Source organism: Hydra viridissima, unplaced genomic scaffold (assembly GCF_058129835.1).
Source record: "Hydra viridissima isolate aposymbiotic clone 2 unplaced genomic scaffold, HvirCarnegie_v1 scaffold_16, whole genome shotgun sequence".
Classification (NCBI taxonomy): domain Eukaryota; kingdom Metazoa; phylum Cnidaria; class Hydrozoa; order Anthoathecata; family Hydridae; genus Hydra; species Hydra viridissima.
This window is the reverse complement of record NW_028324315.1, coordinates 868,992-1,013,170: the sequence shown is the minus strand read 5'-3', so window position 1 is coordinate 1,013,170 and position 144,179 is coordinate 868,992. Positions and strand designations below refer to the sequence as shown.

At 30.9% G+C, this 144,179-nt stretch overlaps 5 protein-coding genes and 3 pseudogenes across 12 annotated transcripts; 2 read left to right on the top strand and 6 right to left on the bottom strand.

The window, feature by feature from the left end:
• The first annotated feature begins 18,112 nt into the window (after positions 1–18,112).
• Positions 18,113–24,416, top strand: LOC145182171 (uncharacterized). Of its 2 annotated transcripts, none has more exons than XM_090073460.1 (3): positions 18,113–18,227; positions 20,616–23,755; positions 23,865–24,416. In XM_090073460.1, the coding sequence occupies exons 2-3, from the start codon at positions 20,633–20,635 to the stop codon at positions 24,303–24,305; spliced, it is 3,564 nt and encodes a 1,187-aa protein (XP_089929586.1). In that variant the 5' UTR covers positions 18,113–18,227; positions 20,616–20,632; the 3' UTR covers positions 24,306–24,416. The 2 variants fall into 2 exon arrangements, with proteins under 2 accessions (XP_089929586.1, XP_089929585.1); XM_090073459.1 differs by lacking the exon at positions 18,113–18,227 and adding an exon at positions 19,735–19,842.
• A 10,055-nt stretch (positions 24,417–34,471) lies between these two features.
• Positions 34,472–34,621, bottom strand: LOC149877225 (5.8S ribosomal RNA; annotated as a pseudogene).
• A 15,118-nt stretch (positions 34,622–49,739) lies between these two features.
• LOC149877224 (uncharacterized) lies at positions 49,740–59,937 on the bottom strand (annotated as a pseudogene). The gene is made up of 8 exons (XR_016447952.1): positions 59,531–59,937; positions 56,532–58,153; positions 56,194–56,364; positions 55,891–55,989; positions 52,890–52,962; positions 50,734–52,127; positions 50,332–50,543; positions 49,740–50,269 (listed from the first exon to the last, which is right to left on the bottom strand). The product of XR_016447952.1 is annotated as an uncharacterized LOC149877224 (transcript).
• A 3,023-nt stretch (positions 59,938–62,960) lies between these two features.
• LOC149877223 (putative ATP-dependent RNA helicase DDX4) lies at positions 62,961–67,569 on the bottom strand. Of its 4 annotated transcripts, none has more exons than XM_090074011.1 (8): positions 67,384–67,569; positions 65,518–65,583; positions 64,940–65,307; positions 64,560–64,823; positions 63,895–64,367; positions 63,411–63,681; positions 63,204–63,311; positions 62,961–63,117 (listed from the first exon to the last, which is right to left on the bottom strand). In XM_090074011.1, the coding sequence occupies exons 2-8, from the start codon at positions 65,549–65,551 to the stop codon at positions 63,079–63,081; spliced, it is 1,557 nt and encodes a 518-aa protein (XP_089930137.1). In that variant the 5' UTR covers positions 65,552–65,583; positions 67,384–67,569; the 3' UTR covers positions 62,961–63,078. The 4 variants fall into 4 exon arrangements, with proteins under 4 accessions (XP_089930137.1, XP_089930139.1, XP_089930138.1 ...); XM_090074013.1 differs by having other exon boundaries at positions 65,518–65,565; positions 67,384–67,464; XM_090074012.1 differs by lacking the exon at positions 67,384–67,569 and adding an exon at positions 66,557–66,616.
• On the top strand, positions 65,952–91,038 carry LOC149877220 (bcl-2-like protein 1). Its single transcript, XM_090074018.1, has 4 exons — positions 65,952–66,061; positions 66,204–66,258; positions 86,765–89,485; positions 90,786–91,038. The coding sequence occupies exons 3-4, from the start codon at positions 89,036–89,038 to the stop codon at positions 90,819–90,821; spliced, it is 486 nt and encodes a 161-aa protein (XP_089930144.1). The 5' UTR covers positions 65,952–66,061; positions 66,204–66,258; positions 86,765–89,035; the 3' UTR covers positions 90,822–91,038.
• LOC149877222 (uncharacterized) lies at positions 77,728–80,955 on the bottom strand (annotated as a pseudogene). The gene is made up of 2 exons (XR_016447953.1): positions 79,889–80,955; positions 77,728–79,786 (listed from the first exon to the last, which is right to left on the bottom strand). The product of XR_016447953.1 is annotated as an uncharacterized LOC149877222 (transcript).
• On the bottom strand, positions 81,977–83,389 carry LOC149877221 (visual system homeobox 1-like). Its single transcript, XM_090074293.1, has 3 exons — positions 83,109–83,389; positions 82,767–83,017; positions 81,977–82,140 (listed from the first exon to the last, which is right to left on the bottom strand). The coding sequence occupies exons 1-3, from the start codon at positions 83,335–83,337 to the stop codon at positions 82,000–82,002; spliced, it is 621 nt and encodes a 206-aa protein (XP_089930419.1). The 5' UTR covers positions 83,338–83,389; the 3' UTR covers positions 81,977–81,999.
• Positions 91,039–108,854: 17,816 nt separating the features above from the next.
• LOC149877219 (uncharacterized) lies at positions 108,855–136,190 on the bottom strand. Of its 2 annotated transcripts, XM_090074009.1 has the most exons (13): positions 135,623–136,190; positions 134,740–134,897; positions 123,217–123,316; positions 122,890–123,081; positions 122,394–122,605; positions 120,235–120,485; positions 117,865–118,106; positions 116,095–116,136; positions 114,038–114,159; positions 110,594–110,624; positions 110,360–110,458; positions 109,832–109,995; positions 108,855–109,226 (listed from the first exon to the last, which is right to left on the bottom strand). In XM_090074009.1, coding segments are annotated over exons 1-13 (1,824 nt in total). In that variant the 5' UTR covers positions 135,624–136,190; the 3' UTR covers positions 108,855–109,016. The 2 variants fall into 2 exon arrangements, with proteins under 2 accessions (XP_089930135.1, XP_089930136.1); XM_090074010.1 differs by lacking the exons at positions 134,740–134,897; positions 135,623–136,190 and adding an exon at positions 124,356–124,943.
• Positions 136,191–144,179: the final 7,989 nt, after the last annotated feature.

Here is a 144,179-nt window from a genome sequence, read left to right as displayed (position 1 = left end):
ATCATCTCAGAACTGCTATCAGCCTTCAAAGAAATGAATGTGCACATGTCCCCAAAGATTCACTTTTTGCATAGCCATTTGGACTTTTTCCCCAAGCATTTTGAGAGAAACATTACAGACGAGCATGGAGAACGTTTCCACCAAACGATTTCAACTATTGAGCATCGCTACCAAGGGCGCGCCGATGAGAGAATGATGGCTGACTTCTGCTGGCTGACTTACAATCCTATTTAGTTTGTCTTTTGTCAATTTTACACTATATACCTTAACAACATCGCTTAGTTTTATTACAAAAATGGGAAAACCGGTATCTCTAGTTTACCAAAAAATGGTTCGATCCTGACAAATTTGGCTATGCATTTGGTCTTCAGGGCCATCCAAAGAACATTATTTTCGTTTCAAACTTCTTGTATAAAGTGAAAAGTGAAAAAATGTCTAGTAGTGTTATCAGATAGGAATCGGTCGTCATAAAAATAAATTTTTACCGTTGGAATAAATAAACAAGGTCTAATATGTTGCTACATAAGGAAACCACTAAATACAAAGTCTCATCATTATCAGCGCAAGTAATTCTAGTTGGAAATCACGACGAAAGATGTTTACAAATGGTGGTAAACCTACCCCAAGATCGAATACTTTATTCGAATTCGAAATGCTTTTACAAAAGTATTGAAACTATCTTTTCAATTTTTAATAGTTGAAGATGTCATCCAATGTAATCCTTCTTGTAATCGGTGAAGCTGACAATTAAATAGCAATTTAAAAAAAAAAATTTTCTGAAGTAGAATCGTTCAGCTGGAATATAATTTGATCTTATTTTAATTCAAAAGAGAAATTTTGAAACTTATAAATCGTGTTGCACTTTCCGCAGATGTACTTTAACAATCCGCATAGATAATCTCATAAAGGATTTGTATAAACTTAGACTTTTTTCTAACAATATTATTGGAATCATCTTAATACCTAACCAGTACAAACCATGGATTCTTTTCATGTTAGTTTGGTTACTGCCCATGGACCAATATCAGAACCCTTAAGTGCACTGCTAAGCCTTGCACTTTGGGTTTGAACGTCGCTTTTTTGTTTAAAGTAAGGCTCCGTAGTAACTTAAAAAAAAGAGTAATTTAAAGAAAAGAGTTCAAAAACATCTTTAAAAATGCCATACTACCCTGTATCATAAACTTAGCTTCAAAGTCAAATAGAAAACTTAGGATTCATGGCTGCACTGTTAAATTCTTCAATTAGAAAAACCCTACACCAAGGACTAAATTTCTCCGAAACAGTTTTTTTAGTTATTACTATTTGTTACTAATTTTATTTGCTCTATCATTAATTAGCGTTAACTTAAACCGAGCTGTAAGTTCTTTAGTTAAATTACTAAAGAAAATTGTATTACTTCTCTTGGCTTGAGCTCTTCCAATATATCTTTTGTAGCCAAATGTTACAGTCTTCTATTATTTACAACTTTGTTTTTTTAAATAACTGTTTACAGCTTGCAACAGCTCTCATTAACTAGAATACCTAGTAAATTGTGCAGAAGTTGCATTGATGGATAAAGAATCAATTTTGGAAATATACAAGCGGGCTGGACATTTTCGAGTTAGAAAAGCTTTTCCCATTTTTTGAAGAAGTTACCGTTTGCAGCAAAAAAAGGTGCGAGAAAAATTTGTTGGGAGTGCGAACCATATCAATCGATAGATCCAGCACCCGTCGCGTGGACGCACGGGAAGTTAGAAGTAAACAAAACTTAGAAAATGTTTGAAATGGATTTCATTCATTACTGTCCGTCCAGGTATTATTACTGGGGATGTATCGGAGCAAGTGATAGAGGTTAACGGGATGAGAAGCGGAACGCAGCAAAGCCAAATAAGTAATAGAGCAGATGTGAAAATAGAGGTCGGTGATAATTTTTAGATTTATGGCCGCTAGTTTAGCTAATCTGGCTAAAAATCTTGATAGTAATAGTTTTAAAAATATTAACAACTTCTTCTCAGATAAGTATGATGTTTATGCATGTGAATAAATAGTTTTACAAAAAAGTGTGTATCCATATAAATAGATGACAAGTATATATAAATAAATGATACTAATTTACCTCCTAAAAGGCATTCTACTCGAAACTAAGTGGTGAGTACACATTTGATGATGATTAGAATCGTGCACAAAAAGTTTGAAATGCTTTTGGAGTGAAAACTCTAAAAGAATAAAAAAACAAACTGACAATCAACTAAATTTTTATGAGAATTTTAGAGATGTACGTATGAAAACATGTACTTAAGATCCTGCACGGCGTTACATTTATCCTGGACTGTCTCTGGATGCTGCTCTTAAAGTAACTGATATTTAGTTAGATTTATTTAATGATATTGATATGTTACTCATGTTTGATCAAGAAATTAGAGGTGGAATAAAAGATATGCAGAAGATAATAACAAGTACATGGGAGATAAATATAACAAAAATGAACCTTCATAGTTTGTAATTAATATAGGTGTAAAGTCTCATTACTCACATGCAATGTGTTGACCTTTGCCTACACAAGGCTGTAGAATGTTTATGATAAAACCAAATGTATTTCATGGAGAGAACATTTTGGAAATTCAAAAATTGCACCTACATACCAAAAGAGTTGCATGATTTACGAAACGACTGTCTTCTAGCTCCTGAGGGATTATAAATAGGTAATAAAGATTAAGTATAGCCTAATTTAAAAGATAAAAAAAAATATTGTTCATCATGAGACCTTAAATTTAAATGAAAGTTTGGCTTAGTAGTTCATAGAACAATTAGATGTAAGGAAAGTGCCTGGCTAAAGAAATATATTGATTTGAATGCGAAGTTTAGGGTATAGGCTCAAAATGATATTTAGAAAGGATTACTTCAAACTCATAGAAAATGGTGTTTTTGGAAATACTATGAGGAACATTGTAGTAGAGTTGATATTAGATTAACACTGGTTTATAAAGAAATTGAGAAATTTTTGCCTAATTTGGGGGGTGCTGAACTGTAAAGGCGCATATGCATTCGGGGTTAATTCTTACATTGTGAGATTTATGGCTTATTTTTTAGTTATAATAGACTAAATGTAAGTGATAACATTAAATTATATACGTATATATATATAGTTATGTATCAAGACTGATTTTTGAAGTTAAGGCAGCAGGTCTCAATCCGCACTCAGTATTGCTCTGGCAGTCATTGGAAGAGGTTGTTCGCAGGCGGCGCAGGAGGTTGGTGTCCCTGAACTTGTCATGTAACACATAATGTTACACATCTTTTTGGTAGGTAAATATTTGTATTGCATTTTCCGATGCACACTTTATTCCCTTGTATAAAGTTAACATTTACTTTGTTATATTTTCAGATTCTCCGATGGCTTCAAGTATGTCAAAACATCGAGGATGCCTTAACAAAGCCAATTCTTTCTGCTTCGTGTGTGGGGACGTCACAACAGTTGCACAGCATCGAACAATTACTCCCCTCCTCAGAACCGCCTACTTTCACTATTTTGACAAGAAAATTGGTGATCAGGACAAGTCATGGGCTCCACACGTCTGTTGTAAACCTTGCTTCAATGGACTAAATAAATTGGTTTAAAGGTGTTGTATTCTCCAGAAACTTATTTGCATAGACCATTTTTAGGACGGCCCGAATTTACGGTTTTTTGTTGCTGCTAAGTGTAAATACCTTGAAGGAGCATATATTTTTAGAGTAATAACCTTTAACGTTGGTAAGTGTCGCATTAATTTGATATTTATAAAGCCTTTAGCTAAATAGATCACTTCAAGATTCTACATTGGAGCCAGCCGAGAGATAGCATTGAACTTGCTTGTTGAGTTTTAAAGCTGTGTTATTACTGATTACGAAGATTTAAGCATATTAAAGCTCGTCACACGTTTAAATTTAAAACCTTTATTGCATATCGTTGAGTATAAAGCTGTTTGCATATTTCCGTATAATGTCTCTAGTTAACATAAGTCGATTTCGCACAACTAATATTAATTCTATTAAAAAACTGTTTTAAAAAACACTTATGACTCTGTTGAAGATGCTGCCGAAAACCTGTCTAGTTTTCAAAATACGCAGGGTGAAAAATTTAAAAAAGTTGAACAGTTTAATGACGAAATTATTTACCAAATTGAGGACAACACAGAGTTGGAAATTTAGGAAGATACTTCTACTGAGTTCAGTGTCTACTTTCATAAAAACGTTTTATTAATGACAAAGTTCATTGAAAAAGTACATAGCATCTGATGCAAATATAAGTATTTCTAGTCAGTCAAAATCATACTCAGTCAAATTTCCATTAACAATCCTTAAGCCATTCGATGGTCAGCCTGAAAATTGGTTGTCATTTTATGAGAACTTTGAATGTGCAATTGTTTATAACAATGATTTATCTGGCATCCAGAAGCTGACATATCTTCGCAGTTTAGTTCAAGGACAGGCATCTTCTACTATTAAAGGTCTTGCTTTAACGAACAGCAGCTTCGATGTTGCCATGAACGTACTAAAAGTGCGGTACAATAATTAATAACTACTCATATCAGCTCACATGACCTCTTTACTTTCCTTAGGTAAAGTTATTGATACTAGAGACTTATCAAAGCTTCGAAAAACCTACGACAATCTAGAAATTCAAATACGTTGTTTAGAGAGTTTGGACATAACTTCTTCTATGTATGGTCCCTTGCTTGTACCAATTTTCATCCAACAATTACCTGAAGAATTAAATCTCATTATCTCAAGACAATTTCAAGGCTGTGGCTCTTGGGATATAAAAATAATTCTTGAAAATTTTTAATGTGAACTTCAAGCTTATGAAAATTCAGTTTCGAATGCTTCTGCTTATGATCGAAGATCCTTATCAATTGAGACAATTCATTCAAGCTCCTCATGTAACAATAGAAGAAACTTACATTAAACTTCATGATAAAAATGAAAGTTTTAAGTGTGCCTTCTCTGGCAAGGATCATTTGTTCCAACAATACAAGCCTTTAACGCAATTAGATGCAAGAAGACAAAAGACGTTGCTTCATTTGTTTACGTATTGAACATATTTCTTTTGTTTATCTCGCATAAAGTGTTATGAACGTTTAGAGACATCATTCAGCCATGCGTGATAAAAAAAATCAGCTGCGACTACCTGACAACCATCTAAAGTCTGTTGCTGGATTATCAAAAGGCAATTTTGTATTGTTACAGACTGCTTTAGATACAATAACATCTGGTACCACTAAATTAAGTAATTGCAGAATTTTATTTGATACTTGCTCCTAATTGAGTAATGTTTCACCCTCTATTCGAGAAAGACTTCGTTTAGAAACTATTGATTGAAAGAAAATATCTATTAAAACATTTGGAAGTCAGAGTCAATCAAGAGAAGCTCCAATTCTGTGTTCTTGATATGAATAGTGCTCGCATTTCCATTTCATGCTTTGTGAAGAAGATATGCGCTCTCATTAATGGTCAAAATTTAAAGTTTGTTATTGAAAATTACAGTCATTTGAAAGGTTTGAGGTTGGCAGACAGTCATTTTGCTGAAGGGAATGTTCGTGTTGATATCCTTATTGGTTCTAATTTTTACTGGTCCATCGTAGATAATGAGGTAACTAGAGGTGTTGAGGGTCCTATAGCTTTGAAATCTAAGGTTGGTTTTTTATTGAGTGGAAATATTTTTGGCGTTTCAGATAGTTGTACTGTGTTTCACTCTCATACTTTGAAAATTGCTTCTAATTTCTGTAACGATAAAACTGTTTTTCATAATTCTATGTCATCATTATGGGATTCTGAAACTAAAGGAACAACATCTAACATTAATGACTTAGTGTATGAGAATTTAAAAATGAAATTCAGTTCAATAAATATTCTAATCGCTGCGAAGTTGGGTTACCGTTTAAACTCAACCATGATTTAATAAGTGATAGTTGTATTTATTGCATCAAACGCCTAGCACTTGTACTTAAAAAACTCAGCAAAGACAACAAGCTGCTTAAAAGCTACAATGCGATTATAAAAGAACAGTTAACTCATTGAAAAAGCAAACCATGTAATTAGTTACGGTGATTTACATTACCTACCACATCGCCCTGTAATCAGAGATGACAAGACCACTACTAAAGTTCTCATGGTCTTTGACGCTAGTGCAACTATTGATGGGTCATCCTTAAACGACAGCTTAAATGCAGGTCGAAGCTTAACAACCTCTTTGCTTGGTGTACTCTTGCAATTTTGATGTAACAAGCATGCATTCATCTTAGACATTGAAAAAGCATTTTTTCAAATATCCTTTAAAGAAAAAGATTGAGATTTTGTTCAATTTTTATGGGTTCACACTCTAGATTCTATAAATGAAAAAGAACTTTTGTCATCTCTAATTATTACATATCGTTTATGCTGAGTTCTGTTTGGAGTAACATCGTCACCATTCTTACTCAGGGCAACATTAGTAACTCACCTTCTAGGTGAGTCACTAATAGGAAACTGATCAAGGATTTGTTAAAAAGATATTGCCTTCTTTACATGTTGATGATTTAAACTCTGGAAGCAATTAAAACCAATTAACTTAAACCAATGCTTGGAGTTCTTCAATAAAGCTAGAAATTGTTTGCAAGAAGTAAACTTCAATCTTCGATAGTTTGAATCAAACTCGGTCGAACTTGATTAACAGATTCAGCAAACAATTATGAACGAAATACTCAAGTTATAGTACTCTGTCAAGCATGGGATAAAGATTCGAACGAATTGATATATTCATTTAATGACATTCTTGAAACCATTAAAAAAATTCCTTCAAAAAGAGATTTAATTAAATTTGTTGTCAGTGTTTTCGAACCAATGGGACTTATTAATCCTGTCGTTGTCAGATGTAGTGCTTGTTTCAGAGATTGTGTGATGAGAAATTTTCTTGGGATGACTTTATCTGGCACTTACTTATCCAACAATAATATTAAACTTGAGTTTTATGCCTTTGCTGATGCAAGCCAAAAAACTTTAGGTTTTTGTATCTATCTTGGATATATTGTTAATGAATCACACTAATTTGTCTCGCTCGTCGCCTCTAAATCTAGAGTGGCCCCCGTAAATAAATAAACTATTCCAAGACTGGAGTTAACAGCGATGGGTTTATTATCCTATCTGATGTCTACCGTGAGAAAGAAGCTTAAAAACTCGAACATTGGTTGAATAGTATGAATAAAACTTATCAGGCCTATGTACAAAATTGATTGATAAAAATTCGTGATTTACTTCCTATTCAATTTTGTCATTATGTGAAGACTACACGAAATCCGGCAGACATTATATCCCGTGGATGCCCCTTCAAGTATATTATTGATCATGACATTTGGTTTAAAGGCCCTGATTATTTTAATGACGTTTCAGTTCCATGGCTCTCTTAAAATTTAAATGAACTTAAAGATAATTAAAGTAACTTATGTTTATTAGCTGCCACCATTTCCATTGACATTAATCTTGAGTTTATTGATACTGAGCATTTTAGTAGTTTTGAACGATGAAACAGAGTAACTGGCTGTAATCTGCGATTTGTAAACAATTTAAAGAGTCGGGTTCAGAAGACACATGTCACAATGACACCAACATGTAAATAGACCCATAAATAAACCTTTTCCTGTTAAATACGCTTATCAAAAATAAGGCATTAATGAACTTAAACTAACATTTGAAAATGAAAATGACATTCCCCTTGTAATTAAACATTAAAGGCGGGGGAATGTTGTATCCTCCAGAAACTAATGTCTAAGCTTGCTTTAACCAATTTCAATTTTTTTTACCCCCTTCAAAGATTTTAGGGTTTTAATAATTCCAAAGATAGTTATTGCGAACTTACGAAAACTTTATTAAATGCGGTGTATAAGACAGATACCCAGAGAAAACCTCATTAACTCTTATGTTATGGTACTTTTTTGAAACTATAAGCATTTAAAACTGTTATATTCTATTTTTTTTTATAAAGGAAAGAGTAAAAAAAAATTTACTCTTTCCTTTATAAAAAAAAATTTTAATAAATTAAATTGTCTAAACACTCCAGATGTTTCAATAAATATCAGTTTAAATGTCCAACACTCCAGATGTTTCAATAAATATCTGGAGTGTTGGACATATAAACCATCCAAGTCAGATGATGATTTTTGAACTTTTAGCATCAGATGGCAAAAAAATGCCTCCTGTGTTCTTTGTTTGTGGATTTAAGGTTAGCAATGATTGATACCTTGATATATTTCAACAATTTAAACTTCTATGGGTCCAAGGCAACTATCAAGATGCATTAGACATAGTCTTTGTCCAAGATGGTGCACCTTGTCATACCTCATAATAAACTCAAAGCTGGCTCAGTGACAACCTCAAGTTATGGATCCTTTGGATTATTCAGTCTGGGCTAATGTTGAAGCAGAAACTTGCAAACAGCAACAGCCTATTTGGAATTGTTGAAACGTTCTGTGAAGTCAGCACGGGACGAGATGTCAGAAGATTACATTATGAAAAGCTGTCAAGATTCAGGGCAAGTGTTGAGGCCGTCATTCACGTTGAAAGAGGGCTTTTTGAACATGTATATTCTACAACTTTTGATGTAAATTTTGTTTGAAAATGAAATTTTCTAAAAAAAATATTCTTCCCAGTTTTTTTGAGCTCGAATTAAATTTTCAAAAAGGTGCGCAATAGTAGAAGCGACTAGTTTGTAGTATTTAACAATATAAAAGTAGAAAATACATTCCATAATATAAAAAGTGAATACATATACGATTATTAAAAATCGAACATGTATACAATAATATAAAAATTTAAAATACAAGCCCTATTACGTAAAGCGGCATATTGAAATCATCACATCACCAAAACTTTTAAACTCATCAAGAAACCACCTATCAGAGGCTTCACTCAGTAATAATGTTTATGCAAAACATAAACCAAAAAAATGAAAATGAAGAAGCGTAATTTAAAACAAATAAGCTCTTTTTTCTTACTTATCCAAATAAAGTTAAGAACAATCGGTGGTTTTTAACTGAAAAATGAGATGAAAAGTTATGTTGTGTTTGTACAGCTATTTGAAATAAAGCGATTGAAGATTGGCTTAAACTTTTGAGTTGCAATCAATTGACATAAAAAAAAATCCCTCCACAATAGTGGTTACAACCAAAAAGTGAAAAGAATTTTCCTAGAAAAATCATACGAGGGAACTATCTAAATTGTACCGCAGGATAACAAAATGACAATCGTGAGGTTTTAGCTCAATCGGACAAAGCTAACCGGTGCCTAAAATAAAATGGAGTGTAACTTTTTTGGCTGTTCCCGAAGAAAGACTCTGCGCAGGATGTTAGTGCAGACCCACAGGATCATTCTAATACAAAAATTGAAAAGAAACTATTTAGTCCGAGAAAATAAAATGCATTTGAAAACACTTCGCTTTTATTCACAAAATGAGCCAAATGATAGATTTTACAAAATTTTACGGTTTTACAGCATTGAAAATGATCTAGATGTTCTACAGATAATAGATGTTTCACAGGAATAAATGAAAAACGAGGTGTAAAAGACAATCCAAAAGGTACTAAGCTGACTATGCTTTTCAAAAACAGTTAGTTCTACAACTGTTAGCTATTGAAATCGACCACACAATTCAAGCCTCTTTTCACATTCTAGATGGATTTTTTTCCTTTTGTTCCTTTCCTAATGATTCTGGAAGCGGTGGTGCATGGAATTAAGACCTTTTTAACTGAAGATGCAAAGGAACTTTTTTTTCATGGAAATAAATTGCTTGAAATGAAAGATAACTGCATAAACTTTCGAAGTAATGGTGATGTCTTGGAGGAAAAGGTAGGAGCGATGGAACTGAGCAGTTTTCTCCTCATAATTATTAACCAGAGTGATGTGAAAACAGACAGTAATCACATCACCAAAATTTCGAATGGGTAAATCAGGCCTGAAACGTGCAACCAGCCTTTGAAGAAGGTCTATTTTTTAGAGAAGTTTGTTACAGTCATTTCCTGCAAAGAGACTTCCGTGGATTTGAATGTGAAGGGCTTAGGGCCAGTACAGAGGTGCCCAAGAAGTCTTGGGCACCTCTGTACAGGCATCTGATGGACCCCAAGGTCCGCAGGATTTCAGCTTTGGCAAGATTCAGATAGTCAGCATTACACCATGTGCATGGGTGATAGCTGAAGTGGGACTACAGACCAATTAGAATCTTTGGTAATTTTAGGCCTCATAACATGATGAAGTCAAGTTTGTCCACTTGAATGGAGGAGAGAACTTGCTTGACATTTTCATAGTTCTCTGAGAGTTTCTCAGCAACAGCAACTAACAGTTGTCGCTTGACACCACTGTCCATTTCTTTTCAGGATGTTAGAACTTCTTTGCTTATTGGCCAGAGCTCTGTGTTGACTTCATGGATGCCAGGATGAGTTTGAGAAGTTCACCACTTCTACCAGTTCCAATTTTAGTAATACGTTTGGATTACACATGTCTTCTCAGAAGTACTTCTTTCTTGAGTTTAGCTAGACTTTTGCAAAGGACTATAATGAGTAGCTCTATGACATCTCTGTTGCTGTCATATTCAGTGTTGTCTGGTTGAAGTACTCCGATAATTTTTTTGGCGACCTCTCGAAACTTGGCTTGAAAATCAGGCTCAACGAGCTTGGTGGATTTCACTTGATTTAGAGTTGTTGCCAGCTTCTTGATTTAACAAGCCTGTATCGACTTGAACTTCGCCAAGCTATTGGTTTTGAACTGTTCTCAAACAGCTTTCTTGAACAGCACTTGAAGAACCAGTTAATCATAACAGAAGATTGAAATAAGTTTTTAGATTACCATAATCAGGTCAGCTAACAACATATAATTTAATAAATTATATGTTGTTAGCTGTTCTATGCTAGTCAGTGTGTACATACTTTGAAAAAAGACTTTAACTAGAGTCCAAATTCCACAAGCCACCTTTGGCTTGTGGAATTTGGACAGTTCCATGAGTAGATGCATCTTTTCTGCCATTCACACATGATGCAATGTAATCACTGAGTTGAGGGTCTTGAGACTCAAGTGATCTTATGTTCTCTCTGAACTCTGACTGTGTGCAGTTGTGTGGACGCCCTTTCCCAACAAGTTTCAGACATTCTGAGCACCTTTTATCTGCCTGCACTCTTTGCGCCTTATCGATTCTCTAAAGCAGATGCCTCTCGTTAAGTTTCAGCTTTACTATCTAACAGATCAGACAATCACAACTTGTGCCTCTTGTGTAAAGCCTTGGTGTGATTGTGTTGAACTTGAAAAGGGAAGGAAGGTTAAACTCTCACCATCGCACTTTTTGCGAAGAGCCACATGGCATACCTCACATATTCTTTGTGAAACTCTTGAATCAGTGAAATCCATTTCGATAAAGCTTGTTACTTGCCTTGAACACTTTCAGATGCACAGGAAACACAAAGCTTTCCGACAATAATCATGCGTTTTAGCTTTGTTGCGCATTTTGCTCAGGAGTTTGAAGTCTAAAATGATTTTGCTAATCAAATCATGTTAAACGTATCGCATTTGGATTTTTTAGTATTGTATAAACAATTAATGTTTCCCTTCGGAAAATGTATAAATGTCTTGGTTATGGGAGCATTTCTCTCTCTTGCAGTCAACTATCAAACAACAACAGACTCGAGCACTTCTTCTTCTACAAGCTGTGATCTACAATATCTTCTTTGTGTTTAACTATATTGTATATCAATATTTACAATAAATAATTGAACTCATTTTAAAAGTCTTTTTATTAGTAAAAAAAACTCTTAAAAAAACTATTTGATTGCAGTGTAATTAGATTCATATCAATTTAAAAAAATGAGGTTTTAACGTTTAACGAAGACGATTTAAAAGATAAAAAAGTTGTGGTAGGATTAAGAGTTCTAAATGATAAATTTATCTCTAAATGAATTTAAAGTGGTGGTAAATAAATAACCGATTGTTACTCATGCATAACGAAATATCAAGAACAGCGACTAAACACAATGCAAAAAGAATTTTAAAATGTTCATTTATCATTATTATTCTTTATTAGCTAAAGGCCTTGTAAATAAGAATATAACAACTCGATAATTCGAAACAGTTCAAACAGATAAATAATTTATTAAATAAGTTAATCAATTAAATGACAAAATTGTTTAAACTTAAGCAACCCAGATTGCTCAAATTTTGTTAATGTATTTACCTTGTTAAAAATAATTTACAGATTTACTGCACATTTTACGAAACAAAAAGATCCCATGAGTTTTAAAACAAGGCTATTTTATTACAAATTCCCTCAATTTACATGAGGCTATATATTTTAATATTTTTAACTTGCTATTGAAGAATTATCTAATTGGCGATAATTTATCTTTTGAAACTTACTGTTTAATAAAGGTAACATTTTGTAAACAAAACTTTTATTCTAATATAACAAATTATACTATACCTATTACTATTTGTATTTTGTTAAGATTAATAGCATTCTTATTTTAAAGTTAGTTGATTAATTAGTTTTAAATTGATTAATCAAAGAGTAATAAAAAATAAACTATAGATTATTAACCCACTCCTTTTGCAATGTTTAACAAATATTTTTTGATAGTAAGGAATTATGGCCACAACAAATAACTAAACAATATCTAAGTGAAAATAATGACCAAAGTTCGTGAACTTTTCAACTTATGTAAGATTTCTTTTAAGTAATTAGTTATTAAAAAATGTAAAATAAAGTTATTTAATATGATTGATAATGTTTTTAAATGTCTTAACTTTTTAAAAAATATCCTATAAGGATATACTTTTATGCTAAACTATGCTTGAATATGTATAAATATGGAAAAATATGCAGAGAGAGGTAAAGTTTGCGAAAATAAGTTTTAACTTATAGGTCTCAACATGTACCTTTTTAAATGTAACAGACTAATATTTTATCTATTTAAAATATATGAGGCAGTAAAAAAAAAAACCTTTGCATTCATTTGGTTGCCCCAGTAATCAAATATAACCCACCTAACATGAGACGACTTTAAGACGTATGTAACTTATCTTTAACTCGTCTAGACGTCTGCAACTAGTTTAAGACGTGTTTATGACGGCTTTTCCACACCACATTAAGACGTCTTCCGACTACCAGTTTAAGACGTCCGCAAGACATCTTAACAAGACGTCTTACAGAATAACCATTTTAAGACGTCTTTAACACATGTTATCAAGGCGTCTGTTGCAACAACCAGTTTATGACGTCTTTTGAAATCAGTTTAAGATGTCTTTCAGAATAACCAGTTTAAGACGCCTTTATCTTAACAAGAAATCTGTCAGAATAACCGGCTTAAAAAGACGTGTGTAATATTTATATATATATATATATATATATACATATATATATATATATATATATATATATATATATATATATATATATATATATATATATATATATATATATATATATATATATATATATATATACAGTTATGGTTAAATAACTTATACATAAAATGAATAGGGAAAAACCTTAATGAATGGGACAATCCTTTTTAAACGTAGATAAAATTGTGTAATATATATATTTAAATATGTTTGATAATCACCGACTCTTCCTCAATGATATAGTGAAACAAAAAAATTGGATTTGGATTTGGCTATTGGTAAAAAGAGAGTTTTATTGGAGCATGACATTTGTCCCATTCATTAAGTATGTCTCATTGAATGGGACAAACATAAAAAAACTAAAAATAAACGTATTTAATTCAATCATTTTTCAAATTAGTTTATTAATTGTAAATGTAGTTAAATATATAGATACATACATAAAGACCACACAAAAAGTATTTTTAACTTTAAACATTTTAACTCTAATTAAATTTCAATCAAAGTAGAACTTTCTCATTTTAGAATATTATATTTAGTTATTTTTATTTAAGTAAAATATTGCAGTATAAAAGTGTGTAAATAATACCCATTACCCATGGGATAAAAGTAAGGGACTGTAGCATCCCTCTGCTGAGCTGTAAATAACACTTTGTTAAATTCATTCAATAGGTAGTATTTTATCCCATTCAATATGCGCATCACTTTATCCAAAAATGATTATTCACACCAAAAACACCATTAATTAAGCTTGAATGCTTTACTCACTGTTGTACTAGAGACTGCTATCTATTTAAGTATGGAATTTTATTTTCCATAACTTCAAAAATTGCTGTAAAATCAGAAGAAAAAAAACATTTTTAAAAATTACTTTTTACATTCAAAAACACAATAACATCCGTTGTCATTACGGTCATAGAGCAGTAGGATGGATGAGTCGGTCAGTTGAATTCTTGTTTCTATCACTCTTTGTTACAGGAGTTTGAATATTCTTACATCGATGCTTCTATAAGAATCTGAGTTTGTCCCATTCAATAATTGTCACATTCATTAAGGTTCTCCCCTACAAGAAAGTAAAAAAAATTTGTCACAATCTTAAAGAATTTAGCAAAGCCAATTTATGACAAACCGCAAGAATAACTAAGAATTTAATATTAACACAATATAATTTACCAGCCATATATAACCTCAATTTTATTTGACAAAAACTAATGGGTTATTATGTGCTTTTTATGATAAATGAAAAAATATATGAAATATGAAAAACGAAAACATGAAATATCTACCGCATTTTGTAAGATAATTATTAATTTAAATCATTTTTGAAAAGGTTTTGCATTATCAAATGAATTATAAAATAGCTTGGTGAATGAAGGACTAAGCTGGCGAATAAAGGACGAAAGAATTGATTGAAATCAGATCTTGATAAAAAAGTATATTTAAGCGTTTTTATATTTAGCTATACTTTTTTTAATCATTTTAAATTAATCCTTACAGGTCTATTTTATCATTCACAGAGTTTGTTTACAAAAAAAAAGTTCCCAAGTTTACAAATGTTCATCTTGAAAAAATGATAAAATCTGTTCGTGCCGACAACTTATTTTCTTTATCTTGGTGTAATTTTTTTTGTAATTTGTCAACACGTGAAGTAGTTACTTTATCATGAACAATCTTATTAAACAAATTCTATAAAAGTTTAAGCTTATACAAAAAGTTAAACTGTAATAAGTTGCACGTCCACTCTTATACGTCCATGCTTTAATTCCTTCCTTAATTGCGTTTTTAACTACGTCTTTACATCTTGCATTTTTAATTACGTTTTTACATAAGAATGACAAGAACTGTGTGGTTCAAAGTTATCCGGTCTGACAATAAAATCAGTTGAACACACTGTTAAAGTTAGAACTTTTCTCTGTAATGCTCCAGCAAGATCATTTTTAAAATGGACTGTTACTCATACTGGATATTATTCTTGTGAAAGGGTGCATTATCAAAGGTTCTTTGGAAGGAAGAGTAGTAATGATGTTTAAAATAGTTTAATGAAGAACAAGAACTTTGCAAGCGAACAGATTACGATTTTAGTTGCCAGTCGTATAAGTAACATCAAAAATATATTCTCCTCTTATAGCTACTGGTATTATATGTTTCCGGATTTCTGCATTGACTATATGCCAAAGACCAACTAATAATTCAAAAGAATTTTGAACTATTTCCGTAAAGGGCCTATGGCTAGGTTATTACAAGCACATATTTTACAGATTTCTGAGAAACTAATCGAATTTAGAAATTACATTGTTCGCTGATGATAAATTTCAATATGGATAGACAGAGAGGCGGATAGAGAAATTTTAAAGAAACCCACCTTTATAAGTGTGTAATTGGTAAAAGTCTTCTAACGCTGCTTTCCAAAAAAACAATGATTTTCTTGACCTATTATTGCTTCATTAATTTTCTCTTTTTAGCGGCTGTTTGAAAGACATATCCAAAGGAATCGGAGAAGACAGTCCATAAATTTATTCAGGGTGTGTTAAAAAACTCACCAGCATCATCAAAGTATTATTAAAATTTTATAATCATGTACTCTTTTTTTGTGGGTGCTTTTTCTATAGTAAATTATGTCTCTTTTTTCAGTTATTGCATTTGGATAGTTCATATATTCACACCTTTCTATTTTCTGTCACTACCTCCCAGTCTCCTTTTAATACAATATAAATATATATATTCATGTTGTATTGGCAGGAGGCTGAAATGTAATATATATATATATATATATATATATATATATATATATATATATATATATATATATATATATATATATATATACACGCACACGTCTTTTTAAGCCGTCATTAATACTTGTTAAATAAGATAATATTAAGACGCTTTAACTCAGACGACTTACTGTGTTTCATTTGAGACCAGTTTAAGCCGACTTTAATACGTGTTAAATAAGGCAACTTTAAGATGTTTTAGTTAAGACGACTTACTAAGCTTCATTTGAGACCAGTTTAAGCCGTCATTAATACGTGTTAAATAAGACAACGTTAAGAGGCTTTAAATAAGAGGATTAACTGTGTTTCATTTGAGACCAGTTTAAGACAACTTTAAGATGTCTTAAATATGGCAACTTTAAGACGTCTAAGATAAGACGGCTTACTGTGTTTCATTTGAGACCAGTTTAAGACATCTTTAAGACCAATTTCAAGACGTCTTAAATTTGTCTTTAAGATGACTTGTTAATGGGTGGGAACTTAAATCGTAATTTGAAAGACATTTTCTGATTACAAAAAATACTAAAACTTTGTTTGAGATTTCAAGACCATGAAAGAGCAGTAATATTAAAACTGGAAAAAGCTTGCTACAAGTTTAGAATAGTAAGTGACAGATAAAAGAAGAGTTTTACTCAATTTCAAGTTTGTTGCCAATTGGGTAGCTTTAAGCATAAATGCTAATTACAAAAATATATTGATATATAATAAGCTCAAACTAGTTTTATCAAATTTTTCTCTTGATTCAATGTGTTTGCTTTAGACTTCTGCCAAATTATAAAATGTAAAGTTTGATGACATTATGTGTCACCATTGTTTGAAATATACATTACTTACAATTCAAAATAAGTAAATATTTGTGTTGAAAACACTTAATGATTCTTCAGTTTTAGGTTTGTCAACTTTGCCGACTCAACCAGAAGACCGAGGGCAAGAAATAATTCCAACGCTTTAAAAACAACGAAAATATAAATAACCACCCTTTATGTATATATATATGCATAAAAAATGATTTCTTCAAAAAAGTGCGAAAACAAGAATTTTGATTCACGAATAAAATACTTGTAAACTTTTATAAGGAAAAGATCTTTATCTTTAAATCCGATAAAAAGACAATAATTGATGACGAAGATAAATTTTTAATTTCAAAAAACCTGCAGATGGTTCTAAATAAAAGATTTTCCAAAAAACATTCGGGGTTTTTGAATGGTTTTTTTTAAATAAAAAAAACGCTTACGAAATAATCAAACAAATTTAGGAAAGTGGTAAAGTAACTAAATTTTCTTAAAATAAAAGTAAATTTTAAATTATTCTTAATTTATCAAATAACACACACACATATATATATGTATATATATATACTATGTATGTGTGTATATATATATATATATATATATATATATATATATATATATATATATATATATATATATATATATATATATATATATATATATATATATATATATATATACTATGTATGCTATAAATATGCATATAATTGGAATACAAACTTTAATGAGTTTAAAGACTAAAGCATTTGTAATATTTTGTAAATAATTGTTGTTAACTGCTGTAAATTTAATGAACATCCTGAGTAGAAATATCACTGATATCATTTAATATAACAAATACTTGGTGATAATATATTGAAATGAAGATACATAGATATGCAAATATTAATTTTACGCAACGCAACTGGATAGAAACTCAGAAAAGATCAAATGGTTAACTAAACATGCTCAACTTCAAATAAACGCTTATTGTATTATTAATTACATTATCAACGCTTGTTATTTTTGGAAAAGTTGTTTATTCTTAATTAATATCAAAACTCTTTCCTTTTTTGCCTTACATTATCTTATACGTTATGCAATCTTGGACTTAATCCAGAGCTTAAAAGTTCTTGTTAAGTCCAACACATTAAATGTAAATAATTCCATATTTTTAGATCCAAAATAAAAAGACATCTTTAAAAATATAGTTTCACATTTAACTTTTTGAAACGTATTCATAAGTTTTGATTTAAGGTCAACTTCGAAAGGAGCTTAAAAAAGAAAAGTTGGTAAACGAAAATTTATCTGGGTATGTTTTGCATTTACGACGAGTGCGACTGTTGATTGCTTTACTTTCTTTATATAAAAAATGAACTATTTAATACAAATGACATTTTATAAACAAAACTTTTATTATAATAAAGTTTACTATTAATTAGTTTTTAATCGCTAAATCAACTATAAATAAATAATTTACAGTTATCACCCATTCAGTTTGCAACTTTTAAAAAATATTTTCTGATAATACGGAATAACAGCCTAATCGACTGTGAGGGAGGGGTTTTATTATTTTATTTCGAGTCCCGTTGGTGATATAGGTGTGATCGGGCGGGAATAGAACGTAATGGGAGCGTGACGCAGATTGCCTGACAATTGTGATGCGAGAGTAGGGCACATATAAAATGCGATACGGTTAGGTAGGGCTGTCATTGCGTAGCGTAGGTAGGGATAGGTGTTTGGAAGGAGCATGATACTTTTCTATAAAAGTTGTTAACGCATTTAGTAATAATGATAATATTGCCTCAATCGAAATGCATACAAAAATAGTAATACTTAGCACTGTTACTTATCTTACTCAATAAATATTCTTTACCTCATGAATATATATATTCTGTTCATATTAACTTACTCAAACAATAATACATTAATACAGATAATGACACATATTTAAAGTCACTCAATTATTTTTTTCTTACCAATTCTTCTAATAACTTTTTGGCTAGTTAACTAAGAAATCTTTTAAATAATAAGTTGTTAAAAACAACCAATGAAAAGTAAAGTTATTAAATAAGATTGATAAAGTTTTTAAATGTCTGAACTTTTAAAAAAGTATTCTGTTCTTTTTTGCTAACATGTTCTTGAATATAACATATATGCTTTTTATGCTAAAATATGCTTGAATATGTATAAACATGCAAAAATACGCACGGAATGGTAAAGTTTGCCGAAATAAGTTCCAACTAATAGGTTTTAAGATATAAGTTTTTTAATTAAACAGACTAAAATTTTCTTTTATTTAAAATAAATGATGCAGGAAAAAAAAAAGGGTTTGCATGCTTTTGGTTGCCCTAACAATCAAATATAGCATATATTGTAGTTTGAAAAACATTTTCTTATTACTAAGAATATCATATTTTTATATGGGACGTTATGACCATCCAAAAAGCTTGCTACAAGTTCACAAGAAAAAAGGACAGATGGGAGAAGATGGGAGTGTTCTACTCAAGAAGGAAGACTTCAACTGAATTCCGAACTTGTTGCCGCTAACGCGATCTAAGCTTAGATCCTAATTAAATATACATGAGAAAATTTGATATGATATTGCTAGATTAAGCTCAAACATTTTTGATCAACTTTTTCTCTTGATTTTTTTCAAGTTTTTTACTCCATAAACAAGACTTTGTTTATGAAGTTAAAAACTTGTAAACTTTACTAAGGAAACGTTCTTCATCTTTAAATCCGATAAAAAGACAGTAATTAAGGACGTAGGTAAATATTTAAGTACAAAAAAGTTTCAGGTTGTCCAAAAGTGATATGGGTTTAAAAAAGATTTTTTTTGCTCTCGGATTTCTCTAGCTAAACGAACGACTTTTTTATATGACGTGATTTATGAGATGATCTAACAAACATACGAAAATGTTAAGGTAACTATATTTTTTTATACAACAGTAAAGTTTAAATTAAAAAGAAACTACAAAAACATTTTTGTCAAAACTTATTCTAGTAAAATCTCAAACAAAATGTAATTGTTGATTTAAAAAATGCAAAAACAGTTTGATTTAAACGGATTTTAAAATCGAAAAGTTATCGATAATCTCAGAAATGAAACAATAAAAGCAAAGCTTGATGTTATTATTCTTAAATGTCATTAAATAAGCTTTTAGCGAAAAGAAAGTTTGTCGATGTTATCTGATTTCTTTCTACTAGCACGAAGGTAAATCATCTTCGGCCAATAACTGCCTATGCATCAAGGGTAAAGGTACACATTGTGTACAGACAAACATTTTTAAGTGAAAAAACTCAACTATTGCAACTAAACTTATGTTTAAAGTGCTTGTTAAATCAAGAAACCCTGATCATAAAGTTCTTGTTAACAAACACTTGTTTAAATAAAAGCATTACTAGTTTCACATTTGCGTTTGAACTGAAAGCAAATAATTATATAAAGTTCAAAATGGTATAGAAAAGGGTTGTTTTCTCTAAAGTTTTTTAACTGTTAGGTAATATAAGAAAGGGAATTGTTATCTATATCTAAAACAACAAAGCTTTCATTTGAGATTTTCTTTTGTAATGTCAGCTAAAATTAATGACTTTGTCCTCGGTTATACTGAGATTGTATAACCGAGGACAAATATAGACACTTCTGTTGCATGTTACCTGTAACTTTCTTGAATTATCAAAATAATGTTTAATTTAGAGCTTTTAACGTGTAACATGGACTCCAAGAAACTATCGCGAGCAGCACTGGGCAGCGTTGCGTCTTTGGGTGATCTATACGATTCGAGAACCGACAACTTTCTAAAAATTTCGATTTTTAACAGAAAAATTCCCGAAGAAACGTTGACTCTACTAGACAATCACTTCTCTGATATTCAACTCATTCATTCTGATTCATACAGCGAGAAGTTCTCCAAGCTCGACGTCAAAGCTGAGCTTCAAGTAAGCGTCTTGGCAGGTCTCCTCACACTTCAGGGTTCTGGTCATTACTTAAACGACAAGAAGAAGTCTACCAGAGTAGTAAAAAGTTCACTTCTTTACAACATTAAAACGAAGGAGGAGTCCGTTAACATTTATCATGAGGCACTTAAAGATTTCTATGTTTTGGAAGCAATTGAGTCGGGAATGGCAACCCATGTTGTGGTTGGAATCACTTGGGGAGCAAACTCCATTTTGTCTTTTGAATACCTCAATACCGACAATCGTGACATAAAGGAAGTTGAAGGAAGTTTGTCTGCTAAACTCGAAGCAGTAAAGTTATCAATTTCAGGTAAAAGTTTGGTGGATTTTTCCGAAGTTGATAACAATAAAGATATCAACTTTAACATTCACATGTATGGAGACATTCTTCCGAGTAAAGAAGATCTTCCAACGACTTTTGAAGAAGCGCTTCTCCTCATGAAACAAATGCCTAGTCTAGTCGGTATGTCTAACCAAGGGCGTGGCAAGCCTCTAATCTACAGCCTAATTCCTTTGTCGGTTCTCTTGGATTACCTAAAAGTTTCCTTAAAGGCCAACTGCATTATCAAATATCTCGAGGAATCCACCCTGTTGAAGATTGTCCATTTGTTTGAAAAACTTTCTAAGACTAAGCAAGAAATAAACGATTTCTACGAAGACACAACAAACCATCGGTTTTGCGTCGAATCTGCTGACGTGGGAAAAGTTGCTGAAGTTAAAGAAAAATTTGAAATCCAAGAATCAAAGTTTCGGTCTAATCTGGCTTCAAAATTAACAGCGGTGAGATCAGGAAAAGCAAACGTATCTGACCTTGAAAACCTAATTGCAGAGTCCAAATCTGAAGAAAGTTCACCTGACAAGATAGTCGCTCAGTTTAGTTCTTGGAGCCACATTACTGAAAAAATATTATTTGCAAAGTCATTAATATTTCATGGCGCTAAGTACATTGGCAACGGGAAATCTCTTAATGAGGAAATTCTGAAAGATTTTAATTGCAAAAAATACGTGCTATATTTCAAGAATGATGCCAAAACTTCTAACATAGATACGTGGAATGCCAACAGACAAGTCTTCTTTCAAGAAATAAAGAAAAATGTGGTTGGCAACAAGTTTTTTGCAGTTGATTGTGATATTCATCCATACCTTTGGCCAAAAATTGGAATTTCAGTTCAGGTTTTGAAAGATGGTAAAGTTCTCGTTGAGAATTTACTTGAAGAAAACAAAGCGCTAGAAAACACCGCGATTGCAAGATGCACTTTGCCGATGAATAAGTCTACTTCAAAGCCAAACAAAAGAGTTAATCTTGTCATACCTTGTTCTGGAACAAACTGCAAGCCAAATGTTGAGTTTGAATGGATTTGTCCTAAATGCCAAGAGAACATTGAATTTGGGTTTGATGAGAAGTTCTACTGCTCTTGTGGGCATGGCCCTTCAGATTCATATGAATTCAAGTGCACAGACGCAAATCACGGACCAGGTTATAATATTTATGATGACAAGAATGATCTAAAGGAAGTTTTGTCTCGACTTAGACCTCGGAAGGAAATGAACATCTTAATTCTTGGAGAAACTGGTGTTGGAAAATCCACATGGATAAATGGATTTCAAAACTTCCTTAAATATAAAACTCTTCAAGAGGCTGAGCAGAACGAACTTTGTAGCCTTGTTCCTTCCAAATTCACTATCTGCGACGAGCACTTTAATAATATTACGGTTTCCACTGGTGAAGATCAAAATGAAGTTCAGAAAACCGGACAATCAGCCACACAGGTGACCAAGGTTTATTCTTTTATGATAGATGACACGGTAATTCGACTTATTGACACTCCTGGTGTTGGAGATACCCGTGGAATTGAACAAGATAAAAAGAACTTTGAAAACATACTTGGAACTCTGTCTTACCTTGATGAACTACACGGAATTTGCATTCTATTGAAACCAAACAATAGCCGTCTGACAGTTATGTTTGAATTCTGCATCAAAGAGCTTTTGACCTACCTTCATCGTGATGCAAGCAAAAATATTATGTTTTGCTTTACGAATTCTCGTGGAACGTTTTATCGACCTGGAGACACAATGCCCGTTCTTAAAGCTCTATTAGATTCAAACAAAGCCGTTGAAATCCCGATATCCAGTCACACTGTATATTGCTATGACAGCGAAGCGTATCGATTTCTGGCAGCTATTAAAAACAAAGATCACCCGATTAAATTTCCAGATGAAGAGAGAGAAAACTTTGCCAAGAGTTGGGAAAAGTCGATTAGCGAGACTCAGAGAATGTTGAAGCACATTTCCAAATTGACACCTCACTCAATCAATAGTACTCTTAGTCTGAACAGTGCTCGAGAAGTTGTTCAGAAACTAACTCGCCCTATGGCTGAAATTAGCAAGAACATTCAAATCAACATTGCAATCAATATTGCACACAGTCAAGAAATCATGATGACAAAGGCCAACATAAAAGACCTAGAGAAAAAAAAAACGTATGAAAAGGAGGAACTGGAGGTATATCCCATCAACTATCCAAAAACTGTTTGCACTAATACTAATTGCAAGAAGATCTACGGACCAAAGGATTTTATGCAAATTGAATATATCACAGTCTGTCATAATCCTTGTAACTTAACGGGTGTAAGTCACGATACTGTTGGAGATGAAAAACTATTGCGTTGTAGTTGTATAACCAATGGAAAGTGCAATCGCCCGAATTGCGGGCACAGCTACAAAGAGCACATGCACATTTATTACGATTCTAAAGTAGTAAAGAAGCAAGTAGTGGATGAAGGCGTGAAAAAACTTCTGGAGAGTACCCTATCAGCAGCAGAGATTAAAGAAAAGATGATTGATGCGAAGAATAAAGAAATTGAAGAATTCAAACAGGTGCAAGTTTTAATAAAATTGCTTTTTAACTCATTTATAGAATCTCGTCAATAATCTTGCAAACTTTAGTTGTGTTATTTGTTTTTAAAGTTCTATTATTAAACCCTAGGAACTAAAAGTGATTGAAAAGTCTAGCGTCAACTTTGCATGTTTTCTCAAGTACAATGCAATTACTCCTTACAACGATGCGCTCCTGGCCTACATGAATCATTTGATTCGAGAGGAAAAGGATAAAGTTGGTCGAGGCGGAAGTGATGTCACGTTGAACTCGCTTGAAGCTCATCTTCAGTCCTACAAATATGAGATTGAGATTTTGAATAAAGAAATGGAGAAGGGGGACTTGAACACTTCGGCTTTATTGATATCAGAAGTGAACAAGTTGATCGACGAGCTCTGCAAGTTAAAACATTCCGGAAAGTTTCTCGTGGACACGTTACATGCCGTTATTAGCACTCGTCGATACGTAGCGGAATACAAAGAGGTCGTTGCTTCCGAAAGGCAACATGTAATCAAAGACGGTAAAAAAGATGCTTGGTATAAGTTTTGGTAAAAGAAAAAAAATATTACTGGACTTTTCTCAGCATTAAGAAACGTTTGTTTGTCATGAGTAAAACGATTTTAAACGTGTAAGGTTGTCCAACACCGAAAAGTAAAGGGTCTTTAGTCTATTCTAGTTTCTTGTGACATAGCAAATTGTAACATGTTTAAATCGCAAGATTCAAAACAATTCACGCCTAAACTTTTGGTTTGTTGAGCGATAGCTTTTGATAAAACGCTGCGAATGACAAGTCAGTTAACGATAACGGTACGGTAAAGAAATTTAGTTTTTCATCACACTTACCGCGCCACAATCATAACTGTTGAAAAGTAATGTTTTCTGTTACTTGTGTTGGTTTCCTTGTAACAGAATCGGAAGGCCCATTACCATGGGTTAAACAAGCCCTATATCCTTTGAACCAGTTAACCGTTGCATATAAATCATATAAATCATATATTACATATAAAAGTTTACTAAAATGAAGATAATAGATGCGGCAAAAGCTCAAATACTAAGTTATAGCGCATATATATTAATAAACATTACAGGAGGACGGAAATCTTTTAAGTACTTGTGCTAAAAAATGGGGGCACGAAGCAAAAGTGGAGTTTATACGGAGAAAAAATATTTTAGTAAATGCACTGTTCTCTGATAAACTAGTCTTAAACTTTTGCGAAAAATGAAAGCTAAGTTTTTTGGGGAAAATGTTGCAGTATTTTTTTCAAAAATAGTTTATTCAAAAAATCAAAAATAGTTTATTCAAAAACTATTTTTGATTTTTCATAGAGTGGAGAAAATGTCTCACAGCTTCTAACTTCAGCCTTGCTCCATGTTCCATGTTCGCCTAGCTCCATGTTCTTTTAACTTCACCCTTGATCCTTGTTTTGAGTCTTAACGTGACTGTCAGTGGCTGTTGACAGCAAACCTAAATGCACTCGCAGTCTTGTATTGGTTTTGCTTAGATAATTATACTTTAACATTTGATACACTTTTTGTTTATTATTTGAGGGCATTTGCTGTTGCATGTGATAGTAAGGGCTAAAATTTAGGGAAGATTTGGGCCAAGAGTTTTGAGGAAGGAGTCTTGTGGAAGGTTGAGGTCCGAGGTTGTTGGTGTAGAGATTACTTGGTTAGGATAGACTGAGGTGTGGCAAAAGCTTGGTTAGGAATGGGCGAGGTTTAATTGTTAAAGGGTTAGTGTTGTGTTTACAGTCCTCAGTATTACACAATATACAATACTATTATACAATACAATAACTCAATATAATTATACAATATAACTCAATAAACGTCCTATTAGTGTGTAATGGTCAGCACTCTTTATCAATTATGTTTATAAAATACAAATGATACTCCCTTACTCTACTTGTAGTGTTTGATACTGCTTTTTATCAATTACTTCTCTCTTTTTAATTCTTTTTTTTTAAAGTATGTCTTCTTTATTTGAAACTTCTGGTTATTTTTCTTTAATCAACATTTCTTCTAACTTTTGTTTAATGCCTTTCTTCTTCTCATTATCAAAAACTTCTTTATTTTATCTTTTGTTCACTCATAACACTTGTTTATCCAAATATTTTTCAATTACAAAAGTTCTGTCTCTTTAGAGTTCTTCTTATAAACTTTCAAAAATACTCTCTTTTACTTCTCTTTAAAACTCCGTCTTGCTCTTTTTATGTCCTTCTCTTACCATCCTCTCTGTTTTATTTTTTTTCCAGTAAAAATGGCTGAAGGAAAAAGCTCTAAAACAATTACCAACATGCTTCTGATGTGCACATTTGCAGGATGATGAGGAGAAGGACAATTCTTATTGACTTTTGAAATTAAGTTATAAATGGTTGTGATACAAATCTTGCTAATGTATTTTTTTGAAAAGAAAATAATGCTAGCCCACGGTTTGCAAAAGATACTGCATGATATACTTTAAAACAAAAGCTAGTTAGCTCTAAATGCCACTCTATATGCGCTCTATTTTTTTTATATTTATTTCCATGAAGTTTAATTTTTAAAACATAATTCGATTTCAATACTTACTTTCTAGCAGCATACATGCTAATTTATTTTTCAATAACCATTTGAATGACATCAATATTAATTTAACAAATGACTTTAAGGCCATTAAGAAACCTGTTGTTCAATATGGGCGAGTTGTCTATTACAGCCTGCACACGGCGTCTAAAGGCGTTGCAACTGTTCAAAATGAAGTCACTAGATATTTTGTCCCACTTTCATCTCATTACTTGCTTGAAATCATTAAGACTAGAATGAGATGTTTTGTTGGTTGATGCTCCAGTTTCTACCAAGTGGAATTGTCCAGGGGGTTCAAGTCAGTGCTGGACGAAGGACAGAAGGCAGTTGACCAAAAATCTGCAATATTGTCTTTGCAGAATTTGTACACATGTTTTTGAACCATTCTTGGTCCACAGGTTATAAAAAAAAACATAGGTATCTTTTTTCCATCAGATGCCACAACTCCCAGAACTATGATTTGAGATGGGTGCTGGGTTCTAAAGATTCCTTTCACTTCAGAAGTTGACTTTGCAAGGTACCGATAGTTACAATGCTTTAAAACTGCATTAATAGTAAATATTTTTTCAGCAAAAAAGACTTTAATTGTTGGTCCACGCGGTTCAGATAGAGAAATGCATATCAGGCTCTTTCATGTCTTCTGGATTTCAACTATTTTATCAAAATGTACTTTCTAGTCCTTGTATATAACCTATAACCTTAGCTTCAAACTTGTATGGACAACCCTTCTTTTGGTCCGTGGGCTAGCTTTCATGTCCCAAGATAGCTTTTTCATGGATTCTATAGGATCTTTCTATAATTTGGTTTAGAGAGAATTAAAAATAAATACAAAATCCCGTTTCTTATTCATACCTCAACATACTAGCTTTATATTAATGACTTCTCCAACTGAAATTTGGCCCTTAAGATTGCAGACGGTGCTCATAGCTAACCCAACATCTCCGTAGTACGTCTTTTGACTCCAGCAAGAAGCAACTCTGCTATTTGTTATCTTTTAGCTATTTGGCTGGAAATAGTCGATCATATGATTAAAACTACTTTTGAAAATAATTTTTCAATCCCTCAAAAGGAAAAAGTATATTAAACAAAATCGAGAGAATAATTTTAAAAAATTGTTCAAGATATTCTAAGTATTACTGTCTCACCATATATATCATATATATCACGTTTATCTATATATGATATATATGATATATATCTGATATATATATAATATATATATATATATATATATATATATATATATATATATATATATATATATATATATATATATATATATATATATATATCATACAGCTACTGGAGCAAGAGTATGGCCAAAAATTTTTCCATGAAAAACTTTATTGGTTTTCAATTATAAACTTTGCTTTTTGTTAGCAACTTGTGAAAGAAAATGATTAATTCAATTAACATTACTTTTTCAAATTCAATTTACTGTATTGATACTTTTGGAAGAAAGTAGTTACGCTTGTTTTTACTCATATATGTATGAATATATATACATACAAGAAAAAATTTAAAAAGTTTATATCAAAAATATTTTATATGCCCCTACACCCTTGAAATTTACCGTTGGCTTTTGAGTTCATTCCTTCTAAGAAAGGGTAACGATTGAGTGATCTTCTTGAGCTTAAAGCTTTGGGAATGATATTTTAGATACTTGCTTTTAGGAGTCAGGGGGTGGGGGTGAATAGGAATATTTATAGACTCACTCACACACAATATACACAGATGAACGTTTATCTATTAGAATCGCTCTCTTCTCAGAATTAGTTCTTTTCAGAAGAATTTGAGTGGTTTCAGGAGAAATATTGTTTTTACTTTAAATTCAAGATTTTTAAATTTTGTTAGGATATTTTTTTGATAAAGTTATTGGTGTGAAAAATTCAAAAAGGAGGATTAAATCTCAATATCAAATTATTATTTAACGTCTTTTAAAAAAGTTTGGCTCAGTCACTTGTTTCTATACTAATCTTTTATAAAAGTTTGTACAAAATTATGGTCGTTAAGTATTTTTCCCATTTCTCTTAAAAAATAGAAGATGATAGGTTGGTTCTCAAATGTTTAAAACTTCGTTTATATGATTGATTTTTTTAAATCCTGTATTTTTTATGGCCGTAATTATATATATATATATATATATATATATATATATATATATATATATATATATATATATATATATATATATATATATATTCTACTATTTTTTGAAGGATATTCTATTAGAGCAAGAAAAAAAGCTTCTCGTTTCGCATGCATGTCGGTATTTTCGTTATGAATCAGTCCCTTAAAAATAATCCTTGCGCCGCTGTACCGATCATAAGATGTTTTCTTATTCCAGTCCCGTGAAAACCTGAAAAGTTGTATATTGTCAATATAAAATCATCCGTAAAATATAAAAAACTTTATCTCCGCCTGTGGTAAAAACTAGATGAGAGACTTACGAAGTTTTTCCGATTGTAACGATTTAGGAATAAATTACTTTCGCTTGTAAAATTAACCGAACGTAACAGTTAAGGTTATCAATTAAATTGTAATTCCCACTAGTAACTGATTCAGTTATTTGAAGTTCCGTCTAGTAACTGTATAAGTTAATTCGCAACTACAAGTGATTTGCTCGAAAGGTCCGTCATAACTTACGAAATCAATTAATTTCCTCGAAACTTCCGCTAAAAACTTCGACAGCCATCATTTATATTATTACGTTCTTTTCCCGTTAAAATGTCAAAAAAGTTTGAATTACTTTCAAATTTTTGAACTATTTTCAATTTTGTTCTCTTTTGGGTCATTATCATTCCAGCTTGTGAAAAGGCCCTCTTTGAGATTGATAATGTTGCCGAGTACACAAGAATACGCATACGAGACTAGAAAGCAATGGTAGATGCTTCTCATTTGATATCCACCAGTCCAGAGGGCCAACCCCAAGAAAACTTTTGCAGAACTTTAAAAATAAATTTTAAAAACGAGCACAAGCACATGTTATCACAAGTTTCTGTCTGTAACTCTTTTTTATGCTCAAGCGAGTATACTATCATCAACAGTTACTGACGAAATGATATATAGTCACGGTGGTTTAGTTTTAAACATTTGTGGACATTTGTTATGCGTACACGTTACTTTGATATTTAAAAAAACGATGGTTTTAACTTTGTAAAAAAAAGTTATTTTGATTTTATTTATTAGGCATTTGTCGCAAAATCACATGAATAGTCGTAAACAATATAACACAATATTGTTTACAATTTACGGTTGATTCCACTGTTACTTACGGGATACTTCAATTTTCTTAATGCCAATCTTTTAAGTATATATTTTTTATCTTAAAAGATTAGATGTTCATATAGGTATGTATTATCCCGAAATCATTTAATTGTTCAAATGTATATTTCTAACTCTTTCAACTATGAATTGTTTTGGAACAATATTTCATTATAAGGTGTGTTACTTACGGGACTCAAAAAAACATTACTTTAAACCTGTTAATTTCATTTGGATACCTCAAGCAAATTATTTAATCTATGTAATCGAGCTTCTCAAAATAAATCTAGTAGTTTACATTCTATATAAAATTAATTAATAGAATCTTTTATCAATTTATATAAGCATTAAAAATCAAATTAGTTAGCGTTACTTACGGGGGCAGAAATAAACGTTACTTATGGGACATAGCTTATTAATAGCCATAACAAACAGATTTTTTAACATGAAAATTTAAAGAGCTGTCAAATAATTTCTATACATCACCAATACATTACACAGACATATATATGTATATAGACATATATTTCTAAATATTATATCTATATATTACATATATTGTTATCTATAAAAATGTTAGATATGTCTAGACATGTAACATATATTTAGGAAAAAACTTTGTGTGTTTTATATACATCATAAGCTTCAAGAAAGATAACTTTTCTTTATTATTTTTTTCGTAACATACTTCTTCACTCCAATTTTGGGATTAGCTGTAGTATTCTAAAGAAATTGTTAAAAATAAGTAAAATTTAAGTCTAAAGCCTATTTAATTGCGTATTTTATGTGCATCCTAATTTTATAAACTTTTTAAAATTCAAAAAACTAGTTAAAAATTTACAAAAAAAATCTGCATTCCCAAAAACTTTGTTTTTTTTTTTTGTTTTTTTTCAACTTTGATTTTTAAAGTTGATATTTCTGACTCAGAGGAGTATCGTTTTGTTTGTAGGCAATCATCAAAAAAGGAAAAGTAATGAAAAGTGAAAATCCCTTTTACATAATTTGATTTCTGAAATATCTCTTGTAGATTTAGTTCACTGCTTCTTTCATGAATATGGTCAAATAAAGTTAAAGAAATTTGAAAGTTTGGGTAAGTATTTAAAACTGTGATAAAAATCTTCAGCATTGTTAATAATAGCCATTCTGGTTAAAGCCTGATTAGAAGCAATTCTTTTAAAAACTGCTCCTAAGCTATCTATAGGTCCCTTTCCATGACTAGTTGCACTATAGTTCCATTTGATGGCAATCCCATACATTTTTTGGAGCTTTTGAGTACATGCAATAATAAATCTGTTCTTAAATTGGCTTGATGGACCATTTGTCCAAACTCTTAACACAAAAACATCCTTTGGTAGGCTTTGAATTAATTTATCAAAATATACTAATGATGTTTCTTTATCATAAGTAGTACAATCACTAACGATTGCGCGACAGTTTTTCGTATTTTGAAACCAAGTCACAGAAGTAGAGATAGTTACCTGCTGTTGATTCCAGTGTGCATTTTGAACCTCATCTTGAGAAAAACATTTGTAATTTTCTGCGTAATCCATATGTATCACCGCTATTCCACTTACTTCTTTTGTGCTTTTTTTGTCAGATTCTAAACTTTTTTGCTGTTGTCTTTTAACAAAATTGTGAGTTAAAAAGCTAGGCATCAATAAGCACAGATGATCGTACAAGTGCACTACTGAAGTGCTTTGAACTAATTGCTTTATCCTTCCATTATCATCTTGCCACTGTTTCCACTCAACAGTGTTTTCCGAAGTATCACTATCACACTGCAACTTTTTTTTGAAACCACATTCTTCATGCTGAAACTCACTAAACCAAGATGCTGGGTCATCTAGGCATTGAAGGCAAGAGTCTGCAAATTTGTTAAATAAACAGGTATATTCGTACTGCAAACAGAAAGCTTTTTTAGTGAAAGAATTACATTTTGATGATAGATGTACGTACATAAATTAGCTGTTGTTTGTCGACTAAAGAGAACATGTAATGGCCTTAAACTTGCAAATTTACTTCTACTAATCTTGATAGTTTCATTTTCTGCTATAAACAAGTCATGAGTCTCCTTTAGGCTCATGTAGATGTGCCTTTTTTTGAATATGCTCTTTATTGCCATTATTTCTGATAGCAACTCTTTTAAGATTTGCTCAGGAGACATACGGCTAATATCATCATTTTCATAAAATTCAAAGACTTTTTGCTTGATTTCTTCATTTAAGAAAGTTACTCTTCTTTACTCAATAGAACTTTCTACAATTTTGCAATTTAGTTTAACAGCTAATTTTAGAATGACTGCTTTTTGCTTTGAGGGGATATTAGGTAACATTGTTTTTACTTTATTTGTAGCTCTTGACAGAGAAGAACGTGTACAATATGGCTGCCTGTAGCAATTAGTTTCATTAATTTTATTTGAAGTTTCTTTTCTCCAATTAGCTTTTTTTTCCCTTTCTTTAATCTTTCTTTCTGTACCAGTTTTATGTTTTTTATCTTTTGGCAACTTTCTGTATTTTTCCCTTTTTTTTTCTCGGTGTTTCTTGACATATTCTTTATTTTTTGCCTTGCTAAAATAGGATTCAATCGCCTCTATTACCCTGTCTTTCTGCATTAGTTTAAGCCACTAATTTTTATTTTGGTCTGAAATGAAAATAAAGATTGTCAATAAGTTGTATAAATGTTCAAAATACTTTCTATAAGATTTTCTATCCATAAAAAGATAGTTTTGTAAACAGTTCGTTGTATTTTGAATTTTTTAAATATCAAAGTGTTTCGGATAAGTTTTATACTTTAAAGACTATGCAATGAGCCGTTACTAAAGGGACATTTAGGCGTTACTTACAGGACCAAAATAAACATTGTCTGCAGGCTCTAAGAAAATGCTTCAACTATCAGATTTTAATTTTAAATATAGAAAAAGTAGTTTATTGTGATTGTTATAATCCTTTCCCTTATTGGATACTTTTTTTAAGCATAAACTTGATAAAAATGACATATTTGTTACTTACGGGACAGCCATATCGTTGGAAAACTAAAACAAATATTTTATATTGTCAAAAAAATGAAGCTTATTTCAGTAATTTATATTTTTAAGCTTCAAATATGAAGTATTAAATTTGTGGTAGTTAATTTTTTAAAAAAAAATTCCTCTTAATGCTATACGCTTTAATCAATAAGCAACTTATTTACAATTTATTTGTAAAAATTGATTAACATCTTTAAGTCGCAATTAAAAATACAAAACAAACATATAATGTTAACAAAACAAAATAAAGAATCTTCAAACATAAAGCAACACAAAGATAACTTGAGTTTTGATGATAATTTAAATTTATTTTTCTGAAAATAACTCACTTGAGTATGGAATCGCCCTTATACAGTTATTGGTGTCGTGAATAACGTCTTCAAGATGGAATTAGCGTAGGTGTTAAAGTATATAAAGTGTTAAATGTGTGTTTGGGTGTTAATGTACGTAGTTGTTAAGCATTTACGGTCTTAATGTATTCAATCTGTAAAAATGACGCATTTGTAAAACTGTAAAAAAGGGGAGTATAGTTTGTAAAATGTATGATTCGCAGTCAGATGTAAAAAATATTATCAAGTTCAAAAAGAAAAAGAGACTCTTTAGTGTCTTAGGGAAAGTCTGATAATTCCTCACACTATATGGTGGCGACCCTGCCAGGACGAACGAAACCTACGTGTTAGTAAAGAATTGACCAAGAGCGAACTTACTCAAGAGAAACCAACATGATAAGAAAAAGCATTAAAAGCATAGAACGCAACACAATTAATGGCGACAAACCAAGCATAATCTTGGCGCTGGACAAAATGACAAATTTATTGGGAAGGTTTGAAATGGCAAAGGATGAGCTGACCAGAAAAATGCTTGACGCCGGCGAAAACATCGATTCGGTAGAACAATGGCTTTCGAAACCAGTAATGGAAGTAGAGGCAGCGATTGAAATTAAAAACAAAATGGTGGAGAAGTTGGATTCGATAAACAAAAACGAATGAGTCAGAAAATTCGAGTATGGTAAACATATCATGGAACAACAGTTAATGGTTCAGAAAGAAGCAGAACAAGCCTTATTGAGGAAACATCAAAGCGAAGAAGAACGGTATCTAAAGAAACTAAAAATGAAAGTAGTATTGCGTAAATCTTTTGGAAACGAAAGCGAAGCTTCTCAGTAAACCGTCAAGCTTCAAAAGTATACAATCACAACGTTTAATGGCGATTATAAAGACTGGTTACGATTTTGGAATCAATTTACCATAGAAGTCGACAGCTCAAACATATCAAACATCAGCAAATTCAACTACTTACTGGAACTCGTCGAAGGAAAGCTCAGAGAGGACATACTTGGTTTATCACATTCATTGGAGGGATATGATGAAGCAATTTCCATACTTCAAGAAATTTACAGAAAAGATATTTGGGTTCACAAAGCATTGATTAAAGATTTGGAAGGATTGACGGCTATACACAGCACACATAAGATCAGAGAAGTTCACGACTTTTACAATAAACTTGCGAGAACTGTACTAACATTGAAAACTATACAGAAACTGCAAACGGCTCAATTATTCGTGTACTCATTGATGGATAAACTTGGACTAGTTTTTGAAATACTCACACAAAACGATAATGGATGGGAAGAATGGGGACTGTAGCAACTTGTCAAAAAGTTGAAAAAATACATTGAAAGGAATCCGTTGAACTCAACTTTTAACTCAAGCGACGAACAAACAAAGGGCGATAAAAAGAACGAAAACATGCAATCAAGGTCCAATGAGCATCGAAGCACTGCATTCAAACAATGCAATGGTGGAATTTATAACAAAGAAACCATGGCAAGTAGTGGTAAGCATGGATGCATCTACAGTGGGTTACAAAATCACAAAAGCGAAGATTATACGAAAGTGCTAACTGTTGCAAGACGCAGAGAGATTTTAACAAGCATAAGATTATTCACTCTAGTTATTGCAACTGGCTACGTTCTTCATCGATGCACGAGCCTAGTGATCCACCGTTAAAAGTTGTCACGTATTTAAGCTTATTCCGTTTTGTTTGTTTTTGCATTTTGGCAAAGCAAACAGCCGGATAGCAGGAAACAAAAAAAGTTTGTTTAAATAAAACAAAAACGTTCACACGCGAGACCGTAGCTTATTTTTACAGGCTACGTTATAAAAGGCTACGACCTCATCGCGAACATATGTTTCCCCACGCGCTTAGAAACTTTTCACGGTGGGTTTTAAAAGCGATTGGTAATGATCCTTACGCAGTTTCACCTACGGAAACCTTGTTACGACTTTTACTTCCTCTAAATGATCAAGTTTGAGTAACTTCTCGGCCTCCAGCAACAACGGTGAAATCGCGCAGATGCCGATCCGGAGATCTCACTAAACCATTCAATCGGTAATAGCAATTAGCGGTGTGTACAAAGGGCAAGAAACTTAATCAACGCTAGCTGATGACTGGCGCTTACTAGGAATTCCTCGTTCATGATAAATAATTGCAAGGATCAATCCCCATCAAGTCGAGCTTTCAATAGATTACCCAAACCATTCGGTCAAGGTTAAGACTCGCTGAATTCGACAGTGTAGCGCGCGTGCGGCCCAGAACATCTAAGGGCATCACAGACCTATTATTGCCTTCCTGATTTTGGTTAAACACCAACAGTCCCTCTAAGATGTCAAACACGGTGCGAAAACCGCTTGACTATTTAGCCGGTTAAGTTCTCGTTCGTTAATGGAATTATCCAGGCAAATCACTCCACCAACTGAGAACGGCCATATACCACCACCTGTAGAATCAAGATAGATAGAACCTTTCACCGAACTTTGCATGGCTTTAATCATCTTGACATGAATACCGCTGCGAGAATCGGAAAGATATTTTCGTTAGCCATCGCCCTCCCTCTTGACAAACAAACATCGGGCTATTCTCATAGCCGTCATCCTTGCAGCAAGTTGCTTTTCTGATATACAAATCGTCAACCATGGTACCAGTTATGCAGGTTCAAGTCAACGTATTCACCTCAAAAGATGTCCACGTATAACTCTCCCACTGCAGTCACTTGCGATAATTTGTAGTGATCTTGCAATCCTACCTACCTTCAGCTCTCTGAGCTTCCGGAGGGTCCAACTCGTGATCGTCCCAATCGCCCCTATAGTAATTCCAACGACTTCGATCCTTTCGGCAACGGTGTTAAATGAACCCTTGATTTCACGAGCCCATCTTTTGTCGCGCTTGAGTGGCTCGTATTTAGCAACCTTCTCATCCTCGCGCGAGCTTAGATAATCCACCAACTGCTCGTATGGATACGTAATTCGATGTCGACAGTTATGACACTGCCATCTCTTACAACGATGTCGGGTTTGTAATGCCTGCCATTTGCGAAACACGTTCTCTCGCGCCAAAGTCGCCTGCTTGGCCCACCGCTGAGCCTGAGCTTTTTGGCGAGTTTATCGTTATGACGTCAGGAGAACGCATCCCCACTTGTATGGCATCCAGCCAAGATGTGACAATCATTTTCTGCTTTTGTTCCGCAGCTCCGACATTTTTTGAGAGCCTGGTTAGGCATGTCTCGAGTCTGGTTGATCTTCGTAGGTATGGAGCCGAACATGGCCTTCCAAATCAGAATCTTGTTGCCTGACTTCAAGTTCGTATCCATCATCCAGGCTTGGCTGACCGAGTTAGATACTGCGATAGTCGTCAGAGCGGAGCAGTTTATAATTTTACCAAGGTTATCCGCCCTTCTAACTTTGCTGTACTTCCTTGCAGCCGCCAGGTCTATCCCTTGCAGACCAGCTCTACTCCACAAGACTCTGTTTTTCTGTGCCAGCCCCTAACCCACCACTCGGACCATCCCGTCGTCTGACTTAGCCATCCTTCTAGAGGCTCCTAATCGTTGAATAACGATGCCCTTTGAGAAGTCCGGGATACCCAGACTCGCCTTTAGATGCATCTATTGTCAAGAGCGTGCGGCGAAGCTGTCGCTCTTTAGCAAATAGCGGACAAAACAATAAAAGTGCATGAGCGCCTCTTCGTTTTGCCGTATTCGTCCGTAAACCGACATGTGTTTAACATCGAACCACAGCAGAGTAGTCGTAAACGCGAACGTTTGTGCAGCTCTCTGAGCTCATTCAGTTTGCCCGTCAGAGGCAATTCTAACAGGGAACAAGGGCTAATTTTTGGTGCGGCGTCATCACGAAACTCACAAAAATGAGGAACAATTGACCTGAACCACGCTAGAAAAGAGAATCTATTCGATCTCTCGCCGCTAAACGCATTCTGGCAAGCCCATACAACGTACAACGCCAATTTTAGAGGACGAATAATACTTCCTCTGGACTCTTGAGTCACTTAAATTGCACGACACCAACGCATTGAGAACCGGCCGCCGAAAAAGCACTGTGAAAAGTCTCGACAGCGATAAATAGTTTTCGCTATTTAAAAATGGATTAACAACATTTTAACATAATTTAATATTACTCATATTCAGAAATATTAATGGTTAAGTACAATACTTTTGAATTTTTTAAATATTTTTTTTTGTACTAATACTTCCTTAAATAAGGAGCATTTGTACCCATTTAGGGGAGCATTGGTACACAACTTGTTTACATTAATACATTTAAAAATTTCATCAAAAAAAACGTGCAAATTGATTGAAAATTAAAACAGATTTAAAAACCAACCAAATATTTTGTAAACATATCAAAAAAATGCAAATATGAAAAAGAAAAAAATGCACACAAAAAGTTATTTCATATTGTAAAAAAAACCCGCAGAAGGGTTTGCTAATCCTAATCTACCCTCTGGTGCTCCATTTACAGAGTCTTTTTTAAAGCGAACTCAAGGAAACATAAAAACTGGTGGGAATGTGCTGTTAGCTGCTCCAACTATGGCACAAAATATGATCATTTCTCATTGTTCTGCAGATACAGCTTTTACGAACTGTTTTATTCCCTTAGGAGCAATGGATGAGTTTTATTCCCTTAGGAGAAATTGAGGAGTTTGCACTATAGTTAATACTCCCATTTCATCTATATTAAAAACGCGGTTGGCTAGAATTTTATGTTTTCGCAATGCTTCAGATGTTTTCAGATGCATCAACCTGATTGAGGCAAGTTGCTCATGGTTGGCTTGCGTTTAGGTTTGTGAAGTGATGGATGTCTTCTCATGAATCCTTTCATCCAGTCTACTTCAGGAAAATGATTATCTAATAAAGATTTGCTTTCCGACTTCAATGTACCAATCCTAATCCTTTACCAGTGGGTACTTCAAAGTGAATTTTTTTTATGTAACAAAAAACTTTTCACTTTTTTTTTTTTTTTTCTTTTTAAAACATTAATAATAATTCAAAAAAGTAGCGAATTTACCATACAGTTAAACGTGATAAAACAAATAACAAATTCTTAAAAATTAAAATATTTTCTGTAGAAGAATTGATTATAAACAATATTTGGCATCTGCATTCAAAAGCTAAAATTGGTTTAAAAAAGCTAATACCAAAGTATTAGAATTCTATATACAGTCAGATACTATCTAATTAAACAAAATTTAATTCAACTCTGCTTCTCATTTATTCATAGCTAATAAAATTTTGCAAATATTGTTTGCGGAAGTACCTCTAAAAGTAAGTTGCGAAATCTTTACCATCGTCAGAAACACGCAATGTGTATAATATGTTTTGAAAATCGTTTTTCTCATTCAAATATTTTATTTAAAAACGTTAAAGCACTTAACGTTTACAAACTTAATGTCTATAACATTTTATGTTTTATGTTTCGTTGTAAAAGTGAACAACCATTGTTGATTTTCAAAGATCTTTTTACTCATAAAGCTTGAACCAAATAAGTATATATACCAAATAATAATAATTACTTGAAACCTTTTCCTAACCAAGTGCTCCCCAGACCACTAACCTCGATCCCAACCTCCACATACCTAATCCAGATAACCCAAAGTTTTTCCCTTTCCCTTACTTCCATTAACTAAACAATAACAAACATTAAATTAACATTAAAATAAATAAATTGTTACGAGAAAACGCCACCCTCACAATATATACACGTTTGATATACTTTATATGGGTTTGGCGACAAGATCTTCAGGATCTTTTTTCAGATACCATGTTTATATAATGTTATATTGTTATATTACGATTAATAATTGTAAACTAAAAAAAAAAAAAAAAAAGTTACAAGGATGCGCAAACTTATTGAAGAGGAGTAATTTGTTGTATTTACCGTAAAATGTTTTATTTTTAAAAAATTTCAAACTAAGTTATTGTTAAAGATATTAACAATATGTTTATTTAGTTTTAAGGTAAACAGCTTACCGTTGCCTGGAAGGTACATGCTGTAGCTGCACACCTGGAATTTTTTGTTGATCTGATCACCCTCTCCCTTAGACAGTTTAATGACCAGAGATCCGAATCTTGCCATCCCAAGATGAAAAATGTAATAAATAAGTTTGCAGTCTCAAGCAGCAAACAAAAGGAAAGAAGCAAAAGAATTGGTGAAATCTTCAGTTCAAAGAATTTATTTGCCATTCAACATACTTCAAGCGGAAATTTAAACATTGGTAAAATCTTAAGTTAAAAAATTTTTTAAACTATTCAAAAAGACAATAAAAAAATGTATAACTAAACGATGTAATGATATTAATAATAATAACAATAATATTAATATAATAATAATAAGAAGAATAATAATAAAAATATTAATAATAATAATAATAATAATATTTTTATGATTGTTATTGTTATTAATATTATTATTATTATATATTAAAAATATTATTATTACTATTGTTATTGTTATTATTATTATTATTATTATTCTTAGTAGTAGTAGTAGTAGTAGTAGTAGTAGTAGTAGTAGTAGTAGTAGTAGTAGTAGTAGTAGTAGTAGTAGTAGTAGTAGTAGTAGTAGTAGTAGTAGTAGTAGTAGTAGTAGTAGTAGTAGTAGTAGTAGTAGTAGTAGTAATAATATTAATAATAATATCAAAATGAATGAATCAATGTTAAGAAAACGTTCTTAAATCTTAAAGCAAAGTTGTCGAAAAAAAAATCGATCTTTAAAAACATTTAGAATTCATCAAAATAGGGTATAGAATTGTGTGGATTAAAGATGTTAAGCATTGAAATATGCACTTAATAATATTACCGATTGTTTACTATTTAAGGTGGCACAACCCCTTAAAATTTATCTTGGAAGTGAAAGCCTTTTTGTCAAAATGAAAACTGTTCAAATGAAAAATCAGAACAAGATACTATTAGTATTTCGCACACCTCTCGCGCACATAGAAACCAACATATAAAATAGCTTTAAACATAATAGTTGCTTTTAGAGGTTAATTTTATTGATTTTTAAATTTGACATTATCAGTAGCCTCATATGTTAGAAAACCAAGTCAATATTAAAATTAGCAGAAAAAATCGCGCGCAAAAAAAGTAAACACGAAGTAAAATTAAGTTCGAGTACTTTCATTTTAAAGAACGTTAAAACATATCCACATCCTTCGAAACATGTGCACAATCCTTCGAAACATCATAATCTTTTAAAAAAAACATTATACTAAGAAAATGAGAATAATATATAAAAAGATACCTTTTATATTTATAAAAACAATTGAAAGACCTCTCCAAAAAAAAGAAGTCCTGCAGATTCAGGTCGTCAACTCCATATAATCTGAAGGTTTTCGCAGGAATGAATTAGTCCATACATACATTATACGATTACCTCACAATATAATCCACAAATGCACTAAAGATTATCTACTATTTACACTTAAGAGAAAAGTTAATAGAAAAAAATTTAAAAAAAGTAACCAAAAAAATAAATAAATAAAAATTACAAAAAACCATCATTTCATTGTAATTCAGTTTGTCAATGCCATTATCAAATGTATTAGAAATGCTCTGAGCCCATCAATCTTCTTTATTGTTCTAACCATCACTGTAATTATCCTCATCATCATTATTTTCACCAAGTAAAATACAGCAAACAAACTGAATAACATGATCATCAATTTTATTAGAAATAGCCGAGTCATTCTCATAGTGTTTGCCAAATATAAATGCAATATCTCTTTCTACTTGCTGTCTAACTCTTCGACGTTTGGTGGCATATGAAGTAGCCATACATGTTGTAACCACTACAATATAAAAAGGACGGAATAAACGAGTTATCGACACAAAATTTTGAATAAACACGTACGAAACAGTAAGTTATGGGCACAAAATAAGTTATACTACTGCACATGAGATGACGTTATATTTATAACTGATTATTCTGATTATTGACCAAAACTTTTCATCGTAAAGGAATCGTTCAATAAACGGAAAGATAGAGTGAATGATTTGTCATCACAAGTTGGAGCAGAACTTGTTTCAAACCGCAGACCTTTCAACAAGATTCTGGCTTTCGAAAAAGTTGCTCTACAATTTTCGGCAATTGAATAACTTAAAAAATTTTTTTTTTAAGTTTCAAAAAATCTTTTGTCGTTAATTAAGAGCAAGCATTTGAGACTTCTAATATTAAGAATTTTAGGATGATTATTTTACGAGCATGACTTGTAAATTAATGACTTGTAAATTAATGATTTGTAATTTTATGACTTGTAAATTAATGACTTGTAATTTAATGACTTTTAAATAAATGTCTTGTAAATTAATGACTTGTAAATTAATGACTTGTAAATTAATGTCTTGTAAATTAATGAACTAAAATCACGTCTAATCCATCAAAGTTTTCTGAAGATGCACCAATAAGATTCGCGTAAAATATTTAAACAAATTATTATCAACTGCATTAAGAAGAGATTACAAAACTCATTCTAAGAAAAGATAAAATATTAAAGAAAAGATAAAAAGTATTAAAAAAGATCAATAACTTTTTGAAATGACTATTTAAAAACAAATTGTACTTCAACAACTCTACAAAGCAACAAAATTAATTACACTAGTGGCCATAGGAATGGACACCCCTTCAAAATATATGTAAACTTCACTTTAGTGTGTTTTTTAAAAGAAAATAACCATATTTAAGCGGTTTTCTATATTGATTATTACTTTTTGATGTGTTTAGATTAAAAAAAACTAAAACTTTGATTAAAACTCACAATTTTGATATAAAAGTATAACAATTTAATGACAAAGTGGCAAATTATGGTAAATTTACGTTTTACAGCTTACAACACGTTATTAAAAAAATGACTTATAAAAAAAAACTTAATATTTTGTTGAATATCTATTATTTTTTATTACTGCCGCAATCCTACGAGGCATTGAGTCCACTAAATTGCCCAAATCTTCAGTGCTGATCACGTGAAACCAGGATTTGATTATGGTCTCTATTAATTGTCGCTTGTTCCCAGGTTTTTCTTTCCTTACAAGTTTTTTCAGTCGAGACCACAGGTTTTCTATCGGATTCAGGTCCGGACTGTTTTCAGGCCACTTCAAAACGTTTATATTTTTGGCTTTAAACCAATTTTTGACAGTTTTCGCGGTGTGGCATATAGAACTGTCCTGCTGGAACACACAGGTTTCTGTTTTGCCCTCAAACAAATCATCAATCGATGGGAGTAGTTTGGCTTCTAATATGTTTTCTTAATATATTTTAGCGTTTAAAATACCATCCACAATGTAGATACGACCCACAGCATCTCTGGTCATGCATCCCCACACCATTACACTTATGGGATGCTTCATTGTAACCAATGTGCACTCAGGTAAAAGATCTTCACTGGGCCTTCTTTTCACATAATTGATTCCATCACTTCCAAAAATGGAAATTTTGTTTCATTAGTCCAAATAACTCTTGCCCAGTCTTCCTTTGTCCACTCCTTGTGTTCTTTTGCCCAAATCAAACGATTCTTTCGTTGTTTTTAGTTTAAATATGGTTTTTTTCTGGTTCTTCTTGCTTTTAAACCATTTTCAAAATGCCTTCGGCGAATTGTTCTTGAACTAACCGAAACTCCGGCGGCCTCTAAATCATTTTTAATTTCAGCTGAAGTTGCTCTTCGGTTCTTAAGTGCAAGCCTCATTATCATCCTGTCATCGTTGGTAGTTGTCTTCTTAGTTTTTCCATTTTTTGGCATACTTTTGAAGGTATTGGTTGCTTTAAACCTTTTGCACACCTTCCTCACTCCAGATTTTGTTGCTCCATTTCCCAACTTTTTGGCGGTTTCCATGTACGAATAACCTTCTCCACGTAATGTAACAGCTTTGCATTGCTTTGTAGGTGACCAATATCCATTCGCCATTGTAAATAAAAGTACAATTTTAAAAAACATACTAAATCTTCAAGAGCACTGTCGACTTTTCACCAGCAATTGTTGAAACTCAACTAAATGACTACAAAACAATGATCTTGTATTTATAGCTTAAAAGATTTATGCATAAAAATGTTAATTAATAACGTAATTAACTATTAGTCATTACAATAAATAGACCAATTTTAACAAAAGCACAAAAATGAGATATTCACCTTTTACTAGAGAAACCCATTAGCAGAGCAATTACTTATTTTTGACACCAATTAACAATAATAACCCATAGTTATGTTTAAAATTGATATAAACAATTAAAATTTCCGATTTCCTGTAAGCCAAATAATAGATGACGTGGTTTGAATATTAAAATAATTAAATCCACCAAATGCATGATATGTCAACTTTTCTAAGAAAAATAATGAAAATTACAGGGGTGTCTATTCCTATGGCCACTAGTGTACAACATATTTACGTGGTGCTTTGTTATCAGAGTCAGAATGTCCATGGGGCTGATGGAGCAGTTACCCCAGGCCTGAGAAGAGGGATTTCGAAAAGAAATTATTTATGCAGCAACAAAAAATTATAGTTTTATATTTTTTTAACATTTTATTTTTGAGGTGCACATTTTTATTTTAAAAGCATTTTTAAAAATCATGTGACTGCCAGTAAATGAAAAAAATTTCGGTTAACCAGACGCGACTGTTTCAAGGTTTATTTAATTTAGACTAATAATATGCGTCGATTTGAATTGCGCGGGCATAAACAAAGTTATTAAACCTAACAAAGCGCGCGGCTTTCAGTATCAGACTAAGAATGAATTTTTTGTTCAGATGTTGAAATAATTTTAACGAATAGACATACTTTTAAAAACTTAATTAGGTTTTTTAGGGGGGTGGAATAGGAAAGGGGAGGAGGTGTTAATAGAAGTTGGTATCTTTGTACCTAGTCGTCTTAGAATTTTTATCATAGCCTTCTATTTCTTTTATAGAAGGGTTTTTCTGAAATTATTGGCGCTTTACTCAACGCCGTTAATGAATGTTCTCAAGCTTTTTTGTCTTGTTTGTTCTCGGTGATAACATTTTTTTTTTTCCGGTCTGCAACATTTGTTTATAAACAATATGATATGCTAAGTCTGGAAGTGATGTCTTCAAATTGTACTCATTTTTAGATATTTTGTAAAAGACAATGAAAGTATGCCACTGGTATTTTTTTTTCTAAAGTATTTATTAATTTCGGAGATATTGGGTCCCAATATTTGGCCCGTTTTGAGAAAATTTTGCGCATGGAGTGCAATTGCTACTTTGAGGAGTAGTTTTAGCAACATTAATATGACATAAACATTTCTTTTTAACTTTTTTACTAATCTGGGTAGATTTCTGCAGTAAAAGTAAAAATTTAACATGATTACATTTTTAGTAGTCTAGAAATCGTGGTCCGAAACCACAACATTTAAAATTTTACCCTAACTTTGAGCTCTAATATCTCTTAAGGCCAATACTTGCACATAGTTTTTTTAGGTGTTTTTAAAATACACTGAGACATAGATTGATTTTTTGGAACAAAAACCATGTGCATGCAAGGACCTGGGAAGGAGTAACCTGCCAAAAATCACTTTTTGCGTTCAACGCACTTTGATAGATTACCCATAACAGCCGTGACCTTAAGTCCACCATGAACAGTATAAGTTATTTATTTTCCTTAAATATGCATCTTCCAATATTTGAAAAAAAATCCATGTACTCGGGTGATAAAAAGCCTGCAGAAGTCCTAGAAGTAGCCTTATTTTGCCAACTTTTTAACTTAAAAAAATACCCTAGCAGCAGTAAAGATATATTTAGCAACGGCTACTTTACAGCCTTATTAATTAGTACTGCTGTTTAAAAGTTTAATGTAATACTTTTTATAAAGGAACTGTACAAGAGAACTTGAAAAAAATACACAAAGCACTTAAAATAAAAACAAATAAAAATTATATATAAATAAATACAATGTTCTATATATATATATTTGTATTTATTTTACATATTAAACAGAACCTTTTATTTATTTCATTTGTAGATAGAACGAGATAATACTGCGGGGACGAAATGACTGCCGACTTAGTGTGATATTTTTGTTAATGACTACTTGGTACATAACATGGTTTACTTGAGTTACATAATTTTTTTCAGTAGTTATCAGTAGAAGAATTAAAATTTGTTAGTAAAAACTGCATTTTTTTAATATTAGTCAATAAATAATTATCAATAAACAAAATATGTCAGAGAGCGAAAATAAAGTTAGTCCTTATGAGAAATGCATATATTTTAATAAAGAGATGACCTCTTGTGGTCCTTTTCAGCGTTGGAACAAAGATATTGGTTACCAATATCTTTGTTCAATTATTATTAAGTTCAAAACATGTAAGTTTTATTTGTTGGGAGTTTGATACTTAAACTTTATTTCTTTTGAAATAAAGTTTAAGTATCAAACTCCCAACAAATACTTTTGTCCCTCACAAATCGAAGATCGATATCGATAAAATCGAGTTCGTCTTCGTCAATGTTTAACTGTCTTCCTAATTTTTTCCAGTCGCTCGCAAGCTGTCCTGCAATTGTTTCGAATGAGTTTGTGCGTTTGATCGTGCAATTCGATTTGCTTGGCAAACGACGTCATTACCGCTTTCACCAAAGTCAGATGCGGATTTTTGTAATCAGAGGCGCAAAGCTCTCGATCTAGAGTGTAGTGTTCGACATCCATATTCTCATCGTTAAAATAGCAAACCGTTATTTTTCGTACAAAAGAGGAGGTTTCTGCCGAATGATGCGTGGAGCCGCGGGTTTCAAACGTTTTGACGTACTGGTACAAGTTCTCTTTCCAATCCTCGCTCAAGTAAATGTCAACATTTATAAAAACAACCTATAACTCAAGTAAATGTCAACATTTACTTGAGCGAGGATTGGAAGGAGAACTTGTACCAGTACGTCAAACGTTTACTAAGTTGCTGAATTCATTTCAAAATGGAAAATTTCAATGAGTTTCCATTGAAATTTTCCATTTTGAAATGAATTCAGCAACTTAGTAAACATGGACAGCCATTTTTAATTTAAAGTATAAAATAATTTCATCAACTGAGTAAACATGGACAGCCATTTTTAATGTAAAGTATAAACTAGTTTTTAATATTTTACATACCCTAATGAAACAATGCAACTTTTTTAACGTCTAATTTAATTCCCTAATGAACGCTTTTTGACCATACTGCGCATTTTTTTTTAACGACTAACTTTTAACGCAACAACGGCGTTAAAAAGTTGTAATTATTTAGCGCATGCGCAGATTTCATAGTTAATATACTTTTTTAATGACTAACATTTTTAACGCAACAATGGGATACTTATTTAACGCCTTAATGATACTTATTTAATGGCCTTAATGAGTATCCGTAAATTAAAGCATGCGCAAATACAACATTTTATCTACTTTTTTAACGGGCTACTTATTTAACGTGACACCGGCAACAACAATATCTCGTATGATAGCATCGGTAAAATCAACGGTTGTTTGTGGGTGACAGTGGCAATGTAGTTGCATGTAGCAGCCTTGCCCTTCATTTTTGCGTAGAATGACCGAATATTTTCGTTGTCCCCCTGTCTCATTTGGAGGAGTTCTCCCCTTCTGACACTAATGGCTACTGGGATAACAGCCAGTCTCTTCATTGCTTTAAGAAATGCCTCATCGTTTTCGTTGATTATCTTAGGGTTTTCTTTCAGGAGTTGGTTTCCAAGGTCGTCATCACAGGTGTACTGTCATCTCTTGTCTAATGTCTGTACATCTCTTGAACAATGTCCAGCGACTAATAAAATTTGCCTACTATTTCAGATATATCCTGGCCAATTTAGGAAAATCCATTTTTGGTGCCTTGTGCTTTGAGAAGGCTGAATGAATGTCAATTGAGTTTGGAGGATGGTGAAGTTGGTGGCTGTTAAATAGTGCAGTAGCAATTGCTTCACTGGGGCCTTCGATAATGACTTTGCATCCTGGAGCCTGGCAGGGTCAGCTTATTGTGGACATATTATGGAAGAGAAAAGATAACCAAAATCCTACCTTTTTGTTCATACGTTAACAACTCTAAACAAAAAAAATGTAACTAAATTACAATATCGGACTTTTACAATGATACCAGTGTGTCTTTGAAATTCTATTGGATACATGAAAAAACTAACATAAACAAAAGTTTGTCGTAGTTTCAGATCATATATATTATCTTAAACAATGTTAGTTTCTTAAGATGAAATTACAGTAAATATAAACAACAACAATATAATAAAGATTATTACAAGAAATGATTTATGTCATATTTCTACAAAGGCCAAGAACAATAATGGTACCTTTCAATGTAATGTTATTGCTACTAAATATTTAGACAATGTCTTTGATATTCCAGCTCCATCAATGCAGTTTCACATATCTTTGTTTTGCACCACACATTTTAATAAAGCTGTTCAAAAAATATTAAGTTGTGCAGATTTTCAAAGGAAATGTGTTTGTTTGAATGAAAAAAGAGGTTTATTAAAACTTCCATTACTGCACAATAATGAAAGAATTTAATTTAATTTTTTTTCTGAACTTGACATGCAGATCTATAAATTAGTTTACTTATATAAACAGTATGGTTTGAAGGGTCAGTTGAAGAAGTGCTGACAATCCCTTCAGTGTGGATTAAAGGAACTCCAAATGAAAGGCGTTTTGTTCGATGGCCTAAAGGTATGAATGTTTTAAAAACATGTAAACACCAGCTAATACCTCAGAGTGATTGGTTTTGCTTTCTGCTCCTTAAGGAAAAGTGTCGTCATAGTAAGTATTGTGATATTGATATTTTCTTGATCCCATTTACATGTAAATGATCTATAAAATTTATATATATATATATATATATATATATATATATATATATATATATATATATATATATATATATATAGGGATACATACATATACATGTATCAATAAAAAAATTTAGATGACAGAGCAGTATGTGAAGCTTTTGATTTCACAAGTGATGAATCTGAAGCACCTTCAAATAAGAAAGAAGCTGTAAGTCCAATTTGAATATAAATTATCCGTTCAAATATGGACGTCATTCAGTATTTCCCATCTGAACCGAAACTGATCTAAAATTGTACGTTCCTTCCAGACGTGCAATGTATGTACCATGAACATACCCGTACTCGCTAGGTACGTACATTAACACCTACACACATTTAACACTTTACATACTTTAACACCTATGTTAATTGCATCTTGAAGACGTTATTCACAACATAGACATTTACATGCATATAAATTTAATTTTGCATATATACTTATTAAAAAAGTTCTATTTTAGTAAGTTATAAAAGATTGATAGAAGTTTGTACATTATGTAGGTATGTGCGTAAAAATTTTAAAATATTTATATATTTAATTATTATATATCATTGGAAAGAGCTTTAATTAACTATTACAATGGTGAAAACTTCATAAAAAACGAATAATTATACAAAAAGTTATGCACATATAAGTAACAAAATTTCATAAGAAGGATTGCTTAAGAAAACTGCGACCAACATAAATATTTCATGTTCGGCTAACGGCAGTTTTGTAATCGAACTTTATTGTTTATTTGCGCAATATTTGCTTCCGTTAAGTTTTCATTCAACTTAACGCTTTAATAAAAAAAGTTATGTTAAAAAAATTGTTAGTATTTTAATTAATTTATCATATTGATTAAAATAATAAAATATTTTTTATAATGAATTAAAAATTAATAATAGAGTTTTATAAATTAATATGATAAATATCGCGGATGCAAGCGTAATGATAACCTCTATGTAATTATAATATTATATTAGGCTCTAAGTAATTATAATATAATACCTTATTATACTTATATTATGTAATATTTTAATATGTAATGAATACTGTGTATATAATTAAAGGCGTATTCCATTACTAAATATAATTTTATGCTGTGTATAGTGTGTATTTATATACCCAGCTTTCTAGAAAGTCAGATTATACCTATTTTTCGTGATCCTGTTTTTTCGGATAGTACTTTAATAAAAGGTTTTCCTTTAAAAAATCAATTAAAATTTATTGGAGTGGGAGTAGTAATCGATTTATTTCGATTAATACTCCCACCCAAAGAAATTGAACATTTCAATAAATGTAAATAGTTAAACAAAAAAAACTTAAAAAACCAAAATTTTTAACTTTTTTTCCCATTTACTTAATAATGTTTTTAACAGAATTGTGGCTATGAAAATAGCCTTTTTCGTGATGATTGTGACTGCCTAATCCAAACAAGACGCATCTTTTCTATTTATCAAACAGCATTGACATAGATAGAAAATGTAGATTCTTCAAACAGGTTTAATCTTGTCTTCTAAAGGTATCAATATCCACAGAAGCAAAAGTCTAACTTTCAGCATGCTCTGATAAAACCTTGCAATAATATACAAAATAATTATATATCTGGTATGCCCTAGGGTAAAAATAAATCAAAATAACTTAACTTATGATGCATAACACATTTTGCCATTAAAATATCGATAGAACTAAATCGATCTCTTAATGTTTGCTTTGACAAATCCTCACAATAATACCTGAAATAAAATAGATGTGATATATAAAAATGATAATGAAAAAGTATAGATCTGTTCATAGACTAGCCATTAGAGGATGGCTAGTCTATGATCAAGTTATACTGATTTATTAAAATTACTAAACATCAGCATCTTGTCTAGTTAATGCATCAGCATCCAAGCAAATATTGGATGTTAATAACTACCCCACTTCCTGAAATAAGATCTGATATATACAAATAATGAATGAGAGAAGTATATATCATTTCATAACTTTACAGGTTTTTTAGAAAGGAAATCAGTTGTCCTATATTTGCATGTGCGAATTTTTGATGACAAGAAACAAAGAGTGGCATTACAAGCTTTCTGCTTTGCAGCGCTAAACATACCTACAAGTTCTTCAGAGTCAATTTTATGAGGTCGTGCCGATAGTGTCAGGGACTTTAATTGATCAGTTGAGGTCATGTTGAACTGTCGCTCATACTGACGGTCAATAACACTAACGATAGCATTTAGGCAGCTGGCTAATGCGCATCTCATTTCTTCAGTTCTTGGGCAAAAGTCAATAATTGAATTAAAAACTGGATCATTGAGATCACCACCAAAAAAGTCTGTTTTTCTGTGAGAAAGGGAAAGGGCCATTGTGCTGCTTTCAACAAGTGCATTGTGAACATCTTTGACAACTTGAATGCCAGACAAGTAGTCAAGTCTATGACCTGATGCAATGTAGAACTTTTTCATCCAAGGACCAGTCAGTAGCTTTCCAATTAATGCTAGAGCACATATCTCACGGATACCTTAAATTAAATATATGTCATAAAGTATATGATAAGGTAATTATGACACCATAAAATCTAACCTGTTTCAGATGTGAAGCCTTGGAACAAACAATTTCTTAGTCCTCCACACAAAACTACTCCAGAAAACAGAAAACTTTGAAGTTTGTGGAAGTGATGGATCAAAACTCCACATGTATGAAAAAGGATGTGCAGTTTCTTTCCTCTATTGCATGGTATTAATCCTCTGGGCAGGCCATGGTTGTCCATAAAGTTAACAAAGCTTTTGGATCACCTTATAAAAAAAAATTATCAGCAAGTGTGCAATCCAAAGAACTTGTTTGTAAATTTGAAACAAATATGCTAATCAAAAAACTTTTTATGTTCAGAATATTATTCAAAATCATAATTTTATCAGCAAATCAATATTAGAGTAATAGTATGATAAATAGTTTATTTACCTTTACCTTTATCTATTTATTTACCTTTACTGTCCTTGTAACAGAGTTTATTGAGCTGAACAACAATGTTTGCTGCAAAGCAATCTCTACCAAAAAGCTTGCCTTTTGAAGTTTCTAAGGCTTTAAGTGATAACTTGCAAGCAGTGGTGATTGTGTCTAAGGGGTGAAGGTGACAGTTCCGTTCATTTAATGATTTCTGCCAAAAAGTGTTTAATTTTGTTATTGTTGCATGGTTCACTGCCACTCTGTCACTCATTGTGTTAGCTATGTTGCCAATAATAGTACTTCGTACATCAGTATATTGTTTCTGGTAAAAGTCACTATACATCTTAGCAAGATTATCCACAGACTTTGCAATATGACTCATATAGTCATAAGCTGTACCTCCAGCAAGTTGATCAATGGCTACAACCATATATAAAGATTTAGTTGTTAGGTGCACAACATTTACATGAACCCCCTCCTGGGTTGTAGCATCAAAACCAAGTGTCAAATTTTTTGTTGAGAATGCTAATAACACCTAGCTCACGCATCATCTGCTCCACAGTTTTGCGATGTGGAATGTCACTAAATATATATCCAGTGTGTTCTCCAACTTTATGAAGAAGTTGTGGCACACAGTGAGTAGGAACTTGACATGCCAACATGTCATAGATTACTGCCCTAATATTGGATGAGAAGACATTCTTATACTTGGTGTTTTGTACTTTTTGCTGCATTTGTTCTATCTTCTCTTGTAACATAAGCATGTCATTCTGAAGGGCATAAATCTCCACATTCTTTTCAGCAATTTGTTGGCATAAGATGGTTTCTTTATTAGACAGCTTTGTTTGGGCAAATTCTAGCTGTTTTCTTATAGAAAATTTGCAACTTGAAGCTTTTTTAACTGTAAGTTTAAATGTTGGAGTTTTAATTTATTCCTCAAACTTTTAATTGTCTTGTCTTTACAAGCGATAGTCTCATTAAGATGTTTAAATCTTGCCCTTACCTTAGACTTTTCCTTTAATACTTTTACATCCTCTCTATAGTTTTGTGTTTTGGTTGCAATATCACTAGCCAAAATATTTAATTGTCGTTTCAGGACTTTTTTCTAGGAGATAACTGGTCAGCTCTTAACCTGGATAAAGATGGTCTTGAATCAGATGAAAAATGTTTAGAATCTCTTAAAAAATTGCATGCCCAGTTTTTTGATTCTTTAACAAGAAGTTTAATATGACTTCTACAAATCTTGAAGCCATAAAGCTTATTGAATTGTTCAATAGTTGCTTTTTGTGATTCATAATTGCTAATGAGTATAAACAGTATATATCCATTTCTACAGTCTATGTCTATTTGTGAAGGCAAAGTGAAGTTTGATGCTAGATATTTTTTTGCTGCACCACAAAACACACGCATATTCTTTTTGGGTCCCATGATACCTTAAAATGTCAAGTATAAATATTTTTAAAATGAATTAAATTTTTTTAAGAGAGTAATGTTTAATTTTTTTTTTTTTTCAAAAACAGAAATCACTTACTTATTTCTGTTTTAGACAAAAACACATGAATTGCTTGATAAGATGACAAAAGTGCATATAATTATTATTTGATAATAATTATGAGAAACTTTATCATAACATAAATATTATATGCATGCTAAACTTTTTTTTTTTTTTTAAAATGACCATATGATGCATCATATAATGCACACCATCCCATACCTCATTCACCCAAAATCATCATAAAAAATTTATCATAATAAATTATCAGTAAATTAAAATATAAAATTAAACTATTAAATGATAGCATATTGTTATTAAATAATGTAGTATTATTTAATAACATTAAAAAATAACAATAAAATATATTTTATAATACAATGCAAAGAGAGTATTATGAACAAATCAGAGGTGCATCATATGGATACTTTTTTCAAGTTATTAAGCTATTATGATGATATTCGTTCTTGCTTTTAAAGAAATTGGCTATAATGATGATCTATTTCATTTTCTTAGAAAATCGTTTGAAGCCCCCCCCCCCATCATCCCCCATTATATTGCGAAAAATATTAAGCTAAGGTACCTTTTCTGCTACAAAAAATTAGGTGTCTGCTACATAAAATTTTTCAATAAAACTTCGCATGCACATCAAAAATTAGTTTTTAAACTGGGCCCAATACATTTAAAAAAAGACTCAACATACCTTCGATATCAATTTTATATCTGAACTACAACGAAGTTTTTCAGAACAGTTAATTCAATAGTAGCAGTGGTAACTGAAAAAAAAAAAAACACAAAAATGAAGTTTAACTATTTTACTTTTTTAAAAATAAATATGTTGATATGAAATTCTAAAAAATAACACAACAAAATGCATTCTTAAAACACATACGCCAAGTACAATAAAATGGTCGCAGATTTTGATTACAAAATCGGTGCCGTTATTGGATGGATACGCACATACCTACATTATGAGTTATTTTTCGTAACTATCAAAAAATCCCGAACTTATAAGTTCGGGATTTTTTGTGTTATAACACGCTGTTTCTTGTAGGTCTTACCTTTTGACATGAAAATATTTTTGTTGCTTATTTTCTATCGTACACTTAAAAAGTTTTATATAAAAATCAAAGAAAAATCTCACTTAAGCTTTCATTGCAGGTCTTTAAACTTAAAAGTGAATTAAAAAAACATTTGGTGAATAAAGGTCGTTCACAACAAGCGTGACATTACCTGCAACTAATTCACTTTCTTTGAAAAATGCGTGTATTTGCGCACCGATTTCAGGTTAAAAGAGGTCACCACGGAGTCTTCAAGCAAACCCATCCAACCAGTATTCAATGGATGGACATTGTTCAATGGATTAAACTTTTATCAAAGAATCCTGACTGCAGCAACTTACAAATTTTTTTAAAATTTTTCTTTCCACAAAATCAGAGCGATTGAAAAATTATTTAATCTTTTTTTATCTAAAAATATTATTTATATAAATTCTATCAAAATATCTTTTAAGACAGATCTTACTCAGGTGATTTAAGGCCAGTTCAAATTTTTATGGTAGTTCGTCCTACCTTCTATAACTTCTTTTTTAAAAAAAAACTGTTTTTGAAAATTTGTTGTCTAAGCTGAATAATACTTAGCAAAAGTTAGGCTAAGTTGAAAAAAATATTATTGACAAAAAAATGGTGGATGACGCATATTGTCCTTAAACTTAAAGATGAATGTTTCAAAAAATAAGGTTTTAAATTGTTAAGCACAACTTTTCTAGTCATCTACAAGCTAAAAGACATCGATATTGAAATATATTGTTTTTTCATACTTTGATTCAGAAGGTAGGGTTAAAAATCCAACTTTTAATTATTTCTTTCAACAACGCACACTTAAGTGTCGAGAACTCGGTAATACTTAGCGATTTTGTTTTGAAAGGCTTTTTGATGACCGCATAAACAGAATGGTCTTTGTCGGTGGAAGTTATTCGTAATAAACAATATAGAGCGTGTGGTCATTACATATACATACATACATACATACATACATACATACATACATACATACATACATACATACATGCATACATACATACATACATGCATGCATGCATGCATGCATGCATGCATACATACATACATACATACATACATACATACATACATACATACATACATACATACATACATACATACATACATACATACATACATACATACATACATACATACATACATACATACATATATATATATATATATATATATATATATATATATATATATATATATATGTTATTTTTAATTGGTATTTAGAATTAAATAAATTTGGTTAATAAGTTTGGTAATTTGTTTTAATAATTTTTTAAAAGGTACTTATTTTCATGTCTGCATTTAGAAATAAGTTCAGTTTTTATTATTTAGTAAATTTTCTGGATCTAAATAAGTAATAATTTCAAACTTTTTTTGTTAATAAAATATACATTTTTGAGATAAGTTATTATAGGTTGGCACAGTTTTTTGAATAGACCAGTTTAATTTAAAGTTAGTATTTTTTTTCTTTTAGTTGCCAAATATATTTTGACAGCATAGTCTCTTTTGAGTACTTTTCATGATTTCTTTTTTATTTTTTAATGTAGTTGATGGAGCTTCCTGGTCAAAGAAATCAATTACAATTTTACAATGCTTACTATATAACTAAAAAAAAATTATTAACAAGTATATTTTATAATTATATAGAAATGTGATTTATTTTGCTATAGGAGGATGGATCCAGCTTAAATACAACACATTGAAATTTGACTGATACCATGTTTAATATGTATTGTAAAGATAAATAAAACTGAGAAAATGAAGAAAAAGAAAATGTTTATTTAACAAGAATAAAAATATTGCGAGAAAGAAAAAGATTTAGATTGAAAATAAATAAATTAATAAAATCAGCAGCAGTCTTTAGTAGACTGTTGACAAAACGAATTTAACCAATTTGTTAGGAAGAAATAGAAATCGATTTATTAAATTTTTTTGTAGTAAAATTATTATTATTAGAAATACATTATAAATCAATGACAACAAATGCATGGACATTAGTTGAATTAACAAGTAATTTACATAAATTTTTAAAAAGCAGCTAAATAAGTTTAAAGATTATGGTAATTGTTGAATGTTTATATACATCAAAATGAATTGGAAAAACCTTTGCGATTGGTTTTGAAAACATCCTTTGTGATATTATTGGAATAATAGTTTAAATTCTAGTAATAAATTTTTGTTAAATAGGATTTGATTTGTATTTATTATCATTATTTTATTTATTGATAAAGGAAGATTTTTTTTAGTAAATTTTATGGCCATAAAAAAAGTTTTTATTATTGAAAAGTTTGTTCACTATAAACATTTGCTAAAAATTATAAATAAATTGCTAACGAATTTTATAGTGGTGCAATTTCAATTTTGGACATTGTATATAAATTATTTTAAGTTCCTTTTTTTTTTTCAAATGACATATACAGAAGTTTGTACTTTTATTCGTTAAAAGCTGAAAAAATTTGTTAAAAGCTAAAAAAATTTTTTTTATTTAACTTGCATCAAAAAGGTGTGCAGCAGTTTTAAACAACTCACATCTCTAAAAATTGTAAGTACCAAGAAGGTTATCTTAATACTCTATTACTATGAGCACCAAGAAAGTTATCTTTACACTCTATAATTATGACATACTTGTGGAGTGTTCAGTGCCTTTCTTTGTTGATGTCCATTTGAAGCTAAGGAAGCTCTGCAAGTTGGTATTGCAACATCCCAACATATAGTTCAAACTCACTATAAAAAATGAATAGCATCATCAGAAAGAGCGTTCAATTTTGCATCAAATATAAAAAAATATAAAACTTTACTACTGTCTGTGTTATATAGGAATATATAACAATTTGTTATATGTTCCTATATAACACACACACTTAACAAAGTTTTTATCTTAAAAGAGTTTTCTATTAGTTATAATTAAATGTTTTATATATTACTTACTTTCACTGAAAGGCTTTTGCAGTGTTTTGCAGGTTATAGGCTCCTCCTAAAATTTTAAACTTTTTTGTAGGAAACCTAAGCCACATTGAACCATCTCCATTGATGTCTGTGAGGGTAGGATACTGTAAAAGCATTTTACCTAATGCCTTTAGATCTTCAGGGTAAAGATACCTTTTTAGAAAAAATAAATCTTAAAATATTAGAACTTGTATTGTTTCTTTTAACAAATAAACATAAAACAATTTTAGGTAATAATATGTTTAGCACTTTAATTATAAAAAAATATCAAATCAATAAAAATTGTAATTCATATCAATATACTAACAATGAAGTCTTACAGATTGATAAAAGAAAGCAGATCTACAATCTGCAATCTTGTGGAGGATGTAAAACTGATAAGGTTGAGTTTTTTCCAAGTATTTGAGGAGAAAAAACTGGAAGTCCCAAGATCAGCCTCTTTTAATAAAAACTCAAATTTAATGGTTTTTTAGAAAACTGGGTTGAAGGAATATGTGGTGATATTTTAGTAGTCAAAGAAACTAATGGTGGTGAAGTAGATGAAAATATTGCATTACATGTGTTTCCAGCCTCAATTGCATTACAAAAAAAAAAAAGATGCTGAGTTAATAACTAGATTAACATAAAAAGCTAATTATGCAGGAAGAAACTTAGACTCTGATCAAACAAGAACTTCAATTGGGGCTTATAAAAAAACTCCAATTGAGCTCTAACAAAGAAAACAAAGCCCAAAAATAATTGTTCCATTTAATCTAAATTTGTTTTCAAATTACTCAAATCATATTATTGTTTGGATTCCAACGTAATCAGTACTTCCATAAGAGTATTTAGATATATAGAGAATTTCATGTGTAGCAAATTTTGCTAATATACACACAAAAAATGTGCTAAAGTTGCCATACACAAAAATAAATATACACACATCATAATACTCTTAAGAACAGGAGATAATTTAAATAAAGATTACTTCTATAAAATAAATATTTTTCTTTTGGGTGCTGGAATCCTTTAAGTTGCAGGACCCCAGAGCTATATCCTCCGCTCTATACTGAAATTATTTTTTAAAATTTTAATCTAATTGTAGTCACCTGTTATCAAATAGAAATAACATAAGATTGTGTTCTGGAGATATAAGCTTCACTGAAAAAATAGCACACAATACAGAAAGAAAAAAAAAGAATTACATTACCTTCCTTTATTTAATATTTAACACAAAGTTTTTAATTTAAAAAACTATAGCATTTGTATTAAAGAATGCAGATTTACAAAATCATAATAATTTATAGAAATGAATACAACCACCAATTTGGTACAAAATAGAATTATATCTTACAGATTTAGCAGCAATTGCTTTGGTAATGTTAGGATAGTTTGTGTTAAAGGCTTGCTTAGAAATAAATGGGAGAAAAGACACATCAGTTCCTTGAAGAATAATTTCTTCCTCAAAAAAATCAATTCTAGTTCAATTATAAGCAGCCCTTTTCTGAAATTTGCATGCCACTGTGTGTTGGATATTTTAAAAGTTCTTCGAGTTTGATGCAAATTGCTTGTGCACCTGATAGACTCCTTCAAAACACAAACAAGAAGCTACACTGAGGAGTCCATGCTGCTCAAGAAGATAAGGATTATGTTTTGTGTAATGTTGCTTTGATGATACAGAACTTGTTTTTCTAACACTGTTGCCAAAATTATATCTGTATAAAACTTATGTACTCCATACTTTGTGAATGCCAAACAATCTCATAAAAAAAACCATATTTGAACTGCTTTACCCTAAAAAGTTTTTTCATCACAAGTCTAGGTTTATTTGACTTACCTGCACCCTTGAATTGGAATTCATTCAACAAATTATTGATCTGTTTCCAAGAACATGCTATCTACTACATAATTTAATACCAGCTTCATCTTCAGCTTCATCTTCAGCTTCATCTTCTTTGAACATCTTTCAAGAAAATCATACATAATATCAAGAGGAAGCAAAAAGAATAGGGTGAAAATTTTGGAAATTTTAAAGTGATGAACAATAGACAATTCTATAGAATTGCAATTACTGATAGTTTGTAACACATTATTTTTTAATGCATTTTAATGTTTTCAATCTGGGTTTAGTTATCATGCAGTAACAACATGGTCTAGAGGAATTAAAACTGTGTGTAAACCCACCAATGAGATGAGATCCTATGTTATCTCCAAGAAAGCTAACAAAACATACAGGATAAAGTTTTTCTTGGATATATACACCATTTATTGTAAATCATTCAGGTCATCTCTGAATACTTTAAGAATAGCAGGAAGGCTGATTTCTGTGATGTGTGTTGCTGAAGATAACAGAACAACATTTTGATGCTTTAACTGATTTCTATTTCTGATTTTTTTGCAAATTTATAATAGAAAAATAAAGGGAGAATGTCTTGTCTTTTTTTTTTTTTTTTTTTTTTTTTGAGTGTGTTGCCGCAAAGGGTTTGAATTGGATCCAAAATTATTTAAAAATAAGTCCTATACTTTCTAGATGCTTAGCAAAAAAAATATTCTACTTTTCATGCACTAAAATTCCATGGATTTTTAGATGATTTGTCATTGAATTTGTATTCATTACTGCAAAAAACTCTAACTGCTCAATCATATTAGCTGAAGAAAAACATTTGTTAAGATTTTCTTTTATTGGAACATAAATGTTTTTCTGAATTCGATAGAAAAACTTACTCAAGTTTTATCTAAGAAAACTCATTCTTTAACAAACATTCATAATTTGGATTAAATGAACACATTATAATAGATGAACCCATGATCTCATTGAAATCTTTTACCATGTAAAAGTCACTGTTCACTGTTCATCATTCATCAAGTTCATTGAGTATGCTTTCAGGAACAAATTTATTTAAAGCATATTTCAACTTCAAGTCACAAAGGAGCATTACATAGTTGAAAAACTTAACTTTCTCTTCCATATTTTGACTTTTAGTTGCATTGATATTATTAGCTTCTTGCAGTAGTGTTTCACATGTTTGTAAAATAATAAGTTAGTTAGATTAACTGTATGCTTTTTTGATAAATGTGATGTTTATGAGCTATAACGTAAAAATTGCTGGAAGCAAACATGGCATTTATATTTTTAAATAGGATGGATGTGATAAATGTGACTGCTAATTTTCCTCTCATTTATGCCTTTTGAAATAGCAGTAGTGCATTGGTAGATCATTCAGAAAATATAAATAACTTATTTTTAAAATAACCTTATTGTCAATAAATTTTTTTTTTTTTTAATGAAATGCTTTTTATCATGTTTATGTGTATATGTATTTATCAAAATATCACTTACTTCAAGTATTGAACTTGCAATAGTCCAGGAGAAGAGCTATGGTCCTGAATAAAATCTGGAACAAATTCTGAAGTATGAAGTCAAAAGTTATCGTTAAAAAATAACACAGCTACAACATTAGCATTAGCTTACAAAAAATACTTTATAATTATTATTTTATATTATAAATCAATTTATAATTATGATATAAACTATATATATATGTTATTATATTTATTATATATATAAAGTAGGCGCTACTCGACTTTCTCCCCCCTCCTAATTTTATGATTGATTCTGATAGAGAATTTTATGCTGATTCAGAAAAATATAAAAACATAGACCTGAAAATCAACGGAAAGTGCTCTAATTCGAAGTCAAAGTTGTAAAAAATCCCATTAAAAACCCTAATATTCGCCATTTTTTTTCAAAACGCTTTCATTTTCAACAAAAATTAATTACCGTTACATTGCGCAATAAACAAACCTGGTTTCCATAAGCCTTCGCATTATTATTTTAATGTATGGTAACGAAAGTGTTATAAGGAAATGAAATTAATAGAAGATTTCAAATAAAGTTTGAACGTAGAATTTGAGAATGTAGAAAAATTGATGAATAATTATTATTGTATCGTACGCTGGTTTTTTTTATTAAAAAAAACGGTTTGAAGGTTACATTTTCTAAATTTTACATGTGGTAGAACAACTATGAACTGAGTTTCAAAAGTTCTTCTTTTAGGAAAAAAAACTGTTGAATTCTTTTTTAAAATTTATTACAAAAGTAAATTACTTGCAAAAGAGTTTATTCTCTAATAATTAAAAAACGGCTATTTTCATTGCCACAAAAAATTGCGCTAGATAAACATACTTTAACAACTTTTTTAACGTAAAAACCATGCTATTAATGTATTGCTTTTGTCAGCTAAAAGTTCATTAAGTTATTATTTTCAAAATGGCGAATATTAGGGTTTTTAATGGGATTTTTTACAACTTTGACTTCGAATTAGAGCACTTTCCGTTGATTTTCAGGTCTATGTTTTTATATTTTTATGAATCAGCATAAAATTCTCTATCAGAATCAATCATAAAATTAGGGGGGAGGGGGGGAGAAAGTCGAGTAGCGCCTATAAAGTATATATAGGTATATAAGATGTAAATGTTGAATACACAGAAAAAACAGGCATTTTTAATTAAAATTATTATTCTATTTCATTTATTATAAACAGTAATTCAGTCACGTGCGAACCACTTATTAGAAAAATACTAAAATACACTAAAAGGTCATCCGTTAGGTACGTACGCAAATAAATTTAGAATTTTGACTTCCCTCTCCCCTCTATTGCAATACTTACTTTTTGAAAACCCCATCCCCTAAATAGTAGATCAAATCCCCTCCTTCCCCCCCCCCCCCTTCTTTTATGAATTAAAAATATTGATTGGAGTGGAATTCTCTGTAAAAACTTTTATTTCCCTTTTATGGTTCATCTTAGGTAGTTTACTGCCTTGGCTTTATAAAATCCAGGTGCTGGTACCACTAGCCGAAAACGAAACGAGGGTGTTCAGTTTTCAATTAGCTTGTAGTGTTTATCTTTACATTATAAAGTTTAAAAAAACTATAAATAATTATTTTAAAATAAATGTTTTACAACAATTTCAAAAATAGATATTTTTATAACTGAAGTTTAAAGACACTTTCGAACTTTGGCTTTTTGGCTTTTTAAACTTGGGTAACAAATTTGAGTAAGCTTGTTACCCAAGTTTATAAGACAACATCGGTGCATTAAAGCCATTTTTTATAAGAACACATTGTTTAAAAAAGCACATTGTTGTATTGAACCAATTGCTTTTAAGACAACCTTGTTGTGCTAATTAATTTAAAATTGAAATATGAAGACATTCCAAGATTAATTTTATACTTTATAATGATCTTGAAAAGTTAAAAAAAAAAAAAAAATACGGAGAGATAACATCTCGACATAAAAATAATATCACCACTTTTTGATGATTTATTAGTTTACTCATAACCGGCGATGTAGGGTGCATGGGGCAAGACTATCCCCACCCCCGCCCACCCTCAAATATTTATGTAGGTAAATTGGAATCAAAAGTCGGAAAACTAACTTTTTGGATGCAAAGCAAATTTCGGAAAACGAGAACTTTCTATTTCTTTATGGACGTACTTTATGGACGATTCCTAACAGCGTCTGTTAAAATGTCTTATAAAACAATGTAAAACTGTCGGCCATCGTTGCAATAAAGATGTAAAATAACTTAACACCATTTTATATAAGATTTTGTATAAAACATCGTTTTACATTTTGTATAAAAGCACCACTTCTAATATATAGAAGTCTCGCTTCTAATATAAATACACTCGGGTTAAAGTATGCATTAACACGTTAAAATGTTTATCTTCAATGAAAATCTAGCTGAAAACTAAAACAATGGTCTTTGCTATAGGGTAAAATCTTTTATACAAGGCTAGTGCCAAGAGGATCCACGAACCATTGGCGCCCTGAAGCATTTGCTCTAATTTAATTCGTTGTATTACAATGTTCAATGGAGACACGAATTGTTGGCTACTACATTACTTATGTGTAAAAAATAGCTCCTCATAACATAAAGTAAAAGTATAATGATTCAAAAAAGTGCAGATTTTAATCGTCCAAAAATATTTTACTACTAAAACCCTTTTTTATTGAAATTTTTTTTATGTAAGCTGATGGTCTTTAACAATTTGGAACTGTGACAAGTACACAGCCTTTTTTGTTTTGCAAATATTGCTATAAGAACTTGAACCAGTAGTATGACAGAAAAAATGATGATTGGAAGAATTTTAGTAAACCCTTTTTGATATTTTAAGCAGTTTCGTCATTTTTGTAAACATTTCAAGGTGAATCTTTCTGGCAAATGTATGGAACTTAATTTGAAAAAATCCTTGATATTAACGACTCCAACATGTTAAACGTGCTGTTCAAGGTGGAGAGAGAATAACACGTGCTGTTCAAAGTGGAGAGAGAAAGAACGTGCAGTTCAAAGTGAAGAAAAAACTTAAAATAAGTAACGAATTCATTTTGAAATGTATTGCCACTTTTTTTGCTGCTCATCACCAACATCAACAAGACATAAACCAACATGTTTTTTTTTTCTTTTTTACCAAATACAATTTTTTATTTAAAAAAAGAAAAAACTTTTTATTTTGTAAGGTAATTGAATAATCCATCCTAATTGATATTGTCTATGACGAAACGAATATATCGGAGTATTAGGTGCTAAAAGGTTCCATTCTTGGAGTAACCTATCCAGTAATTCGGTTTGTCTTTTGGATTGAACGAGATCGGAGAAGTATCAGATTGAAAAGTTCTAGGGGTTTTAAAATTATTTCTTCAGAACTTATTGATAGAGTGGTAGGACACAATTGGATAGGGGGGCCGGAAGAAATTGACTTAAGATAGGCCTAAATAATCCCTAGACTTAAATAAAGTGCAGGTTTTTAATTGCATTTTTTAAAAAGAATACAGATCCATACTCATTAGAAAAAAAAAGCCATTGAAAGCGATTCGTCTACCGTTATTCAGAAAGAACGCACTCGAAAGTTTTGGTTGACACCTATGGAAAATTAATGAAATCTAAAAAAACTGCATAATTAAAACCCTTTTTTCGAAGATAAAATTAAAACAAAAAAGTTGTTATACCTTTTTTCTGGTATCTTTGGCCGCAAACTTTCCTGCTCTAGGCCCGTATTCTGTTCCTAGAGCTTTCTCTGCAATTTCTTCGAGCCATTCTGGAACTATCTGCTCTGACTAATAATTAAACTTTTGTGTTAAATGCAAACACAATTCTTAGTGAAATAAGTAAACGTAATAAAATGCGAGATTTTCACAGAAAACTAAGAAACTTACCACAGATAAGGTTTTTACTAGTCCTCTTGCAATATCATCATCTCGGCCCTCAACAAAGAAGGATATCGACTTTCCTCTGTTACCAGCTCTTCCCGTTCGTCCGATCCTATATATGTAAGTTGAAACATCGCGAGGCAAATCATAATTGATTACGGTTTTCACTTCAACAATATCTAGACCTCGTGCTGACACGCTTGTGCACACCATTATGGGTTTTATACCACTGTTAAACTGATGCAATCCGTACTCTCGGTCCGTTTGACTTCGATCTCTAAATTAGTTTTAAAGGGTAAGAGTTACTGTCAAGAATACAATGTTAAAAACCCGTCAGTCTTTTGGATTAAAAACGAAGATCTCGTATTTAATTCAAAAAAAAAAAAAACAGCAAACTATCTGCTAGTAATCAATACGCCAAACAAAAACGTCATCAACTAGCAACGAAACATGATTAAGAAACACAACTTTTGAAAAATACAATCAATACTTGTGAAATACGGTCACTTGGAAGCCGCATTGGCACAAAAACTTAGACAAACTTCTTGTTTCTTTTTTCGTTTCCACAAATACAATTGTTTTACTCTTTTCTTTCACTTCTTCGACTAAAATGTCAATAAGCATTTTTATCTTTGGCGGATTCTGCTGAACTTTGATAAAACGCTGATCAATCAAACTGGAGGATCCATCAACTTTGCCCACACAGATGAAAATAAAGTCAGTTTTGATAAATTCCTTGAGGATTTCTGTAAAATCTGTTCTTTTACTTTTTCCAGGTTTATTGTTTACAGCATCGCGGAGGTCGGTCACCTTTTCAGGCAGCGTAGCACAAAATAAAGCTGTCTGTCTTTCTTTTGCAGGTGGTAAAAACTTGTTTAGCTGTTTCAGCTCAGAAATGAAGTTACTTCCCAGCATATGATCTCCCTCATCCAAAACTAATACTTTGATAGTGGATAACAAATTCTATGTTCAAATTTAAAAAGTTTTAAAATATTTTAAGGATTTACAAGCTACGATATAAATATTCTACTTCACTGGCTCCCTAATATAACAGCTAATAACACAGTTTTACAGTGTAAAACAGGTTAAACAAATTGAAACCTCGGATAACGTTAAAATATTTGGTTTGTTTAAAAAAATTAATTAGATTCATACCTCATTCAGTTCAAGAAAATGCAAAACTCGACCCGGTGTACCAACTAGTATGTCGAAGCCAAGATTAACATCACGGAGGTTTTTTTCTACATCCGTTCCACCGTACACGCAACAACACTTAATACTAGTTTGTTTGGTTAATTGTTTGATGTCTTGATAAATTTGAATTGCAAGCTCGCGAGTTGGTGTAAGTATAAGAGCATAAGGTCCTTCATTTTTGCTTCTTGATAAAATCTTTGCAAAGATTGGTAATAAAAAAGCTGCCTGTAAAATTTTATTAATTAGAAATAAACTTTAAAATTTTTGTCAAAATTCATTTATTTCATTAACTAAATAAAAATAATAAAGTCGATAAAATTCTTTATAGTTCTTATGTTTACCGTTTTCCCTGAGCCTGTTTGAGCACAAGCCACGAGATCTAAACCTGCCATCATGACGGGAATGGCATGTTTTTGAACCGGTGTTGGTTTCTTGTGAAATGATTTATTATCAATTATCGATGGAGGTAACTCTTTCAGAACCTGAAAGCTTCCGATTGGATCAGGTAAACGCACATCGTCTGGTCCAGAAGTATTTACATTTAGCTTATCGTAAATGTGAAAAAATATACCTGGTTGTCGAATATAACTTTCAACTGGTAATAATGTATTGCACTTGCAGTCTCTCTTGCATTTAGAACACTGTTCGTGACAAACAAAGCATTTAGTGTCCTTGCAACTTAAATTTGGACATGTCGACAAACTCAAGCCTAAAATATCATGCAAAAACGTTCGGTTTCTTGTCAGACATTTGAGTAAACGAATTTCTCTGTGTAAGCAAGAACGCAGTAATAACAACACAGTGAGAGAATCATTTTTTTTTTTTCAAATTTCCCCGTTTTTTAAATTGTTTAAGAACTCATATTCTTTTAAATTCCTTTTTTAAAATAAAATTTGCAAGTATCAGAGGGTGAATATACCTTGAAGAAGGTCAGCTAATTCTTTATCGTCCATTGTTCAAGGTTATGCTATAAAACAAGTGGATTCTGAAAAAGGAAAAATACTGTAAAAAGTTTTAAAACAATCGACAAAATGTTAAATGTTTTTCTGGCGCCTATTCATTTTTATTCATTCCAACACTCTATATATATTCCTATATATCCTATTATTCTATATATAATAGAACCATGGGTTGCATTCTAATTGAAAACATTAATTTTAAAAAATTTAACCAAAAGCTAATTTCTTTAAAGCCTTCTCCTTTAAGGTGAGTTTCCACTCATCTGTTTTAGCTATGGAAAAGGGAAAGGAACGGGAAAAGTAATCACATGAGCATGCGCAGCTTGTAATTTAATTTGAAAATTTATCACTGCCCATGGTCATGCGATTAGTTTTCCCATCCCGTTCCCTTTCCCGTAGCTTAAACGGATTAGTGGAAACTCACCTTTACACATGCGGTGTTCATTGTAAACCTGATTACCAAAACGAAACGCGTCACTTTATCAAATAATTTTATCATGAGATGTAAGTGATTAAGTTTAAATTTGAAGTTTGATTTAAGAATTTGGCAGATATAGTGATCATGCATATCGTATTGATGACAGTATGTTATCAGTACTTGGAATGATCATTAGGTTATCACTTTTAAACCTTTTTATCTTTTTAGCTCGAACTTCAGCAGGGCCATAGTTTTATGTTGTTGAACCAACGCATTCTAAGCGGTTATTAATTTTAACAAACTTTACTTTTTGATGATTTCTTTTTTAAAACTGTTGATGCCGTTTTTTGTTTTTATAAAACCAATAATTTGTAAAGTTGTGAGTCGAAGATAAACAATGTTTATCACATGTAATGCTTGAAAACGAGGTTATGCAATCTCGATATGTTATTGAAATTTCAAATATTTAGAGTGTTTACTAAAAAGGTATTAGAAAATTATTTGGAACTTGTATGTGAATATTTAAGGAAGATACCTTCGTTCATCAAAAGTTAGAAAATGATTTTTACAAATTTACTCACTTTCTTTTCTTCTTCTTCGTCTTTCTACGCTAATTAAAACTTCAAAAATTATTTGAGTTTGTGTAAAATTCTTAGAACTGAAACGTTGTGCGAATTTTCATTGGCTGAAGTTTTTATTAGTTTTAGGGGGTAGATTAAACTTGATTGAAATATAATAGGCAAATAATAATGAGCAAATTTAACAAATGCTTACAATTATATATTTGTTACTTCTCAATGTATGTCTAAAATTTTTAAATTATTAAGGTTTAAAGTTTTCTCCGAACCTTAGTTTGATTTTCATAAAAATGAACTCCGTGACGAAAAACTATTAAGTTACGTGTGAATAAACTGTTTCACCGCACCGCGTCGAGCTCAGCCGAAATTATTGAGGGTCATTTAAAAACTTTTCTGTCGGTTGTTGCTGTCTATTTTTTTGTTTTTGTTGTTTTGTTTTTTTTTTTGTTTTTTTTTTTTTGTTTTTTTGTTTTGCAGTATTCACATTAAAAACTTTTGAAAATTTTTAAGTTTTTACATTTAAAAGTGCTAAATACAAAAAAGTGATAAATATTTCTAATCTGTTTAGTATCATGCCCGTGTTTCCTTGACCCCCTTATACAAATCTAAACACCAATATTTTAGAATATCGATCAGTTAAAATTGTTATAGATATGATTTGTTGTTGCTTCAATTTGTTAGGAAAGTTTTTTTCTAAGAAGCTTGTTTTTCTAAGGAAGTTAGCAAAACATACCTTTTTATGTTTGTAATGTTCAAAATTATAAATTATCATTAAGAATCATTAGAAAATTAAAAATAGATTTTCACAAGTTTAACAAATGTTTGCTCACCTGATTTTCGTTTCCTTTTCTCTTTGCACTTCGCTTTCTTTAAAAAGACGGAAAATATTTGGTTCTTGGAATTAAACAAATCGTTTCCATTAAACTTCGAATTGAACCATTAAGATTAAAGAGTTTTAATTTCTCTCAGGGGGTTGATTTGCTTCGCGTAAGATTTAGACAGCGGCTAACAGGATGATTACAAGTTAAAGTTAATTTTCTCACTTTTGCTTTTTTATTAACCAATTATCAAGGGATTTTTGTTTTAGATTAACTTTAAATTAATCTTATTGTTCACTGCAATGAAAAAGTTTTAAGCTTCGTGACGAATATCAAAATATATCAAGGTTGGATGAGTAATAAGCGATTTTATTATCTAACTAAATTGCGTGAAGTTATATTCGAAGAGATTCTGAAAAATCGATTACTTCTCATAAATTAGTTATTCTTTATTGTTGAACTCTGTAATTTTTATTGCTAATTTACTTGATGAATAATAATGTCCCAAAGCTGTTTTGTGGCGAAAAATGAACACGAACCTACGGTCGTGAAGCATGCCGTAAGTGAAACTGAACCCGGACGTATTGTCGTGAAATATGCCGAGTTTTTCAGAACAACGGCAATTTTCAAAAACATTCTGATTGTTTATTTTTTTAAGCTTTTAGAGGGATGAAATTTTTTTAATCAAAACAAAGTTTAATGACTTCGGCGTTGTGGCTAAATCTTGGTAACCTCAAGAGCTTTTCAAGGAAATTTCTTTGAAAAAACGGAATGAAAATTTTTGAATGATTATTGAAGATAAATTCATAATTTTTTTTGGTAAGAATAAAATATGCATTAAGACTATAAATCTAGCTGTAAACTAAAATAATGCTTAATTGCAATAGGGGAAAATCTTTAACACAAGACTAGTCCTAAAGGAATCCATGAATCTTTTGCGCCTTGAAACATTAGCTCTAATTTAATCGTTTGTAATCAGTGATTGCTTCTTGGATTTGAGGATGTCCTTAATGTAACAAAGTCCAAAACCTTCAATAAAGTTCACAAATAATGGTTGCAAGATTTTTTGACACCAGTGACAAAAGCAACCTATAAGCTGTTTATCTTACTCGACTGATGTCAAAGGAGAAAGAGGGAGTACGACAGACAACAGTTTTAGTAATAAATGATAATTGAGTATTTTTGGACTTAAAATTACGAAAAAAATTAACCGAAATGTAAAAAACGTATCTCAGATGTTTAGGAAAAGATTTATTTTGTTATTGTTAACATTTTTAGTTAACATTAGTCTTTAAAATGTTGCTTTTGAGGTTTTTAAAAGGGACTGCGTTGGTAATGGGCTTTGACAAACTGATCATCCTTTACAATAATAATTTGGGTTTTTATAGTGGTTGTAGGTAGTTTTATAGCGGCTGTAGGTAGTTTTATAACGGTTGTAGGTAGTTTTATTTCGGTTTTAGGTAAATTTATAGCGGTTGTAGGTAGTTTTCTTTTATTTGGCGCAGATAAAAATTCACACTCTCAATCGTTATGCAAAATTCTTCACACTTTATAATTCTTCACACGTCATACGTTATTTCACACGTTATTTTAGGCAACAAAACGGTTAAAATAAAATGTGAAGAATTTAGAGATCCCATGAATATGATGTGATATTTATTGTTAATAAATTAAACCAATGGGATGAGTTAAGAAACATCAATCATAAACTTGCTTTGTAAACTTAATCGATATCAGTACCAAATCAAATTTTAAGTTGAAAAATAATGAAAATGAAATATTTCTTGCAAACGCGTTGATCGGCCAACATTTTGCTGACAAAGGCTTGTATAATATTTTGCATGCCAGAAAGCATTCATAATTGAATGGAAAATGTCTTTATTACATAAAATTGCTTTGAAAAAATCATTTGTTGATCTGTTTTAGTGTTTTGTATAGTGTTGTGACCAAAACTAAAAGTTGTAACTAACTTAACTAAAAAAACCGTAACTAAAATTAGCCGACTAACTTTTTAGTCTAACTAAAGTTAGTCGACTAACTTTTAGTCTAACTAAATTTAGTCGACTAACTTTTTAGTCTAACTAAAATTGGTCGACTAACTTTTTAGCGTAACTAAAATTAGTCGACTAACTTTTTAGTCTAGCTAAGTTAAGTCGACTAACTTTTTAGTCTAACTAAATTTAGTCGACTAACTTTTTAGTCTAACTAAAATTAGTCGACTAACTTTTTAGCGTAACTAAAATTAGTCGACTAACTTTTTAGTCTAGCTAAGTTAAGTCGACTAACTTTTTAGTCTAATTAAAATTAGTCGACTAACTTTTTAGTCTAACTAATATTAGTCGACTAACTTTTTAGTCGACTAACTTTTTAGTCGAACTAAATTTAGTCGACTAGGCTTTTAATTTGCCAAAAATATATTGTTACTTTTACCCAAAAAATACTTTTTTTAAATCTTGTTATTTGTTAGTTGTGAAGTGGTTTGGGCGCCATTTTTTTAATAACAAATTGCTGTAAGTTACAATTTACATCTCCAGGGCATCTTTTTCAAGGTCGATTTTCAGAGTTTTTCAAGTTTTTGGAGAAAGGTTTGCGACAGATACACTTGGAATTTTGTAATAAAACTTATCTAAATAGTCCCCCGTTATTGTTAAGTACTTGTTTTAAATTTCAATGAAAAGCGGTTCAGATCTGGATTTTTTCAATTTCTAGTTAAAGGGAATTATAACTTATAAAACACATGTGAAATCAATTTATAAAAAAAAAATGCTGCCATGTTTTTGAAAGGCGTGTCATGTGCAGAAGCATTTTCGGATTTCCTTTATATAATACCTGCAATGATTTTTTGAGGTAATAATACCTAATTTATTTCGTTCTACACTCATAAAAACGCAGTTTTTACAGTGACGACAATATGATTGCAATTGTTACGGAATTAATGTTTTTTATTATTTCTGTATTGTGTGGTTGAATATATATCTTGTTCAACTCTCAAATTTTTTTTTTTAAGTTATTAAAATGCTAATAACTTATCATGTTTTTGGTATATAATATCAGCTGCTTTTGACGGAGTTGTGCTACTAACAAACCAATTTTTATTTAACTCAATAAAAGAAAATGTGGGGTATAAAACATTTTCATTATCTAATTGTCACAAATTATATAACGTATTTTAAATTTCTTAAAAACAATAAATCTTAATGAATGTCTTTAAGTTGATTTATTTGTCATAACTCATGTTATGTGTAAAATCAAGACGACGATGATTTCATTACAGTTATGTATTTCTCTCTCTCTTTCTCAGCTTTTACAATTTATATAGGTTTTTCAAATTCATTGGGTACAATGAATTTTGTACAATGAATTATACAATGAATATGACGCATGCACAACGCTTCTTCTGGCGCGACGCAATGATGCAATTTTTTTACGCTAATTACAACATTACGTTCATATAATTTTTCAACACAACAAAATTTAAGGAATGTCTTAACTGACACCTCAAAGTAATGGTTTCCCGCTATATACTAGATAAACCGTTATTCTCAAAAATATCTTTAAACTTACTTTAAGAAATTGTATTTTAAACTATGTCGAACAATAATACGTTTTCTCCAATTGAATATGCTGCTCCAATATCTGATTTAAAGAAAAGATTGGATAAAAGAAAGACTATAGATGAACAAAACCCTGTAAATCATAACGATAGCGAAACAAGTTCAAGTTTTTCATCCGGTCAAACAGATATTGAAGTTGATACTCAGTCCATTGAAGAAGCAGCTAAAACTACATACGAATATTACTCAATCGAGGAGGAAACATCAAAATGGATATGCAATCAATGTCATAATAACAGACCTAAAAAGTACTCATGTAAAACATCAAAGAGTATACTAGATTACCATCTTGAACATGATCACGAAATAATAACGCCGAAAAAAAAACGAACTACAAGTGGCTTGTCAAAAGAAATTAGCGATAAGATTGATAGAGCTCTTTTAATTTTCATTATTGCTTGTTGTCTTCCATTTATGTTGGTAGAAAGTAATGCATTTAAAGAATTTGTTTTGTGTTTAAATCCAAAGTATAAAGTGCCTTGCCGAAAAAAGTTAAGATCTCTTTTAACTGAGTTATATCGAGAAAAAGTTGAACTTTTGAAGTCAAAATTATTATCAATTAAAGTTTTATCTATAACTACTGACGGATGGACGTCCTGTCAAAACTATAGTTACATATCTGCAACTGCACATTTCATTTCTGACAAAACAAATTTCATCAGTTTTTGTTTGGGCTTTGCATACATTAATGGCCGCCATGATGCAGAAAATTTAAAAGAGGCTTTGCTGAAAATCGTAGAAAAATTTAAAGTGGATGATAAAATAATGAGTGTAGTATCAGACAACGCCAGTAACGTACGCAACTGTCTAAATTCTTTAAAAGTTTGTTTAAACATTCAATCAATAAGATGTATGGGACATGTTTTGCAATTAGTTGTTAAAAATGTCATAGTTTTAGTTGAAGAAGGTGAAAAAGATAATTCGTCTAAATTCTTTTTCATTGCAAGAACGTTAACTAAGTGCAGGAAAATTGTTACATCTTTCAATCATTCTTCTCAACTTAATGATTTATTAGAAGAAAGTCAAATGCGACAAGGTGTCGAAAGAAATCACATACTTCATTTGATTCAAGATGTGAAAACTCGTTGGCACTCTACGTTTCTCATGGCAGAGCGAATGCTTAAGCTTCACTCCTACGTAAAAGATATTTTTAATTCGAAGCAACAATACAAAGATATGAGAAAATATTTACTCGATGAAGATGAAATTGTAAACTTAAAAGAAACAGTAAATGCTTTATTAAGCTTTCATCAAGTAAGCGTTTTACTATCTGGCGATAGGTATGCAACGTGTTCTTTAATTATTCCAAGTATAAAGTACCTTGAGAAGCAGCTAATTAAAAATAAAAGTGAAACTCCTCCTTTAATTGTAATATTGAAAACACATTTGTTAGAATCTTTACAAACTTACAAAGATTCATATGAATTAGAGAATAATTCCTTTTTATTGTGTGCCACTTTTTTGGATCCAAATTATAAAAGTTTTCAATTCTTTGAAAAGTACGAAAAAAAGAAATATTTAAAAAGCGTGAAAGAATTTTTGTCAGATTTTTATCTCGCAAAAAGAGTTGGTGAAATAATTCCAATTAAAAAGGTGACAATGGAATCAAAAAAATTTAAGTTGTCATTTGAGGATGAAGAAGATGATTCCGGAAGTGATAGTGACAAAAATGTAACCTTAGATTTAAAAAAAGAAATCAGTGAGTATATAAAATTGTCAGTGCACGAACAAAATGTTTTAGAATTTTGGCATCAAAATCAATATGTTTTTCCATTATTGTATTGCATTTCAACGATGATTTTATGTACACCTGCTACCAGTGCACCAAGTGAGCGCCTTTTTTCTGACGCATTAAACAATTTGTATGCTAAGCGAAACAGGATGACGGCGGAATGTTTTCAAATGTTGATGTTTTTGTACGAAAATTTGGAATTTTTTAATTTGGTTTAAAGTTAGTGCAATTTAATCAAAGTAATACGGAAGTATCTTGTTGTAATAATTATTTTTGAATTTATTTTATTGTTCTTGAATAAAAACTCTTAAATTTAGAACTTGAACTTGTAGTTGCGTCATTGTGTAATTCATTGTGCACAACGAATATGTAGTTCGATGACTATATATGGTTCATTGTGCACAATGAATTTAAAAACGATATATAAATTATAAAAGCTCATCAAGCAGTCGTCTTGATATTACAGAACTGTTTTGTTTTAAAAACAATCTAATAAGGTTGCAATATGTTTAAATTTTTTGCAAAGTATCATCTGATTTTTAATTTTTCCTTAAAAATCCAATTGCTTAATTAGACTATAAAATTAAGTGCAAAATATGAACGTTGCAAGTCTTTCCGATTCTATGTTATTTAAATTTAAATTTTTTTACATTTGTAAATGTATTTTACATTTTAATGTATTAATTATGACCCACCCAAGTTTATACTTTCTTTATATTATAAAGAAAAGGTAAGGTTAATGAACTAATTCATTAACCTTACCTTTTCTTTATAATTCTATAAAAAATGGCGTCTCAAATGCGGTTTATTTAAGTTGATATTTCAAACTTACTTTTTAAATAATATAGCTTCGAGTTGACTTCAGATCTTACTTTTCACGCAAAAACTCTTATTTTCTTATAAACTATCTACTCCAGCTTGAAGCAATTTAATGACAAAAATTACTGCTGCCTAGTATGCAGCCATAATTAATATAATTACATGAATTTAAATACAACTAAAAAGTAAATTTTTGACACATTTGACAACAAACATTATTTTGGGAAAAATAAATCGTATCTTAATTTTTTTTTAACAAAAAGTTAAATGTACTTTAAAATGAGAGATTTTATTCTGCATTTTGTAAGTAATTAAAAAGTGATAAGAAATTTTCTGGTTTGATGAAGCGACTGCAGCCATTTAATAGAATGTTTATCTTATTCTTCTGTTATTAAAAACGATTTTAATTGCGGAGGTTGCATTTTTAAATGCGGACGATTAGCTTCTCTGTAAATGTTATTAAATGTTTTGCATTTTAAAAACTCTATCAATACGCTTAACATTTGGTATGCGTTTTATAATAAATAAGTTGCCGAAGCTTAAATGTACTTAACCCTTTATTAGTCGAATATTGAAAAAACTATTAAAAAAATTATTTAAATAATTTATTTTAATGAATATTACAACATCGAATAGAATAAGACAATCACAACATTGACTAGAATAAGAAAAATAAAGTTGGATTTATGTATAAATATCACTAAATTGATAATTTAAGGAACAGGAATCAATTAGAATCAATTCAAAGTTATTGTTGCCATATGGCAAGAGCATTATTTGAAATAGCAACTTGCGAAAGTCTAATATTCAGAAGTATTATTTGCGAAAGTTACTTTGACAATTTTAAATGCCTCTATATATTCGTTAAGAATAAAAATAATTACTAATTGTATATACCCTTTTGAAAAATTTTCCAGAAATATTTGAAATCTTTTGGTTAACAACCCTATTTCAAAGGCTGAAAATTGCAACATAGGAAAAATTATCCCAGATAAGTAATATCCATAAAATTGGATTATATTATACATTGCCTATAAATTATCAATTTCACATTAGTGATATATAGTATTGGAGCCAGCGAGAAAGGAAAGTGGTGTTGGGGGTATGACACTCACTATCTATTACCAATATTTAGTTTGATCATTCGGCAAATTTAGATGTTATTATAATTAGTTAGCAAATCTCAGCAATCGAGTTATATATTTTTATACTCAGCAAGTATAATTTTTAATCGGCAAATATTTTTACGGCAGTTTTCAACTTACCACCTCCCCTCCTCCCCCTCCCCCGGCCATTTGTATTAGCGAATATACTTAGTCTCTAAATATTTAATTTCATATCAGTGATAAGAAGTGCCAACTTATTAACGCAAACTTCCATCATTTTTCTCCACAAACTTGTCATTTAATGTGAAAGCTTACATATGCAACACTATCATTACATTTATAATTAAAGCTTTATCAGTTTCTCATTTTTTCAACGTACGGACAAACAAGTACGGAATTGCACTTAAATTGGCTGGCGTTTTTAGGTTATGTTTGTTACAATTTAACCCTTTATTGTTCACTATTCCAAAATTTCCAAAAGTTTCGCTTTCGGAAATAGCACTTGAGAAATGAGCACTTTTGATAACGACGTTTCGATATCTGTGAAGGAAGTTTATTCGCCTAACTGCAAGAAATGTGAAAATAAAATATCTGTATATATCAAACTGTTTGTAATGAAATTTTATTTTCAGTATAGCAACTTTAAAGTTTTACTAGTTTGTTTTTCAAATAATGATCAAAAAATTTATTTCGAAAGGAAAATTTTCGATAAATCCACTTGACGAAAGGTCACTTACGGAAGAAAACTTTTGAAATTCGTCGTCATAAAAACAAGATTGAAATGTTCCATTAAATAAATCCGTTCAATGAACTAAGTAATTAAATGCTCATTACTCATAAGTGTTAATTATCGCGCATGCAAATTTTTGTGAAGATTTAACTGATATTTTCTTTTAACTGAGTCCTTTCTGTAGGTTCCGAAAATCTTCTTTCGAAATGAATCGGTTAGCAAGTTTCTTTTCGCTTGTCATTCTTGCGAAAATTTTATTTTTCGTATATAGCTTTACTAGCGGCGTGGGCAGGATTTTTTGATGTTTCAGATATGACACTTTTAGGCATTGTGCGAACTCCAAACTCAAGAATGTTGTTAAGTCAAATGAAAATGTTTCTCAAAAAAATCGCGGTGGTTAGATCGTGAGAACAAAAATACCCCAACAAGTTCGCTTTCCCAACCCCGAGTTAGACGTTCAATTAAACTCCGGAATGTTAATTAAACGTCTAAAGGGTGCCTTTTTTAGATTGGGTGTTTATAAACAGTTGCAACAACCGCATTAGTAGTTGTTTCAGAGCTGGGAAAAAATTCTAATAATCAAATTTGATTTAATGCGTTACGAATTTGATTTGACTGCCCCCTATGATCCATAATTGGGACATTCAACCGCCACAATAATGTGCCGTCGTGTGTGAAAATTTCATGGTATAGGTTATTCAGTTTTTAGTACTAAATCTTGTTTTAATCGACTAGTTTTAGTTAGACTAAAAAGTTAGTCGACTAAATTTAGTTAGACTAAAAATTAGTCGACTAATTTTAGTTACGCTAAAAAGTTAGTCGACTAATTTTAGTTAGACTAAAAAGTTAGCCGACTAAATTTAGTTAGACTAAAAAGTTAGTCGACTAATTTTAGTTAGACTAAAAATTAGTCGACTAATTTTAGTTAGACTAAAAAGTTAGCCGACTAAATTTAGTTAGACTAAAAATTAGTCGACTAATTTTAGTTACGCTTAAAAGTTAGTCGACTAATTTTAGTTAGACTAAAAAGTTAGCCGACTAAATTTAGTTAGACTAAAAAGTTAGTCGACTAATTTTAGTTAGACTAAAAATTAGTCGACTAATTTTAGTTACGCTAAAAAGTTAGTCGACTAAATTTAGTTAGACTAAAAAGTTAGTCGACTAATTTTAGTTAGACTAAAACTAACCTTAACTCCCATCCCTAGTTTTGTACATTCTTGTTATCTCGTTTTCAAAAAATTTCACAAAAACGAGGCTTTTTTGTAACATTAGTAAAACAACATTAATCTACTAAAATTTACTTTGAAATTAAAAAAAAATATATAATGATTACAATATTAGAAAAAAAATCTTTTAAAATAGTTCTACTGTTTCGGAGTAGCGGTTTTTTAGATATAAAATTATATTTTTAAACATAAAAGGGTCATTCCATGCCAAGTGGTGCAAATTTTAATGAGGTCCCTCATGGACCATCTCAGATTTTATTGAAATTTTTTGATTTTGTACATATATATGTTAAAAGCATGTTTTGAAAATTTTAGATCAATATCTAATATGGTTCTTGAGAAAACGCTATTTAAGTAGTGGGCTATTTTGCATAAAATTTCACTCTACAAGAAAAAAGGGTTTTTTCATCATTTTTAACAGCCAATAACTTTTGAACAAGTTAGTTTTATACTTCAATTATTGTAAGATAGCAAGTGTGCTGTGGATACTTTGAAAAAAGAAAAAAATATTATTTCTGGCATCTTAACTTTTTCCATAATGGCGGGCTAAAGTTGATTTTTTTGTTTTAAGAATAAGTTTTTTTGTGATTTTAAAGACCTTAATCTTAAAAACTAGTTAAAAGTTAATACAAATCAAATTGCCTGCTGATCTACATGTGGTGCATAAACATTTTTAAAAAAATCAGTTGATTAAAGAGCTGCATTCAAAAGTTATAGGTCTCCAAAATGAGTCAGATCGAGATTTTCGTAAAATTGATCTGTGATGCAAAGCATCTGTTACCTAAGATGGCACTTTTTTTTTTATATAAAATTTTTTATACGCATCAATTAAAGACTGTTAATTAATAAAAACCAAAAAAATTAATGGGCGCTTATTTATAACCCCCAAAAGGTAGTCTCTAAAAGTCAGGTAAATTTTCCATAAAATTCTGAAATTGACATAATAAATAAATGCATTGAATTATATAATGTTATTTATTATGAAATATCAATTAAAAAATATCAATGCTTAAAGCCTTTTAATCCCTTTAGATAAAGAACTTTTAAATCCCAATAGATAAAGTCCCCTCCCCTCTGTCCCCTCCCCTCTTTATAATACAATAATTTTTTTAATGAAAAACAAACAAAATGTTTTTAAGAAAATAAACAAAAATAATAAAATTTACAAAAAGTTAAATTTCTCAAATAATAAAATAATCTCATTGATTTCTTTTAAGTCAATACTATAAAATCTTCTGAATTCTAAATTCTGCAAGTAGAAAAATCCACATTAGTGCAAATAATATCAAATGAGACTCTTCTTATTTTTATTGAGGTAAGTGACATTGGGATAAAACTGTGGTGGTTTCGTGTCCCAGGTATTGTCGAACAAGAACGATATCTCTCTTCCAAATTGAAGTTTGTAGTATGTGTTTCTATTGAAACTTTGTCAACAAAAAAAAAAGATATTCCTTTGACGTGTTGAACACACCAGCTGTACATTTTGCTTGGTGTGTCAATAGGATCGTTTAGTGATTGTAGACTGGCTCGTGCAACAAGACGTTTCACTGTTCCACCAACACCATCACAAGGGCTTTTACCATGCGATGTTGCAAAAAAGTGCCACTCTGCAGTCATGTCAAAATCGTGTTTATGGTAGCATAAGTTGATAAGATTTTTGTAATTTTTATATTGTGATGCAGCTCCATCACTAAAATAGATAATGTGTTCAAATGTTTGTAATTGTTTAAGTTTATCAATAACATTACCGATAAAGCAATGAACAGCATCTGTTCCATGTTTCAGATGATCTGATATAACACAATAACTTTGACTATCAAGTTTTCCATCTTTTATAAAATACGCAACAAAGGGGTGCACAGTTGCTTGGCTGTTATTCCAGTGAAAACCTTGCACTGCATCCTGTATTAGAAAACTATAGTTTTCTGCAAAGTCAAGAAGAACCAAAGCTTGATTTTCTTTTAAATTAGTTTTCAAATGTTGGTAGTAAGTGGGTTGACTTTTTGATATAAAATGATGCACTCATAAACTATATAACTGTTCATAAACCTTTTCAATAAATTCATCTAAAGGTAGAGTTGCTGGTACTAAAGTACATTGGTAATTTGATTTTTGCCATTGATAAAAGTTAACTTCATTAATTTCTTTTTCTGTTAACAAAGTGTCAATGTAGTCTAACAAAACCTTTTTAGCAGGACATTTATCGCAGCTATGCAGCATACAGTCTCTATTTTCAATGCTACAAACCATTAGTTTTAATAAGATTTTGTAATCAGAAATTCCAGGAATTTTCTGTACAAGGAGCTTTACATTTTGATGGTACTGGCAAACACAAACTGCATGCAGACCAGAAGCACCACCCACAGGAATGCACCACTTAGGCCTTAGCTCACAAAATTTTGAAAATCCAACTTTAAGATAATTATATTTCTTTTTAAACTCAATATGTAGCTCTTTCATATTGACTAGTAGAAGGCGCTTTTGGATATGTTGCTTTTTACTATCTACTTTAACTGAAACAAACTCTTTTTTTCCTGGACAAACCCTTGAATATTCATCGCATTCGTAGAAATGAACAACCTCTGTAATTACATCTTCGCTTAGTTTTCTACCCGATTTTGGAGAAGGTTTTGATAGTATTCCACTTTTTTTACTTAATTTTCTGGCTTGTACTACAGATCTTTTTGAAGTAAAAAAAAACTTCTGAGTTTTCTTTATTGACCAACTGTCTGGAGTGAGTGTAAGAAGTGTGATTTTTTCAGAATTTGACAATGTTTTTTCAAATTTTGACTTAATTTTAGTCATAATATTGTCTAAATCTGTGTTTGTTTTTTTCAAACATTTTTTTGAGGGTGATTCAATTTCACAAAGTGCAGCTATTTCTATACCTAGCACATTGGCAACAGCCTTTTGTGTATGAGCTCTTATGCTATCAATTTTACGCTTTCCATATGCAACTCTATCTTTTTTTGAAACAAGTTTTAGAGGTGAGCATCCAAAACTTGCAATACTTGAATTAAGATCTTCTTTTAATGTATGGTTGTCAACATAAATTTCTTTTTCTTGGAGTTCAATTTCTTTTGTATTATGTTTGCAATTCAGAACTTTTCTGCAACTAGTGCAAATTTTTTGACCAGGTATTAAACCAAAATCTTTGGCATATGAAAGACTGATAACTCTAAGAGAATCTAAAAAATAACGGAAATAATTATTAAATATTTTTTTTTTTTATTTATTTAGTGTTATTAAGGTATTTTTATTAAATTAAGATATTAAATATTGAAACTTACTTTTCACATTTTTTGCGTGCTTGTTCAACGGATTACAACAATACCTGCGATGTTCATTCTCATACCTCGACAAGTAAACTTTCTCGTGATAGCTACAAATAAAATCTATGGGATTTATTTTGCTTCTCAAAGAAATAAGCTCTTGGTTTAGTTTAGACAGTTCTTGGTAGCGTTTACTTTTATTAGATAGATAGCACTGTTCATTTAATGCTTTACCAATACAGCAAGTAGAAAGCTCAGGCATATTACTTATTATTAATTAGTTCTAAAATACAACAATTTATTTGGTTTTATTAGTACTTTTTAGATTGACATACTAGTAATATAGAATTAAATGAAACAATAACTAAACTTTTAAAAAGTAATAATTTTTTATGGAAAATTTACCTGACTTTTAGAGACTACCTTTTGGGGGTTATAAATAAGCGCCCATTAATTTTTTTGGTTTTTATTAATTAACAGTCTTTAATTGATGCGTATAAAAAATTTTATATAAAAAAAAAAGTGCCATCTTAGGTAACAGATGCTTTGCATCACAGATCAATTTTACGAAAATCTCGATCTGACTCATTTTGGAGACCTATAACTTTTGAATGCAGCTCTTTAATCAACTGATTTTTTTAAAAATGTTTATGCACCACATGTAGATCAGCAGGCAATTTGATTTGTATTAACTTTTAACTAGTTTTTAAGATTAAGGTCTTTAAAATCACAAAAAAACTTATTCTTAAAACAAAAAAATCAACTTTAGCCCGCCATTATGGAAAAAGTTAAGATGCCAGAAATAATATTTTTTTCTTTTTTCAAAGTATCCACAGCACACTTGCTATCTTACAATAATTGAAGTATAAAACTAACTTGTTCAAAAGTTATTGGCTGTTAAAAATGATGAAAAAACCCTTTTTTCTTGTAGAGTGAAATTTTATGCAAAATAGCCCACTACTTAAATAGCGTTTTCTCAAGAACCATATTAGATATTGATCTAAAATTTTCAAAACATGCTTTTAACATATATATGTACAAAATCAAAAAATTTCAATAAAATCTGAGATGGTCCATAAGGGACCTTTGCACCACTTGGCATGGAATGACCCAAAACCTTCATAAAGAAAAGAAAAAGTGCTCATTTTCTGATTTCCTTCACTTATGAATTTCCTTCACTTATGAATTTCACTCTGACTTCCTTCACTTCTCTGATTTGTCCTTCACTTATGAAACGTAAGCTCGTGGAGAAAATGCAAAAAGAAACATTCACTCAGATATAGCAGCATACGAAGCTACTTGATTTCAACCAAATATATTTAGACAGAGATCTTAAAGTGAAAACATTAAAAAAATACAAGACTTGCAGATCGGATACACAAGTTTGTAAAAATTTGTTAAAAAAATAAGATTTCGTTCACTTTAAATATATAACAAAATTGGAAGCAAAAATTTTCTAACACTTAAAAAAACGTCAAAAAAGTCTAGAGCAAACATATCATATCAGGTTTGGAGGAGCAATTCCACAACATTGAAGACTTAGGGGCTGTTTATTTGAAAAGCAGGCTAGCTCGTTTGCAGGGCTAGCCCGTTTACCGAGGTTTCGACGTTGTCCTTATTTCAACTTAATTTTATTTTGCGTTTTTTTGAATAAGAGAGCTAGCCTGGCAAGTGAGATCTCGACAAACGGACTAGCCTTTGTCCCATATAAACAGCCCCTTAGAAAAGTTTCTTCTTTCTGCGTTTTCTTTGTATATTTTCTCGTAATTTGTAAGCGCATTTACACTTCAACGAATCTCATTTAGTTGAACGGTTTTAGAGAAACTGTATTACAAGTATTAATTTTATTATTTTATAAATGAGCAGCAAAATCAAAAGGGTGTAAAATTAATTTTTTTCGAAAACAAGATCGTTTAAAAATAAAAGTTTTGATCTACAAAAATTATGGTTCTCATTTGAAAGTATATGCAAACCAAAAATTATTACAACTTTTGTTTGTAGTAATGTTTTTTCATTTTTTTCAAAACAGTTTCTTGTTGAACTTGCCCCCTTGTGATTTGGCCGCTTGTATGTAAAATTTAAAGCAGTTCTAAAATACCTCCGAAATTGTATTTCAAAAATATATATTTTTACAGAAAGGAGATCAAATTCTTTTTCTTCAGCGACGAGTGACAAACTATTGCTCCGTAATGTACCTTGCCATGATAGTGCCGCTCAACCCACATTTTTTCTGTGCGACGCAACCTTGCACGCCTGTTTTGGAACCAAATCTGTTTAAAAAAAAACTTAATAAGAAAGAAAGTGAACCAAAACTAATAAAACTGAAATAAAAAACTTTCTAGTAAAAAAATTGTGTTTCAAATTTAAAAATATTTTTTTTAAGCCCTAAAAATGAAAATAGTCTAGAACCTAGTTGCATTTTCTAGAACATAACTAGAACCTAGTTGCATTTTCTCTTAACTGTTTTGATCCTTTTGATCGCGCGTATAAAAGTGAGTTTTGATCGCGCGTATAAAAGTGAGTTTGACAAACCAAGACTCTTTAGCTCTTCAACAAAACTTGCTTTCATTTCAATACCGGAAAGCATCACGTTTTTTATATACCAGAAAGCATCACGTTTTTTTTTTGGTAGTGTGGAGTTTACCCATAGAATTTTTCAGTGTTGAGGTTTTTCGTTTTTCTTTTTATAAATTTTGTACTTTTTTTAACCTCAAAGAACCTAAATTGCTTAGAATTTCTTATCTCGAAGCCTAACTTATCTGGATTCTTTTTATAAAATTTAGATAAAATCTCCAAAACAGTGTTTGTTTGAAAAATAAATTACTGATTTTTCAAGGAACTTAAATTGTAGTTTGCCCACGGATGGATCGAAATAATTCTAATAAACGAAAAATACCTGGATTCTATTTTCTGCTAATTTGATTTTCTGAGAGATGTCATATCGGCATTTTAAATCTGGATAGTGCGTTGTATTAAAAACATCCTCCAAGACGCGCGATTGCTTTTTTGTAAATATAGTACGACTTTTTTTGCTCTTTACTATCAGATTGCTAGAACCATTAGAGTTTGAACTAGCTTTGCAAAACGAGATGTCAAAACATTCAGGTGGTGAATTTACGCTCTCCTTTTGGGATGATTTCGTTTGTTCTATAGAAAATCTAATTTCTTTCAACTTTAGTTACTTTTGAAAATCATTCTTAAAACGGTGTTCTAGCAAGTAAAAATAACGTAATCAAACCTTTTATCCTATTAGAAATGGCTTCTTGCTTAATTATATCACGTTCAGATGTAATAAACTTCTTTTTAGTAGAATGCGTAGTCAATATTCTTTCAATTGAAAAAGATAACTTTGATCCAGAAGATTCCATTTCTTCAGCAACCGGCACTGTATCGTAAACTGTTGTCTGAAAATTGAGAAACCTTTGATATTCTCTGATTTTTAAACGGTGGTTCGACATGTTTTCCATGAGTTATTACTTGATATATAACGTTGGTAGATTTTACATCATCGCGTTTCTGAAAGAGTCTAATCTGCAATCAAAGTTTCTGATTGGTTTTTTAAGCATGATAAGAGTTTCTATCAATGTTATTAAAAATGAGAGGGAAGATCTCACATCTAACCCTTTTTTCTTTCAAAATGAATCATTTTTAAATCTTTATATACGTGTCGGTGAACTATTCCGTGGTTTTTAATTTATTACACCACAAATTTCGAAGAGCGTTATAGAGAAGTAAAGTGTATGTAAATTGTATTTACACATACATACATATACATACATACATATATATATATATATATATATATATATATATATATATATATATATATATATATATATATATATATATATATATATATATATATATATATATATATATATACATATGTGTGTGTGTGAGTGTGTGTGTGTGCGTGCGTGCGTACGCGCGGGTGTGTGTGTATACACACATACACTCACACCCGCGCGCATATATAGTATATATAGCATAGTACAGTATAGAATAGTATAGTACAGTATAGTATAGTATAGTATAGTATAGTATAGTATAGTATAGTATAGTATAGTATAGTATAGTATAGTATAGTATAGTATAGTATAGTATAGTATAGTATAGTATAGTATAGTATAGAGAAGTATTTATATGTAGTGGCAAACCACTTATTGGTCGGTTTTGAAGTTAACCAGTCTGGTGGTAAAACCATCTCGTAAAAGATGTTAAAGTTGATTACGGTTTCTAAAGTAAGTTGTTGTCAATAAAGGAATGTGCGTCTAAATAAAGTTTGCCGAATACTTGTCGAAGTTTTTTCAGCCTTCGTATTTTTTTTGAAGAAAATTCTCGCATTTTTTTTTTTTTTTATTATTATTTATTGAACTGCTAACTATTTAATGACATGTTAGGGCAAGCATACTTCCAAAGACAACTTATCTTGATAAACATTGCGCTTTCCTTGAAGTTAAGTAAACGACATTTTGTTTTTAGACGGCATTTCTTTCGTAAAAACAAGGCTTCTAAAAACAAAATGTGGTTTACTTAAATTTAGGCAACTACGTCACAAATGTATAAAAAAGTGCGCCCAACTATGAAGCCAAATCTAAAGTTGTAAAATGTCTCTTCATTCGACAAAGCATTTGTAAAAAGAAAACCTGGACAAAATTTCTTGTCTCTAAATATACGCCAGAAAGTCCAATACGTATGACACAATATGTCTTCGTAAGAATCGTCTAAGTTAATTCAATTTCGCTCAAAGTTAAATAAAGTTGCTCAAAGATAATCAAAGTCAATCATCGTCGTCAAAATCACCGAATTTTGTTTTAAAGAAAGCAGCCACGCTTGTTGGTTGCTTTCTTTAAATAAGCATTTTAAGTAGTTCAATGAGGTGAAATTTAGTAGGGCCTCTAAACGTCCATATCCTGCAATATTAATGCTCAAACCTCGTTTTCTCGCCGCGTTATACAAGATTTCAGCTTTTCTATTCTTCATGAAAGTTGGGAAATAAAGAATTCTTTCTGGATCATCTTACTCAAGTCTAGCGGATGAAACTTTAATGCAGAAAGAATAGAGGATTGAATTGAAATTTTAATTAACCCTTAAGGGGTATAAAGTATAATGCGGTAGATTACTTAATCAGTTTTTTGTTTCAAAGTAAAGAAAATAAGTGGTTTTTGAATAGATAATGATGTACCAAGAAAACCTTTATGATTGAATATATCTTGATTCGAAGAGGAATTTGAAGAGGTGTTTTTGTTTATATTTTACAAGATATTTATATTAAAAGACAAGGGATTAAGTCTGAGTTAAGATTAGTTATAGTGATATACACGTTATCAATTATGGCTGTTGCTGTGGAGACGTTCGTAAATTTAGAATGTTGGTGTTTTTATGATAGCAAGCACTCACCACAAGGAAAGCACAAGTTTTTTGATGAAATCTCTTCTGATTGCTTTTGTTCCGTCCTTCGATCAACCAAATAGATTTGTTATTATTTTATGAGATTTCTATTATAAATGATTAATAAAGTAGATTTATTATAAATAAAAGATTGATGGCAGATTCAGTCTTCTGTCGGGAGATACGATTTTTTCTTTTTTCAAACAAATTACAAGTACTGATATGATTACAAGGATTGGTATGATAGCGCTTATGCCTTTGCTCTTATGTATTTCGGAAAAAACATACAATCGAAATATTTTATAGAATATTTAGTTCCCAGAGTTTCTTTTTTTGTTATAAATTGTCAAAATGATTACATTAAAGTTAATACGTTAAATTTAATGGTATTATCTGCATACTTAATTAACTCAGCATCATAACTTTGAGGTATCAGTAAAAATTCGGAAATTAAAACAACATCGTTCTGCTATTCTTGGAAAGAAAAGCCTTATTAAAATAACAAAAATATTTTTAGTAACAAAAATTCAGATTTATAATAAAATAAGTTTAAAAAAAAATTATTGCAAAGTTTTACATTTTGAAGTTCGAATACTGAAAATTGAGAGAACTTAAAATGTTAAGATAGCAAAGTAGACATCAATAAGCTCGCTATTCTTTGTACTACCATAGCTTTGAAATTTTTTATAACTTCAATAAATATGTGTATATGTATATGTATATATATATATATATATATATATATATATATATATATATATATATATATATATATATATATATATATATATATATATATATATATATATATATATATATATATATATATATATATATATATATATGTATATTTTATCTTTCAAAAGAATATTTTTTCTTTCAAAAGATAAAATGAATACCTCTAACTGTCATTTTTTTTATTTGTTTAAAAAATTCAAAAAAAATAATATTATCTGATAATAAATTTATTACATTCGTATGTGTTTTTTTTTTTTTTTAAACTTGGCAAACAACTTTGTTGTTTACATTCTATTTCTGTTAATAACTGTGGTTAATTTTTATGTATTTTTGCGTATTGGAGTCAACTATTGGGTTTTGCGTTTAAAACTAGAAGTGGATCGCTCGGGGTTTTTTTCTTTTTTTTTTATTTATTTTGAAAATAAGAACTGTTTGCTTATAGCTAATAAAAGTTTTTATTTGTTTGTGATTTTTTTGCAAGGTTATATTAAATTTTATAGAAGTTTAATGACTCACTCTTTTTACTTTTGTATTATTTTACGTATTAGACTGTTAAAATCATAAAGTTAAAATTATCTTGTGCTGAATATACTTGTGATATACATAAGATTGTTTTAAAGACAAAAAATCTTCTTGAGAGATATCTCTCAGAATCATTTTTCAATGAGCTGTTAATAAAAAATTAAAGTATTTTATCAGTTCACAAATATCACTAAAAATAATTTATTACATTCATTCATAATAAATGCTCTATTATCATTATAGAATAAAAGAACAGGAAGTTGTTTTGAAGCATTAGTATTAGTGAAAATTGTGTTTACAAAGAGCAGTGGCGTAAATCTGAAGGGTAAGTGTTTAAGTATAGAATTTTTTACCAAATATGCTACAATTCTGCAACTCAACGTTGTTTTCACAAAATTAAATTTCTTTTATTGGTAATGACAGTAATCGCTTGAAGTGTCTGTTAACAAATTTATATTTTATTCCTAAGATTAAGTTTCAAAACTACCTCAATCTCAAATTATATTTCGTGCCAATTTTTTATATATTGTAAGTAACTAAAATGAATTTTTAATTATTCTTGAAGTAATTGCCTCTTAAGCATCTATTTTTAAACAATCTATTCCTGAGGAAACCTAAACTATTATATAATCAATCTGCCTACCATACGTTTATGTATATCAGTCTCATTGCTTGTAGTAACTCTTTCCAAAAAAATCATAGATAGAAAGTCTGGACATGGACCAGTAGTTACCGCTTTAATCTAGGAGCCTGATTGAGATTGCAAGAGTAAAGGAGAGAAAATTGAATTTAAACAGTCTGAATTGTTATCGAAATACTGAAAAGCCGGACCCAGCTATGAATAAGGAAGCTTTTGTTTAGACCAATCGAAATTTCCTTTAACCAAAAAATTTCTTAATTCGGTATAAAAATCCTAGTTCTGATTCTATTTTGCTGACCTCATCATGATGTGTTTTGTTTATCTCACTGAAGTCACATTTAATGACTTACATCCTATATTTCGAAACTAAATGAAGTCTGCATAGTTACGATATTATTTTAGACATTTCCCATATTTCAATACATTTGGATAGTTAACTTGAAATTTTATCGTAACTTATTTTCTTGCTTGTATACTGTCTATATATTACAAATCATTATGTTATGAAATTTTCACTCATCAAAAATCAAAATGATTTTAAAAAACTTTATAACCATGGTAACTTTTTAACGCAACTTTTTTCTGTGCTTTGAAGATGTTGTTTTTAGTCAAAATACAACTGTTCTCAAATTTATCTTCTCTTAAAATTTAAAAACATATTTTGAAAATAGTTTAAAAATGCTTGTGTCGCCTCCGGATTTTTTTGAAAGAGAGTATTGATGTCCTTATCGATTTCTCAATAATTACTAGCTAAGATACGAAATAAAGCAACTAAAGAATTTTTGATAAACGGGTTATTCGACATTTTAAAATTTTAAATCAAATCTTTTCAGATTTTTTAATATCACTACTGGTTTATTCTGTTATAATAAGGAATATAAAATTTTCACATCGGAATACAAAAGAGTTATCGGAGCTTGAATTTTGACATTTTTTCCAAAAAATACCCGATTTTTATGTCATTTCATGATTGTTAGAGAGGAAAGTGATTTGGGCACCAATACCTCGAAAGATATTTTAAAAATAAGTTTTGAATTGTTTATTTGATGCCTTTTCAACGGAATCTTCTTACAAGTCTTTGTTTTGTTTCCAAAGTATACAGTCCGCTCTATGATGCGAGCTCCAAATTTTATGTCAATATTTTAACGTTCAAATATTTTTACAACTTTTGGCATTTTCCTCATGGATTTCGTGGATGGAGGAGATCCAACTTAATGCCTTTAATTTCAAATCATGACTACTAAAAACTCATTTTTAAACTTTAAGAATACGACAACAACAAGATTTTATAATTATGTATAATTGTAAACATATACGCAAATGAAATGTACTTAGATACTTTTATACTAATGTACATTATTTTACAATTGCGATAACAAAGTTGAAAAAATTATCAAAAATCAGGAAAAATTTATACTTTCGAAAATAATGAAAACGTGCCGTAGCTTTTTCTCTTCCTTGCAAAAATCAAGTTAATATCTCATAATTTTCGTCGTAAAATATTTACATACGAAACACGAAATATAGAACGGTTTGCTTCGGCCATTTAATTGTCTGAAACAAGTTGTTCGGAATTTGTTATAAACACACGTGTAAGCGACCCGACCGGCCGCGTGTACAGGTTAAATTTCCATACTAATTATTAAAATGAAAAAGGTACTGTTTGTTTTTCCGGAAATTAATTTCTGAAATCTGTCATTAAAATATTCCTGACGTAAGTTAAATTTTTAGATTTAATCTACAAATAAGAGAAAAAAAACTTTTTTATTGTAAAATTAGGATTATAAGTTGCAAGCTAATCTTAATATGTATATTAATTACAAACGGTCGGCATTATCAAAGAGGTCGGAAATTGAGTCATTAAACTTAATATAATGGCGGGATCAATTAATGCTCAAGAAGATACATACAAAAGAATAGTGAAAAGTTATGTTGGAGAAAAGCTACGTAAAAAACTTTTAGAAGTTGGTTTATATAAAAAAGAAGAACTGAAGCCACCTTTTATTGAAATACTAAAAACGTTGCAAAGAGTTACACATGAACTTGAATCATCCAATAAAACTTTTTTCGCAAGTGCATGCGACCAATTACAAATAACTCATAATACTATATATGCCACATTTCTGTCAGTTTCCGATGAAATATTTGTTACAGGAAAAAATTGGGGAAGAATAGTTGCATTCTTAACTTTTGGGGGGAATTTAGCTTTTCATTGTGCTCAAAGAGCAGATTTGGGTATGGAGTATGTTGATAATGTTGTCAGTTGGATAGCTAACTATATGTTAGTTAACCTAGACTATTGGATTAACCAACAAGGTGGATGGGTAAGTTAAATTTTTTTTATTATAGTTGATCACTTTTTTAAAATAATATTTTTTTGATTTATAGAACTGTTAATTAAAGTATATAATGATGATTTACTGGCCATACCTCTTTTCATAATGACTAAGTTTATGTTACAAGATATTGATTTTTTCAATTTAAATCATTTATATATGTGTCTTAAAAGATTTTTTAAATAGATAGAGTAAGAAGTTTTATACACTTCTGCAAACTTAACGGTTGCAAAGTATTGCCAGTTAATCTTATTTCCACATAATTTAATAAATGACTTCTTGTATTTTGGAGAGAAAAATGCTAAATAGATTCAGGCTTCTCAATTGCATTTATGGCTGGTTTAACCTTCATACAAAAACTAATTAGGACCTTTAAAATCTTATTGTTTTAATGCTAATCTTTCTTTGTTAATAAGTTTGAGATTTTCATATACCACATACATACATACATACATACATACATACATACATACATACATACATACATACATACATACATACATACATACATACATACATACATACATGCATACATACATACATACATACATACATACATACATACATACATACATACATACATACATATGTATGTGTGTATATATGTGTATGCGTCTGTGTATATGTGTGTATGAATGCATATATATGTATATCTATAATATATATATATATATATATATATATATATATATATATATATATATATATATATATATATATATATGCATTTTAAAATTATATTTGTTTAAGCATGTTTGAATAGAATGTTAATTCGTACAAAAAGTTTTTAAGGGATGAATAATTCAGCAGATAAAAAACTTGTGTTTATTTTTAAATGTTAAACAATAATTTAACAATATTTCTGGTATCATTTAACATTTTAATGCTAGTAATTGTAAACATTGTAATGCTTTCAGTTTTTTATATAGAACCTTTAAGTAAAAGCCAAATAAATCTGTTGCAGCAGCTATTTTCTTGAATTTAATTTTGCATCATGTAGAGCAAATCTTATTTAAAGCTCTAGTATAAACTAGAGCTTTAAATAAGATTTGCTAAACCATGCAATAAAAGTGTTACAGCATTGGATTATTTTTTAAAATAGTATTGTTTTCTGTTTACTTTTACTTTTTTTAAAACATAATAGAAGTTTAATTCAAGGAAATCTAAAGGATTAGAATCTACAACTTTACTTAAATGCAAACCTATAGGGGTGTTTCATACTCCCTATTCCTCTTAAATTTATGCAATCAGTTTTTGCATAATTAATTTTTCACTTTTTTTTTTTTAGAATGGATTTTTGGAATTCTTTAAAAATACAAGATAAAGTGAGCTTGTATATCAGTGCTCTTGAGTTAGGCATGTCTGGGTATAGTAGTTGCATTTCAGTTAACATGTTGAGGCAATAATATGGCCTTCTTATTCTTCGTAATAATGGTTACATAGGTAACCATGATTCTTTTTATTATGTTGCAACTGTTGTTGTTGCTATGGCAATTTTGTTTGGATTATTTGAGTGAAGAAGTACACGGAGAGAAACTCTTGTTGTGTTTTTAGTTGTTTTTATTTTTATTTTATTTTTTTTTTTTTTTTTTTTTTTTTTTTTTAATATTTTACCGTGTAACCCGGTGCATTATTTTTAAAAAAAGATCAAAAAGTGACCTCAACTTACATACTGAGTTAGTGATTATTTATAAAGAAAAATGAAGAACATTAATTTTTATTGAAAAAGTTATTAAAATAGATTACCTACTTATACAATTTAAGTACGCTGATATTTCTTTGGTAAAATACTTTAAATCATTTGCTATATTTAATAAGGGCTGCAAAGTGATAACTTAATAAACGCTACCATTTTGCGAAATAGCGCGTAAATAAAATAAGAAATTTACTCTGTCACGTGATTATTTTAATGGTCGTTTCAGACCACGTTGCGGGAGATATCAATAAAATTGCGTTCAAATCGTTAACGCAACCCAATATTTTACGAAATGGAAGTTTAATTAAACTGTCGAAAAAATTCTTCCCAAAAAGATTATACACCTTTCTCTATTAAAAACATTTGGATGGAAATTATGTCCTAAAGAAAACCTTTTAAGGCATGAAAGTTCATACCCTGGGCATTACAAAAATGAAAATATTGAAATCTAATTGCGTCCGCAGAAGAAAAATGCATTTAAAAATCATTGTTTAAAAGAAAACAATGCAGTGTTAAATTTATTATATGCTAAGATATTCAAATAAAAAATAATGGTATATTTCTATTTATAGCATTTAAATATAAATACAAATTTAAGTATGAAGTTATTTTTATACCATGAAAAGTCACATGAGAACAACAGGAGAAGTGTTTGTTTTCTGTGCATGAAAAAGGCCACACGCCAGTTGACTGATTTTCAAAGAAAAAGAGCAAAGAAAAACTTACAAATCAACTTGAACTTTGATGACTCGAGAGTCCCTGAAGGATTCTGTGATGCATGTAGGAAGTCAATATAGAGGTGTGTCAATAGCGAAAAAACAAATCTTCCAAAGTTTCATGACTTTGTGTCCATTTCTCCAACCATTTTGACAAGAGCATCTACTATTTGTGAGTGTCTGATTGCAAGATTACCAGATTTAAAGGAAATCAGGCTCGCCCACGTTTTCAAAACTCAACTGGGATAACTTCTCCACCAAAGCCAAACTCAGAAAAAAGATGCTCTACTTGTTTTTCTTTGCTACAAAAAGGCTTCCACATCTTTGTACACCGGCTACACTTCGAAAAGACATTGCAGAAGTTGCTAAAAAAGACAAAATTGCCTCAGAAAGGACTGCAGTGATTTCTTCTTTATCATCTCCAGGGGGAACAATTTGACTTCAACAAGCTCATGGCAGAAAGCCACCAATTTTGCCTGGTATTAACTTTTATATTCTAAAAATTTTGAAACACTTTGTAATAAGTTAGAAAGCAATGCCAATTGCATGTTTTAATTTAAAGCGTACAATATGTAATTATTAGATCCAAAATTTTAATGAAATTTTGATAGTTGAAACAATCAAAAGAGATTTTGACAAATATAATTGATGATGAGTAATTTATCATAGATTCTCTTTTTAATCATTACATTGTTAATATTTTTCCATAAACTGTTTTCTTTGCACAATACATTAGAGGCAAGAAAAAGCTGGAAAAATGTGGGAAGTTTATTGGTTTAAAAAATTAGATTTGAATTATTCATTTTTGATGTATTAAATAATTTTGATGAAAAAGAATTTTTCTCTGAAATTCAATGATTCCTTTTCTAATATTGCAGAATCATCAAAGTTACTTGGAAATATTAAAGTCCTTCTCTTGCCTCAAAGCTTCAGACTTGGTTCATGTGGAACTCAACACCGTTCGTTCAAATACTGGAGTGAAAAAACCAGCAATCACCTTGAACAAAGTCTCACCTCACAGGATTTTCAAAGAGAACTTTAAAAACAAATTTAAAAATCTTGGCCAGCAACTATCTGAAGACTTTTCTATTAGTAAAGTTGCACTTTTCAGTTGTCCTGATTCATTCAGTAAAATTGTGGTTCACTGCAACAGCATGAAAGATTTGATTTCAAAATTGATGCAAAGCAGGGGGATAACTGAAGACTTCTTTGTAAAAGTTAGAATTGATAGAGGTGGAGGTTTTTAGAAGGTATGTCTTGGTGTCATTGACATTCAATCAGGCAGTGTTGAGGCTGTCCAACCGTCCAAATGGCTTCTGACTTGCAAAAGCTCAAAAGACACAGGAGTCAAAGAACAGCTTATCATTGTTATCTGTGAAGATCTTTCAGAAACATGAAAATGTCAAGCTTATTCTAGATTTGATCTAAGCAACCATTGATGAGTTTGTTTTGTCATGTGATCTTAAGCTTGCTAACATCATATGTGGATTGTAATCTCACTCCAACTGCCACCCGTACACTTGGTGCAATTTGGACTCAAAACACCTCCACCACTGTAGTTCACCTAGAACCTTTGGATAATTACAAACAACCTATGAGGCATTTGTCAATGCTGGAGCAGATAAAAAACGAACCAAAGACTTCAATCAGCCGCTTATTAAGTTACCAGATGATTGTCTAGTTTTGGATTCAATTCTACCTAGGGAGCTTCATCCTCTGCTTGGAGTTGTGAATCACATTGTGAAAGATCTTCAAATTTGCTGGCCTGCTGTTGCTCAGTGCCTTTAAGACTTGCACATTCACATCCAACCATACCACGGTGGGCAATTTGCTGGACAAGAATGCCGAAAAATTTTGAAAAACTCAGACTTCATACTTCAACAAGCAGAGAAATCTGCAGCTGTCAGTGCAATTGTGTTGATTGACTTGTTGAAAAAGTTCAACTTTGTTGTAGAAGCATGCTTTGGAAGCCATCTAGATATGCAGTATAGGTTAAAAATTCAGCAGTTCAAAGACAGCTATCTAAGTCTTGACTTACCTGTTACTCCAAAAATCCATTCTGTCTTTTTCCATGTCAGCCAGTTCATCAAGAAAAAAATTGCTCACTGGGAATGATTAGTCAACAAGCCACAGAAGCTCTATATCACACTTTTCAACAACATTGGCATTGATATAAGCGCTCACAAGACCATCCTCAATATGAAATGAACTTAAAGAACTGCATAGCTGACTACAACAGTAAAGTCATGTGCAATTTGAAATGATTTCTCCAATCCATTGCACAATTTTTAAAATTTACGTGAAGCTACAAAACTACAAAGATTTCTCCCATAACCTTGGTTTTCCGTATCTCAAAACTGAAGCTGTTAAACAGAAATTTTTTGTAACAAAAAAATAATCAGGTGATCAATATGATATTTAAATCCTACCACATTTCTTTTCTGAATGATGCACCAAAACTGTAAAAAAATTGTACTCTTTTTGGCCTAATACAACTTTTAGGTACATCCCATATTGGGCTAAAGTTATCAAAACTGTAACTCTATTCTCCTCTTGTCTTTTTGCTTTCTAAAGTTTTAATAAATACACAGTTTGAATGAAACCTTCAGTTTTGAAGTTTAGAAACTAGGAATTTGCAATTCATCCTTACTATTTTATGGTCCTTGATTTAACGAAGTTTTTGAGGTCTTTTTACTAATATGTTTTATTTTTCTATTCTTCTTCTCATTGTTTTACAACATTTTATTACTTTTTTATGAATTTATATGAAAATTTCATGTTTACTACTTATATTCCAAAAAATATGATAATTTTTTTACATTTATTCAATTTAAAGAGAAATGAACTTTAAAGCTATTTTTCTTCTGTGGACACAAAAACTAGATTTCAATATTTTCATTTTTGTAATGCCCAAGGTATGTATTTTCATGCCTCAAAAGGTTTTCTTTGGGACTTCATCCCAAATGTTTCAGGGGTGTATAGGAAAAGAAAAACGATCGCCGGCGGAGTTCGTTAAAAGGATTAAAATCATGTAAAAGCGGATTGTGGTTTCTTTTATTGCGAACTTAGGTGTTAGCATCACTTGTGGCTAATTTTAGAGTTGTAGGTGTTAAGCTAAGCCTTTCACTTTGGGTTTGAAAGCAGCTTTTGAAGAAAAAAGCTGATTCCGTGGTTATCAGGTACTTGAAAAAAGAGTCAGAAAATTTTCACAAAATTACCATTTTATCTTATATATTTCATTAAACACCTATGTGGATTGCTACGGCCTCCACCTTAGATTTGAAATGAACAACTTTATCAAAAAAAAAGTTGTCCTCAAAAGGACTTTTTATACTTAACATTTGACATATGTGTATGAGGAATTGTGTGATATGGTATGCTCATCATTTTTAGAATTTGTAACTGTTGAGTTCTTTCAAAGACACTAACTTTAAAGCAAGATACAATAAGGTTCAAAAGAGAATGGGAATAGCAGAAAGAAAAAGAATTAAGGAAATCCGCTATAAAAAAGTGAATGGAGAAGATAAGCTGTATTAATTCTGATAACAATTTCAAACATTGGTCTGAATAAGGAAATAGATAAAGGCTATTTATATTGTAATTTGTTTTTAGGGAAGAGGAATCTCAAGATTTGGAATCACGTCATTTAGAGCAGTAAAAAGATTGGGTGCTACCATATGATAATCGCGAAGGTAATAGATGATTTCTTAATCTCACGGTGACTTTGATTCAAAGATTTCTAAAATTACAGGGCAGGGGAAAATGAACTGTAGCAAAAAAGTAAAAATAATCTGTTGAAAACATTAAACAGATATTCAAAAAATAAAGTGTTAAATAGTAGAAGACTGTAACATTTGGCTACCAAAAATTGGAAGAACTCTGATACTTTGAACCCAATAGAGTTATTAAGAATGATCAAAGTCAAGAGAAATAACACAATAGTCTACAGTATTTTAATTTTACACAACTTATAGTTTGGTTTAAGTTAACGCTAATTAATGTTATAGCAATTAGAATTAGTAACAAACAGTGATAATTTAAAAAAGCTATTTCGAAGAAAAATAGTACTTGATGATAGGTTTTTCTAAGTCCATTGCGAAGGACTTAACAGTGCACCCACGAGTCTAAAGTTTTCTATGGGTCTTTAGCCCGACATTTTTTAAAGATGTTTTTGAATTCCTTTTTTTTAAATTACTTAATTACTACGGAGTCTTACTTTATGCAAAAAAGCGAAGTTCAAACCCAAAGTGCAAGGGTTAGCAGTGCACCTACAAGTCTAATATTGTCCATGGGCAATAGCTAAACAAACATGAAAAGAAACCATGGTATGTTCAAATTATGATTTATGTTTTTTGTGACGGCTTTTATTGCTTCATGCTGATAAGTATTAAGATGATTACAACAATTTTGTTTTTAAAAAAGTTTATAAAAGCCTGGATGAAGATTATTTATGCGGATTGATTGGGCACATCAGTGGAAAATGCGATACGATTTATAAGTTACAAAGTTTCTCTTTTGAGTTAAAATAAGAAGATCAACTTATATTCCGAGTATACGGTAACACTTCAGGCAAAAATGCATAGGAAGACATCTTCAACTACTAAAAATTGAAAAATAGTTTCAAGACCCTTTGTAAAAACATCTCGAATTCGAATAAAGTTTTCGATCTTGGGGTAGGTTTACCACCATTTCTAAACATCTTTCGTCTTGATTTCCAAATAGAATTACTTGTGCTGATAAAGATGCAGCTTTGTATTTACTGGTTTCCTTATGTATTGTTATTTTTGACCGTGTAGAGAATAATGGGGTTTTTAATTCTTCGCGCCCCTCTTGATTTTTAATGATATGTGTAACGACGTTATTTTTTTTATTTTATGATTACTATACATTGGTTTCACTAATTGATCTAAGATTCATGCTATGCGACTTTATAATACTGAACACAGCGATAAATTGGCGGCTAAAATAAGCAAGGCTGAAATAAGCAAGGCTGAAATAAGCAAGGATGTTGAGCACATACACAATATCTAGGAAAAATAATCTCAGACATCGGTCGCAAGTAAGTGTAAATGCATTTCACAAAAAATTCAACCCTTTCCTTCCAAAATGGAATACAAAATATTTCACAAATAGTGTTAAAACAAAAATGCTTTGGTTTGGTGGAAGAACTATTTTTAGAGTGTATTCTTCCTTTTCATGGATAGCAAAAAGCAATAAAATTTAAATTAAAAGTTTTAATTATCTTTTGACTTTTTTTTTTTTTTTTTTTTATCTAACTTTTTGCTAAACGGAAAACTTCTAGTAGAAAAGGAAAAATTACCAAGTAACGTTTAATGGTGAATTTTCGCTACGAATTTAAAAAACCATTAAATGATTTGGTTTGGGAAATAGGAGTTTTAATTTGGTTTACAAGATACCGATTTTAATTTTACTTAATTCTAAAGCCATTTGCGATTACATCAAACATTCAATAAAAATTTAATATAATTGTTATCACACATAATCGGGTTGCCAATTTTCTCTCTGCATTTTCAGAGTTCTTACATTAATCTATGGAAATGTTCATGATTTTGGAATGCCTAATTGTATGCTGAAACAGTAAGTTATTGTTATTGCTGAAACAGTAAGTTATTGTTCGGCAGATTTTAAATTTCTGCGCTTCAATTTCTTCGAATACTTCATTTTTATGCTTTTTTTTTTTTTTAAAAAAAAAGAAAAAGAAAGTTTAATTTCATTTTAAATATTATTTCATTATTGTGCACCATTAGAACTAAAATCTTGGAATTCCATGTCATGCGGAACGAGAAAAGTCATTACGATTAAGCGCCGGGGGTATTCCGACTCTGACATTCCAAGAAATGTTATGAAAATGTTTGCGCAGGGAATTCTTAAATATGTAATATTCTCATTAGAATTTTTTCAAACTTTATAAAGGTAATTTGTACTATGAGTTATTTGACGGATATATCAAAGCTTATTGTCATGCAAAGTCGAAGCACAGACGTTAACAAGAGACAAGTTTGAAATGAAAATGAAAAATGAAATAAACAATTGAAATGAAGTAAAAAATTGTGAAATGAAATGAAATGAAAGTGAAATGAAATAAAAAATTCTTTTAAACTCAATCCTCCATGCTGGGGACATCTGTCCAAAAATGTTTTTAACTACTCCTAATCTGAAGGCTTTTGCTACTCCTTTCCTGATATACACTGCTCAGTCTTGACCAAGACCAAGACCAAGCAATGCAAACATACTCCTTAATAAGATAAAATTATGTGCAAAGAAGTCAATGTTTTTTTTAAAATTGTAAGTGTAAATTCAATTATTCAAACGCTGTAAATGGCCGAGAGAATCATACAACATTTTGACCCCTAATCTTTTTCTATCATGACCGAATCCTCTCTCAGAGTTATTGGAAGACCTCAAATTACAAACGCATCGCACCACAAAAATCACAAGGTCCCGTTTCTTTTTGTTGGACGAGCTATAAACTTTGATGGTATTATATCACACCTGACCAATAAGGTCCTGCCCTACGATTTCTTCTGCCTCTCTGTGCAATCTCTTCTTCAGAATCGCTAATACAAGATCTGTTGCATGTGCTTTGCATCTAACGTGTTGGTGAGGTATTGTTTGGTTGTTTATCTACGATGTGAGGAATTGCTACAGAGACATCAATGAATATACTTTTTACTATTATAATTGTAGAAGGGGAGAGGGGAAGGGGTCAAAAATGGTCAACCCCTGTTTATGAACGATTCTGTTTTTAAGTCAAAGTTTGGATGTTTACTGAAGAAGAATTAAAAATTCACATTGTGCAGATTGTGTATTTTTTGAAAACTAAAAGTTTAAATACGTTTAAAATATGTTTTTGACGTTAGCTTAGAACATCAAGACAAAACTGTCTTTCATAATCATATTCAAAAATCGTAATTGTTAAAAAAATGCATTTTTTTGTAACTTTTGTATCAACTCCTGGCATTTCGGAGAAAATCGCAGAGTTCTAAAATACGGCTCTCGAAGTATTTCTATCATGCCATTACCAAAGCCTACTTTAGGTTTGTCAACAATTCTGAACTTTGATTTAATAAAACTTATCTTTAAGTTTACAAAACACTGTTCAAAAATTTTTGCGTAAATCGTTGATGAAAAATCTTTGTGTAAATCGTTGATGAAAAATCGTTGGGTAAATCGTTAATGAAAAATCGTTGCGTAAATCGTTGATGAAAAATCGTTGCGTAAATCGTTGATCAAAACACCAGAAAAAATCCTTTGGAGGGATAGTAATATACATACCGATGCAATATCATTCCAGTTTTGAAATACTGAATTAGTTTCCGTGAGAGAAATTTGCATTTTAATATTTAATAAAAGTAGAAATATTTCATTTGACGATTTTTTAAAAAAAATCATGTAAAGTAATAAAATGTTTTATTTTTTCTGGATCATTTTGAAACAAATATCTCCTATAGGAGATATTTCTAGGCCTCGATATCTTCTTCTATTAACAACTATTATCAAATACAGAACAATCTCACATTGAATGCCAAAAATTTGTATGGATTATTTGCACGTCAAAAAGTGACTTAGCACTGGCACTCTTTCTGTAAGCAGAATAAAAAAGCATTCGCAAACAACTTTGGACTTCGATGATGATCGATTTCCTTGTGGAATGTGCACAAACTGTCGTTTCCATTTACAGAAAAGTCTATGAACTTTCATGAACTATTGAGAAACAACCAACACAAAGCCTGATTGTGAATGCATCATTTGCAAAATTACAAAAACAAAAAGAAAAGCATAATTGTTATATTTTGTTTTAGGAATAGCTGATCTATCTCAACATTTTGAACACGGACCTGACGAAAAAAGTCAAAGCTGGCTTTTTTCCTCAGGTCCGTGTTCATCTGGATGTACTGCTCCATCTTGCCTGAATTTTATGGCCCTGTGGATTTTTGTAACCACCATCCCAAGCGACTCATACAACTTCAGATTTCGATACTTCCGATAGTGTACAACATACTGCTCCTTACGTCTAAGGTTTGGAACGAGTTTAACGTACCCATTATATCCATATTGAAACCCCTCAGCCAAATTTTTTTGATACTCGCTGAGTCAGGCTTCTGGAAACTCTAAGATTTCTGGAACTACCAAGGCTTCTGAGGCCAGAGGATAGTCGTTATGGCTATCGCGTTGCTCCTGGGAGTACTCAATGTCCACCTCAAGGACAAAGCCTTTGGGAGCCTTGTCAGCCATTCCTAGGACCTCTTCCAGCTCTGGCTGTACCTACTGAAAGCCACCAACAGTCACTGGCTGTATCATAGCCGTGCAATATAAGTTATTAGCGGCTAGGTAGGACCATGTAGCTTTTTGACTTAGCAGGGGTATCCTGGATTATTCGCTTTAGCGAACTTTTTAGGTACCTCCACGGAGACCCTTCTTGAAGAAGTCTTTTCAGCAGAGCGTTCTACGACATCCCCGGGGAGCTGAAGTAGTGAACCGGGTCAAGACAATAGCAATCCATCAATGTCTTCCTGAATTTTTCGAAGACGTCTGCCAGTAGCGTTACGTCGATCTTCAGGTAAACGTCGTGGTAGTCACAGATATTCTTACATTCTAGGATTCTCCAGATATAATTCACGTGGGCATAGTTTTCATCTTTTGTTCCACTCCTGGACAGCTTAAAGTTAGAAAGCCTCCTTGGGTGGTAGACTAGTCTCACCAAACCGGTCAAGGTTGTCAACGTACTCACAGGAATAGACACCCTTACGTCGCAGAAGACTTGCCTCGGCTTCTGCCAAACCGTCTCAAATCCTCCAGCTCCAGATTACACGATGGAGGAACTCAGGAACTGTAGTGAGTCGATGAAGGTCAGCTAGCCATTAGAGAAGGTCATATGTTTCTCCAAGGTGTTAAGAATGCAGCTGGTTTCCTTGTTTTCCATATCTTTTCCGAGGGCCTGCATAATAAGGTATTCGTCATAACCCCTCAGGTTGTGAAAGACAACCGAAAGTTTCGTGTTCACGCTTGCATACTTTTTGGTGCTGCACATGTAATGGGCGGCTCCCCTGTACCTTCCACTTCAATAGCTGTGGTAGGAGACCTTGTCCCCATTCAGGGGTTTCTCACAGATAAAACCGCCTATCGCTTTTCTGAAGAAGTGGCTATCATTCCGGTCCGTTATATTGTCTCTGCCTTTGAAGAGGTCAGTTATCTCAGCAAGCTCTGAAGTACTTGTAGGCTATAGGGTGCTTCGGTGTTCATTTTTGCTTGTCTGGCTACTGGACTTATCCCCAGTCAACTCCAAATATTCTATCAGCTCATTCAGATCTTCATTGCTATGTGTCTGAGACATAGACTCTGGCCTTTGATCAAGGATTTTCTTAGGATTAGACTGTAAGGCTGGCTTGTGTTTTGGTGATAGAGCTGCCTTGGGTATTGGTATCTGTGCAGGCTTAGGCTTAGGTGGTAACGGGGGTTGGGTGTGGGTGTCGGTGTGGATTTTCCTCGGAGCAGTCTCTCGAGTCAAGCTGTTGAGTGATTGCATCCGTGTCGGGCTGTCATTATTCTTAAATCAACCTCTTCTCTAATAGTCTGTCGTTTATTTACAGGTAAAATATAATCTCTAGATAAAAATAAATATAGTTTCAATCCTCGACAGTCTCGGGGGCCGATCCGCCGTCTACCCTCCCGCTAACCGCCCTTGACGTTGAAAAACCCTGGGCGCTGCACAGTGTGTCATTTTAACAATCTAGAAGGAAAAAATTCCAAACGTAAGTATAAACTATAATTTTGATTATTTAACGTACGATTATAGGTTTAGTTATCATAAAAATGCAAAGTGATAAAAATAAGATAATTAAGCATACATAGCATTTTTTGAATTTTATAAAAATGGAACAAATTTAAAGAATTTAAGGATTTTAGATTTTAATTTCAATTTTAAAGAATGGACATTTAAATTTATGAAATGGACATTTAAATTTATATTTTACAATCAAATTAAAAAACACATTCTGAAAAAGGTAAAAATAGATTACTCAGTTATTTGGTATAACTAGCGACGACATGTTCATCTGGTGAATCCTCTGATGTGTCTACAAAGTTATCACTTTCTAAAGTAGTCTCACTTTGCTCACTTTTCCAATTGGAAGAATGCATGTTTCCATAGTGGCTCTGCCATGAAATAAAACTCTATGAAGGGTAACAGGCAAAGGATACCAACCATATTGTTCAATGTATAGGTCTAAGGTCTCTCTTGCGTAGGTTTCGAACTTATCTAAATTGATTTTACGATCCAAGTTTTTGCATTCTAGAATAATTCCGAAGCGCTTTAGTAATTCTAAGCGTACTCCTGTTATCTCAGCCGACTTCGTAGCATTTATGAAAAATTTACGAGTACAGTTTCCATCGTTTATATTACCAGTTTACTGTTTGGGTGCATCATTTAAAAAACCCGAGTCACCTCTAAACTTTTCCAGAACTTTTTTTTTCTTCGTGCCATCTTTTCTTTATTTTCATTTCCTCTTGCGTGCCTTGTTTTAATTTTTAATAGATGTAAAATGCGAAGTACGCGTTCAAAAATTCTAATCCAGGCATGAAAAGGTCCAAAGGAAAGATACTCCTTGTTTATTTCTTTTCTTGATAATATATTTACATTATTCATTTCAGTAGGTTTTGTTCCACATTTGTAACAGCATTGCGTGGAAGAACATGATGACACCGCATTGCTAACTTGTCCGTCTATCATACAAAGTATTATAGCTGGCATTATTTTAATTTCAAAATCTTCGAGAGATGCTTTGGTGGGCGTAAGCATTTTAATTTGTCGCCTTAAGTAATTGACTTCTTTAATTATTAAATCTGTAGTTTCCTTCACGAGAACTAGTTTAATAGGGCGACAATACCTAGCAGATGATGTGGCAGGGCTATTCCAAATGATGGTTTTGGTGTCTCTTTTACCACAGTAAAGTTGTATTGGCGTTATAAAAACACTAAATACTCTCATCGGTTGGATCCCTGCTCCATAAACATCTGCTTATTTCGTATCTGCTCCGACCCCTCGCATTCCTATTTAATGTTGAAGCCGTATGTATTATCTTTATTTAGAAGTAATTTCTCACTCACTTTTTGAACTTGACATAAGCGAAAGGGTGTTTGATCAACGAGAACTTATAGAGGTATTTCTACTAATGTTTCTGTTATCATAACTCTTTAAGGATAATATATCCGCTTGACTTCATTAACTAAGTGGTAAGAGGAATATAACTTGCTATTTAAGTTTCTAGCTTGCTCACGAATTCTTTGGTACTGTTGATTGGAGAAGTTAGCATCCAGTATTAGTGCGAGCACTTATTCCGCCGACAATAATGCTGGTTGCTTTTTTGAAATTGTACTTTTATTCGAAGATGCAATCGAAAGTTCTTTAAGAATCGAAGCTGAATCTCTTTTTATTTCATTCCTTAGCTTCACTTCCGTGGCCATTCTTAGCTCTTGGCAACTTGACTCAAGGAGATGTTACAATTTTTAATTTTAAGCTTTAGGACCTCAAACGCTAAAAAATATTGTTAGCCGGCCAGGTCCGATTTGCTATGCCATTCTACTGGGAATGCGTTTCTGCGTTGTACATTTTGAAATATAGGATCAGTAAATACAATATTTTTAATTATCCAAGAAAAAAAGAAAGAAGGAAGAGCTGCCGATGTCTCCTTATTTCTGTCCATTTCATCTGAATTGTTTGACAAAATCTTCTAATCTTGTTCTTTACACACTTTAAAGCGGCTTCAGACTTTCCAACATCTCATATTTCTTTGAGAACATATCTCATCAACGCAACAAACTTCAAAATTTTCGGGGTTCGTAGGCATACATCAAAAAGAGCTATTCTATAAAATAAAATAAATATAATTAGCTCGCAAATACTCACAGAATCTTTTTTTTGGTTTAATAACTCAAAGGTATGAGGTTTAATTTACATTTAATCATGCAGTTATATTCGGTAATATTACATGTTAAAAGTTAAACAGAAATTGTAAAATGACTTTATCATTTGACAAGAAACTACTCACTTTGTAAAAGAATTCTACAAGTCGGCAAACAGGTTTTTATAAGAGACGATTATAACAATTCTTATTTCGAAATAAAATAATTTAAATGACGTTTCAGACGCGAAACGTTTACAATAACTAAAAGTATTTAATTATTGTTGTCATAGAAGAATTAATTAGCAGTTGCAGTGTTACTAAAAAAATCTGGTTTGGTTTTTAAATACTATGGACTATCTACTATCAAAATAAAAAACAAACAAAAACTTTAAAATAAGTTGAAAAATGAATTTTTTTCTTCTAGACTGTTCAAATGACACTATGCGCTGACCGTGGATAAACCCGTCGGTTCGCCAAGTCATTGGTCTCAGTTCCTAACCACTGACCCTACCTCAGCAGGCCTAAAAAGTCTAGCCATTGGCTCTAATCTCTATCCGCTGGACCTAGCTCAACAGATCTGAAACCTCTAACCGCTGGCCCAATCACAGCTGGTCTAAAACCGGCGTTTTACATCAACAACACTAATTGCTATTAAATTTCAATAGAATATTCCATGAAAAAATATATAAATGGATTAGATCTACCGGAAAGTTCTGTCCATCTTTATTAATTTTTTCCATTAAAAGATAAAACATTTTTCGAGAATGGGATATACAAATAGATCTCAAGCTGGCCAGAAATCATTAATAATAATGGCAATTACATTATTTAACAAAGATTGTTGACGGTAAGAAAAAATTTGTTTTATTTCTAAAACGGACAGAACTTTCCGGCAAACCTTATATATTGCTGTAGAATAACATTTAAGGGAAATTTATTAGGAATCCTACCGAGATTCTAGAGACTTTCTAAAGATCTTCAATATAAATTCTATAAAAATGCAATAGAAATTCTACTGATAATTGGTAGATTTTTTTATAGAATTTCTAAAGATACTGAAAAATCCATAGAGTTGTATGGGCCGTCTTTCTAAATGTTTTATTTGCTTGTACTATGAAAGGTGGTTTTGTGATAAAGTGTTTTAGAGGTTTTAAGGAGGTATGGTTTTGAGGGTAAAATTGAAGGAATGTGGATGTTGGGGTTGAGCCTGAGGGTGAATAAGTCTCTGTATGTATGTCTTTTCGCTGTTTTTAACATTTCTCCCTCCTCACAAAAGAGTAAACGGAAGTTTTGCCGTTTCTAGTAAAGAAAAAGAAGAAAAATATTCTTTTAAAGAAGAGGAACAAAAGAGGAGTAATTTATAAAAACGATTGTACATATGCAGTATTAGGCACTACAAAATTTTATAAACGAAATAAATAAAATAGTGCCAACCGTTACAAATTAATAGCAGACTATATTGAGAATTAGACAATTTATTGAGGACGGAAAACATAACCTTAACCTAGACCCTTAAACTAGACATACATACAGAGACTTATTTACCCTGTGTTATAAATAAACGATAACACGGTAAAACGTAATGAAGAAAAAAAAACAAAAAACAGCGATTAAGAAAAGGCGTTCACCCAGAGACCTATTTACCTATCAAGTAAATTAATTATAAGTAGATATATCAACGAAACAAATAATAATGGAGAAGAGAGAGAGAGAGAGAGAGAGAGAGAGAGAGAGAGACAGAGAGAGAGACAGAGACAGAGACAGAGAGAGACAGAGAGAGACAGAGAGAGACAGAGAGAGACAGAGAGAGACAGAGAGACAGAGAGACAGAGAGACAGAGAGACAAAGAGACAGAGAGACAGAAAGACAGAGAAAGACAGACAGACAGACAGACAGACAGACAGACAGACAGACAGACAGAAGGACTTCTGAAATAAATGAAAAAAAGGTGAGAAGGACTTCTTGATGAATAAAAGAGAGAGAAGGATTTCTGATTGAGCAAAGGAAAAAGAAGGAGGAAAAAAGGTCCTCTTCTTATATAAGCGTAAAAGAGAAGAAGTCAGAGTTTTAAGAAAGATTTTTAAGAAGAATTTTAGAGAAAGAGAGTTTTTATTATTGAAGAAATTGAAATTGTTGATAAAACAGAAGAAGTAAAGAAATAAATAGAAGTCAGAAGAAAAGTTGTTTCAAGAGAAGTAAACAGAAGTTTCGCCGCTTTTAATAAAGAAAAAAAGAAGAAACATATTGGTTTAAAGCTAGAAGAGCTAAAGAGGAGTTATTGATAAAAACTGTATTGAACACTACAAGCGTAAGTAGCGTAAGAGAATACTATTTGTACTATATAAAAGTTATAAATTTAAGAGTGCTAACCATTTCACACTAATAGAAAATTTGTTGAGTTTTATTATATTTAAGAATATACTGACGACGGCAAATATAAGCTTAGTCCTTTTAGATTAAACCTTGCCCATTCCTAACCAAGTAATCCCCAGACCTCAACCTTGTTCCCTAGCTCCATATACCAAATCCACATAACTCTAAACCCAAACTTTCCCCTTAACCTTCAAACACAAATAAGACCTTAACAAATAAATTCTTAATAGAAAGAAATGCCGCCCTCACACTTTTCTAACAAACATCTTCAAGAATTTCCTCTTCTTTTCTTTTTTGTTCACCCACAAAACGTTATCCAAGAAGTTTTTGTTTTTGTTCATTCAAAACTTAGATGGATTTTCTTCTTTTTTCGTTTACAATTCCTTCCTAACTCTATTTTTTGAGCTTTTACAGTGATCTATTATTGCTTGTTTTTGTTGCTATACCTACTTATTTATTTACATTACAGGATGAATAAGTCTCTGTGTGCACGTCTAATCGTTAAATTATTGCTATATAACTTCTAATATATAAATAATTGCTATATAACTTCTTAAGTAGCTCTATATCAACTTAAGTCCTTCTTTAAGTCTATAGAAATTCTGTAAACTTCCTTACACATATCTTCTCTTTCATGTCTTCTCGATAACTTGCATGAAAATTGAAAAATTTATAGAAATTTTATAGGCTCAAATGATTTGTACACTCTAACTCCTTTAAAAACTAAATAGCTCTACAGGCGGAACTTTTCTATGGAACTTTTTGCGTCAAATCACGGCGCATAGGAATATACTCTAAGACCTTGCAACCCATCCCCAGAAATATTTTTTCTGATTTTCATCAAAAAACATTTCCTCATTCGAAAAATGTAAAAGACAACTTTTTTTAGTGGGGGCCTGGGGAGAAAACACATGTTTTAGAGGAGTGCCCAGGAATTTTGTTGTTCAAGATAGGTAACTAATTACATGGGGCATACTCAAATTTCTAGTATGTTGATACTGGTGTCGAATAAGGATGACTTGCAAAAAATTAGACAAATTGGAGCTAAACCAACCCAGCCCCGACCCCTTACTGCGCCCTTTCTAAAACTACTTCTCCTTTAATCATAAAAAGTTTATTTCTTGTTCTATCACAAACTAGATCAAAAATTCATCGGCATATTTCAAATTTCATCAAAAAACCTCTTTTTGTTTAGGGTTTATAACCATCCAAAGCTTAAAATTACCTCCAATTACCCACTGAAATAACTTTAAATGGTCTTAACTTTTAAGCGAAAACTTTTTTTTTTGACGTAATTTGAAATCTGTCGATGAATTTCGATCTAGTTTGATATACAACAACAACAACAACAAAAACTGAATAATGTATTTAGGAAACATACTCTAGGAGGGTTTTGAAGTTTCGTTTCGAACCCTACAAAATCATGCCCATGCCCCTGTATTTAGATTTTCAGAAATGTTTGCGATAGATTTATCAATTTTTAATTTAAAGTATTTTAAAATGTTTAACATTCAAAGTTAAAGGCGGATATATAACTTTCTCTTTACATTTTTATTGAAATAAAAATAAAGCAAAGCAACCTTTAATTATTAACAATTACTAAAAGCTACCAGTTGCTAATTGTTAATAGTTGCATAATAACTTCTCACACTCGTCAACATACGAACTGAACGCATGTTTGTGGCCATTATATTGACATTTGATTCATATGACCATCATACCAATATTATCAATCCATATCAGAAGCTTTTATTTGAAGCATTCATTTAAAATGCCTAAACATGCAAACGCTTGAACAAAAATTGGATGCGACTATTTGTAATGTCAACCAAGTGGAAAAAGCAGCTCTAGAAGACATTAGCAATTTAAAAAACCTCACAAAAGGAATCAAACTTTTTGAGACAACTGAAAAGCGTAGCGAAAGAAAGAATATACTCCACATTAATGATCATCAAGCCGATATCAAATGAATCAGAAAGAGTTTTCTCTGCCGCGGGTCTATTTATGGGAAAAATTCGTTCACGATTAAGTGACAAATCAATTGATTGTTTATGTTTTTAAAACAATAATTTATTTTAAATAGAAATATAGATTAGTATGCTAAGATAAATTTGTGTCAGAAACCGCTTGCTATTATATTAAAAATTATGCCGGGAAATCCCAGGATAAATAAGTTACACACCGGGAATCCCGGGATGCTAAATTTACGGGAAATGATTTTAAAAACATTTTAAAAAGGTTGTCACCAAGCGTCTGAAGAGAAAGATTACATTGGTCACATAGATTAAGATTTACAAGAGTTAAAAAAACTTAACAATGGCAAGTCCTTTCCTAAGGACGAAGATTATCAAAAGAACATGAATGTGCATTTTAAAAGCGTAAAAACTTTAGTTTTAAAATTCCGTTTATTTACTTTTTACGCATATTTTATGTCAGTAGACCAACAAATTAGAACAAACAAATGACGAAGGCTATGAATTCACTTCCACCCATCACCATAAAACACTTGCACAAACTGGAGAAATCCCGCAAAGGGTGCTTTACTAAGGAGATGCCGACCGCAGACGCAGTAGGAAATTTTAGCACTTGCTTGGCTTTGGTAGGAAACTTCTTACAGATGAGAAAAAGCAAAGTAAAACAAGCATAAGTAAAACAACTTCAAATTTATGCATTTTTCAAATTTATGTAAATTTAATACACATAAAAATATGTAAGAACTTTATGAGTGGTTTGAATTAATGAACTGAAATCAAAATTATAATTGATTTCTGATTTTTAACCAGTAAACATAAAAGTTCCTTAAGCATTTATCAAATTATATCAACTGTAATAAGAGCGATGTTCTCAAGACCTGTAGCCTTTTCCTCTGCCTTTTCGCCGGATATATCTTCTTTTTTTAATTTTAACAACTTTGAACGAAGGGATTTTTTTGGTTCCACTATTAATCTCATGGATTCTGGAATATAGTAGCTTTTTATTTTTTTCCACACGCATGAATGGATTTTATTTGTTTCAACCACCTATAAAAATAGCAATCAAATCAAAAATAAAAATAGCAATCGTTGGACAACATTATAATAATATAATATTAACAAACTATCAAACAAAATAAATGTAATAAACATAGATTAACATTTAAAACAAATAATAGCTGAAGTTATTTGTGAAACAGTATGATTGCCTCATGCTAGATACATATCGATACTTATATTGCTTTTAAAACCTACCATTTTTATTACTCAACTTTTTATCGTATTGAGTAAATTAAACAAATAATTTACTCAAATACGACAATTGGAACCTAACTTTATGGCTAGTAGCAATTGGGTTATCTGTTTAAAAATAATAATTTAATCACAAAAACGTTTTATAAACTTTGTGATAATAACATATTTGTTTTATATTCATGGTGTGAAATGATGAAATCTCTCTTATTTACGGGCCCGAACAAAATATCTCCAAAGTTAGCCTATACCAACTTCTGACTTAAAATAAAAACATGATTATTATTAAACTCCAATTTGTTTAAAAATTTGAAAAATAAAATATTTAATTGATCATTCCTGCTGCAAATAGGTTTTTACTGTTTTACATGACAACAGATGCAAGAATTAAAATTATTTACATTTTTGTCAATGTAGTCACACCATCCGCGAAAATATTGTTTGGTACATATCTTGATTTCATTTTCTTGATTGACTAATTCATTTTTTTGTAAAGATAAAATTTCCGTGCCTCTCTTACAAATATATCCCATCGTAAGTGGTCCGTGTATGCCTTCATAGAGTCCTTAAAAAATAAAATAAAAATGTAGATAAAAAGTTCTTCAATTACATAAACACACCAGCCTGTCTAAAATACGAAACTTCTTCGTACTTTGAAGTGGAGAGAAAAAAACTTGTTTCTAAAATAATGCTTCTTCAGATTTCAATGCTTCTAAAATAATTCAGATGAATTCAAGTGTTGGATGAAAAATTGTCACATGCAACGAAATGTATGCGGAAAGATCACATGCCGGAGCGTATTTTTACACATTCACGATAATGGTGTAGAACGATAAATAACCCCTTATTGAACAAAGCAGTTGAAATCTGTAATCGGTATTAATGTTGAATAACCAAAACTTAAGAAATTGTAATATATGAAGAATTACCAGTTATATCTTTATATTTAGCTTCTATTGTTAGGCTTATGCCAGGAGGAATATACAGGGATTTTGGGTTGAAATGTCTTGCTATATCCATTTCCGTTCCTTAATTAAAAAAGTTTATTTGCAAATAACTACCTCGGTAAATAGGAAAAAAACTATAAACTATAATTTTATATCTTTTTGAGAATAAATTCAGATTTAAAGATTTTATTTACAAAAAAAATGCAGAAAACGAACCTTTAGGATCTACTTGAATACAAGGACCAGCCTTAAAAAATAAGAATAAATGGCTCTTTAAACAAGAACTACAAATAATTCTTTTTAAAAAGTTCAGAAAAAGGAATTAAATTTTGTTAGTGCGATTGTTGAGAAAATTAATAAAAGTTTGCAAACTCAGTCAAAAATTAGACTTAAAAATAATACTTGATTAGTGCTTCAGATAAACAAACAACTTATGCCACTACAATTGACTGTTTTGTTTTTTTTATACAATATCAATTACAAATTCCTTATTTATCATCTCACAGCATTGTATATTTGTAATATATGTAGTTTATAATGTAGCCTAATATCATAATAAAACTTTAAAAATTTTATTATAGTATATTTCATTTATAGTAGAAATTTTTATTTTTATTACAAAACTGTAATATTTAGAACTCAAACAAAACATCTTCACAACAACACATTCAATTTTATTCCATTCCTTCATTTTTTTGCCCTAAATACTTTAGAATATTTATATGAATATTAAGATAATATTAGTTTTACTTTGGTATCAGTGAGAAAACAAACTCACTAATGTGATTAAATGTTGGTAAACAAACATTAAACCACAAAGGTCTTGCGATTTTTACATATAAAACACCAGCTTCACATTCATCAGACACTTCAGACAGTCAAAAACTATGTAAAGAAAATCATGAATTGGAAAAAAGAGGGGATTTCAAAACAAATCTAAAGCGAGATACTTCAAAGTTTCAATTTTCAAGAATCCAACACAGTCTTTGAGAGAATTGGTTTAAAAATTCAAATGTAAGTTATACCTACAAAAGTTGTTTCAATAGACTGGTTTTTCTTAATAACATAAGCAAAAAGTAACAAAACACAATCTGGACAGTGAGAAGGAAGGTATTCAGCGTTTAAGAAAATTATGCAAATTGTTGCTTTAAGAAAATTAATGCTACTTTACAGACAACAAAACTTACATCAACAAGGATTTCGTTCAAGTTCCCAGACAGTAATTTTACTATTGATTCAAAGGTAAAGACATCGAAAAAAAAAGTTAAAAATACATTAAGATTTAGAAATTTGCTCCTAATTACTTCACCTGGTAAGCAATAGCAGTTGTAGCCTCTATTGCCCTTTATTTCTCACTCAGCAGTCTTTAACAGTGAATGTCTACATTAAGGAGTGTTTGAAAAAGAGATTGCTGTCTTTTCACAACATATCTGCACTGCACTTTTCACAACATATCTGCACTTTTCACCCTAGCATTGATTATTACTCTAAGCAGACATTTGAGCGGTATGAATAAACCCAATTGAATTTTGTTTCAAAATCAGCAATTCCGCACAATCATCCCGAAGAACGCCTTATCAAGTCTTACTGGTCAATTGTGAAAGAAAACTTGAGAGTGGAAAACAAGTGATTTAATTTGTCAAAAACACTTTTACAAGACATGATGACTAGTGTAAAGACAAATATTACAATTTTGAATTTCCCTAATCATTATAATACTTTATGTATCATTATAATACTTTGTAATACAATTTCACAAATCATTATAATACTTTATGTCATTCTTTAAGTTGATGTTTCAAGAACAAATGGCAAAAAAATGAAGTAAATTTAATGTGTGGGCATGAAAATATTTCCTTTTGAAACTGGCCAAATTTTATTGTGGACACCCAATATCTCACCAACTAGATATCTATAAAGTTAACAAATCAAATCATACCACATACAACATTATGAATATACCAGTAAATACACCCAGTAAACACATAACATATCTCATAAGTCTCAAGTAATGTGAAGAGTACTTGTAATATAATTAGTTGTTAGTTGTTTGGGTTGAGAGAACGTTTCCAAGTTTTAAGTTTGAACTTAAGCAATATTATTATTTGAAGAGAAGGAAAGTTTTGGAGTAATGTTTGGGTAATAACAATTTATCTGTGATAATGCTTATCTATAAGATAACATTTATTATTAATCACGTGTTAAATAACTACATTTATTATCTTAGTTAATAATATTTACCTATAAATTCTAAAAAAAAGAAAATACAAAAGATTGATACACCTGACCAAAGATCACAGATGAATCTTATCGCCTTTTCAAAATCTACAACAAATTGGGACTTGGTATTTTAGCAAGTAGGCCAGTGTCTAAATTCTCTGGAAGTGATGGAAGGTGACTTAAAGTGTTCCAAGAATAGTACTATTGAATATGTGATAGTTAAAACTAAGTGCAAATTAGGGTTATATACACTAATACCATCTTACCCATTTAATTTGGATTTAATACATATACCCTATTAAAAATACAGAAAGTATTACATATAAGTGTATCTATAATGCTTTACTGATACGATAAAAAATTAATTGCAACATTTTTTTTTTGCAGATTTATTTAATATTATTGAAAAAAACTCTTTCAGATAAACAGTTATTATTTTCTCTAATATATACTTGAGAAGCCTAAACATATGCCTAACAGTAAACAATAGCCTTTAAACAGTGGATTTACCTTTAAAGCAGTATTTTAAAGGTAACTCCTGATTCAGCCATGTGTGCTTATAATAAAAGAAGACCATCTCATTAAAACCTTTCTTTGAAAATGAAAAAAATTTCAAAACAAAAAAAAATAGCAAAAATTCAAAAAAAAAAGAAGATTTTTAAGAGAAAAAATGTAATTGTAAAAAAAGAAATTATAACCGTAGAAGTTTAATACAAAATTCTAAAGTCATTTTTTTAAACGTTTTTTAAGTGCTTTAGTTAGCAATTTAATGATAACATTTTTTTCTCTAAAGTCTAAATTAGTATTTGCATTCTATCAGAAAAACACCAGAATTCTTCTTTCAGACATGACAATTATTTTTATAAAATCAATGAACATTTTGATGCATTTTACTTTTAAGGCATTTATTTCAGAAGATAATTCTCATTCCTTTTATAGAATGCCATATTTTCTTGAAAAAAAAAAAAAACACACAAAAAAAAAATATTGAGATCAATATTATTTATATCTTATGTATATTATTATACACTATTATATATTATTACATATTACAGTATATTATGCATATCATTAATATTATTTACAAGGCACGTAAAAAAAATAGCAACTAAATTAATATAATATATATTGTAATATATAGTATAGCATAATTTAGTATACTATGTATAGTATTAAAATCATTTATTTCTTATCTATATGCAGCTAATGGCACATAAAAAATACAGCAATTAAAATAAATTAATATAACTGGAACCCAATGGGCATGCATCGTCCGCGCAACGTCCGTAGGACATCCATAAGAAGGCCAGGAGTCCTTGGGACGTCCGTGAGACATCGTGCGGACGATGCATGCCCACTGGGAAAAGATAAAAGCTGTTGAAGTACTTTTTACAAATAACAAAGCTTTTGAAAAAAAGAAAAAATGAAACTTTTTTTTACCATAAAATGTTCTGAGCAGCCTCGAATGTATTCTCCGTTAAGCTCTTTTTTATATGTAATTGACATTTCTGTATAGGCTTGATGTTTAAGGTTAACAACTGTTGGACCTTTAAACAAGTACACTAAATAAAGATAAAAAATATTTAACATTCAACAGTTTAAAACAACTTAAAAAAAGATAGGACTTTTTTAACATTACTTAAGAGAATTAATAATACAATTAAGAACTGTAACTTTATAATAAAGAACAATTAAAAGATTTCAGTAGCAAAAAATAGAATGCATTACAATCTAGTACCACAATGATAAGTATACAAGAAAAATTAATTTCGTACACTTTTCTTAATTGTTTAGCTGTAAAACAGCAAATTTGAGTTGTACAATTTACCAAAACTAGAAATGGGCCAAATATGAGACCCCCGTATCTTGAGCAACTAATTTATTAACATTTACAATACTTCTTTGACTCAAAAAATCACAGAGATTCACAGCAAGGGAAACTGCTGGAACTGAAATCATTAAATAAAATGAACTTTGCAATTGCTGGAAAAAGAATTACTTTATGCAAAATCTAAAATTTGATATTTTCTCCAATGCTTAAGATTATGTTTTCAAATGTTACAGCATGTTTGTTTGCACACATGGTCTTAAAATATAAAAAGACATACTTAAATACACCATAAAAACTGGTTCAAGTTTCTGTTTTTAAATGTTATAAACCAAGATATAACATACTACAATCATAAGATATTATCTTATGATTGTAGTTGTTTAGCCTTATCTAGTTTAGTTGTCTTTTTATACATTATCAAACTCATACAAAAAAAAAAGCTTGATGAAAATCAATTCTTAAACCTCTTACAAACTTTGCCAAAACAGAACCTATGTGGCTCTGCCATTTTACTGTAGATTTAAACTTCAAATTGATTTTTAAATAAAACAAATTCAAAATATGTTAACCATGAAAAAAAAAACAGGTTGAAAAAATTTTAAGAGTTTTTATGTTGATTGGTATTTTGGAAATGATTCATAATTATTAACATAAATAAACATTTTTCTCACAGGGTTTTCTCCACAGAGTTGTGTGGTACATTTATCATCTGATTTATCAAATTTGTAATAACATACAAAAGAGTAAAAAAGAACAGAGTAGTTCAAATTCGTTTTTATCAAAATTAATAATAAATGAGCTGTTAATTTTTTTTTTAATAAAATATACATGAATTTATTATTTTTTTTTTTTTTTGTAAATGTAAAAAGAAATTACAACCTTAAAGCTTTCAACTTAAATTGCTATCATAATGTGGATTTCCATTCAAACTTGCTTATACAAGTTTGAGAATGCATAAACCAGATGAATGCTGTGTGAAAAAAGCTCAAGGTTAACTCAAACCCAGTTCATGCAGTTTCTCACAATAATACTTTTTTAAATGGGAATGAAGACTTTGGAGACCAGAAGTCATTAAATGTATTTTTTTATTTTTACACTTACCTGGTTTGTAATTGTAACCAGTTTATAAGTGAAATACTTTTCCCTCAATTCTGATGTTTATGGCTGTTTTTGAAATATTTTTTGTAGCTGACCTTTTTGGCTAATTTGTTTTTTTTTGACAAATGCATTCATAGCACTGTCAAAAATTATCCATTCGGAATTCTGATGGCACTAAGATAAAACTTTTCCATTCAATCAATGGTGTAATTCATAAACAATCTCTTCAACTTGTGTTTTGTTTTTTTTTTTTGGTAAAAACTTCTTACTGATTTTCTGATGAGATTTTTGCTCTCAAGGTATTTTAGAGCTTTTTTCTTTTAAGGTATTTATTGAGCATTGATTGTTGTTTTGGATCCGTTAAAAGTTTTCAAATAAACTATTTGCTAAATATTAGGCTAGTTGGAATTGCTTTTAGAATTTTTAATCATGATATTGTTAGTGATTGGATTTCAGAATCTGAAAAGAAAGTTGTGCTATCTAAAAACCAGAAAACAACCCACTACACATTGAAAAATACAAGTCTTGCCAAAATAAAAGTATATATATATACATATAGCTAATTTACCTTCTCCTTTAGCCTTAGCTGTTAAGCTAACCTCATGCTTAGCTAAAACAAAATTAAAATTTTATTTAAAGAAAAAAAAACCCAGATAAGTTAAAAAAAGATAGCAAAAGGACAGCAAAACTCATCAACAAATTTATCTTTGGATCATATATTATTGTAACTTTTGTCTAACCAAAATTCTAATCTTTTAAAGTTTCTAAATATTTACATAAAACCTTTCTCATGAGCTCAAACATCAGTTGACTCGACCTTTTGTTTCTCAAATTTAATATTTCCCAATCCTTGGCAAGATTTTCTTATGGATAACTTAAGTTTCATTTAAATCATAATATTCCAATAAAAAACACTTTTGAATATTGAATGAAAATCCCATTAAAAGTTTATTTATTTGGAAAATTTATTTGGAAACTGTAAAGGGGACTTGAAAACTGCTGAAAAGAAATAGAAGTATGAAAATAAAACTTAATTACTAATATAAAAAAATCTGATATTGCAAAAATGGGTGCTTAGTCAAAACTTCATCGAAAGAATAGAAAGCACACTAAGAATCTAATAACAGGATTTTTTTTTGTAAAATTAAACAGTCACATAGACATAGTTTTAGTAACAAAGTTTTAATAAAGTTTTCAACACTTAATTTCAGTTTAAGTGATTTTTAGTGATTGAATACCCCCCATAGAGATGCTCTAGCCAATGAGAAAAGGACAAATTTGTAGCCTTACATGAAAAAACTCTTAAATTGGCAAACTGCCAGGAGACTTAATAGATCAGAGCATCTTATCAGAGAGTTCTTGAAAAATCTTATAGATTATGGGAAAAATATGAAGAAACCAAAGCAAAAGAAACTCTGTTTAAGAGAGATATCAAAGATTGGTATCAAACCAACTAAATATTTGTCCCAAGTTAAGTCAGAATTAGCGTTCAATATTAGTAGACTGACAATTAGATGGGCTAATCATGAAGTATAAATATTGTTTGAACTAAAATGAATGAGGCACCCAAGCTAAAAGTGATAGCATGGTTTGAAGCTAAGATTGATTTGATTTGGTGGTCAGCTTAAAGTTCTGATCTGAATCCTGTGGAAAATGTGTGGGCATCATTGTGAGACAAACTTATGAAAATAATGAACAACATGATAGCGCAGCCCAATGAACCCTAATGAACATCAAGTTCAGGAAAACTTAAACAAAGCTAAATTAAGACATTGAGAAGGAAGTCAGAAAAAACTTAACCCAGGCTGACAAAAATTTTAATATGCACAAGTTGCCCAAAGACGAATGGAACAATTTGCTAACTGGTGTAACAACTTCATCATACACAAAAGCCAATCCGAAAATAAAAGACCAATAAATGTAGGAAGCAAGAGAACTTTTAGTAATGACAAGATTACAAACAAAATTAGTAACGAAATAAATGGAACATTTAACTGCTTTTTTTTCTTTGAAACATAACAAAGAGTAACTGTATCTGAGTGTTAGGAAAAATGGAAACTGAAGTTATACAAAATTTGTTTGGAAGTATGCCAACAAGAATTTTTTAAGTTATTGAATGCAAAGGAGCAGTAACAAATTATTTAAACTAAATAATACTAAATTTTTATCCTTTCTGTGTTCAAATTTAACAAAAAGTAAAAAGAACATTAAGATAAAACATAATTAATACTAAAAATTTCAACACCAAATGTTTTTTGAAAAAAAACAAACAATTAAAAAAAACTTTACTGAAATTAATAATAACAATAATTCTTGAAAAGAGATTGGAAAAGCTTACGAGGAATAAACAATGATTTGATATTTTTCAGCCAGGCATATGTTTCATACTTGTCAGATGGTATATCCTTTAAGTATAAAGGGGTGACAGGGCCTTTGAGATTATCATTATCGGCAAAAACAAAATGCCATTGATTATCTTTATCATCATTTAAGTTTTCCAAAAACCATTTCAGGTAGTTATCAACGAATGGGTATTCTCCAGGAAAGCTGTAGTAATGGACTGCGCAGCTCAAAGAATGTCTGATAAGGAAAAGAGAAATGCATATTAAAACTCATGTTTAAAAAAAATTTTAAGATGCAATTTCTTTGACAAAATTTTAAGAATTATAAATTTAGATACTAAATAAAGTATTTTCTTTCACACTTTTGTAATTTTCTATGGGAATTACGATGTTAAACTCCTTATGACATGAATGTAAATGATCACTATACATTTTTGTGGAAAGTCTTTCAGTCACTTACATGCACCTACAAGCTCCTGGCTCAAGGAAAAGATTAAAGGGTGTTCCTGGACTTTTCAGTAGAACTTGGTACCAGCACAATGCTCACAACATCATTAATTCCTTGAAAAATGAAATTCTTGATGTTTGGACTCCTGAAATGTGGCTTCTGCCATAAGGCCTAAATCTTTTGCACTTATTCAGTTTTATTGGATCCAGACCAGATGCACCAAACTTTTGTGGCACATTTTGTATGTTTTTTAAAGATATAAATTTTATTTTTTAAATTTCACCTTGTATATAGGTGTGTTAATTTGACCTGTATAGATATTACACAAACCTACTCCATTAAAATAAAAGCATCTCCGAATACCACCACTCCTAACACCAGCTTGCAACCTTGGCATGACAAAGTGATTACTATATTTTTTAGATACAGACCTTTTAACAGAAACTTCACTTTTCCTATTTATTACATCAGTTACTTCTCTCTTTACACCACCTCACTATTGTGAGCCTACCTCTGACCATTAGCATCAGATTTCTATTGCCTGCCTAAACATTAATGTTTCTCCCAAGAAAAATCTTTATAACTGTTTTGGTAAGTTCACAACATAACCTTAGGTTGGTTCTTGACAAAATATAGGACTGTTCTTGCGCTACATAGTTTTTTTTTACTTTCCCAATTCTGGATGACATTTGATGTCACCTGTCATTTTCAATGTTTTCTTTGGAATGTAAATTTAAGATTATGAAAAATCAGTTTCATTTTAAACATAAGATTTTAAACACTCTACTTCATAGTGTAGAGTACATAGCTATTTCCTTTTTAAATCTTTATGTTGCATATATACCACAACATCAGACAGTCACTTGCATCCAAGACACCACAAAAAAAGCTGATTTCAATCATGATTTCTTTTAAGTATGTTAAAGATGCTGATTTTATCTGACACTAGTCAAAGGTGCATTTCTTTTTAAACTGGTGCTTGCTGTGATTTTTTTTAGATTACCAATTTCTTTTCAAACAAATACTTCTAATTTATTACAATTTAAAGTGTGCTTTATAAATTTGGTCTGAGTAAATATTCATCATGTTCATATAAGCTTACTATATACTTTGATAATGAACAATAATATTGTGTTGTGATGTGTATCCTAATTTACTAATTGGAATAGATAGGAGCGTATGTTTTTTGGTGTCTATATAGACACTTATGAAGTGCATTCCTTGTCATTTTAACTTAACTATTAGATGATTTGTACCTCATTAATAGCTTGTATGTTCTTATTAAAATTAGTTTGCATTCTTCAATTAGACACAAGTGAATCATACAGTTTAACTTTAGGTTAGTGACAAATTTAACTATCTTGATTTATCTTTCACAATTGAGTTTTTATCATTGTTTTGATAAATTTTGTTTGCTATTACTGTTTATAGTTTAAATTAGTTGCAATTTATTTATTCGGTGAGCATTGAATTAGTTTTTAGTGAACATTTTACATGCATATACAAGTTCATATAGCATTTAAGCATGGTTTAAAGATAAAGTGTTCTATTGTGTCTCTTCCTCTAATCTCTATTTTGAAACAACAAAACAAAAAATTAAAACAAGAAACAACAAAACAAAAAATTAAAAATCACTAATAATTTTGGCTGAGTAGAGTTTTTATTTAAAACTTTCTAAACATTTTAATCTGAAAAATTTCTTTTTTCTTTTAACAGTATTATATTCTTTTGCTTTTTTTGTTCCAAAATATCTAACTCAAGCTTATCATGCTTTTTTTTAATAATGCAAACGAAAGCATAATTTCATGTTAAAGCAATCGATGAATATTGGGTGAACTACATTTTTTTGATATCTTGTTTTAATTATGGAGGAAACTAAAGCAGACTAATAATAAAAATCAATTTATTGACTGCTCACCTTTTCTTTGGTTTTAGTAAATAATCTATCATTTGTTCATCAATTTTCAACCTCAGCTTCACCTCAGGTAACAATATATCAGTCTGAAGTGAGTTTTTCGAAACACTTTCATACAGCCCAATGATTTGAAGAATAAACAATTGCTTTCGAACTGATAGAGCTAAATATTCTTGAATTTGATAAAGACATTGTGCACAATTGCTAGTTTTACAATCCCTTTCAATTTCGAGTTGTAAACCAGCCAAGATACCCTAGAAATGGAACAAGATCAAGTTAAAAGAAAAGATTATACACTAACTAAAAAACAAGCTTAAAAAAACTTTATTTTAATGAAGCACAAAAATGTCTTTTTTTTCTTTATAGCCAAGTTCTTGAAAAACTTTAAAACCCCCTTTTCTCTTCTGTACCAGCCTATCAGCATTAGATATCATTAGTTAAACATTAAAAATTGTAAAAGTTCTTTTAATCCCAACTTTATTAAATTGTGTTTAAGTCATTAAAATTTTACAAAATAATACACTGATATCTACAACTGCATTGAACTAAAAATCTTCAAGAGTTTTTTGAAAATTTCACAATGAAATAAAGTGTCCAGGGCTTATAACTGACAGGCATGTTGAAATATGCTTTATAAGCCTAACACAAAGTAATTTTTCATTCTTCTCTTCGAAAAATGAGCAAATGCACATGCATTTTCCTATATGCACAGACAGCAAAATGCATCTGCTGGTTGCAAGCAACTTCTTTGTGTCATCTAACTTGATAGTCCTATGCAACCACTAGTTACTGAATCACTACTCAGCAATTAAAAACATTGAAATGTTGGTTTAAAAAATTGTAATTTTATACCTATATGAATGCTACAGGACAGTTCCAGAAAATTCAAGAAAGCTCTAAAAGACTCCTGAAAATCCTAGAAAATTCAGGAACATTCTAAATGCTTCTGAAGAATTTTTACAGTTCTAAACATTTCTCAAAGTTTATTGAACACTGCATGTATATCATGAGCCTTCTAGAAAACAGATAAATTACAAAATGTTTTGCCCTATCTACAAAAACAAACTTTTTAAAGAAGAGTGAAAAAGTTTGATTTTGTTATGCAGCGTAATCATTTAAGGAAAATTGATAAGCATTAAACTAGTGAAGATTTTTTTATTTAACTAAATGATCTAAAATGTTTGTTTTTTTTAGTGATACATAATTAGAATTAAATCATGCATCAAAAATCTAATCATAACTAAACATTTAATGAATAAACCCTAACAGCATTTGTGTAATTCCAATAATAATAAGGTTAAGATATTGGAGCTAAAACTGAATTTCCTAATTTTTTTTTAAAAAAGCAGAACAATTAAAAAAAGAAAACTTTCCAAATGTAAAAACATGACTTGATACATATTCTTGATATTAAAAGGTTTTAAATTACGTAACTTTTGCATATCAATTTGAATTTTTTTTTTTTTGTTAGTCCTTGTAAATGTTATAAATTATATGTAACAATCAATATAAAGACAACATTCCTTTTGATTGACTTTTTATTTAAATGTAAATCTGTTTAGAAAAGTATTTTTTGAACACTTTTTTGTTATTGGAAAAAAAACAGCTTTTATACCCATATACTTTATATACTAACATTCTTATAAGTATGTAAATTTAACTATAAGTTTATGAATTTATGATATAACTAGTAAACTTTAATGGAAATCTACAATTCAATCTAAAGATGTTGATGTAGTAAAAAAAGCATGCTTAATCATTGTTATCAACAGTTCAGAATAGAAGGAACCAATCAACTACCAACATTTAGCAAAAATTAATTCAATCAGCTACCAACATTTAGCGAAACTTAAAATTTCATATTTCAGGAAAGGTTTTGAGTGGATTTTGCATAGAGCAGAAAACTGTAACTATTTGATGTCAAAACAGAAAAGAATTAAAGGGGTACTTGTTTCCTAAAGGTATGATTATACAGCCAAACCGTCATCTGGATAAATCTTCAGTTTATTTGGTGAGTGTTATGAAACAGTAATCAAGATGATTGACCATGCTTAAAATGGTTTATTAGGCTTTGTATATATGTTATCATCTTGTTAGGAACTTTAAAGTCATTTGGCTTTACATAATTTATTTTAAAAAACTCTTTACTAACAATAAATTACCACTGAATTTGGATCATTAATGCTATTCGCCACAACCTCTTTAATTTCCTTAATCGTCAAACCACTTCCAGCTTTTAACTTAATTTCAATTGTCTCAGAAGTTTTTGCAATCCCCTGTAGATATACTAAAGTGTTTTTTGCTCTGTCATCAAGTTTTTGTTGTAAAAGAGCTTGGTGAAAACCCTCCAATATGAGTGCTGATTGTGATTTTTCTTCAAAAAAAAAAACAACAACAACAACAATCAGATTAGTATGCTTTACAACCTTTCACCTCTCATATAGTAATATTTAGTTACTTAACAAAATATTTGGGCCATTATTTCACATTTAAAGAAATTTGACCTAAAAAAAAAATGTTTATAAGTCTTAACTTTTTTTTGGAGATAACCATGAAATTTAGTTTTTTATATTGATCTTGATAGTAGAAATTTTTGATATTTTGAAGCTAGTTAAACAATTCAGTATAGTCTTTTACCATAAATGCAATAAAACAAACCTTTGATTCCAAAAAAACTTAAGCCAGCTGTAAGAGCAGAATGTATTGCTTTAAAAAAAATACCAGCATCACCAGTATTCTTGGCCAGAAAAGATAAGAGACTTAAACCAACATTCACAACTTTGAGCCATTTTTGACTGTTAAATCCAGTTTTAATCTCAGTTAGACCATTTTTGACTTGTTCAATCAAACCTGTAAGTGTACATTGTTACATACTTAAAAAATCTAAATTTTGTATTACATTTCAAAAGTATAATAAACCTTTCTTTTAAAAAACACTATATGCCTCTAAATGAGTTGTTGTAATTTATAAAATAGTTACATTACCAGTCATCTCTTTTAGTTTTTCAGGGTTTTTATTTTCATATACTTTCTCAAGTTCTTTTTTCATTATTTCAGTGTTAGACTCCAGTGCTGAAGAGTCATCCTAAAAAAGATTGCAACAACATAGTTATTTTCCAATTTAAGCTAAGTAATCCAATTGGACATCAAGTTTTTAAATAATTTAAGTTATAGAGTATAAAGTGTATTAAAACTTTGCCCGCCATTGCTTTCCTATAAACTTTTATTTTATCAATAAGTTTTAATACTGTAGTTCAAAATTTAAAGACTAAGATGTCTAAATAATGTTAAATACCAGTTTAACTAGACTTTTTCAATTTAGAAAATGATTATTATGGAATATTCACAAGTTAGAATATTCTGCACTCAAAAAAAAATTGGGGAGGGGGCCACTGATGGCTTCTACAGGCTAATGATCTGTTTTTTGTGATAAAATCACTTAGCTGTTTCTTTGTTTTCACGCTTTCATACTGTTTTTATTTATAATAATCACTTGAAACAAAGGTTGGTATTAAAAAATCCAACCAAAAAACCCACCCAAAAAACCCATATAAAAAAACGCAACTAGTGGGTTTTATGGGGTTTTAGAATTTTGCTCTTGAATCAAGTCTATAGCGTTTAAGTGCATTCATTTTTATAAAAAAGCATTTATGCATTACTTTCTAAAAAATATCTCAAAATGTGAGTCACATTTTCAAAGTTTTTGAAAACTCACTTTTCTCTTCTAGGTGAACTAAAAACATGCTGATACTTTTGTTTTACAGATATCCATATTTTAGGCAGAGTTCATTTAATTCAGATTTTACTATGGTTTATTTGTTAGCTATTTGCCTATTTATTCACTTATTTGTACTTTTTTATTTTCAAAATTGTTTGCCTAATCATCAGGGTTATGGAGAGCTTTGTAGATCTTTAACAGCTCTATTCCCTTATCTGAACCCAACTGGTACCTAATATTTGCCCAGATGTTGAGAATAACCTCTAAATGAAGGTTGAAGTAGCTGGTTAGGAGTGCAGAGATGCAAAAAATTTACTAAACTCGGAGACACAAACTTATTTCTTTTTAATAACTGTCCATCATTGGGATGGGGTAAGACTCGTCTGCAGAGAACACAAGAACATACCTTTAGGGAACATTTCCTGGTCCTTGAGAGTTAGCTTATAAAGTAAACTAATGAAGTTTGGGTTTCTTTCCACCAGCCACTCCTCATCTGAGTTTTTGTGTACTGGATCTATTAATGCCCTCTACTTATCAAGGTAGTGGTATCTGTCATTCAGATGTGAACAGCATCAAACAAGAGTCTTCTTGACATTTTTCTGTAATAAAAACCAGGCTGGCAATATTTTGCTTTTGAGAAAAAAATCAACTGTAAAGATAGTTTACTCAAGATGGCGAATATTAGCAATTTGTCATACTTTCAACTTCATTTTAGAGCACTTTCCATTACTGTTGAGACCTATGCTCTTATACGATTCTTAATCAGCATAAAATTCTCTTCCATAATCAATCATAAAATTAAGGGGGAGGGGGGGGAGAAAGAGAGGTAGCGCCCAAATATCTTCATTTGTTCAAGAAGGTTGCTAGCTTCTCCATATATAATCAAATGTTATCAGTTAACTGCCCAATATTTGCGGGTATTTTTTTCATGTTCCCCCTCTTCGCCCTTTCTCTCTCTGTAATTATAGCGTTACTTGCGAATAATTGTGTGCGTAAAAGATATGTCATTATAACGTTACTTGTGAATAGTTATGTGCGTAAAGGATATGTCATTATAGCGTTACTTGTAAATAATTGTATTTGTGAAAAGATATGTGTGAATGCCTAGGGAATGCCTACTTTTAAATAATTATACGTGTGAAAAGATATGTGTGAATACCTAGGGAATTAATTTGTACATAAATTGTGTTAAATTTTACAAAGATACATCGGCGTTTACGCACAACTAAAAAACGATCTTTTTTATGCGAAACTACAAGCTATTTCGGCGAAATGGCGACCAAACTTGATTTAAAGTTAATTCCGGAGTTTAGTGGAAACGATCAACAGTCAGTTGCGGAGTGGCTGGAAAAGGTTGAATTGGTATGTAAAAGAATTGGTGTAACCGATCTGGCACGTGTGGTTCCTCTCCGTCTCACTGATGGTGCATTCGTAGTGTATCAACAGTTAGCAGACTGATAAAGAAAATTTTAGGAGAATAAAGGAAGCTTTGCTTGAAGCTTTTGCCGTTGATGCATTCACAGCCTACGAGCAGTTTGTCACGAGAAAGCTGAAACATGGAGAAGCAGTTGATGTTTATTTGGCAGAACTACGAAGATTGTCTACCCTAATTGGTGGGCTACCAGACAAAGCGATCGCGTGCGCCTTTGTTTCTGGGCTCCCCGAGGAAGTTCGACGGATGCTGAGATCGAGTTCTCGTATGGACGATCTTACAACTGTTCAAATACTTGCGCGAGCAAGGACTCTGATGATCGAGGAACGTAACAACGGGATGGTGGAAAAATTTGCTGTAGCTGCAATGAAAAGTAGTGATCCGAGGTTGCTAGAAGATAAAACACAATCAGTGTGCTATGAGTGCAAACTTCCCAATCACTTTGCGAGAGATTGTCATTTAAGAAGACATAATTATCGAAACAAGTCAAGTAGAAGACGGGAGTCAAGCGATGTGCTGTGTTACTTGTGACAAGAGTATGGACACATATCAAGAATGTGTCCAAAAAACGGATTGAGGGAGAAGACGTCTGCGCCAGTTCTCTCCCTAAACAATCAATAATGGCGTTACCTACCATGCTCTTGGATATTAACGGTGTATTTCAGGATGTGCTAATTGACTCAGGATGTACCTGCTGCGTCATCTATAGAAAATGTGCGACAAAAATAACGAAGAAAGAAGTTAGCGTGGTAACTGTAAATGAACAACAACAGCAGTGCGAAGGTGTTAGCCAAACTCGAATCACCGCGCCAAATGGAAATACAGTGTGTGTGGAAGCACTTGTGATCAATTTCAAACCACTGGGCTTTTGTTTCATAATGGGTATGAATGGAATAGTGGCACTTGGTGGAGTATCGATTTCTGCAACGCGGGATGTTTGTTTTATGAAAGAAGAAGCATGTTTACATGGTCTAAAAAGCGATTTGTCAATAGATGTCCATGATATGAATATAACGGCTCAGGATTTCACAGCTTCATTTGAAAAGAAAAATAGAGAATGGATAATTACGTGGAAATGGAATACCAAACCTGAAAATCTGGTGAATAGAATTGCTGAATATACCATCCCCATCGGCATAAAACACGATTACAAAAAAGAAATTGAAGGGTGGATAGAGAAAAAATGGCTGCAAAAGTACGAAGCGAAAAAACACGGTCCAGTAAAAGGTTTGGTTCCACTTATGGCAGTGGTGCAGCAAAACAAAGGGAAAGTGCGACCAGTGTTAGACTTCAGGGAGCTGAACACGTTTATTGAACCATTTACGGCGAACACGGATGCATGTGCTGACAAACTTCGAGACTGGAGACGGCTTGGAGAAAATATTTCAATTATTGATTTATCTTCGGCCTACATGCAACTCAAAATCAGCGAGGAACTCTGGGCTTACCAAACTGTTGTGTTCCGTGGACAGAGGTTTTGTTTAACACGTTTGGGATTTGGCCTGAACGTTGCGCCCGTTATAATGAAAGCAGTTTTGGACAAAGTTCTATCGCAAGACGAAAAGATCTGGAAGGGAACATCATCATACATTGATGATATTCTTGTAAATGAAGACATCGTATCAGTTCGCAGTGTACTTGATCATTTGGATATGTATGGACTACATTGTAAGCCAGCGGTTCGTGTGTCCGAAGGGGCGAGAGTTCTAGGATTACAAGTTGGAATTGAAAATAAGAAGTTATTTTGGAAGAGAGACAACGATTTTGGTGAAGTTCCAAGTTCTCTAACGAGGCGAAAAATCTTCTCTTTATGTGGAAAAATGACAGGGAATCTTCCAGTTTGTGGTTGGTTGCGTGTAGCTTCGTCATTTGTTAAAAGGACGGCAAACGCCCTTACGAAAACATGGGATGAGAAGATACAATGCGATTTTGTTGAAAAAATGGTGAACGATATGGTAAAAAGAACACGTAACGACGATCCTGCCAAAGGAGTTTGGAATGTTTATGGCAACGAGGCAACAGTGTGGGTGGATGCTAGTTCACTAGCGCTAGGTGTGAGTATCGAAGTTGATGGCAATATAATCGAAGACGCTTGTTGGTTAAGAAAAGATGATACAACACATATAAACATGTCTGAACTCGATGCAGTAATCAAAGGACTAAACATGAGTCTCAATTGGAAGATGAATGTCTTGTATATTTGCACTGATTCGAAAGCAGTATTACATTGGGTCACCGATGCACTGACTGGAAAATCTAGATTGAAGACAAAGGCTTCAAACGAAATGCTGATTAGAAGACGGCTTCAGACCATTACGAATATTGTGGACGAATACAAACTCAGAGTGGATATTAAACTAGTACCCTCGGAGTCTAACTTAGCCGATGTACTTACTCGAGTGCCTGGAAGTTGGTTGAAAATGATCGATAAGCCCACTGAACTTGCTGCAGGTGGAACGATTAGTGCTTCTCTATCTCCCAAAGAAATAAACCATGTTCATAAGTCCACGGGATATTATGGTGTGAAGAGAACATTGTATTTTGTTCGTAGAATTGATCCATCAGTAAGCAGGGAAGAAGTCAGGCAAGTGGTTGAAAAATGTGTAGCCTGCCAATCAATTGATCCAAGTCCGATAAAGTGGCTGAAAGAGAAGATCGAAGTAAAAGGGACGTGGCAACGGCTTGGTATGGATATAACTCATTATGAGGGGCAACATTTTCTTACCCTGATTGACTGTGGGCCTTCACAATATGCAATATGGCGTCATCTTAAAGACCAAACTAGTGCATGTGTCATTCAGGAATTAAACGCAATCTTTCTTGAACGAGGCGGTCCAAACGAAATTCTGACGGATAATGATACAGCATTTCGAAGCACATTATTTTCACAATTTATGAACAAATGGAACGTTAAACTTCGCTTCAGGTGCGCTTACGTTCCTTCAGGGAATGGAATTGCAGAACGGTGCCATCGAACAGTGAAAAGAACGGCGAAGAGAGTTCCGTGCAACATACCCGAGGCAGTTTATTGGTATAACGTCAGCCCAAAAGACCATTGTAAGTCATCTACAGCACCCGTAAATAAATTATACCATTACGAAATTAGAGTTAGAGGAATTGACGACGATAAAAACGCATATGAACCTCATGAGAAGATCACCAACAAGTTTAAACTTGGCGATGAAGTATGGGTAAAGCCCCCGGACAACCGATGTGACTCTCAATACAAGATTGGGAGAATTACAGGAATCATTTCGGAGCAAACGGTAGAAGTGGACAAAGTATGCCGGCACATACGCGACCTAAGACCCGTCAGAGTTGATAACAAGTCGAATGAGGATCTAGAAGATGATGAAGAACTGTGCGTTGTGTTACCTGAAGACGAGGCAAACCAGACGCCAATGTTGCGAAGAAGCACCCGAAAAAAAATGGCACCTGAGCGATATAGTTCGTGAGGTGAAGTGGTCGTTATGACCAAGGGGGAGTGTAATTATAGCGTTACTTGTGAATAGTTATGTGCGTAAAGGATATGTCATTATAGCGTTACTTGTAAATAATTGTATGTGTGAAAAGATGTGTGAATGCCTTATAGCATTACTTGTAAATAATTGTATTTGTGAAAAGATATGTGTGAATGCCTAGGGAATGCCTACTTGTAAATAATTATATGTGTGAAAAGATATGTGTGAATACCTAGGGAATTAATTTGTACATAAATTGTGTTGAATTTTACAAAGATACATCGGCGTTTACGCACAACTAAAAAACGATCTTTTTTATGCGAAACTACACTCTCTCCCCTCTCCTCCAGATAATAAGTGTTATAGTTCCACTTGTAAGCCTCTAAGCATGCACTTGTTTGTTCCAAACTGTCTCATTGGGTAAATGTGGTGTGCCCTCTCTTTTTTCCTTTAACAGTCCATGGGCAAGATGAACATTTCAAAAATGCTTTTGAATTTCTGCAATTTGCTTTAAGATGACAGAATCATCAATATCTTTTTCCACCAAACTCATATAATGAGCACTGTATTTGTGTCATATATGCACACATACATCAGATCTTTTAGATTTCTCTCTATAGATAATATTCACCATCTTGGCCTCATCATCTGTGCAGATAGCAAAGACATTTTTTCTGTAATGTGTTTTTATCTCTACAATTGCTTGATTAAGTACTGTGATACAATAATCTGCAGTTCTTTTCTCCGCTTCAGAAGCAACGATGTTGTGAAATTAACTATTTTTTCCATTAGGAACTGAGTGGGGAATAATGGGATTATTCTGAACGCTTTGACCAGCCATCTTGGCAGAAAACCAGTGTGGTTATTCTCTCTAGTTCTTTACAAACCTCAATTGAGAGATCATTTTACACATCATCCTGCAGCTCTTCTCCTAGTTTATTGCGATTTGCTGGAACATATCCTGGCTGTAGAAGTGAGCAAAGCTTTTGAAACTCTGTCCCCTCAACTTATATAAATGATAGGTTTGAGCCAAAGAAAAGGCCAGCAATCTACTTATCTAAAGAATCTTTCTGCTAGGTAGATGTTCTGACAAAAAAATTATTAAGACTCGAAGCTTTGAGCTTAGCTGCTTGAGTTGGAGTGGAAATTAAACAGTCATAAACCAATACCTTCGACATATCTGAAGCATTAGAAGCAACACTACTAATATTCATTGAGCTTTCAACATTATTTTCTGGTTCATATTTTCTACCCTTCCTTTTCGTGCATTTTTCTAGATGTGCACGAACACCCTCCACTTTATTACTAATCTCCAGTTTACAATTATCTCGTTTAACTGTGTTCTTATCAAACTTTCACCCACTCACATTCTTTTTTTCTCCCACTTCCAAATGACATTTTTTTCTTTAATTACGCTTCAGAATATCTTAATTGCTGAAAAGGAACAGTCAGTCTCCAAAGGTTCAAGAAAATCGACAACAAATTTATTAAAGAATATAATAAGTAACTCCAATTTTCTCAATTTCAAGTTCGGTTGCCGTGTAAGTTCGAGTGGGGTGCTCCTACCGTCAATGCATAATAGTTGTTTTAACTAAAGGTTAGACGATAGTTCGTCTGACTTTTTTTTCCCGTGAACTTTGGGAAGTCAGACGAGAAAACTTTGGTTTTTGCGCAAATGCAATTTTTCATCTACCGGAACAAATATGTTCCTGCGGCTTTTCTTTGATCTTAATGAAATATCGTAAAGTTTCGGGGGGTTAATCACAGGTTGCGCCAAAATTTAGTTAATTAAATTATCAGTGCTATTCAGAAGCAGTATAACAAAAAAAAAAGATAATTTAAAGTATGCTTTTAAAATAGTTTGTGATTTATTTTTTATTAAATTTTTGAAGGATTACGAAAAAGAAGCTTTAAAAGCTCTTCGCAATGGCATATTACCCCCGTCATTAAACCTGCAAAACGTAATTATATTTCGCCATTATTCATTTTTTAAAATAACCAACGTTTTCTCGTCTGAGTTCCCAAAGTTCACGGGAAAAAATAGTCAGACGAATTATCGTCTAACTAAAGGTCTGCGTATCGTTTCATTTCTATATCGTTATCATACCGATATGATATTGGAAAAAAAAGTGTCATCGGAATGAATACGATGTAATATCGTTATAAAAATTTTAACGGTACTGTAGTTAATTCGAATCTCGGTATGTACCGGAACTTTCGTCATTCCGATGATTTTTTTTTTCGATGTCATATCGGAATGATAACGATATGGAAATGAAATGATACGCAGACCCTTAGTTTTAACCAGCTGAACTAGTCATTTGCAGTTTGGATATCAAAATCTTCTGCACTCCTCAAAGCTGTCATAGTTTGTTTTTGAAAAAGTTATCATCAAGGGGTACTGTGGATCAAGGGCCAAAGTGAATAAGAGGCATTTTCTCGAAAATCAGGAGTTTATTTTCTCATCCTTTACAACTTATATCACAGTCATGTGCGAGCAAATATGAAAAACATCTTTTTAAACTTTTACGAAATTTTAAATGAAGAATTTCTGTTCTATTGTACCCCTACTCCAATAACAATTGGTGTAGGACCCTTCCCTGGCAGTAGAAATATATGTTATTAAATCCTCCAATCTGTATTCAACTTTAACTGAACTTAAACAAGCCACAACCCTTTCTGAGTTTTCATCAAAGGCAGTCAAATATGTAATATATAAGAAGATGTGAAGCTAGACTGTTGTTAGTACCTGTGATGGAGTTTATAGTTATTTAAACGCATCAAAAGTTCGTAGGGCTAACAAGCATTGAAACGCTAAAAATTCCTAAGACGAGGTCATTAATAAACCTAATGATGTAGCAAAACCGGCAAAGTTCAAATGTTTTGACGGGCCCAGGAAGAAGGTTGGAAGGGAGCTGAGATAACAGGGAGACAGAGGGGTAAAATTGGTTCTTAAAGAAAAGTATATAAAGTAAATGAAGTATGTATTTCCTAAAGAAAGAAATAGTAGCTCCAACGTTAATAAGCACCACAACCAACTACCAACATAGAAGAACCTCAGCGCTACAATTTCATTTTCAGGTGCACAAACATAATAGACGTCTTTAAGCCAAAGCCGATGACAAAAGAAAACTTGAAGACTATTTTAAATCAACCAGACATTATAAACAAATAATGAGGTCAAGTGGAGAATCTGCGGTCGAGAAACATCTGAATCTTCCTCTCATCCTAAAATTTATTTTTCACTTTTTGGAAAATGTTCTTTTATTGCAAGTCCCATTTTTTGATTGCATTTACTTCGTTTAAATTTAACGCAATTATTTCGAATATCATTTCGAAATAATATTATGCAAAAAAAAATATATAAGTACCCCTTATTTAAAAAATCCATTTGAAGATGAAAAAGTCTGAAGTTTGAAGATGAAAAAGTCTGGAATATAAAATTATTTTTTGTTTAAGGCTTAGTCCGTGTCTCTTAAAATAAAGAAAATAATACTTTTTTTAAAAGCAAGATAATACATTTCTGAATATTTTTAAACTAACAATTATTACTTAGAACACAGCTGTAATATTTTTAAACTAACAATTATTATTTAGAACACACCTGTTCCCAACTTTTTTTGATTTGATTTTTTTTTAGTTCAAAATTTACCAAACTGTTGCATGGTTAAAGTTTTATGCAGCAGTGAAAAAAAATTATTAACTTTATTTAAAATGGTAGTGGTTTTATCGTTGAGAGATATATGACATTGGAGATATTTTTTAGAGATTTTAAAAAAAGCGGTGTTTCTAACTTTTGTTTAGAGCTGTCCAGGACTTTTTTAAAAATCTAGCCGGACACTGGAAACCGGTAATTTAAAATAATCCACCCGGATATCTAGTCGGATAATTTTTAGATATTTATATCAACGGGTGATGTTTTCATTTACAAAATCTGCAATAGTACCTATTGTACGTTTGGCTTAATAAATTACCTATTGAATAGGTAATTTATTAAGCCAAATATCATAAAATATCACCACGCTGAACATTCTAAAAATGGAAAGTTTTGTTTGGAAGCTTTTTAAAATAAATGATCCTTCTGAATCGACACCAATTTGTATTTCATGTGGAAAGCAAATAAGCAGGGGATCTAATAAATCTGGTCACAAATCGTTTTCCACAACTCCACTGCACAATCACGCCAAAAAATTTCATTTTAATTTGTATGAAGAGGAAAGAAAAAATAATATCGATTCTTTAACTTCTTCAACACTAGAAGAACGTTCAAAAGCATGCTAATTGTAAAGAAAATGTGTGAAATGAAAAAACAGATGTCTATCGAAGAAAGCATTCTATCAAAAAAGGTATGGGATGTTAATGATGAAAAGACAAAGCAAATTTGTATAAAAATAGCTACGATGATTGCTTTAGTTAAACAACCATTCAGTATTACTAACGATGATAGATTTATTGGTTTAATGGCTCATTTACAGCCTAGATACCTAATCCCAAGCAGACATTTTTTTCAGAGAAAGCACTTCCTCAATTGTATGACCATATAAAGAAAAAAAGTGTTTAATGAAATTACAAAATCACAGTACATAAGTTTCAATTCAGATATTTGGACTTGTTACTTGTCTCATGAAACATTTATTTCTAGAATGCAAGCATGCTGTTCTCTATGCTTCACATTTTCAAGAATCTCACACAGGAATAAATACAGCTGGAAAATTAATCAATGTTAGAAAGCTTGGAAATTAACTCAACAAAATGACTTAATTTACTTAAAGATGGTGCTGCTAATATGCCTCTAGGCAGTAACCTTGTTCAAACAATGTCAGTCCGTTGCACAATTCTTTTATTGCAGCCAGTGATTAAGGACGCAGTTTTATCCCAAATATTAATGATAGATTTGTTAGTTAAAGCATGCAGAATAGCAGGCCATTTATTTCATTCATCAGAATTTAAGTTATTGCAGCAACAACAAAATGAAGCACCACTTCTTTTAGCGCAAAATGTCCCCACTTGTTGGAATTGCGCATACTTAATGTTAGAACGACCCCAGAACTTAAAAAAGCACTTCAAAATTTTTAGCTGATCATAATGAGCGGCCAACATTCACATCAAATGATTGGAAATTCATTGAAAATCTACTACAAACTTTGAAGCCTTTTTATTAACTTACTAGGTTTATGAGTTTTGAAGTTTGTAGTTTGTCAACAGTAGTTCCGAATATGAGTTTTCTACAAAGATTTTTACCAAAAATTGACCAAAAAACAATACAGTTCAAACAACAAAACAACATTTAGCACCTTTAAGTAAGAGATTCTTTTCTCATGATAATCTGGATATTACAAATGAAAGATATGTTTTATCCACCATTACTGATCCTCGCTTCAAGGTTTAAGCTGTGTTTCTTTAAGACTGCAACAATAGTTAAAATGAGTTTTTTTTTTCTTAAAATTGATATACATGAAACATCCGGTATAATCAACCGGATAGTTCTATTATTCGGCCGGATACCGGATAATATGCCAATTCGGCCCGGATATCTAGCCGGATATCCTATGCGGGACATCCCTACTTGTACTTATTTTTGTGTGTGACCATAATATCTTGTTATTTAACTATTATGGAATTTTGTGCAAATTTGTATATTTGGTGACAAGCTGTGGTCATTTGAGTATGATTTTTTTATTCATCTGGTATTGTACATTTGCATGAAATAATTTCGAAGCGTTACGTTCGCGATTTAGAAAAAAAGTTGTTTAACATTTAAATAAAAAAATACTTTAAGGATCCTGGCAAAAAATTGGCTACTAATAGTATTTAAGCAAAACGTACGCAGCAACTAAAAAAGCAACAAATTTCAAGCAACTAAAAATAGCAACAACTAAAAATAGCAACAAATTTACCATTTCAATTGGTTGATCAATATCGCCTGGTAACTGTTTCAACTTGTTTATTTCCTTTACACCTTCATCAAAGATTTGACTTAGATCAGGATCTGCTATTACAACTTGGCCAACATATCCAACCAATATGACAAACGCATTGAACAAAATCATTTTCACTGAAAATAGATAATTATAAGTTTTTAATAAGTTTCACGAAGTTCTCACAAAAAATATTTATTTCTCACAATAAATAATAGCGTAAATGTAATAAATAGTATTCTTTGCCTTACAGAACCTGTGGCATTAAATTTTAATGCATGAATTGATGAACGGGTTTTGAATGAATTTGAAAAGGAACTTATTTTTAAATTTTAAATGATGTGATACAATTTATAAATGATATAATCATCACAAAATTAAGTATTAAGGTTCCAAAAATTAAATTCCAAAATTAAAATGCTTGTAATTGTTAAAAACTTGAACTATAAATTTTATTCAGTTTTTGTATAAGTAGATTTTCTTTTTTTTTAAAAAAAAACTACAAAAACTAACTTTTTTTATAAACTAATGCAAGATGATTCTAGAAAATTGTTTTAAACATTAGACATATTTTACTCAAAAAAGTGAATCCGAAGGGAAAATATTGTTAGAGAAAAATGTGAGGAAACAAAGTTTAGTGCTTCACCGAGTTGTTCAGAGAGGGATACAATGAAGAAAAAAACGACCCTGTACATATATATTGCTAAAAAAAAACAAAAAAAAACGGCCTTTACACGTAAAAAGATAAAAACATAGATACACATCGATGAAAAAAAAAATTAATTCTTAAATAGCTAAACTAATATTGACACTTGAAAAAGTTGTTGTTGGTTTTTTTAATAGAGCTTATAGTTATACTTACTTGACTTGTATTTGCTCCAGCTGGGTTGCAAATTCAAAATAAAACACCCGATGAAGGATTTAATTTAACTTAACGAGAATTGCTTGAGTATAAATACACAAAGTATAGTTAGAAACTAAGTCCGAAACAATTTACGCATGATTCCTCAAATTCATGCCTAGTTTCTCAGAAACTGGTATCAAAATCAAAGTTTAATCTTTTTTCTAAACTTTTGCCATTTTGTTTAAATCCACTTGAGTTGATGGGGCTAAAATTATTAATCTCTAAAACCAAGTTTTACAAAGTTTTGAAGTAAACTAAACTTAAATATAAAGTCTCTTTAAAACAACTTTTACTTGTGTTAAAGATATAAGCGTTGCCAAGGTCGACATTACCATGGTACTCTTCAAACCAATCAAACTTTATCAAATAAAAGTCTTAAAATAATTTGTGACTTTAGTAGCTAATTCTTTTTAATCTACCTTAAGGTTTGAGCGAATTTTCCAACTCTTGAGCTTGACTGAATTACAAAAGTTAACTAATTAAGGGAGAGAGTCTACCTACTCAAAGCTGTTAAGTTTTCATTTGTAAATTTTCATTAGTTGATCCTTTATTATTATATGCAAATGTAGAAAATTGGTCAACATGACCTTGTTAAAAAATTATATATTAGTACACATGAGTTGTGCCACTTCACAGCTTTCTGTCGATTTGGTGAATTGTATGATGGGTTGCACAGTTCATGAATGCGCAGGGCATTTTATGAATGCGCAGGGCATTTTATGAATGCGCAGGGCGTTTTATGTATGCACTGCCTAACTCATGAGCTATTCAGAAAATGAAACAATAATTTATAGACATGCAAATTATCGCCTCATCTTTGCATCTATCATTACAAATTCGTTTCATCTTCACCTAAGAATTATACTTTTACGACATTTAGTTTTTATAGAAATACATTATATTTAAAATTAAAGACAAATGTTTTTGAATCAGTATTAAATAAAACGTACTTTTGTACAAAAAATTTTCAACTAGTGTTTATGTTGGATAGTCTTAATATATCTTATACAAAGCAGAATATTATGTTTATGCTTATCATTTTTAGAATTTGTAGTTGTTAAGTTCTTGCAAAGACACTAAGTATAATGCAAGATGCAAAAAGATTAAAAAGAGAATGGGAATAGGAGATGGAAAAAGAATTGAGAAAATCCACTATAAAAAAAGAGAGAATGGAGAAGGTAAGCTGCGTTGATGCTGATAACGCTTTCGAACATACAGATCTGAATGAAGAAATAGATGGAGGCATTGTTGTAAATTTGTTTTTAGGACAGAGGAATCTCAAGATTTTGAATCACTTCAGTTGTAGCAGTAATAAGACGGGGTGCTACCATATAATAATAGCGAAAGCAATAGATGATTTCTCAATCTCACGGAGACTTTGATTCAAAGATTTCTAATATTACCGGTCAGGGAAGAATGAACTGATTACCACTTAAGTGAAAACCAAGCAAATCTTTTAGCTGTTGCAAGCTACAAACAGATATTTAAAAAAACAGAGTTTTAAATATAGAAGACTGTAACATTTGGCTACCAAAGCTTGGAAGAACTCTGATACTTTGAACCCAATAAAATAGTTTAAGTCAAGAGAAGTATTACAATAGTCTATATTATTTTAAACTTACACAACTTACAGTTTGGTTTTAGCACCTAAGTTCATAATATAGGATACTATAGTATTCTTAAAGATGTTTTTAAACTCTTGTTTTAAATTACCTAATTACTACGGAGCCTTAGCTGATACAAAAAAGCGACGTTTAAACCGTGACGTGTAGGGCTTAACAGTGCACCTACGAGTCTGATATTGTTCGTGGGTGATAACTATATTAACATGAAAAGAAACCATGGTACGTTCAAATTATGATTTGTGTTTTTTTTATGGCTATTATTGCTTTATGCTGATTAAGTAATAAGATGATTACAACAATTTTTTTTTTAAAAAAGTTAATAAAAGTCTGGATGAAGATTATTTATGCGGATTGATAGGACACATCTGTGGAAAATACGACATAGTTTTTCAGTTACAAAATTTCTCTTCTGAGTTAAGATTAGAAGATCAACTTATATTCCGGGTAAACGGTACCATTTCTGGCAAAAAACATTTTTAAAATTGTAAATAAATTGTCAGCTTCGCTAATTACAAGATGGATTACATAGGAGGACATCTTCAACTATTAAAAATTGAAAAATAGTTTCAAGACCTTTTGTGAAAACATTTCGAATTCGCATAAAGTTTTCGATCTTGGGGTAGGTTTACCACCATTTGTAAACATCTTTCGTTGTATCTCGATTTATGACTAGAATTACTTAAGCTGTTAGAGATGCAACTTTAAATTCAGTGGTTTCTTTATGTAACACCATTTTAGACCATTTAGAAGTATGAAGGACGGAAAAATCAATGGTCAGGATGCAACACAACTGTAGAGAATAACGGGGTTTTTAAGTCTTCGCGCCCCTCTTGATGTTTAATGATACATATAACGGGGCTATTTTTAACTGATTTAAGATTCATGCTGAGCAACTTTTTATTACTGAACACAGCGATAAACTGCCAACTGAAATAGGCAAGGATGTATTGCACATGTACAATATCCGGGAAAAATACTTTGAGACATCAGATGCAAGTAAGTGTAAATGCATTTTGCAAAATGCAACAATATTCTCAAATGGAATACAAAATAATTCACAATTATACAGTGTTACTTGAAAAATACTTTGGTTTGGTAGAAGAACCGTTTTAACAGTGTATTCTTCCTTTTCATGGACGGTCAAATCCAAAAATAACTGTTTAAAAAAATAATAATTCATAAAATAAACTACTGGATTCAAATTTAATTAAATTTAAAAAAGATTTAAATAAAAAATTAAAAGTTTTAATTTTCTTTTGATTATTACTATTTTTTTTTTCATTTAATTTTTTGCTGAACAAAAATTTTCTTGTAGAAAAGAAGACATTACCAAACAATATTTGTAGGTGATTACATTAGGTAGGTGAAAACATTACCAAACAATATTTGTAAGTGATTACATTAGGTAGGTGAAAACATTACCAAACCACTGATCTCAAAATATAACTGGATAGCGTATACGGAAAATTTTTTGAAGCCAGTTTTGGCCTCCCAAGATGGCGGCGGAATTAAGGAATGGTGATATGAAAATTAAGAAACTGATGATAATCAAGTTTTATATCTTAAGCTCAAATATTGATAAATATATAATTTTCTAATAAAAATCTAGTTTTTTTGTTTAACATAAGATTTTTTTCATAAAAATAACGGAATATTACATATTTACATAAATTTCAAATATAAATATTTTTTTATTTAACAAAACATATTCTTACAATAAGTTGCTCTATATTAATTTTCTGTTTTTCGTTTTTTAGAATAAATATAATATAATAAAAATTCTCAGTAAAACTAAGTACAAATTTTAATTTTAATTTGCTTAAATTTAGTTTGTTTAATAAAAGTAAAGAAAAAGTATTTGTTTGCTTGTGCAGAAATCTCAAGTTTCAAATAGTTAGCATGCTGTGTGCTAGAAGGTTAATAACACAACAGCATGGTAGGCAGCTGATTTTATTTTTAAGGCATTAGTTCATCAGATAGGCACTAAAAAATTATAAATGCTGCATGAGTTATTAGCTGAGCACTGTAATTACACACAACTCAGAGGTTCCTTCTAGAGTTATTATATATATATATACATACATACATATATATATATATATATATATATATATATATATATATATATATATATATATATATATATATATATATATATATATCACATCACATCATATCATAAAAATATTTTTGATTGGTTTTTGAATAGGATAAGTTTTGTTAATTGCTTTTTCCAGTTATTTTGGCAGTTTGTTTTTTACCCAGGTGATAAAGATATATTTTTGTATTGTTTTCTGAAATAAGTTTAATCAGTGCAAATAAATGTTTATCAGTTATAGCTGAGTCAAACATATGAGAAGTTCGCTCATTAAACATTTTTGAGTAATCAACTGATCTCAAAACAGCACCAGAAATGGCATTTTGAATTCCTATTTCACTTGGAAGGGTGCCATTTATTGAGGCAAGCAACCTTTGGAAACATCTTTCAGTTTCTTCGCATATGATAGCAACACTTTTAGTTGGTTTAATTAAACCTCCTCTGTCTTTGAATTTTAAAAAACTGATTTGTTTGAAATGATAAGAAAGTACTAATGCATTCCAACATTTAATGCAGATAGTTTATTGTAAATTTACGTATCATAAATTTTTTGATAAGATACATAATGTTGATAATGTTTGATAACATACAAAATATATGTTATCAAAACATTCCCTTAATGATTTGTTTTGAATAACAAGTCAAAAACAATTGACTCAATTATTGAGAGCTAAAATATTACAAAGAATAATATAAGTAAAATAACACATTAAAAAAAAAAATTATATACTGTACTTAATATTTTTATTAAATACTATATCGATTAATTACATATATGTATTAAATAATCCTAGAAGGAACCCCTGAGTTGTGTGTACTCACAGCACTCAGCTAATAGTTCATGCAGCATGTACATATCTGGTATCTTGCTACAAAAATTGAAAATATAAAATTTGTCAAAATTGTAAGTAGACACCACTGCCGCTTACCATACAGTCATGTTAGCAACCTTCTAGCACACTGCATTGGGTAACTAAGAACTAAAAGGTACATAGATTATGCATAAGTATTATTTAATCGTAAAGTATATCTAATATTTTGTACCTTAGTATCAAAATAATTACTTTAGTTGTCTGATTTTTTTAGAAATCATTTCATTTCTTTCAAGTCATTAAAACTTTATTTCATAGTCTAGTTTTTCTTTCAAAACTCTATTTATTTTCTTTAATATTTCTGTAAAAAGCCTTATAAAATGTACATCGATCACCGCTAAGAGCTCCGATCGCCGCCATCTTGGGAGGCCAATTTCGGCTTCAATTTTTTTTGAAAAAGGCAATTGAATACGCTATCCAGTTATATTTTGAGATCAGTGTACCAAACAATATTTGTAGGTGATTACATTAGGTAGGTGAAAACATTACCAAACAATATTTGTAGGTGATTACATTAGGTAGGTGAAAACATCACCAAACAATATTTGTAGGTGATTACATTAGGTAGGTGAAAACATTACCAAACAATATTTGTTGGTGATTTATCGCATCGAATTTAACAAACCTTTAAATGATTTGGGAATTTTTAATTCAGTTTAACTTAAGATATGGAACTTGAGATACGTTCTTTAAATATGAAATTATTACGAAACGTTTATAATTTCATCTAGTTCTAACGCAACTTGCGATTATGTCAAACACTCAGTAAAAAATTCGTTACAATCGCAATCACACGTAATCGGATTGTCAATTTTCTAATTGTATTTTAATAGTTTTTGAATTAATCTGCAGAAGTGTTCCTGATTTTGGAACGCTGAACTGTGTGCTGTAGAATAAGGGTCTGCGTCTCGGAATCATTTTTTCGAAATGAACCGGGAAAAGCGAAACGAGACGAGAAATTTCCCGGAAAAAAATAACGAGACAAAGGAAACGATTATCCCAGAATAAAGAATTTAAAAACTGTGTCCTGGATAATTACGAAACGTTACGAGACAGATCAATTATATTAACTAGATATCTAACTCGCACTTTCGCAGTGAAGAAAATTTTTTCCAGCCAGAAATAACGCACAGTGACTCAAAACAACAACAAAAATGGCACTAAACCCCTCACAATTTTTTGGTAAATATAGTGCCCTTTTATTAAATAATCTAAATTAATCTAAATAATCTAAATTATATTTGTTTTGAAGATAATCTTATAACTTTATATATTTTTTGAAGAAATACAAATGTCAATAAACCCATAAAAACCTTGTCTTCCGCCATTTTTTAACAGTGGTTTATTATACCAAAATAAATGAAAATAGTGAAAAACAAGGTTTTTATGGACTCATGGACATTTGTATTTCTTGAATTCGAGTTTTTTACTTGTATGACTTGTTTTAACATATCAAATATAGTTTCAAGAAACATATTTTTGTCATCATATGCTACTTAGAAGTTTGTTAAAACGTTTTAATTTGAATAATGATTTACTATTCAAGAGGTGCTAGATATTTGAAATTGCATTAATTAACAACTTCAGTATTTCCTGTAATATACAAGTAACATTATTTACTTAAACATTATATGGAACGTAATGTGATAATTGTCAAAGAAGTTATAACATAAAATGTTAAACAGTGTAAAGTAAAAGATGACATAAAGTACTCAAAAATGTTTCTGGTATATATTAATGATTTTAAAAACAACAACAACAAAAAGATTAGATCTCATCCCGAATATACGTGAATTAGGAGTGGATAAATTACGATTTTGGAAGGATTTACTTAACGAAATCAAATAAAACTGAAGAAATTAGCAAATAGAGCATAAATAAATGCTACTTTAGATAAATTTATTTCAAAAGTGAAGAAAAAAACTAAAACAACGTGGTAGAAATTATGATTCTTTTATAAAAAAAGAACACCAATTGCTTCAAGAAAATTTCATGACCAATAAAAGTAGCCATTTTGGTTCTGGAAAACTCCATAAACAATGGGTGGTCATTGGAGAGCAAAGGAAAAGAGAAAAAAATAAAAGAACTAGGTATTGAATATCATGCTCTATTGTTAGTCTTTGCAAGAATTACACTTTTTAAAAAAAATCAAATGTTTTATAGATCAAAAAAGTTAAAGACACTTTGGATAACCTTTCCCTTAAATATGAGTGTAAAACAAACTCTTGCATTAGAAGTGAATACTGACCTCAACGGTAAACAATATTAAATGATCAGAAACTTAGCCCTTGGACACATATTAATCCCCTTCTTCCAATATATTTTAGTGGAAAAATTTAAATACTATCCCAAAAACATTTTTTTCCCCCTGATTTCAGTTGCTACCATTAACTTTTATAAAGCTCTGTTTATGTATATGGTATAACAATATCAATAACAGCCGCTGAAATAAATAATGGTAATTGTGCCAGAAATTCATTATTTAAATTTCACATTAAGGATTAACTAGTATGTCTCATTATGTCTCGTTATGTCCGTTAAAAAGATGTAATTTCCGGGAAAATGTAAAGCTCTATTTTTGTCCTGGACATCTCGTCTCGTCTCGGTATCGTCCCGGATTTCGACTGAAAATTGAAAATTGTCTCGATTTTTATTGCTAATCGGGACCAGATTTGTTACGGCATAATATGTCTGGCAGATCTGTCGACATATTTTCAGACATATTTTACATCGACATAAAATATGTCCGAAATATTTTTCTGCCTACCAACTTTGACATAATTTTATGTCTAAAACATTTTCTGCCGACATAAAATATGTCCGAAATATTTTTCTGCCAACTTACTTTGACATAATTTTATGTCTGAAACATTTTCTGTCGACATAAATTATGTCACAAACATTTTTCTGTCCACTTACTTTGACATAATTTTATGTCTGAGACATTTTCTGTCGACATAAATTATGTCAGAAATATTTTCTATCCACATATTTTGACATAATTTTATGTCTGAGACATTTTCTGCCGACATAAATTATGTCAGAAATATTTTCTATCCACATATTTTGACATAATTTTATGTCTGAGACATTTTCTGCCGACATAAATTATGTCAGAAATATTTTCTATCCACATATTTTGACATAATTTCATGTCTGAGACATTTGCTGTTTCTTATTTTAGAAGAAAAAATCGTACAACTTTATTGCTCATTTTAGATTAATTTGACGAGTAAAACAAAAGTTTCGATTTCCCCTTATTAGAATGTAAAAACTTAGTCTCAAACTTAGTTTTTATTACTGAATGTGGTTTTTATTATATGGCGTCCTGTGCCACGTTAGAAATTATGTTAAGTAGAAAGAAAAGTAGAACTTTTAAAGGGTCGAACCATTTACAGCATAAATTCGACGATCTAATCGTCTACAACATAATAAAAATAGAAAATAACTCTTTGTCAGAATATTTAATTCCGTTCCAGGATAGGTCGAATAATTTATGGTCGAAGCAAACCTTATTAAAAATTTAATTTTTCACCAGCGCGGCGTTTCAGGTTAAAATAGAGTAACCATAGGACAACCGACAATTTCAAGCAGCGGTAAGAATGCAATTTTTAGCCGTAAGAAAATCTCTGGCCAAAATTTATCTTTTAATTTAACCGAACCGTCAGAATCGTTTTTTGAAGAGTAGTGATCTTAACCGAAAATTTATTTCAAACAAAACAAATATCAATGATAATGTTTGGTTGTTAAAATTTTTTTTTCTCTTACACGTTTTTTAAAGAGAAAATATCCCTTTTCAGATTGTAAATGATACAACTCAAACAAATTAACTGGCAATTAAATGCCTTAGAATCAAATATTTATGACTGCTCTCCTCAATCAAACCACATGGCATTATAGGTTGCTAAACTTTGGAAAAT

Coding starts and splice junctions, on each gene's coding strand:
- LOC145182171 (XM_090073460.1), top strand. CDS start 20,633: ATGGACTCCAAGAAACTATCGCGAGCAGCACTGGGCAGCGTTGCGTCT. Junction 23,756..23,864: donor AAATTGAAGAATTCAAACAG/GTGCAAGTTTTA, acceptor ATTAAACCCTAG/GAACTAAAAGTGATTGAAAA.
- LOC149877223 (XM_090074011.1), bottom strand. CDS start 65,551: ATGGACGATAAAGAATTAGCTGACCTTCTTCAAG. Junction 64,824..64,939: donor AAACAGGCTCAGGGAAAACG/GTAAACATAAGA, acceptor AAAATTTTACAG/GCAGCTTTTTTATTACCAAT. Junction 63,312..63,410: donor TAGTAAAAACCTTATCTGTG/GTAAGTTTCTTA, acceptor TTTAATTATTAG/TCAGAGCAGATAGTTCCAGA.
- LOC149877221 (XM_090074293.1), bottom strand. CDS start 83,337: ATGGAAAACATGTCGAACCACCGTTTAAAAATCAGAGAATATCAAAGG. Junction 83,018..83,108: donor CATTTCTAATAGGATAAAAG/GTTTGATTACGT, acceptor GATTTTCTATAG/AACAAACGAAATCATCCCAA. Junction 82,141..82,766: donor TAGCAGAAAATAGAATCCAG/GTATTTTTCGTT, acceptor TTTTTTAAACAG/ATTTGGTTCCAAAACAGGCG.
- LOC149877220 (XM_090074018.1), top strand. CDS start 89,036: ATGGCGGGATCAATTAATGCTCAAGAAGATACATACAAAAGAATAGTG. Junction 89,486..90,785: donor TTAACCAACAAGGTGGATGG/GTAAGTTAAATT, acceptor TTTTTTTTTTAG/AATGGATTTTTGGAATTCTT.
- LOC149877219 (XM_090074009.1), bottom strand. Junction 122,606..122,889: donor AAGTTTTTTTGGAATCAAAG/GTTTGTTTTATT, acceptor TTTTTTTTGAAG/AAAAATCACAATCAGCACTC. Junction 110,459..110,593: donor TATTCAAGTAGATCCTAAAG/GTTCGTTTTCTG, acceptor TTTTTAATTAAG/GAACGGAAATGGATATAGCA.